Source organism: Gorilla gorilla, chromosome 3 (genome assembly GCF_029281585.2).
Source record: "Gorilla gorilla gorilla isolate KB3781 chromosome 3, NHGRI_mGorGor1-v2.1_pri, whole genome shotgun sequence".
NCBI classification, from domain to species: Eukaryota; Metazoa; Chordata; class Mammalia; order Primates; family Hominidae; genus Gorilla; species Gorilla gorilla.
The window spans coordinates 38,115,913-38,260,091 of record NC_073227.2 but is presented as its reverse complement, the minus strand read 5'-3'; the positions used below and the strand labels follow the sequence as shown (position 1 = coordinate 38,260,091).

The 144,179-nt window shown below is 34.8% G+C and overlaps 1 pseudogene; it reads left to right on the top strand.

The window, feature by feature from the left end:
- Nucleotides 1-44,423: 44,423 nt before the first annotated feature.
- On the top strand, nucleotides 44,424-135,175 carry LOC101146494 (cathepsin B-like; annotated as a pseudogene).
- The last annotated feature ends 9,004 nt before the right edge of the window (nucleotides 135,176-144,179 follow it).

The following is a 144,179-nucleotide window of genomic DNA, read 5'->3' as shown; positions in this document are numbered from 1 at the left end:
ATATGCCACTTGAGTCTCTGTATGAATGGTAGATAAGGAGTGACAATCTATATGACTATGTAACAGTGGATGCACTCTGGATAAGGAGTTATCCTTTTAAGAAAGGTAAGTCCTCTGAAAACTAGTGCCTAAAATTAGTCTCTCTTGCTTGGGGGCTTAGACATAGTGAGTTCTCTAAGTAGAAAACTGTCTCTGCTAAGCTACTGAAAGAAGGAATAATTATACTTCAGAGCCATACAAATTTCTTTCACAATCACGTAAATAACAATCATGTCATATAAATATACACTCAAATTTGCTTGGATAGAAGACACATTGTTTTTCATTAGCCTATATCCAATAAACTCATGTTTCAGATGGAGGTCCTGACAGTGGTCAGTTACTGCTTTGTCTTCAGTTCCATTGTAACTGTGTTCTGGGCCACTCTACAGCTTAAGAACCCACGAGGACGTTCAGTGGATTTAGTCTGGCATCAATGATGGCATAGCTCCCACATGAAGATGCATAATGTCTTAGTTCAGGAGTCTAAAACAAAATAGCATAGACTGCGTGGCTTAAAAAATAGACATTTGTTTTTCATGGTCCTGGAGGCTGGGAAGTACAAGATCTGGGTGCCATCAGATTTGTTTCTTGGTGAAGGCCCTCTTTCTGGCTTGTAGATGCTGCCTTCTCATTGTATCCTCACATGGCAGAGGAGGAAAGCTCAGAGATCTCTTCCTCTTTTTATAAGGGCACTAATTTTATCATGAGGGCTCCACCCTAATAAACTCTTCTCAATCAGTTACCTCCCAATGTCCCACTTCCAAATACCATCACATTGAAGTAACCTCGAATTCAACATATACATTTTGAAAGAACACAAACATTCAGTCATTAACAGCTGGGTACATTTGTTTATTTCCAGGTGTTATGGAATATTGTAAAAGATTCTGATGTATCCAATGTAAGAGAGATATTACTAATCATTATATTTTCAAATAATTTCTCTTGAGATTATGATGCAAACTTTACTTAAGATATCTTATATAAAGTCTCCTTACATAGCAGGGTATATTGTATATTGATAAGTATGCTAAGTAAAAAGTTTGATATTAGTTTCCAAGTAAATATGTGAGTATATATAATAAGGAGCACTAATTTAGTAAGAAGCTGTTGTCTACTTTTTTGAGAGCTCAGACTTACTTGAGAGAACTTTAAACTGAGATCTAAAAAAAGTCAGATCTTACATAAAAAATAACATTTAAGAAGTTAGAAAAATAATGACAGACTATCTAGAAGTAAGTAGAGGGGAAAAGATAATAAAAGTAAAAACAATGTGAAATAGAATGCAAAAAAAATGTAATGGAAAGATGTATCACAGAAAATAATTTGTTTTGAAAATATTAATACCTGTGGTAAATTGTGTCAAGAAAATAGAAAAATCACACTAATAAACCATTGTATAAATAAATCTGGGTACATTGATAAAGATTTATTGGATTGTAAAAATATTAAAATTATATACGTAACAGCTTAATGCCAACATTTGAAAACTTAGTTGAAAGGGACAAATAACTAGACAAATACAAATATTACTCTCAAAATATAGGAATCACAAATTTAAATCTTTTTCAAGAAATTAAACCAATGTTGAAAAATATTCACAAAATGCAAATGCAAGATCCAAATAGTGCTGCAGTTGTGTTCTCCTCTTCAAATAACAGGTTATTTAAATAATATAAAAATTCTTCTAGAGTGATAAAAAGGGGATACACATCTCAACTCATTCTGTGAGGCCAGACGAATCTTGGTATCGACACCAGACATCACTAGGGAAATTACAGGGCAATACTATTCATAAATATAGAATAAAATTTTGGAGAATATTTGAGCAAATCAAACCCATCTGTGTATTTAAAATAAAGAGAATATGTTGTGATCAAATAAGGTTTATACCAGAAGTGCAAAATGGTTACATATTTTAAAATCTATAAAAGTCATTCTATACTAAGAGAATCATATGATATTTTATTCCAATGAATGGAGTTAAAGCCTTTTGTGAAAATCTGCAGCCAATTAGAAATTTAAAATAAAACCCTAAGTGTTAGGAATAAGAGAATAACCTGATAAGGATGTCTATCCAAAACACAGTCGACATTATTTCTACTGGTAATCATTAAGCATTATATTTATGAACAGGAACAGGATAGGGAACTCAATATAGGCTATTCTATTTAACATTATCATGTATATCCCAGTCACCAAAATAACACACACACAGAAGACATCATGCAAGGACAAAAAAGATGTACTGAAATTATTACTATTTAGAGAAGTTACAACTTCTACAACTAAAACTGCAAAAACCTTATTTTATTATTAGAATTAATAAGAATTTGCATTTCTCTACTCCAAAAACAGGTAAAAAATATATTCTTAAAAGTGATAATGTACCAACACAGTAAATAAGTTTAAGGCATCTAGAAATGAATCTAGCAGTAAATCTTACACGATATATGACACAAAGAAAATTCAAAAAATTACTGTAAGATGCTATCAAAATCATTATTATAAAGGCATTATTTCTCTAGAAATTAACTCAGAGATTTAATAGAATTTTAATCAAAATCCCAGCAGGATTTTTGAGAAAATTGACAATATAATTTTAAATTTCATATGTAGATAAAGGGACTAAGAATGGCAAAGTCACCCCTAAAAGAAGAAATTTCCTCTCAGTTATTAAGACATTTATGAAACTATAGTAATTAAGTCAATGTGACATTAACCCAGAGATAAACTGCATTGACCAATGGGACACAAAGGTAGCTGACAAAAAGGCCACATATGGAAACTTGCTATATGGCCAAAGTCGCATCAGTTTCACTGGGGAAGAAGTGGTCTATGCAATAAATGGTGTTGGATAACTTCCCATCTCGGAGGTCATTTTGAAATTGCATCTTCACAAATGAATACACAAAATGTCAATTCCAGAAGGATGAAGGATTCAAATGTTAAGGTATACTTAAGGCCAATGTAGAATACTCTGATGCATTTGTTTTCCCAGGAGACACAAAATATACTATCTCTCCTCGAAAAGGCTGATCACCTGAATAAACTAAAATTTAAAAAAACAGTTTATTGAATAAATTGTCTAGAAAATAAAAAGACAAGTCACTAACTGGAAGAAAGTATTTGAAAAAGAAATTACTTTTCAGAATATACTCACAAGACTCAATAGGCAAAACACAAAAACTTAGTATATACACGGACAAAAGACATTTATAGGTATTTTAAAGAAACAAAACCTTTTTATTTAATTTATATTTCTACATAAATTAAATATTTTTATGAATCAAAACCCAAATACCCTTGTTAATATAGTGGAAATGCATATTTGCACCATAATATGATACAAATATGTAGACAAAAAATAAGATACCTGACTATATCAAATTGTGGCAAAAATATGGGTCAACAGGGATTTATACATTTTAGTGAGATGGAAAATTGCTAAAAACCATCCTGCTAAACAATATGGTTTTATCTTTTAAAATACGAACGTTAAAACTTAGACATTCCACTTCCAAGCATATACATATTTGTCAGGAAACTTCTGCTTAAATTTGTTCATAGCAACAATCATTCATAATAGCAAAAACTAGACACAACAAAAGTGTCTATAAACCCAATGACACATAGCTAAATTTGGCTATATTCATCTTATGCAGAAATTGGTATACTATGGCCCATGAGCTAAAGTTGGCCAGCCTCCCATTTTAGTAAAAACATTTCTCTTGGAACACAACCATATCCTTTATTTTCTGTATCATATGTGGATGATTTTCCTGTATGACAGCAGAGTTAGTTAATTGCGACAGATTATATGCACCACAGAGTCAAGCATGTTAACTATCTCTCCATGAACAGAAAAACTTGCTGATCTCTGGCCTAATGGAATATTATGTAGAAACAAAAATAAAAAAATCATGAAATAGCATGAATGAATCTCAGTGATGTAATGATAGCTAGAGAATGATACTACGTTTTAATAAAGCTCTAACGTATATGGCAAACATAAGATATATATATATTTTAGGAATACCTAAGTATATCATAAACGAATTTTAAAATGCAAAAAAAGAATTAATGGACAAAAGTTTTGGTGATTGGTTATTTTTATTATGGTAAGAGACAGCTGGACAGATTAGATAACTTTCAATATTATAATTCCTGTTGGATAGCAAGTTCAAAAGTGTTTATGTTTTACATTTATATCTTACATAGTCATTATATTCATTGGTTTGTGTGGCTCAGTTATCATATTTTTCATACCAATATAAAAGTAGTCCTACTAAAAGTGAGAAGGATATGCGCATATCTGTGGGTCTATGAGAAGATTCTCATAGAAAATTATCAAGTGAAAACAGAAAGTTACAAATATCTAAGAAAAGAAAAGAGAAAGATGAATTCAAAAGAGTAAGCTTAGCTGGGCCCAGTGGCTCATGCCTATAATCCCAGTACTTTGGGAGGCCGTGGTGGGTGGATCACCTGAGGTCAGGAGTTCAAGACCAGCCTGACCAACATGGAGAAACCCCAACTCTACAAAATATACAAAATTAGCTGGGCGTGGTGGAGCATGCCTGTAATCCCAGCTATTTGGGAGGCTGAGGCAGGAGAATCGCTTGAACCCAGGAGACGGAGGTTTTGGTGAGCCGAGATCATGCCATTGCACTTCAGCCTGGGCAACAAGAGTGAAACTCTGTCGCAAAAAAAAAAAAAAAAAAAAAAAAAGAGTAAGCTATGTGTATGTATGTATTTACGTATGTTATTACTGTCATTATTATTCACAACTCTAATATATTTTAACAGCAATATGTAGTAGTGGTTTGAATAGGGTCAGAATATACTCACAAGACTCACAGAATATATGGATTTGAATTATAGACCACAACTTCCTAGTTCTTTAATCTTGGGCAAATTAGTGTATTTATAAAATGAAGCTAATAAAGTACTTAATGGATTTATTGAGAGAATCAGTGGAGGTAAGGCTTTCTAAAAACATAGAACAGCATTAATAAGAGCTCATTTTTTCATTTTTAATATATATGATGTGGAAACATTATGTTTGCATTTAAGACAACCTGAAATTATTATAATTTAAATAAATACATTGTAAGTTGGGAAGCACGCTCTAAAGTGCATAAACTCTAAAGTGGTCTCTACTGGTTTAAACATTTTTGAGAAAAGTGTGAAAATGGTAAAATGAACTTGGCCATTTGACTCTAGTTGGATTTTTCTTAGTAATACATGAATTTACTTATTTTTTTAAAGACTGAGCACTTTGGAATTAGGAAGAACATGACAATATTCTGAATTATTTTGTATTTCAGTTACTACAAAATGATGTATACACATCATTGAGAGTGATCTTGCTACATTCAGAATCTCCATAGTCCCTTTCATGTTTAACACGTCTAGCTTCTCACAATTTAGTTCGATCACCTGGAATGCTATTCCATCACACACTTTCAACACTGGTTCTGTTTGGTCATACAAATGTTAATCAAAGCCCACCAAGTCAAACAGTTGTAGGCCAGACTACCCAAAGTAAATAGTTAATAAAAGATATATTACATAAATGAGGAAAGAAACTAAGTTTTTATACTTTAAAATTAAATATTTTTAAGATGTTAATTTTTCTCCTTACCTTAACATATACATTCTACTTAATGTCCTAAATAAGTTTTATAGAATTTCAAAACATTATTTCAAATTTTGTTTTACTTTTTAATCTAGAAATTCTAAAGTATTATAATGCTATGTCTTGTATTATTTCATAATATTTTAATAGCATACAATTACAAATTGTTTTATGTTTTTCTTTATCTTTTGTCTAATTTGCTAATGAAATGTGTGTCTTCTTGGCTGTTTTTTTTTTTTTTTCTTTTTGGTGAATTAGTTACTCCTGAGCTGCTTTTTATATCTATATTTATTGGCTATTTAAATTTGTTCATATGTGTATGTTCCTTATGTTTCAATTAAGGGTGTTTTTATTTTTTAAGACATTTCTTGAATTCATTAATGAGTAAGTAGAAAAGCCTTTATGTATTACATTATCTGGTCATGCGTTGGCAACAAATATGAATTATAGCCATGTTTTTATAGCTTAACATTTGTTTCTGATGTGTGAAAGTTACATATAACCAAATCTATTACTTTTTCTATTTATGGTTTCTTCCTGTTTGATCAACACTCGGATGCCTTCTCAATCTAAAACTGAAGAAATATTACCATGTATTTTGTTCATAGTCATTTATGGCTGAATTTTTTTTACCTAGATATTTAATTGATCTGTTGTAATGTTAAGAACTCTTTGTAGACTCTAAGAATTTTTGTTAATCTGCTTGTACTGGTCATTTCTGATATATAACAAAGATTATATATATATATATTACATTATACATATAAATGTAATATATATATATATATGTAAGTGTGTGTGTAATAGTCTTGTAATTGACCATGATGATGAAACTATGACAATATTTCTAAATATATTTTTACTGTTTTCTTGTTTTTTTCTATTTTTCCCTGTTTGATATTTGGAAATAAAAAACATTTTAAAATAGTGGTAGTTGTGACCTCTCAATTATAGAAAAACCCATATTTATGCCTCATATTTATTATGTTGGTTAAATTGTCTAGAACAATATTAAAACAATTCTGGCCTTATTCCTAACTTCAGGCAAAACAGCTCTAGTGTTTCCCTACTAGTTGTGGTATAGGCTGATGGCTTAAATACACACACAGACACACACACACACACACACACACATATATATGTTAATACTTACATATAATTTACTATAATACATATAACGATACTAATACGTATAGTTATGCGTTATATGTATTATAAATTATGGTTTATATTTCTTCTATTATACTGTTTTGTCATTGGTTACTACTGGAATGTTTAACTTAACTGAATATAAATTTTTATTTCACTAATTGTAATTTCGTAAGCTTCTACACTGAGATGATATAATTTCAGATAAAGAATACCTATTTTACCTTTAAGTTAGGCTTGTTGTAACCTTTTAAGAACCCTATAGGTTCTAATGACCTTGTTCAGAAAACAACTCTCCTTAACATTTCTCATTTTATAGATAAAGAAACCAAGTCGTAGTAAAGTTAAGCAATTTGTCTACAGTTGACACAGCAGAATTGGAAAGATATGCATCTGATTTAATTCTCTCATCCTTTCCATGTGGGATATAGATATGACTAATTATTTTACCCTCATTTTGTGCTTTACTAAGAGGAAACTTAAAGTAGTTAGCTGATGTGTCAAGGAGTTTGAATTAAGACATGGCTGAAACCCACGTTTCTAGAATAGTACTCTGATGATGTTTCCAGTTTCCGTAGCACAGAACGGGCAGATTGACTGAGGGAGGTGTTCTTTCTTATTCCGATGTTTAAAACTAAGCATATGACACTTGCCACTTTCTTCTAATCAAGTGTCTAAGAAGAATGAAACACCTGTAAGCATCATTTCTTTGAACTGACTACCACCTTTGCAGTCTGCGATATGAGCTCCCTTTGCCCTGTAGGGAAATGTCAAGAATTCATAGCCGTTTTCAGGTTCCTGTCATCTGTGTTATCCAGTAACTGAGGCATTGTCAACTCATCAGCAATGTCGATTCCTCTTTTTCTAACAACATTATAATTGTCACTTTCCTGACAGACATCTTAGGAAATTCACATACTTGCCAAATTTTAGACAGAACTACTTTAAAACCTCAGTGTTGCAAAGAAGACTCATTCTAAAACAGAGAAGTGGACAAAAATGCCCTTCATATGTCTTAATAACAGCTGTTTGGAATAGTTGTGTGTCTTGAGAAAACCACGGAGCCTGGTAGAGGGAGGAGCCAAAAGTGCCAAAAGTAGACTCCTTCCTTTGGATCAGGAAGGCTCTCCCGTTACTGCTTCAGCAGCCAGACAGGCATTTTAAATCAAAACTGAGGCATATGACCTAGATTACTTCAACTAATATTTATTTGACATAATTTGAATATGTCTTACTCATGTTCTCACACAGAAATAAATCCATTCAACAACCATATATTTCTAGTATTTTATTTATTGTCCATATGAGTCTGGGTCCAACAGATAATGACATACTCAAAGAAGAAAATTAATAATTGTTTAATCAAAGGATCAATTACATAAGTAGGGCTAGATTTAAGAAAACCCACATGAGATAGCAAAGCAATCCAGAGCATTTATACCAATAGGCCTGAAAATTACCAGCACCCCACAAGACCTAGACCTGCAAAGGGTACATCCTAGAGAAAACAGCAGCAGCATCAGTCTTCAGCCTGTCACAGAGAAAAACAATTACTCTCCTGCTGGTGCCTCCTATTCACTGAACTCAACTGAAAGTCAGAAGGCAAAGTTTATTGATTGATTGATTTCATAAATATCAATCTCCAGAGGCACAGATTAGAGTGGAGGAATATGGGGAGTAGAATGAACAGGTAAGTGAATAACCCCAGCACATCCTCATCTCACAAAGGAGGTGTATTAGTCCATTCTCACATTGTTATAAAGAAATACCTGAGACTGGGTAATTTATAAAGAAAAGAGGATTATTTGGCTCACGGTTCCACAGACTGTACAGGACGCATGGCAGCATCTGCTTCTGGGGAGGCCTCAGGAAACTTACAATTATGGCTGAAGGTGAAGGAGAAGCAGGCACATCTTACATGGCAGGAGCAGGAAGGAGAAAGAGAGGGTGGAGATGCTATACACTTTTAAACAACCAGATCTCGTAACTGACTCGCTCACTATCAGGAGAACAGCACCAAGGGGATCATGCTAACCCATTCATGAGAACTCTGTTCCATGATCCAATTACCTCTCACCAGGCCTCACCTCCAACATTAGGGATTACAATTTGACAGGAGATTTGGTGGGGACACAGATCAAAACCATATTAGGAGGTGAATGAATGCTTAGAATGTAAATAAGTTGTGTAGCATGAAAGGACATGTAGTTGCTGAGCTAGGATTGAATTCATGATTGTCCAACGTCAAGCTCTGTGTTCTTGCTCTTATCCCACTTCCTGTTGAAAAGAAATTTATTCACTACACCTTTCCTTCTTGGTAACACAGAATTTTATTTTAGCTGAACTCAAAAGAGTGCAAAAGCCCATCTCAAAGTGATAAATGCTTATTTTAGCACTACAACATAAGGTTGCCCTCTTTCTCCTTCAACCAATCAGTTCTTCAACCAATCAGTGTATTTCTCAAATACACATACACTTCCATACACTCATACTGAAGTATGCATGAAAAAAGGTTTCTCGTGTCTAATACTTAATGTATTCTTGAAATGCATAGTTAAATTATTTAAAAAATTAAATAGAATAAGTGTTGTAATAAAGTAATCAACTACATGGGAAAATGGGTAAAAATCCTCTTATAAAGTATTTCACAATAAAATATTCTCCATTTAAATATTCTCCAGAGGGCTATTGTAAATTTTTTAAACTAGCATTCAACAATTATTTTCTATTTGCAAACAAATAATTATAGAAATTTATATAATGAGTCATTATTTAATACTGTAAAATAAAAATTTAAGACATTTTTCTTATTGGAGATTGGATCTTGATGTTTGATATAATTCTAAGTACTGAATTGTACCTTGCTTTTATAGGATAATTTTGCAGCAACATATTCCATGGAAAGAGCCAATAGAAACTTTTCAAAAACACAGAGAGTTTTTATATCTGAGTAGCCTTCCAAAAATAAAAATATAGAAGTGCTGCTTTGCAAAGTGCCATCCACAACTTTTGTTTGTACAATGAGACTTTGAAGATACGCAAATGCTTGAATTTGATGCTGGAGGCTTAGGTCGATCCTCAAGATGACGATAAAATACAGAGCAGCAGCCTCCTGGCACATAGGTTGCCAAGAGTTCAGTAGCCTTCAACCCTGGGATAACAGTGAGGTTAATAGTCACTGGCAAATCAACCACTTTAGCAGCACTAGAGAACTTATTAGGATAAGGTTTTATTGTTTCAGGTTGGACTTAAGTTGTCAAGTGGGGTATTTAGGTACTATCAAAACTGTGCTAACAGGGCACTGTTATTCTACTGACCTCCCTCTAGAAGCACCTGAACCCTTTGATTTGTGGCAGGAAAAATGTCACAATGACAATAAACTTTGGGCATTATCATTGAGTATCTAATCAATAAATGCATTTCTAAATTATTGACTACCTTTGATGTTTCTGACTCAATATAGCCTTCCAATAACATTTTCTGTCTCTCAAAAACCCATAGACAATTTAACTATATACCCCAAATACTATATGTAGTGTTTATGTGTTTTGAATACAAAACACACAAGACAAAGAGTGTCTTTGCACACATGAATTATTTAGCTTCCGGCGCCTTTGTAACCAAACATGGCCATAAGAAGGCAGCAGAGATAGGTAATATGAAGTTGTTTAACTTACAAATTTCTCTCGTGAATATTAATCACAAGTTCTTGGAATTAGAATTTCTTGACTCTCAGTGTTAGTAGTGAAGCTTCTGGAAGAGTCTCCATTCTAAAGAAGTGAACAAACAAAGCTAGATGAGAATCAGCTTCATGTTTTAAAGTCAGTGAATAATATCGCATGAGTGGGAAGTGGGAGCCCTTAAGTCTTAAGTGACAGATGCCATTTCCTACCTTATGAATGGAGGAAACTCATATGTCCAGTTATCCTCATTCTATTTACCTAATTAGACCACCTGTTGGAATTCTCAGGCATCTAGAGAAATAAAAAAGTTTCATACTTGAAGGAAATAATTCAGACATCAAGATGCAATAAGTAGCAAGCCCATATAAATACTTGTTCTCGTAGTGCCTGGTTGTGAAAATAAATTATTCTCTTAAACTCAGTTTGGCCCATCAATGCATTGAGACCACTCTAGCAGTGTTATATGCACTTACAGCACTAAGCTCCTGAATGAAAGAATTAATAACTGTACCTAAAATCACAAGAAGCTTGTGGAAAAAGTCATAATTATGGGCACTGGAACAGTCCCAGGTTAAACTTCTTTTTTCAGAGTAATGATTAATAATGCCCTCTTTCACTCTTAAGAGTTCAGTTTGGATGACAAATCACAAGGCCGCCATAATTATAAGATGACTTGGAGATGTGTTTTTTATTTTGTATTATATTTTTAAAAAGGAACTGAATTTTAGAAAGTTGGATTTGTTGCAGTTTTAGATTTCATTATGTGCAATAGTATTCCATATGCCCATTATATGTATACACTATGCATAACTTTTAAAAATTAGTATGAGAATTTTAGATGTGCTCTCATTATTTTCATAATGATATGATACGTTTGACATTTCTCAAACTTTTTTTTTGAAATCAATCACGCTCAGAATCTAAACAATAGCGACAAAATGAAAAGAAAAGAAAACATAAGACATAATGAAATATCTGCATTTTTCCCGCTGTTAACAGGACACATATTCTTGATGTTGGCAGGTTTTTAAAGTATGTTCTCTGAGCCAAAAACATAACGTAGTTCCTCAAGTAATATATCATTTATTTTGACATTAATTTTAGAATTACAAACCTGCTCTTTACTGCTACTGGCTAAAAATCTAATTGCCTAAAAGGATTTAATTTAAAACATGAACTAGTTTTTTTTTTTCTTTAAGAATCTCATGTAAACACATTTTTAGTCCTCCAGAGCTAACAAGTACGTGTGTGTGTGTGTGTATCTGAGTGTGTGTAATATGACATCTAAAAAGTGACTTCTGATTATCGCAAAAGCCAAGAAATACATTTCCAAATACAGTAATATTTATCATAAATGCTAGCTGAATCTTCTTTTACTGGATTTAGAGCAAAGTCATTTTAATAAACATGGCTTTTTAAAAATTCAAATGATAGGATCAAGACTTTTATGAATGTTGTTTTAAAAACCTAGCTGATTTTATTCAAAATTATTTTAAAGAATTTGAATTTTCCACTATTAATCATAACTTTAAATCTCTTTTTTTACAAATTGCACAAAGTGACTTTGGAATGTTACTTTTATAGAACAAAATAAGTTGATGAAATCAAAGACTATCAAAGAAATTAGTAAGTAGCCAGCAGGAGAATATTTTAGAAGCACAAAAGAAAAATATATATTGAACATGTGAAGTAAAAATCAGAGCTGGAGAATTTGAAAAAGCAATTAGTAAGCCTTGATTATTCACAGAAATTATTATTTAAAGACAAGATAACTTGTGTTCTCTCCTTTAGAGCCTTGCTAAAATTATGTAAAAGTGGCTGACATCTTGCTGCATCTTGTTTATTTAATTGATAGGGGTTATATACACACACATAGATACACACACACTGACATGAATATGTACTCACATATATACAAACTTTCCCCATTACAGCAGAGTTCCACGCAGAAAGACTGCAGTAAATTACAATTTCCAAGAACTTCAATTCATTATGTGTTACTTCAAGTAAATGATCTTTGTGTTACAAACTTATTAAAGCTAAAATGGGTTTATCTAATTTATTAGTTCTAGAAAATCATAGATTAACTTTTGTTATCCATATCTTTAACTTGTGAGAGACTGTACTCGGCATTATGTCATGCTAATTTTTGCACTCCAGTAGGCTCTTCTTGCTAACTCAGATTTTACCAGAAATATATTGAATACATTTGCAGTTCATCAGTTACAGTGCACTTTGGCTCATTGGTCAAATGGAGTGTTTGGCAAAACACAAGGAAGCCAAAGAATGCATGCAACTCATAGTGCATGATAAGCATAAAAATCATTACTCAATGTAAATATAAAATAATTTAGTAAACATGCCAAGTAAGGTCTACATTTATAGATTTTGGTGGAGCTTGGATGATACAGAAAAATAATCCCTTAAAATTTTGTGATGTTTGATTTTTCATTTAAATGGGGAACATATAAATCTAGAATGTAAATTGAACCGGTGATGATAGAAACTTCTATAAGCAATTGAATTTACCATCAATAACAATATATTAAATATGTTATCACAAAGCCTCTACATTGTCTTTTTGACTCCTCTAAGTCATGTAGGGATGGCTTTGTGAATTATTTTTAAAGGACTTGGTAAAGTGTCCACATAAATACAACAACTGCTGGATATCAGATAATACTAAGATAATGTAAAATTTTTAGACTTAATAATTAAAATTAAATTATATAAGAGTCATATTAAAACATACATAGTTAAATAATAATGAATAAAACATAAAGTTTCTTCTCCCTTGGCTTTGTCTCAAACTAATCCAGGAAGAGGGAGAAGAAGTAGATGGGAGTGCAGATAAAATGAGATTGGCCCTGAGTTAAACCAGTTAAAGTTGTGTAATGGATTTATTAAGTTTTGTTGGACTATTCTCTGCTTTAATGTGTTTGTGAAATTTTTTATAATAAAGAGGTTCCCACAATAAAGACATATATTATCTCATCTATATATATGAAAAAATAAGTCATTTCAAAGGCAGGAGGGAAAGGTTGTACGATGCGCACATATCGCACATCATGTTTTTTGGTTTTCAGGATATAATAAACACTTTCAATGTAGATTAAGTGTATGAGCAACTTTAAGGTTGTTGTCACCAGCAGTCTTCAATATCCTGCAAAACATGCTCCATATTCCTTTAAAACCTTCAGCCTTCTTTTTATGTCTTCTCTTACCTTTTCATCCATATGTCTTCATAAAGGCTTTTGACTGCCATAGCATTAACTACATGACTCTCCTTATCATACATGAGGTTCTGTCCATTTTCCTCTCTTCTAGTTTCTTCCTCTATTTCTCTTTCCATTTCCTGAATCTAAACTTTTTCTTAGAAATTAAAATTGATTAAAGTACAATCAGATATATTCAGTTTATCTCAGGTGGCAGGAGTTTAATATAAAAAGCAAAAAAGAAAAATATCTGTAAAATTCTTATTTCTATAACTCAGGATGATGAAAAAATGTAATTTATTTTACTCAGGATGCAATTGTAGCTTCATTTGTTAGCTTCATTTTGTTTATTTATATTAATTCCCCTAAAGCACATGAAAATACTATAAAACAGCAAGCCAAGAAAAGTGGCAAAATGCTTATTAGAAGATTTTTTTTTTAAGTGAACAAGACTTGAAAACTGTAGGTGGTAATAGACATAGCAAACCTTCAAATAGTCTTATAAACACTTTTAAACAGAAAAAGACACATAAAAACATGCCCCATTGTTTCATATATTTTAAACACATCCCTTTATTCTTTCATTGAACAGCAAAATTCATGAAATAAGTGCAAAAGGTCAAACATTCCTGGACCAGAGAAAAATTGAGAAGGCAACTTTTCAAAGGACTAATATTACAAAGACTTTTCCACAATCTGTAACCACCACCTAAGGAAACACCTCCTCCAACAGACTGGAATTCTGAAAATGGTAGCATGAATAAGTAAAGCAATATCCCTCTGAATAAAACAATTATAAAATTGCATATAACTGCCAGAAAGCAACGAGTTTAGTGTCCTTGGATTGGATCAAAGTCAGATAAATTGAGAAGCATTTGCTGTTTTTTTTTTTTTTTTTTTTTTTTTAAAAAAAAAGGCTACAGCTTTGAGGAAAATATTGAGAGTTTGCCTTCCTCTCATGTACCTCCTTGGCACGGTCAGCCAAAATTACAGCTCTCCTAGACTAGAGTAAGTGATAGGGAGATGGGAGTGTAGCCAACTAAAAGTGGTGATCTTGGCTCAAAATCAACAGAGAAAGTAAAAAGTTTTATTAGTTCAAGTTTGTATTCCAGTTCACGAGGCAAAGCATATTAACCAAAAATTTAACAGCTAGACTGTAAAGTTAGATGTAAAGGTCTGAAATAAACTCTCCTCGTATGCTTAGATTACCATTGAAATCCGCATGCATGAAAAAAATAGGAGAATGTATTGTGAAAAAAATTTTTAAAAGAAAAAACTGAATACTGGCTACAATTACAAGTGTTTTTTTCAGTAGATCCACAAGTTGATCAATACTGGTTAAAAACCTCATGGGTTTGAAGTGTATGAATACAACCACTGCCAAAATCATTAGGTGATTATAAGGTTATTCAATTTACATAAAATTCATAGAAAAAAAAAAATCGCCAGCCAGGCGCAGTGGCTCACGCCTGTAATCCCAGCACTTTGGGAGGCCGAGGTGGGTGGATCACGGGGTCAAGAGATCTACACCATCCTGGCTAACACGATGAAACCCCGTCTCTACTAAAAATACAAAAAATTAGCCGGGCGTGGTGGCGTGCGCCTGCAGTCTCAGCTACGCAGGAGGCTGAGGCAGGAGAATGGCGTGAACCCGGGAGGCGGAGCTTGCAGTGAGCCGAGATAGTGCCACTGCACTCCAGCCTGGGCAACAGAGCGAGCCTCCGTCTCAAAAAACAAACAAAGAAACAAAAACTAGCCAAGTGCGGTGGCTCATGCCTCTAATCCCAGCACTTTGGGAGATCACGAGGTCAGGCAATCGAGACCATCCTGGCTAACACAGTGAAGCCCCGTCTCTACTAAAAATACAAAATTAGCTGGGCGTGGTGGCACTCACCTGTACTCCCAGCTACTTGGGAGGCTGAGGTAGGAGAATCGCTTGAACCCGGGTGGTGGGGGTTGCAATAAGCCGAGACAGTGCCACTGCACTCCAGCCTGGCGACAGAGCAAGACTCCGTCTCAAAAAAAAAAAATAAAATAAAATAAAATAAAAAAATATAGAGACCAGATAGTTCTTTCAAGATGTCAAGGGTGAGAAGGGGATTGACTGCAAAGTAGCACGACGACACTTTCTAGAATGCCAGAGATATTATAACATGAAATGACCGTGGTTGCAAGATTGTAAAATCTTAAGAGTTATCAGACTGCATACACTTAAAATAGATGAATGTTATGGTATGTAAAATATAGTACAGCTTTTTAAAAATAATAACTAATTACTAATTTAGGGGTCAGAAACTAGCAACAAAAACATGTGGTTGGTCACAATATTTTGATAGGTGATGTGTAAGTAACAAAATACAGGGTTCAGTATATCCATACATATGTTCACATCAACATTTCTCAGTGGGAAAGTATTTATTTTACACTAGGAAAGTTATGAAAGTATAAGAGGTGTTCCATATCATATTTTAGCCACTCAGTTCATATTTATTGAGTAAAATCTATTAGTTAGATACTGTATTAAGCATTTGGCATGTTTTATTTAATCTGTCATGGAGCCATCACTATCATTTCCTTCATTTTTATGGATGAAGAACTGAGATAAGACTGCTTAAGTAAACTATTGTAGGTTAACCAACTGGTGAGTGGAAAAGAGGAATTGATACCCTGATCCACCCAGCTCCATATTCTTTACCACTAACCATGCTACCATACTGCTCTTTGATACTTTGAGAGTTTACTGGCTTAACAAAAATGATATATGTAATTAGTAGAAGTTTAATTGCTAGATATAGCAATCTCTAAAGCACATCTCTAAATCAACAAACACATCAATCACATCTCTGAAGCAACAAATGATATAGTTAGAAAGAAAGAATGTGCATTTTCAGTTAAACTGCTAATAAACTTGGAAAAGAATGGAATTTTTTTCTGTCCTTAGAAGACAGCGAATGTCCTCAGGCTTCTACTTTTCCCAAACTGAAGAATCCCAGACTCTCAGTTGAAATACCATATTTACTTGCAGGATGTTCATTCTGTCTAAAGCAAGGATGTGATAATGATGCAAGTTTGAACTTAGTCTAAAACTAGTTATAAATTTAAAGGTAATATTTTTCCCTATTGTCTCTATCAAGTTTTTTTTTACATATCAAATTCTTTGCTGAGACAATTAAAAGTCTTTGATGTAATCTTTACAATAATAAGTCAGATTTCAAATTAGTAACTTACAGCAAGACTTTCTGTTTTCAGAGGTATGGAGAAAATGGTTACAGAAAGTTTCTAAACTAGTCTGTCAAAATTTCCAATTATGGTCTAGATCTTATGGCCAGAACCACTGGTTCCACAAACAGGCTGGGTAGAATGGCATGAGAGAAGTAAATGCTAGTCCAAAAATTTGTTGGTGGTGGGTGCTGTTTATTTTTAAGCACAAACTCACTTAAGGGAAACTCATAGACTTTAGTAACTGTTATTTGGTTGAGGAAAGAGCAACATGAATACATTTCCCACTCCCTCCTGGGTATTTCCTAGTATCTTGTATCTAAAGCACATTTTGTTTCAAGACAATGTGCTAGACATTTTTCCTTTGCCCCTTCTGAACCACTCTCACTGTTTTCCACCTTGCTTTAATCCTAGTTCACTATGCATTGTGACAGTGGGTCTCATTTCAATGTAGGTTCTGTTCTGCTTAGCAGATGGGAATTACCTGCAGAGATCATAGGGTGGGAGGACAGTGTCAGGTTGCTAAGGATTGACTGTGCCCCCTGGAGGCCACAGCTTATTCCTCATATAGCTGCCCTATTTAGGTTTGGGTCCCTACAAATCCTACTTTGCTCTGTCCCTTCATATCTAGACATAGTAATCACCACTCCCTGCACTGTGACTGGCTGCTAGGGGTAGCACTATTAGTTATTGGTTTCTTTGGATCATTTCCAAAAATGTGTATATAGTCCTCTTATTAATCTTCTTAAGTTGGGTTAAATGTTGTAGACTTGCTGCAGAAATCTTGAATATTGTTGATAGTTATCTCTATTTTTTTTTTTTTTTTTGAGATGAAGTTTCGCCCTTGTCTCTCAGGCTGGAGTGTAGTGGCGCAGTCTTGGCTCAATGCAACCTCTGCCTCCTGAGTTCAAGTGATTCTCCTGCCTCAGCCTCTTAAGTAGTTGGGATTACAGGGACGCACTACCAGGCCTGGATAATTTTTGTATTTTTAGTAGAGAGGGGGTTTCACCATGTTGGTCAGGCTGGTCTCGAACTCCTGACCTCAGGTGATCTGCCCACCTCCGCATCCCAAAGTGCTGGGATTACAGGTGTGAGCCACCGCCCCCGGCCAATAGTTACACTATATCTAAACAGCTATTATAAATTCCTACTTACTGCCCCTACAACCAATCTCTCAACTCCCTCAATAATTAGGCATATTGTCGCCAGACTAATGACTGTGCCACTTTCCTATTATTTTTGTTTGTTTTTAAACTTATGTATTACAACTTTCAAAACATTTACTGAGTTTTTTTTGTCTCTATGATAATATACCAAAATACTTTCCAATTCCCCTTTTCATTCCTATTCAATATCAGTCCTCAACTGCTGGCCATACTGGTATAGCAACTGCTCCAAAATTTTCAATTCAATTATTTAACTCTGTTTAACTTAAGTCATCCCACATTTCCTGAGCACTACTAAGTTCCAAAAGTAAGATATACTTCTTGTGCTCTAGGTGAAGAGTTTTAGGGGTTTAAGAGGTTAAACATTTACAATATGATAGAAGACTAAGTTTCAAAAGGTACCACAGGTCATTCAATAAACTTCTGGAGAATACATAAATACATATTGTAAAGGTTTACTTTATTTGATAAAGATAATCCAAGGGCAAGGGGAATAGACTCCAAAAATTCGCTTCTTGGGGAACCTAACAAAAAACATGTAAAAAGCTGTAAATATATTTCTTACCAGTGTATTGGTCTCATGCCCCCAGTATACTTTGTAGTCAAATTTATCTTTTCTTCAAATTGCCCTCTGGCAATAATAACAAAAAAATGAATAGCCACACTAGTTCATTAGTGTCATTCATCCATCCATCCATCCATCCATCCAGAACAAGGCTTTCTCCCCAACACTAACACTAAGTTTATTAAACTTTTTCAGGTTGAAAAAGTCAAAAATACGCTTGGGTGAACTTAAGTCAGGAACCCTTACAGTGATGCCTGTAAAGAGCTACACCCCTCTCTTGGCTGTTGCAGGACTTTTCCTTAGTTCAGCTAAAGACAGGGTTGTTGTCCCACGGCCATGAAAATTCAGGCTCACAGACAATTTGAATGGTAAGACAAGGTTTTATTGGGTGAAAAGGAAGAAAAGGAGGAAACAGGGACTCTCCACAAAGCCAGAATCCCTGCTAGAGTACTTCCAGCCTCATAGCTTGAATCCCAGGTTCCACAGGGATAGAAGAGGGGCCAGGCTTCTCCCTACTGCGAACGACACGAACTTCTGTGGCTCCACCCCAGTGCTTATTCTCAGTGCGCAGGCCAGGTGGAGTTTTGCCAGGGACCCCCTCCCACCTGGCTATCTCATTGCCATCAAGAATCTCTATACTTACGGTGGGGAATGATCTCTACACTTTCACAAATTTTCAGTTCAAGCTTAAAGACAAGCAACAAAAATTAGCATAAGTATTTTCTGGGTTGTCTGGCTTACTACTATATTAATAGGCAATTAGTGTGTAACAGACGATAATGCCATAATAATTCAGTGGCATTCAAAACTAAGCGTATAATTCTTATATGTCTGTGGGTAGGCTAAAGCAAATTTGTTCCACCTGTGTTAACTCTGGGTTCCAAGGTGAAGGAGCAGCTGTTGATCAATACAATGCAGAAAAATAAGAGAGAAAGTACAATCTTAAAAGCAATTTTTAAGACCCTGCTTATGCCATCTCTGCTAACATCCCTTTGTCCAAAGCTAGTTACATGGTCAAGTTGAAAATTAAGTGTCATAGATGTGCCTTAAACCTCAGTGAAAGTGACTGAACATTTACAAACAGCGCATGGTGAGGGAATAATTATTACTGCCAATTAGTCTATCACAGCACAGTGATGGTGATGGAAACACTTTAATTCTTTTTGTTGTTGTTGTTAAATGAATGTGTTCCAGCAAATTGACAATTCAATGATAACAAGGTTTCAGTATGAAAGGTTTTGTAGATTGAATGGACAAGAGTGGTATGCCTCATGAGTCATCAGGTGGCACACGCTACTGAAAGTTGTCAGACACAAAAGGATCTGTTCCAAAGAGAGGAGTTCATTATTGTCAGTCTAAAATGATTCTATCCCTGTAATTACATACTCACAACAATTAGTACTACACAGTTAATCAGGAATAAATGTATAATGAGAAATAATTGTCTTCTTTCAGAATCTAACAATAAATACAATGGATAGCCATTTAATACAGATATGAACAGCACTGGAATGGTAAACTGTTGTCAAATACAATGTGAGAACATTATAGGGTTATTCAATGAAGCCTCATTAAAATTGCCACTTAAGCATTCTACACTCTCATTTTACTAAAGATGGGGGTCAGATTTTTCTACTAAAGTACTGTTAAAATTATTAATGTATCCTATACATACTTGTTTAAAGTATTGTTCTTTGCATTTGTGTTGTTGGAATCAAATTCATAAACAGATAAATATGGAGCCAGACGTCAGTCTAAATCTTTCTCTTAAACCAAACATTGGTGGCTTAGGTCCAATATCAGATCATCACAAGTAATATTCATTAGGTAAACTTTACATCTTCCCAGTTACTGCCAGTATAAGTTATCAATCCATAACATACTTTGACAGTTTTCCATCCTGTCCAATTTCTTTATCATTTTTTCAGCCTCTGCTCACTTGTAGTCCAGTACATGAATTCACATACTTTATGTTTTATTTATATGACAGCACACCAAGTATAGGCATCAATTTCTGAATTAATTACACAGTGCCATGGTCATGCTACATGATTACCCATCCCAAAATATGGAGGCATAAAACAATACACAATTATTCATCTTCTGATTCTACAAGTCTGTGTTTTAGCTAAGGGTAGCTTTGGATTTGATTTTAGCTTTCATTTGGGAATTGGCTACTGGATGCTGGGAATTCAAACACTTGCAAACCAACTGTCTTTTGGCTGAAGCAATTTAGTGCAGCTTCATGTTTCTCTATTTCTATCCACGAGTTTAGAATAGATGGATTCTTTTCATAGGGCGAAGATACAAGAGGGGAATATATGAGTCATCTTGAGGCCTACGTTAAGGACTACCATTGTGCCACTTTTGCCATATTCCACTGCCAGAAAAAGTCACATGGACAGGTTTCTTTAATTAGGAGGAGCAAAAACATCACATGGCAAAGAGTGTGAATAGAGGTTGTCTTAAAAACTCAGAGCAGTTAACATCATCAGTCTTTCCCAGTTTTTGTTGAATCAGTTTTGTTTTAAAAATAACATTCTATAAGCATAAGAAATTGTAAAGTGTTTTTTTCAATAGTCACATAATTTTGAAACAAACAATACAAATTATTCAATTAAATACTTGTTAATCTTGGGAGATTTCTTGGTCATTTCACTTATTTTTAACCTATACTGGTTCATATGCACTAATAGTTCATATGTTATTCATGTTTGAGAATCTGTGCCTTTTGATTAGAGGTTGTTTTCAATACGCATTGGGAATTAGAACAAATGTAAACTCAGGCTATTCAGTTTAGAACACAGTTAAAAATGCCACAATAGTATTAATAGATGAATAGCAAATCAAGTTAAGAAGAAGGAAAACAGTGGTTGAGCATGGCTGCCAGATTTAGTAAGCCTGACTCCACTATCTTCCACCTCTGTGACCTTTAACAAAATATTAGACTTCTGTTTTCTTATCAATGGAGAGTATAGAGATAAAAACAGTACTTACCTTATCTGGTTGTGTTGAGAATTCAATGAAACACACACACACACACACACACACACACACACACACACACACACACACAGAGTTTAGAACAATGCCTAGCACATATTAGACACTATGTAAATGTAAGTTACACCTATTATTATGATAAATAGCTCTTGTGATTTTTTTTTTTTTTTGTCTTGCTTCTGCTTGGTGATTAGTAGCATATCTCTCTGGGCATTTTACTTTCCGAAAGCACTCTGAAGAGAGGAAATGGGAATAATGAATTGTGATAGCAGTGGGACATTTTATAAAGCATGGAGATACGTATGAAGTGCTTAGGTCTATTTATTTTATAATGAAGGAAATTATTCTTTTTTTATTTGACAGTGTATTTTTTCCAAATTAGTCTTATTATTAATAAAAATAGATACAGGCAATGAGTATACATGTTTTCTTGTATGTACATATGCTTTTTGGCCCTAAATATGTGAAATGAAATTGTATTGGGTTAATAGACTTTGCACATATACAGATATAACACTTTATATAAATTATTCAGCAAAAAAATAAGTAAATAAATGTTACCAGTCCGATGGATAAAATGTAACATAATTTACCTGAATACTACTAAGATTCATCATGTAATAAAATATTTATTGTACATTTATATTTCCCTTTTTTATATTTTATATCAAAAAACTTTTCCATTTTTCTATTTGTTGTCCTGTCTCTCTCTCTCTCTCACTTCCTTGCTCTTTTTAAATGGGGTGTGGTCAGTTGCTAAGCTACATTTTCAGAAGGAGAAAACTTGCTTATTGCAGGAAGATTTTTAATTTCTCTTTATCTTGAAACCTCCAAAGCCTCTAACAGTAAAATAAGATAAGCAAGAATATATGTTGTGCAAGTTACAACTACAGCATTTAGTATTATGCCAGTTGGCATAATGTTTTAATAAGGTTTTGTTCTAGTCACTTATGCATAATGACATCTTAATTCCAATGTACATGATTAAAGCAGTGTCCTAAAGGCCCTTTAGTGTATTACAAAACTTTTGTGATGCTGTTGCAAGCTGTTTTACGAACTTTATTACTTCAATATTTTTTTTAGATTATTACTCATCATCTTTTTTTCTTTTACATTTTCTTTCTTTAAAATGTTCGTATTTGGCTGGGCATGGTGGCTTATGCCTATAATCCTAGGACTCTGGGAGGCTGAGGCAGGATTGTTTGAGCTCCTAGAGTTCAAGACCAGCCTGGGTAACATAGCAAGACCCCAGTACTATCAAAAAAAAAAAAAAAAAAAAAAGGAAAGAAAAGGAAGAAAGAAAGAAAAGAAGAAGAAGAAAAAATAAAATCTTTATATCAACAGATTTTTTTTTTTTTTGAGACACAGTCTCACTCTGTCACCAGGCTGGAGTGCAGTGGCGCGATCTCAGCTCACTGCAACCTCTGCCTCCCGGGTTCAAGCAATTCTCCTGCCTCAGCCTCCCAAGTAGCTGGGACCACAGGCACACGCCATCACGCCCAGCTAATTTTTGTATTTTTAGTAGAGATGGGGTTTCACCATGTTGGCCAGGATGGTCTGGATCTCTTGACCTTGTGATCTGCTTGCCTCAGCCTCCCAAAGTGCTGGGATTAGAGGCGTGCACCACTGTGCCTGACCAGAGATTTTTGCTTTTCTCTTTATTATCGCAATACAATGATCTTAAAATGAGAAGAAAATGCATGGGAACTATTTTTGTAGCATGTACAGATTGTATTTCCTAATTTATAAATATCTACAAAGTCCTTGATACATGCTTTGGGTGATCTATATCATTTTATATTCTTACTAAAAAGGTAACTCGTGACCACAATAATATACCAGTACATATGTACCAGAATGGCTAAAATTAAAAGAATTACCAATGTCAAGTGTTGGCAAGTTTGGGAAATAACTGAATGTCTGTTTCATGGCTTGTGGTACTGTCAATTGGTACAACCTCTTCAGTAAAATATGGGACTGTAACTATTAAATGTAAATATTCCCTGTGATCTGGAAATTCCATTCAAGGATATTTACCCAACAAAATACCTGCATATATCCACTAAAAACCATAAATAAAAATATTTATTGCAGTTTATTCACAATATCACCAAACTGAAAACAAGCTGTATTTGTTTTGTATTGGTGTGTAACAAATTACCACAGTTTTAGTGGCTTAAAACAATACTTGTTTGTTATCTCGCAATTTCTGTCGGCCAAAAGAGTGGCACTACTTAACTAGGTCCTCTGCTTATGTTATGAAAAGCAGTAATTAGGGTCTTGGCCAGGCTAAGTTTTCACCTAAGCCTCAGGATTCTCTTCAGCACTCACTTGGTTGTTGATAACATTCAGTTTCTTGCAATTATTGACGTGAGAGCTTACTTTTTCCTGCTCAGCTCATGTGGCCACCCAAAGTTTCTAGTGATTGCATGCAGTTCTTTGTCACATGGTCTTCCCAATGTGATGGTGTTGCAGGGCTGTTTACTCTCAAAAACAGTCTGTAGTCTGTTTTCTTTCAAAATTTATCTGTTGAAACCATAACGATCAATGTGACGGTGTTTGGAGATGGGCCCTTCAGAGGTATTTGGGTCACAAAAGCGGATCTCTTATGATGAGATTGTTTCCTCATTAAAAAAAGAGACAGGCAGAAGCTTGCTCTGCTCTCCCTGCTCTCCTCTATATGAGAATACAATGAGAAGATGTCCATTTGCAAACCAGGAAGAGAGTCTTCACCAGACACTGTAGCTACTGGCATTTTGATCTTGAATTTCCCAGCCTCCAGAACGCAGAGAAATAAATGTTTCTTGTTTAAGCCACCCAGTGTATGATAATTTGTTATAGCAGCCTGATATGGTTTGACACTGTGTCCCCACCCAAATCTTATCTTAAATTGTAATCCCCATAATTTCCATGTGTCGAGGGAGAGAACGAGTGGGAGATGATTAGATCATGGGGGCAGTTTCCCCCATGCTGTTCTCATGATAGTGAGTGAATTCTAATGAGATCTGATGATTTTATAAGTGTTAGACTGCTCTTTCTTCACACACACTCTCTCTCTCCTGCAGCCATGTAAGACGTACCTGCTTCCCCTTCTGCCATGATTGTAAGTTTCCTGGGGCCTCCCCAGCCATGTAGAACTGTGAGTCCATTAAGCCTCTTTTCTTTATAAATAACCCAGTCTTGGATATTTTTTATAGCAGTGTGAAAATGCACTAATACATACCCTGAACTGGCTATAATGGGTGACTTAGTTTATAAAGCCAGAAAACAGAATTTGCCATCGAAATGGAGTAATATAGCACAATCAAGAAAGCCATATCTGATTACCTTTACCATATTCTGTTGGTTAAAAGTAAATATGGGATAATTGATCTCATTATCATTATGTAATGTCCTTCTTTATTCTTGGTAATTTTCATTGCTCTGAATCCTTCTTTGTCTAGAATTAACAAAGCTACTCCAGTTTTCTTTTAGTTAGTGTTAGCATGTTACATCTTTTTTCACCCCTTCATTTAAAAAAAATTTGTAGGTACATAATAGGTTATATATTTATGTGGATATATGAGATATTTTGATACAGGCATACAATAAATGGTAATCATACATGTCAGGAAATGAGTATCTTATCACTTCAAACATTTACCTTTTCATTGTGTTACCAACAATCCAATTATACTCTTCTAATTATTTTAATATACAACAAATTATTGTTGACTATTGTCGCCCTGTTGTGTTTTCAAATACTAAATCTTATTTATTCTATCTAGCTTTATTGTCTGTACCCATTAACTATTCCCACCCCACCCCACAATTACCCTTGCCAGCTTCTGGCAACCATCATTCTACCTTCTATCTCCATGAGATGAAATTGCTTTAATTTTTAGTTCCCCAAAATAATTGAGAACCTGTGAAGTTTTTCTTTCTGTGCCTGGCTTATTTCACTAAACATAATGTCCTCAATTTTCAATGATGTTGTTGCAAAATGACATGATCTCATTTTTTTTTATGGCTGAATAGTTCTCCATTGTGTATATGTACCACCTTTTCTTTATCTATTTGTTGACAAACACAGGTTGCTTCCACATCTTGGCTATTGTGAATAGTGCTGCAATACACATGAGAGGGCAGATATATCACTGATACACTGACATCTAGCAGTGGCATTGCTGGAGCATATGACATGTATATTTTTAGTATTTCAAGGAATGTCCAAACTGTTCCCCACAGTGGTTATACTAATTTACACTCTCTCTAACAGTGTGTGAGGGTTCCCATTTTTCCACACTCTTGGCAGTATTTGTTTTTTTCCTGTCTTTTGGATAAAAACCATTTAAACTGGGTGAAATAATGTCATTGACATTTTGATTTTCATTTCTCTGATGATCAATGTTGAGAAATTTTCATACACCTGTTTGCCTTTTGATTGTCTTCTTCTGAAAAATATTTACTCAGATCTTTTTCCCATTTTAATTAGATTATTAGATTTTATTCCTATAGAGTTGTTTGAGCTCCTTATATATTCCAATTATTAATTCCTTGTCAGATAGATAATTTGCAAAGATCTTCTCCCATTCTGTGGGTTGTTTTTTCCCTTTTTGATTGTTTCTTTTGCTGGGCAAAAGCTTTTTAACTTGATGTAATCCGATTTGTCCATTTTTTCTTTGGTTGCCTGTGTTTATAAGATATACCCAAGAAATAATTTCCCAGACCAATGCCCTCAAGAGTTTTCCCAATATTTTCTTGTAGTAGTTTCATAGTTTGACTTCTTCAATTTGTCTTTAATCCATTTTGATTTGATTTTTGTATATGGTGAGAGATAGGGTTCTAGTTTCATTCTTCTACATATGGATATACAGTTTTTCCCAGCACCATTTATTGAAGTGATTATCCTTTTCCCAATATATATTCTTGGAGAGTCTGTCAAAAATGAGTTCACTATAGATGTATAGATTTCTTTCTGGGCTTTCTATTCTGTTTCATTGGTCTATGTGTCTGTTTTTATGCTAGTACCCTACTGTTTTGGTTACTACAGCTCTGTAGTATGATTTAAAGTGAGGCAATGTGATTCTTCCAGTTTTGTTCTTTTTGCTTCCCCCTTCACTTTTAATCCATTTGTGTCTTTATATTTAAAGTAGGATCCTTATAGACAACATATAGTTCTGTCTTGTTGTTCTTACCTACTCTGACAGTCTGTTTTTTAATTTTATATTTAGACATTCACATTTAAAGTAACTACTGACATAGTTGGATTAATATCTACCATGTATGTAATTATTTTCTTTGTATTATTCTTGTCCTTTCTTTATATTTTGGTTTTCATTATTTTTTAATCTTTCTTTGGTTTTAACTGGACATTGCACATAATATTATTTTCTGTTCTCTCTTATCAATTATTTTTAATTAATTTATTTTAGTGCTTGCCTTAAAATTTGGAATAATAATTTAGATATTAATCCAAGTTCTCTTTAAAATAACACTATACATTATCACAGGTGAGACAAGAAGAACAAATTTCTTCCCCACTGTTCTTTTCTTTATGTAGTTTCAAGTTTCTCACCCATATTATTTTCATTCTCTTTGAATAACTTATTTTAATATTACTTATAAGGCAGGTATGCTTCATTTTTGTTTATCTAGGCACTTTTTATTTCTTCTTCATTTTTGAAGACGAATTTCACTGGATAGAAAATTATAGGTTGATAGTTTTTTTCCTTTTACTTTTTAAATATTTCACTTCATTCTGTCCTAGCTTACATAGTTCCTGAAGAGAAGTATAATATAATTCTTACATTTGTACATCTGTAGGTGTATGCCTAATATAGATTTGGATGTACCTATCAACAGAACATCAAAATGTGTGAAGCAAAATTGATAGAACTATAAGGATAAATAGATAAATTCACTCACGGTTGAAGATGTCACCATTCATTTATAAGTAATTGACATTTCCAGCAGGCAGAATGCTGAGTAAGAACATAGTTGAATTGTACAACACCAGAAATCAATTAAATATCATCAAACAACAGCAGAGCGCACATTCTTCTCAGGCTCACATGGAACATTCACCAAGATAGAGACCACATTCTGGGCCATAAAGAACACCTTAGTAAATTTAAAAGAATGATCATTATACAAAGGATACTAGTCAGAAAACAATGGAATTATATTAGAAATCAAAAACAGAAATACAGCTGGAAATTCACAAATTATTTGGAGATTAACCAAGTTACTTCTAAGTAACACATGAATCAAAGAAGTCTTAAGAGAAATTAAAAATATTTTAAATAAATAAAAATAAAATACAGCATACGAAATTTTGTGAGATGAATTGAAAGCAGTAATTACTTGGAAATTTATAGTATTGCATGCACATATTAATAAAATGAAAAGATCAAAAATCTATAATTAAGATTCTATTCTATGGAACTATAAAAAGAACAACAAATTCAAAGAATGAAGGTGGAAAGAAATAATAAAATACAGAGCAGAAATTGATGCAATTTAAAACAGGAAAGAAATTGAGAAAATCAGCAAAACCAAAAAAAAAACCCTGTTTTTGAAGAAAATGGTGAAATTGTTAAAACCTTACACAGCTATCCAAGAAAAAAGAAAGGATATTGTTAGTGACCCCAGGAGATTAAAAAGAATAAGAAAAGAAATTAATGAACAATTCTATGCCCACAAATTTGATAACTTAGATAAAATAAAACAATTCCTTGAAAGACACAGTCTATCAAAACTCACATGGATAATCTGAATAGACCTGTAATTGTTAAAGAAATTGAAAAAATACTAGTAACTTTTTAAAACAGAAATCACCATGCCCACGTGGTCTCACTGGTTAATTCTACCAAACACTTAAGGAAAAATGATATCATGTATCTACCATCCATCCATTCTAGAAGTAGAAGCAGAAGGAACACTTCCTAACTCAGCTTTTTTAGGACAGCAGTACCCTAATACAAAAACCATGTTCATGGATAGGAAAATCTGATGTTTATAGGATGTCAATTCTTCCCAAATTGATGTATGGATTACATAAAATTCTAATAAAAATTCCAGCAAGTCAGTTTGTTTATATTGACAAATTGATTCTAAAGTTAACATGGAAAGACAAAAACTCAGAAAAATCAACACAATATTGAAGAAGAGGAACAAAGACAGAGGATAAACACTACCCTACTTCAAGTCTTGCTGTAAACTTATAGTAATTAAGACAATGTGGTATTGATGAAAAAATGGACACGTAAATTGATGGAACAAAATGCAGTCCCAAAATATTTCCACACAAATGTAATCAACTGTAAGGAGAAATAAACCCATAGAATTGTACAACACAGTGAACCCTAATGGAAAGTATGGACTTTATTTAATAATAACATATCGACATTGGTTCCTCAATTGCAATATATTTACCACACCAATGAAAGATATTAATAATACAGGAAACAGGGTGCGAGAAGAGGAATTTTATAGGAATTCTACATACTTTCTGCTGAATAGTTTTGTAAATATTGAATATTGTAAATATTATAGGCAGACTAATTTATGTATGATTGAAATTAGTGTGGTTATACTTGTACTAGTTTACTGAGGAAATTCCGGCATTGTGGAAAATGTTCTATTATTGTCTCTTGATGATAGTTACATGGATATATATGCAGAATTTTATTGAGCTACATAGTAAAATGTGTAATTATATTGTGTGTAAATTATGCCTCAATACAAATAAATAATATATATAGAAAAAATCAGTTACTTTCTTCAAACTTCACACACTGTCTTGAGATTTATTGATATGAGACTATACAAATAAGCAGCAACTTGATTATTGGCTAAGAGCACATCATCAGGCACCAAAAGTCTGAATTCAAATCCTGAATTTGAAACTTGTTAAGCTTGGATAAGTACTTTAGTTTGCGACTCTTTGTCTTCTGTAAAATGGTGAAAATCGTAGTACTTGCTTACCTAGTATTGATGTGAGGATGTAAATGAATACAAATAAGGTATTTTGAGCATTGACAGATGTATAATAAGCTCTCAATGTATGTTCATCACTTAGGAAACAGTAGATATTCAATAAATATTTTGTACTTATGCCACCCATTCCTAAAAATTTAAAACTTAGTTTTCTTTAGGATATTTGGAGTTCACAACATGGGCCACCAACACAGTCTTCTATGCAGTGTGACTTGAGAGGCCCTTTGCATAAAATAGTTCCCTTCCCATGTTCCAGACTCTATTTCTCACTGATTAATCATTACTGATTTTTGGCAATACAAAGGAGTTTTTCTATAGAAAAACACATTTAAATTGGTTCTATTATTAAATTTCCTTACTTTTGAAATAATGATTATGTATTGAATGTCTACAATATATAAATTAGTATCCTACATATATTAGATTATGAGGGTAAGGAGAAGACTTTGGAAAGTAATTTTATTAAAAGCAAAAGTGGATTTTCTGTATCTGTATTATCTATCTGGTAAAACCCTCACTAGCATTTTAATAATTGTAAAATTTATTGATGATTGCATTGATGACCAAGGTTCAACATATTCATTCTTTATGACGGAAAGTGGCATAAAAAATAATATAATCTCTTCTAGATGAAAATAACAAAAATTTGAAGTTTACTATTGTCCTCTTAACTGCCTATCTTGCATGTCTGAACCCTGCTGAACATATGTGCTATAATCTCACTGTAACTGTCTCTTTCAGAATTTTGAATGACCTTCCTTCAAACATATTTATCTAGACAATTTCCTATTGTCAACTGCGATATTTATTGGAACACTCTTATGACAAATAAAGAATCTAAAATGAAAAATCAAGCTATATAGGATTTATCTAATATTTGGAAGGCCTGATGACTTTAAAAGCCTGATTCTCCTTAGACAACAGGAATGTGTGATTCACAAATATTTCCTAACAATCAAAGGAACATATGCATATTTATTAGGAATTGATATGGTTTGGCTCTGTGTTCCCACACAAATCTCTCCTTGAATTGTAATAATCACCATGTGTTAAGGGTGGGATGAGGTAGAGATAATTAAATCATATCGGTGTTTTCTCTCATGCTGTTCTCATAATAATGAGTGAGCTCTCGTGAGATTTGAAGGTTTTATGAGAGGCTTACCACTTTAATTGGCACTCATTCTTTCTCCTGCCAACCTGTGAAGGAGTGCCTCCCACCATGATTGTAAGTTTCCTGAGGCCTTCCCAGTCTTGCAGAACTTCGAGTCAATTTAATTTTGAGTCAATTTCCTCTTTTCTTTACAAATTACCCAGTTTTGCATATTTCTTTATAGCAGAATGAGAACAGACTAACACAGTAAATTGGAGCTGAGGTAGTGGGGTGCTGCTATAAAGAATCCTGAAAATGTGGAATCAACGTTAGAACTGGGTAACAGGCAGAGATTGAAACAGTTTGGAGGACTCAGAAGAAAACAGAAATAGTTGGGAGTTTGGAACTTCCTAGAAACTTGTTGAATGGTTTTGAACAAAATGCTAATAGTGATGTGGACAATGAAGTTCAGGCTGAAGTGGTCTCAGAGGGAGATGAAGAACTCATTGGGAACTGGAGCAAAGGTGATTCTTACTATGCTTTAACAAAGAGAATGGTGGCATTTTGCCCCTGCCCTAGAGATCTGTGGAACTTTTAACTTGAGAGAGATGATTTAAGGTATCTGGTGGAAGAAATTTCTAAGTAGCAGAGCATTGAAGAGAAAGCAGAGTGTAAAAGTTTGGAAAATTTGCAGCCTGACCACTAATAAAAAAGAAAAACTCATTTTATGGAGAGAAATTTAAGCCTGCTGTAGAAATTTACATAAGTTATGAAGAGCCAAATGTTAATCACCAAGACAATGGAGAAAATCCCTCCAGGGCATGTTAGAGAACTTCACGGCACCCACTCTCATCACAGATCTGGAGACCTAGGAGGGAAAAATGGTTTCATGGGCCCCCTACTCTATGTAGCCTCAGGACGTGGTGCCCTGCATCACAGCTGCTTCAGCTCCAATTCTGGCTAAAAAGAGCCAAAATACAGCTCAGGCCATTGCTTCAGAGGGTGCAAACCCCAAGCCTCAGTGGCTTACACGTGGTGTTGGGCCTGTGGGTGCACAGAAGACAAGAAGTGAGGTTTGGGAACCTCCACCTAGATTTCAAAAAATGTATGGAAATGTCTGGATGTCCAGGCAGAAGTCTGCTACAGAGGTGGAACCCGCCTGGAGAACTTCTGCTGGGGCAGTGCAGAAGGAAAATGTGAGATTGAAGCCCCCACTCAGAATCCCCACACAGAGGCACTGCCTAGTGGAGCTGTGAGATGAGGGCCAGCATCCTCCAGACCCCAGAATGGTAGATCCACTGACAGATCGCACTGTGCACCCAGGAAAGACGCAGACACTCAATGTAAGCCCGTGAAAGCAGCTGGGAGGGGGGCTGTATCGTGCAAATCCATAGGGACAGAGCTGCCAAAACCTGTGGGATCCCCACTCTTGCATCAGCATGACTTGGATGTGAGACATAGAGTCAAAGTAGATCATTTTGGAACTTTAAGATTTAATGACTGACCTATTGGATTTGCATGGGGCCTGTAACCCCTTTGTTTTGGCTTATTTCTCCCATTTGGAATTGGTATATTGACCTAATACCTGTACTTCCATTGTATCTAGGAAGTAACTAACTTGCTATTTTACAGGCTCATAGGCAGAAAGGAATTACCTTTTCTCAGATGTGACTTTGGACTTGGATTTTGGGGTTAATGCTAAAATGAGTTAAGACTTCGAGGCACTGTTAAAAAGGCATGATTGTGTTTTGAAATGTGAGGGCATGATTTTTGGGAGGGCCAGATGCAAAATGATATGGTTTGGCTTTGTGTCCCCACCCAAATCTCATCTTGAATTGCAATAATTCCTATGTGTCATATGGGGGCAGGACCAGGTGTAGGTAATTGGATCATGGGACTGCTTCCCCCATGCTGTTCTCATGATAATGAGTGAGTTTCAGGAGATCTGATGGTTTTGTAAGCATCTGGCATTTCCCCTGCTTACACTCATTCTCTTTGTTGCTGCACCATGAAGAGGTGCCTTCCACGATTGTAAGTTTCCTGAGGCCTTCCCACCCATGCAGAACTGTGAGTCAATTAAACCTCTTTTCTTTATAAATTACCCAGTCTCGGGTATTTCTTTATAGCAACCTGAGAACAGACTAATGTAGGAATTTAAATAGTTATATTTAGGTTACTATCCATTTAGCAAAAATGATTATATTCCCAACCTTAATTAATATCTCTCTCAAACATGTTTCTTAACATTTTCCCTGTTGAAAATTAAATTTTTATTTTTTAAATAATACATCAAGATATAGAATGCAGAGCATCCAATAAGAAATATCAATTTAACTCAGTCTTACCCAATGGCAGAGTTCATACACACCAATGAATATTTCCCTACATTTAACTCCTGTTAGGAATGTTAATATGTTTTATTCAGTATTTTTATGTCAAAGTCGTCCTAGTTATGCTTATTCTCCAGAGATATATGTAAACTAAGAAGCAAGAGCTTACAAAAATTTCTATAGTATTTGTAACAGTTTATTAACAAATAAACAATTTATTCTCAACAATATCAAGTTGCCATTTTGCTTAACTTGTTCAAGTTCATTCAAATCCATTTACTTTTCCAAATGTCAGCAGTAATCTAAACTGTTCCACATCACAGGCTGCTGACAGTTGGTATGTAAGATAATAAACAGAATTGTATTCACTTGGGCAGTAAAATTCATAGATTTTTCTTTCTATGGACCCAGTTATCACATAATTTAGAAATTAGTTTGTCACTCTGATTTTCAATTCATAGAGTTAATATAATTGAACTGAGCTCACAGGTGTCAAGAGAAATATTAACTATATACAAACTGGTATGTAGGCCAGTGAATTTTATTATTTCATAGTAGAATACATGGAAAATTTTTTTTAAAATATGATTTACCTGACAAGAAATCTTTCAAATACCATTCCCATAATGTGATTATTTTATATAGATGGTTAAGAAAGTGAAGTTTGCTTTTTCAGGAGGATTTTGGCATCATGAGACACAAGCTATCAATTCTTGCAATGCTAGCTTTATGAATTCAGATACCAAAAAAGAAGAAAACCTAAAATGTTTTACTATCATTTGCAGAAAACATTGGCATGCAAATAGAGAGGAAGCATGCAAGTAAAGACTGAATTAGTCACTGATTTTGAATCATATCCTGTAGCCATTTGTTTAGGAAACAGATGACAGAAAAGTACAATTGTTCTGACCTCTCCAGCAATCTCTTTAAAGGTATCTTTTCTCCCTCTATTAATATTATGACGGAGCCTGTTGCTTTCAGAGAATTTCAGTCAGATAAACTAAATCATACTAGGATGTTCTTAACTTCCTGAATTTCCTTCAGTAATTTCTTTTACATATTCTAAAGGACCCCAAGGTGTGAGCAGTGAAAACCTGAAAGACATGAATCTTAATTTTATTCTTTGATGTTCTTCTTCTTATTTATTCTTCAATATATAGATCAGCTGTGAACTCATTCTTTACTGAAGTCTTCATTTTTCTCATTTCAACAGTACAAATCCTATCCTCTCTAAGATACCACAGCACCACTATTATAATTCCATTGCTGTGTTTATCACACCATGTTATAGTTCCTTCAGGAATATTCTCAGAAGCTAAACTTTTCTGATTTCAATCTCAGTTTCTGGGGAAAAGACAACTGAGCATCTTTTGTAGTAACTGTCAAATTAAACTCCTTCCCTGTGAATATTCTTATGTTTTGTTGACTGTTTCTCTGACTGTTGATAACTTTTTAGGTTTTAATCTAGAATTTTAGAGGAATAAACTCCATCCCTTTTACCCTTTTACTATCCATACCTTTTAATTTTACTCTATAGTTTTACTTAATGTAGCATAGTGGAGGTTCAAGTATTCTTTTATAAGTGTGCCTAATTTTACAGATAACAAAACTAAACCACTCAAAGGCTAAACATCTGCACCGAGTCCCAGTTTCCTCATCTGCAGGTATGGGGATATTTCTTACCTAAAGAGATTAATCTAAGACTATTTCTATGTTTGGTACAGTGCAGGGGATGTAATTAAATACAGACTAGATGGTTAAATTATTTTTGTGACTATTTCTTAATAGCTTCAGAAAATCTCAAATTTACTTCATCTTTATTGAAAAAATTCAGAATGTTTTCCAAACAAAATATTGCCTTTCTCATTACCATTTATATTTATTTGTCAATTCAAAAATACCTTACTGACCTGCTTTTTATGGAAACAAACCTCCCCAGGCTGTGGACACTGCTGCGTTTCGCAGAATCCTCCAGGATAATCATGCCACATCCATGTCTACCTTGCTGCAGGTGCAATGTCTATGCAGTCTTAGGTTTGAGTTCACTATAAAGTTAATGGGTGGAATGGCAGAAATCATATAGTAACATGTACCTTTCATACCTTATTTTTACATTTTAATTATCTTATTTTTTTTCTCAAAGGCTTTTCTTATATTGTCAACCGAACTGTCATTATTTTAAAATAAAGAATTGAGACCTGATAACACAGATTAATAAAGTTAGAGTGCCTGGTATATGCTTTGATTTTATACTTTTGTATTATAATGCACTATTAAAATGAAAAAAATATATATAACTTTTTTCTGCAAATCTGTTTATTCCATTAGATTGTAATTTGTGGAAGGGCAGATACTGGGTATATTCAGTTTATAATTAGATCACTAACCCATGGCCTGTGCTTGGGCCTATAAAACCCACAACTATTTTATGAACAATTTTTTTTCTCCCACATCATTTGCACCCCTTACATCAGCCTGTCATATGTAAATTATTAATGAAATCATGAGTGTTTCTTTTATTTCAAACCAATCCATTGCTGTATTCAGACTGTTAAAGCAAAATAAGCAGAAGGCCATTATTCTGGGATTTCTGTACCCAGAAGCCTCATGCAAGCAAATCAAAACATAACTTAGAAGCACTCCTGTTAATGATTAATTTGGAATTAAGTTTCAACAAATCACAGATGGCCTACCAACGCTTTGGTTATATTATTAGTGACTTCCCATCAGATCATACCCAAATAAGGCCAATGCCTAGGTATAGCCAAACAAGTAATTTATTTACTTTACTTCCTCACGTATTCTATAAAATCTCACTTCCTAGGATACTGGAGTAGAGCTCTCTGAACCTCTTTCAGTTTTGAGTGCTGCCTGATTCATGAATTATTCTTTGTTCAAATAAATTCTGTTCATTTTTTTAAAGTTTTCCTTTTAAGTCATTAATCCTTATCTTTCTTTTAGTCTTATTTACTAATTGTTCTTTTTAATTATTTTACATTATGTTGGTTCAAGTATGTGTAAAACTAGTATCTACATGCAACCTAGCAATGGACCTGTAATTTACACAAAGAAAAATGATCATATTAATTCTCTTTATCAAGGTTAGAGAATGTTGTAAAAGAGATTTATTTATTACCTATTTATATGTGTATAGGTATACTTACTTGCCCCTTTTTAACACCTTTTTATTAAGTACACAACAGAATTCCTAATTTATAATGCTATTCTCTCTGGAATATTCATCTAAATATGCACCTGCATGGCTGACAAACCAGTCATGACTATATTTTCCCACTATCTGAGAACTAACATATGTCCTCAGCCAACGAGAGCCAGCAAACATTGCCTAATGGACACAGCTGAACAATGTCAGTGAATGCATCATATTGTGAATTCTCTCATTCAGTGAGTGGTACGCTCTTCTATTTTGAGACAAGTGTTGCTTTTCATTGGTGGTCTCACTTTCTTCTGACCTGGGAAGAGTATTTCCTGATACTGGGAGACAAAATGATTGTGAGTGGTAGTACCATAGAGAAAGAATGGGTGGAAGAATGGATGAGTGTCAATGTTAAAACACTAAATTTAGAATGTTTTAGTCTTCTTTAAAAGTCTGTGTAAAAACAGAGTAGAGGTGAGCAATTCAACAACAAAAACTTCATAAACATTAGTGTAGCCCTAGGAGACCAGTAATTATATGAGGTCTTTATTATATTGTTGCTAAACTAAAGCATATCATAACTCACAGGAATTTGGAGATGAAAAAGAATGGGTTACAAGGAGGCTGCAATCCACTCTCCCCTTTTATGCCCAAGAAAGAAAAGAAATGACCCATTCAAATCCCCTTATAATCATTTAATGAGCCCTCATAGCAAACACATAAATTTTATTTTCTGGCAGAAGGAGTCTTTATCTATAGAATTCCTTCAGTGATATTTATCTTGTCTGACTACATTGCTTATTGCAAATAAATCTTCAATGTATGGATTTATATGGGCATTTCTAGTTGTAGAACATCTGAACAGCTGTGGAAGTAAATAAGTATAATATGGAGCCATTTCATAAAGAAAATGATTACCTTTGAACTAGTAATTTCACTTAGAAATGTAAAATGTAAACAAGAAATGCAACCCGATGTTAAGGTAAAGCACTCAGAACTGCACTGACAATCTCAAATTTCTCTATTTTTAACATGTTTTGATATTGCATCTATCTTTTGAATTAACAGTATAATCAGAGGAACTGTAATTTCTGTAAATGTGATTTGGCAATTCCATTCTTTGTGTTTCTGATGTAAGATACTTGGAAGGCATCTAGTTGGGCTTGTGCTACAGGAAACTCAGATGGAATTGGTTATGTGCTGAATTACACACCCTCCCCCATATTCATATGTTGAAGTCTCAACCCCTCAGTGTCTCAACATGTAACTGTATTTTGAGGTAAGGTCTTTAAAGAGGCAATTAAATTAAAGTGAGGCTTTTAGGGTGGGAAATTAATCCAATATACTTGGTGTTCTTATAAGAAGAATCAGAGACAATGGTGATGGTGCATGCAAATAATTGGGAGGTTATTAGACTGAGACAGTCTCAGGGTTTTAGCTTCCTCCATAAGCAGAATGGAGCCCAAACTAACAGTAAAGCGAAACTACAGACTTTACCAATCAAAAGCTCCATCTAACCTCTATCTAGGGTCTTTCCACACTAAAATGATTAAATACATTTTCTTTGTCTTCCTTTGATGTAAAAGCTCGCTGCTTATGCTGCAATAGTGGCGCATTCTGAATCTCTTCTGATTCTGAGTGCTTCCTGATACATGAATTCTTCTTTGCTCAACTAAATTCTGTTAAATTTATTTTGGCTATTTTTTTTCTTTTAACAGAAGACACAGCAAGAATGAGGTCATCTTCAAGCTAATGAGAGGCTTTAGTAAAAACAAAACCTGCCTACACCTTGATATTGGACTTCCAGCCTTCAGATCTATGATAAAATACATTTTTGTTTGTTTGTTTAAGCCACCCAGTCTGTGTTATTTTGTTAGGGTGATCTTAGTCGACAAACTACTAATACAAACTGGTTTGGTTTGCACTGCCATTCTCAGGAATACATACTTTTTCTTAGAAGCATATGCATTTAATATGGCACATCATCAATGATTCAGCTCAAGGTTAAAGTTTCATGGAAGCTTGGAAATTTAGAGATAGTCCTCTGTTTTACAGACGACAAACAAAAGCCACAAAAGCAACGTGTATAAATCGTGTGTTTCTAAATATGAGGGATTTGCGATAGACCAATAATTAACACATGTCTTTCAAACTCATGTTCTAAATATCGAAAAAATAAGGTTAAAAAAAGTAGTGGCACATGGATCCCAAAATATCATCCCTATTACGATTAAAAGCTAACTAGAGAATGTAGTTTAGTGGAAAGAACTGGGCTTGCTAAATGCGTCCCAGAATTCATGATGATACCTACATTCTCAGAACAGTGCTTGCCCAGGGCAGACACATCCCAATTACTCAAAGTAATAGAGTTAGATTTTTCTTTTGAAGGAGAATAGAATGCTTGCAACTTATGTGAATGTAATACTGAAGAGATGGAAAACAAAAATATATGGAGTTGAGCCACCTTGACAACTTCTTATAGTATAATAAATTATTTCAACATGTACTGGATTAAAACAACACTCACTTATTTGCTCAGGAATCTTCTTTTGGGGTGGAGTTCACTGGAGAAAAATTACCTGGAATCCCAATGGCATCAGCTAGGACTAAAACATCCAAGATGACTTCTTTCCTAAAATGGATGAAGCCTAGCAGTAATGATGACTGGACAGGCATTTGACTGTCTCTATCTACACAGCCTCTTCGTGTATCTAGTTCTGGTTTCTTGTTACTGTGGAAGTCTCAGTTTATTCCGACTTATTAGCTGGTGGATTACTTACTCCAGAGCACAAAAGTAGAAGCTGCTAAGCTTGCTTAGTACCTGGACTTCGAAATTTCAGAATGGTATTTCTACTGTTTTTGTTTGTTTGTTTTAATTACAATAGGCATAGAGCCAAACTAAATGCAACGGGAGGGAAAACAGACCCCACCTCTTGTTGAGGGTGTGATATGAACAAACCGCAAACTAGTTTGTGATATGAGAGATAAGATTGTGGCAGTTTTTAGAAGTATGATCTGTCAAGTGATCCCCACATGCCAAGTTTATTTGTAACAAATTACAATCAGGTAAGTCACACTACTTTACCCTATATGGAATAAGTAGTGTCAGAGAAAAGCCACATATGCGAAAGTAAATGGGCTTAAGCAAATATGACCATAATCGAAATGTAGAAGGAACATGCAAGAGTGGAAGAGAAGAGTTTTCTCTCAAAAATATTGATTTCTAGCCAGGCGCAGTGGCTCACGCCTGTAATGCCAGCACTTTGGGAATCTGAGGCGGGCGGAACATGAAGTCAGGAGATCGAGACCATCCTGGCTAACATGGTGAAACCCCGTCTCTACTAAAAATACAAAAATTTAGCCGGGCGTGGTGGCGGGCGCCTGTAGTCCCAGCAACTACCCGGGAAGCAAAGCTTGCAGTGATCCGAGATCACACCACTGCACTCCAGCCTGGGCGACAGAGCAAGACTCCGTCTCAAAAAAAAAAAAAATTGAATTCTATAAAATTTTTATTTTGTACATTGTTTAATGGTTCATTGTTTTGTTTTTCATTATTATTATCATTTTTGTTTGTTTGTTTGAGACGGAGTTTTGCTTTTGTTGCCCAGGCTGGAGTGCAATGGCCAATCTTGACTCACTGCAACCTCAGCCTCCCGGGTTCAAGCAATTCTCCTGCCTCAGCCTCCTGAGTAGCTGAGATTACAGGCATGCGCCACCAGGCCCGGCTAATTTCGTATTTTTAGTAGAGACAGGGTTTCCCCATGTGGGTCAGGCTGGTCTCGAACTCCCTACCTCAGGTGATCCGTCAGCTTCGGCCTCCCAAAGTGCTGGGATTATAGGTGTGGGCCACCACACCCGGCCAATTGTTCATTGTTTGACAATGAATATTAAAGGAAATAAAATATTTTTATTTAAACTACTGCTGCATAGGCCTCATATTTGTTGAAGATCTACATACTACACTTTTTCCTATCCTCTGAAGATATCCTGTATGAACTCCATGATCTCAAAGCTTACAATTTAGTGTGGGGGATGGGGTGGGGGAAGGGTGCTTATGAAAAATAAGTGAAAAAAAAGGTCAAAAGGACTTTAAGGAAAAGGATTATACTTTATATTCAGAATTTAATTAAATTTAGCACAGAGCCTGTCTCAGTCTGTGAAAATTCATAATTCATCAATCCCTATTTTTCTGTGGGAAAGAATGATACGTATATGTTTCTCCATAACAGTACTGAGCCCTAATATGCACAATTTGTCTATTTAAACTCTGTTTTAAATGTTATTTTCTAAAATTGGAAAAGTAAACCTCGATGTATAATAGCACATGTATGTTTGGCAAAGATAAAAATCGTATGCTGCTTATCAGGAAATACAAACCTCAGAGGACATGTTTACCTATATAGGGAATCACCTCTCTGGGTCATATTGACTTACCAATTAATAACTATTACTGTTGACTTCAGTTTTCAACAAGCCACCTTGAATTATGTTAATTATTTTTCTCCTATTTTTTTCTTTACTCCATTCTATCTTGTGATAATTTGTATCCAGCATATAGTATCCAGCAGGTCTTAATAGCTACTATGTTTGGCATGCTTGGTATGCCAAAGGCACTACGTAATATGCTCTGACCTTCTTATATTTTTTATTTTATTTAATACTGACAATAATTTCTATAAAAGCAACAAAAAAACCTGAGACTTAGAATTCAGGGCTATGACGGTATTGACAGCACTGTGTGTGACTGAGCCAATATTGGAAACCAGGACTGGCCCATCCCATAACTTTTGGTAGTTAATCAGTGTCCTCTAATACTTAATGACATGCTCTAAATTGGATATTTGATATCTTTTTAAAAGTCCAGACTGGTTGCTGTCTATTACAAAATTCTCCTTGTTCCAGTTCCACTAAAAAAGGCCATTGAAATATTTTTCTCACAAAATATTGCTTGAGCTCCCTCCAACTTGGCAAAAATAAAATAAAACAAATATAGATAAATAAAATTATCTTTTGGCATTTGAATATTTATGTAAGGCAGTATTTAATCTTTGTTGAGTTACAATCTCCATAGAGCATATGAAATAAAACTATAGACAATCTTGATATATACTGCATTCAACTCCAGAAGGGCCACAGACATTCTGAAGCCTGTTTGTAGCATTCATTCAAGTAATGTTTTCTAAAGTGTTATTCGCACATTCCAAATTAAATAATATGTCAACTCATGCACTGTTATCTAAAGATATTTTAAATTTTATATACATCAATTCTGATTAGATAAAAGGAGAGACAGTTTGGTGTTACCATGTCTTTATCATCTTAAAAATTCAGTTTTAACTAAGTGAAACTAGACCTCAGGCTCGAAGCCTTCAGCAGGAAAGATTATCTATCTATAATTTAATAAAATTTCTTGTTTCATAATGTTGTTTTTGGTCATGTTATTTGCATTTTTGGTTATTAAGCACCAGAAGTTTTTTTTTTTTTTTTTTTTTTTCAGACACAGTTTCATTCTTGTCGCCCAGGCTGGAGTGCAATGGTGCGACCTCAGTTCACTGCAAACTCCGCCTCCTGGGTTCAAGTGATTCTCCTGCCTCAGCCTCCCAAGTAACTGGGATTACAGGTGCCCACCACCAAGTCTGGCTAATTTTTGTATTTTTAGTAGAGATTGGGTTTCACCATGTTGGCCAGGATGGTCTTGAACTCCTGACCTCAGGTGATCTGCCCACCTCAGCCTCCTACAGTGTTGGGATTACAGGCGTGAGCCACCAAGTTTGGCCAATCAACAGAAGACTTTTTTAGGCTTGGTTTTAAGAATTTTCATAAATTATTTCACTTGTCATCCGTGACCTATGGCAGTCATACAAAGTTTCCTTTTAAATATTTAAATATGAAAAAAAAGTTAGTTAAAGCTAGAAGATGACATAAATGTTTGTCAAAAGATTATCAGTGTGGTAAGTGGATTACTAAAACTTGGGAGATATTTTCTTAATGTGTCCAATTATTTTGTATAAAATAAATGACCAACCTCAGATGATTTGTTCTTTTTTATTATAATGTTAGTTTTCACCATTCTGGAAGAATTGTGTCTAAATGATGGAAGATGATAATTAGCTACATGTGAAGGACACAGTGTGTGTGCTCCACGTTACTACTGTTGATTGTGTCAGTGATTGTCTAGTTTTAGTTATGTTATCCTCATGAAAGAATTTGAAGTACAAGTTGACTGGAAGTGATGATGGAATATTTGTGACTCATCCTCAGATAGAAACTCAGGGAAAATAAATCTTATTCTATCTTACCATTCTTGACACATGTACCACTGTTTGCTAATACTTAGTCATCTTTATTTTTACTTTCTTGACAGTATTACATGTAAATAGGTATTTACATACAAATGAGGAAATCACTGGTTGTCAACAGATTCCCATAAATCTCAAATAAAGTCACTTGCTTATAAGTAATATATATATATTTCTTATAAGGAATATATATATATATATTGGCTGAAGTAACGCAATTCATACAAATGCACTACGAAAGCTACCATCATAGCACGAAATCCATGTTAACTATCTGGAATTAGATTGTAATAATATGGAATAGTAATTGCTATTATCTTCTTTGGAAAACATGTAGAATGACAGGAAAACAAAAACAGAAAAGAAACATATTCTAGAGAGAAAGAAGAATATATAAAAGAATGAATGTTTTGATAATCACCACCTTATATTTGAAAACCATAGCAAGTTAGAGTTGTCCTTCTAGCTCATTAGATGTAGCATGTTGATATGTTAGAAATAAACGCATTAAAATATCTTCTCAATCAAAATTTTCATGATGTTAGTAAATGTTCTCTTTCATTCTTCCCTTTTCTCCTTTCTAACTCCCTGAGATATGCTTCTTCTCTTCCTTCCCTTCCTTCTTCCCTCCCTCCACTTTCTGCCTTCTTGCCCCCCTTCCTCCCTCATTTCCTTCCTTCCTCCCTCCTTCTCTCGCTCCCTCCTTCCCCGCTTCCTTCTTCATCTGGGCTTCCCATCCTCCCTTCCATTTTTTTCTTACATTTCCTCTCTAATTTCTTTTCTCTTTCACAAATACGTTTTAGGCATCGTTATTTTTCAAGAAAACATTCTACAATGTGGTAAATAAATGAAAACCGTCAAGAAGCTTGAAATGTGCAAACAGAACTTAAAATAACATCTTAGAAACTGAAAAAGTAATCACAAAACTTCTATTTTGAGATTGGAATAAAGTTCTAAAAGAGTTCCTGCCATGTGGAGATCAGTTATAACTGACAGATTTCATGAGAGAGCTTGCATTAGGTTAGAGCATGAGACCTCAAACAAAAGTTCCATAAAGGCAAAGTAGGTTGGAGGAATTGGTATTGTGTCCGGAATTAGTGGATTCTTGGTCTTAATGACTTTAAGAATAAAGCCGGGGACCCTCGAGGTGAGTGTTACAGCTCTTAAGGTGGCGCGTCTGGAGTTTGTTCCTTCTGATGTTCGGATGTGTTCGGAGTTTCTTCCTTCTGGTGAGTTCGCGGTCTCGCTGGCTCAGGAGTGAAGCTACAGACCTTCGCGGTGAGTGTTATAGCTCTTAAGGCCGCGCCTCTGGGGTTGTTCGTTTCTCCTCGTGGGCTCACGGTCTCGCTAGCTTCAAAAGAGAAACTGCAGATTTTCGCGGTGAGTGTTACAGCTCATAAAATCAGTGTGGACCCGAACAGTGAGCAATAGCAACATTTATTCAAAGAGTGAAAGAACAAACGTTCCACAGTACAGAAGCGACCTGGGCGGGTTGCCGCTGCTGGCTGGGGCAGCCTGCTTTTATTCTCTTATCTGGCCCCACCCACATCCTGCTGATTGGTAGAGCCGAGTGGTCTGTTTTGACAGGGTGCTGATTGGTGCGTTTACAAACCTTGAGCTAGATACAGAGTGCTGATTGGTGTATTTACAATCCCTGAGCCAGACATAAAGGTTCTCCAAGGCCCCACCAGAGCAGCTACATACAGAGTGTCGATTGGTGCACTCACAAACCCTGAGCTAGACACAGGGTGCTGATTGGTGTGTTTACAATCCCTGAGCTAGACATAAAGACTCTCCACATCCCCACCAGACTCAGGAGCCCAGCTGGCTTCACCCAGTGGATCCCGCACTGGGGCTGCAGGTGGAGCTGCCTGCCAGTTCTGCGCCATGTGCTCGCACTCATCAGCCCAGGCGGTCGATGGGACTAGGCACCATGGAGCAGGGGACGGCATTCGTCGGGGAGGTTCCGGCTGCACAGGAACCCATGGAGGCGGGGGAAGGCTCAGGCATGGCAGGCTGCAGTCCCGAGGCTTGCCCCGCGGGAAGGCAGCTAAGGCCCGGCGAGAAATCAAGTGCAGCGCTGGTGGACCGGCACTGCTGGGGGACCCAGTACACCCTCCGCAGCCGCTGGCCCGGGTGCTAAGCCCCTCACTGCCCGGGGCCGGCAGGCCACTCCAAGTGTGGGGCCCGCCAAGCCCACGCCCATCTGGAACTCCAGCTGGCCCGCAAGCGCTGTGCGCAGCCCCGGTTCCTGCTCGCCTCTCCCTCCACACCTCCCTGCAAGCTGAGGGAGCCGGCTCTGGCCTTGGCCAGCCCAGAAAGGGGCTCCCACAGTGCAGCGGCCGGCCGAAGGGCTCCTCAAGTGCTGGCAAAGTGGGAACGCAGGCAGAGGAGGCGCCGAGAGCAAGCGAGGGCTCTGAGGACTGCCAGCACGCTGTCACCTCTCAGTATCTCAGACAAGAAAGCAACTTTATAACAGACAGTGACAGAGGAAAAGTAGACAATATTCTTAGAATTGAGCATAAAGTTTTGTAATAGTAGGTGTATAAAATCTTGCATGTCTATTCTAGTTTTCAGTAGAAAGAATCTTGTGAACTGATAATTTTAGAAGTATATTCTTTACTCATTACCTTTAATCAAATGCTAAAAGGGGGTAAATTTCTAATTCTTTTCAAACAGGTAGATAGGTATAGGGAATATATAAGGACCTTACATATTCCTGTATCTTTCTTATTTTTTAAGACCCTATATAAATAAAAAAATTCTGAAATAGAATTTTTGAATAATTTTACTTAGGTGCAACCATTTGGCTATCTTAGTTAAAACCATGTTTCTTAATAATATATTCATTATTTTTATTTTAATTAATATGCAAAAACATTTAAAATGTATCTAAAAGGGTAAATAGATGATCACTTGTTTTAAGGAATGAAAAAACAGATATGTTAATTCTTTTTTATATAGAGGAAGCATTTTATGATAGATAAATGTACAGACATCCTAGTATGACAGTTCTACTTTTTATCTCACTGCCATATAACACAAAAGTATTTGGGTTCCTTTTGACAGCTGGAGGGTACATAACACATCAGGTGTTAGTTCTTTGTGCGTTTGCATGAGAATGACACATGACACTTCAGATCACGTTGCATTGGCTAAAATATGTCATGTGATCATTGCTAACTCTAAGTGGGTATACACCTGGAGAGACAAAACATACAAAGTCTTAGAGTGCTCTGCTCCTGTCTATTATAGAAGGTTAGGTATTTTTTGTGAGAATTTGTTCTACTGCTATACATTTTTATCTTTAGATATAGAAATTTTAATGAATGCCACACTGACCTTTTCCCTAGGTAAAAAGCTTTCCTCCTTTCCCTAGAAGAAAGGCATGTAGTTCAGAGGAGAGGCCTCAAGAAAAAGAAGTAAGATACAATGAAGTTTTTCCTAGAAAGTATGTATTAATTGAAATAGCAAATCACTTGAAAGAAATCCCCTATACTCTGCCATCTTTCCCTCTGTGAACTCTTTATGAAAAAGTAACAAATGCAAATAAACCTCATTTCAAGAAGAGTAATAACCTTAATTCATTATATATAGAATTCAAACATAAACACTCTTTAAAAAAAGAAGGAAAAACACATAGCACATATCACATCTATATATTACTGTTTAATCATTATTTTATGCAACATTATGTTTGTAATATTTATCCATCCCATTGCATATACATGTATTTTGTTTATTTTTTAGCAAGGATACATTTAGTAATCTGTCATAATATGATTTTAAAATTTGAAATTGGAGGTTTTTTTAAACTTTTACTTTAGGTTCAGGAGTACAGGTAAAGGTTTGTTATATAGACAAATTGCTTGTCATGGGTTGTTTGGTGCACAGATTATTTTGTCACTCGGATAGTAAGTATAATAGTCAATACGTAGTTTTTCAATTCCTCTCCCTCCTGCCATCCTCCACTCTCAAGTTGGGCCCAGTGTCTGTTGTTCTCTTCTTTGTGTCCATGTGTATTCAGTGTTTAGCTCCCACGTAAAAGTTAGAACATGTGATATTTGGTTTTCCATTCCTGTGTTAGTTCACTTAGCATTATGGCCTCCAGCTCCATCCATGTTGTTGCAAAGGACATCATCTTGTTCTTTTTTTTATGGCTGCGTGGTATTCCATGGTGTATTTGTAACACATTTTCATTATCCAGTCTACTGTTGGTGGGCATTTAGGTTGATTCCATGACTTTGCTATTGTGAATGGTGCTGTGATGAACATATGTATGTGTCTTTATGGCAGAATAATTTATACTCCTTTGAGTATATACCCAATAGTGAGATTTCTGGGTTTAATGGGACTTCCATTTTAAGTTCTTTGAGAAATTGCCACACTGATTTTTCACAATTGCTGAAGTCATTTACATTCCCACCACCAGCATATAAATGTACCCTTTTCTCCACAACCTCACCAGCAACAGTTCCTTTTCTTTTCTTTTTTTTTTTCTTTTGACTTTTTAGTAATAGCCATTCTGCCTGGCCTGAGATGATACCTCATTATAGTTCTGATTTGCATTTCTCTAATAATTAGTGATGTTGAGCACTTTTTCAGATGATTGTTGGCCATGTGTGTCTTCTTTAGAAAAGTGTCTGTTCATGTCCTTTGTCCACTTTTTAATAGGATTGTTTGTCTTAGCTAATTTGTTTAAGTTCCTTATAGGCTCTGAATATGAGACCTTTGTTGGATGCATAGTTTACAAATAGTTTCTCTCCTTCCATAGGTTGTCTGTTTATTCTGTTGATACCTTCTTTTGGTGTGCCACTCTGAGGAATGCAATAAAATGATACAGGAGATAAAAGAGAAAATCGCTATTTCATAAAAGAACCAAACTGAACTGATAGAGCTGAAAAACCTATGTCAAGAATTTGATAATACAATTGCAAATATTAATAGTAGAATTAACCAAGCTGAAGAAATAATCTCAGGACTCAAAGATCTGTTCTCTGAAGTAATTCAGTAAGACAAACAATAAAGAAGAATGAACCAAACCTATGAGAAATATGGGATTAGCTAAATAGAACAAATCTAAAACTTATTGGTGTCCCTGAAAGAGAGAAAGCAAGCAACTTGGAAAACATATTTGAGGATATAATCCATGAAAATTGTCCCAACCTTGCTACAGAAGCCAACAAATCCAGAAAAGGCAGAGAACCTCTGCAAGACACAATGCAGGATGAGCATCCTCAAGACATGTAGTCATCAGATTATCCAAGGTTGAAATCAAAGGAAAAATGTTAAAGACAGCTAGAGAGAAAGGGCAGGTTACCTACAATAAGAACCCTTTCAAGCTAACAGCAGACCTTTCAGCAGAAACCCTACAAGCCAGGAGATAATGGGGTCCTATATTTAGCATTTTTAAAGCAAATAAATCTAACCAAGAATTTCATATCCAGCCAAACTAAGCTTCATAAGTGAAAGAGAAATAAGGTCATTTTCAAAAAAGCAAATGCAAAGGGAATTTGTTATCACTAGACCTGCCTTACAAGAGGTCCTTATGGGAATGCTAAATATGAGAAGGAAAAACCGTTACTGGCAACCACAAAAACACATTTAGGTATGCAAACAACTAATACCATAGCATATATTCAGCCACTAAAAAATAAACAAAACACATCGCATAAAAATAATTCCTGAATAATAAATTGTATAGATTAATTTATTCAGTCCACAAATACTGAAGAGCATAGTTGCTGTGAGTAATTAAAAACACACTTCAAACATTAGAATACAAATAACGGTAAGAGAATAGGACATACACTTTTGACATGGCTGGGATTAGGTGAGCTACAGAAAGAAAGTAAACAAAAATCACATGGAAATAAAAGTCCATGAGACTCAAAAACAAGCAAGAGAGTGCTATAAAAAAACTTCATATGGGGCCGGGAGCAGTGGCTCATGCCTGTAATCCCAGCACTTTGCGAGGCCGAGGCGGGCGGACTGCCTGAGGTCAGGAGGTCGAGACCAGACTGGCTAACATGGCGAAACCCAGTCTGTCCTAAAAATACAAAAATTACCGAAGTGTGGTGGCAGGTGCCTGTAATCCCAGCTACTCAGGAGGCTGAGGCAGGAGAATGGCTTGAACGTGGGAGGCGGAGGTTGCAGTGAGCCGAGATCACACCATCACACTCCTGCCTGGGTGACACAGTGAAACTCTAAACTCTAAATCAAAAAAAAAAAAAAAAAAAAAAAGGAGAAAAAAAAAAACTTCGTATGTGAAAAATAAGGAGGAAAAAAGTATAAGTAAAATGGAAAAAGGACAGAAATAAAAGAATGAAAGAGAAGAAGAAAAATATAGAGGTCAAAAGTTATCTAATAGATGCACAGTTGGCTTTGCTGAGAAGCGAATACTAACATGAAAAAGACAGAGACATAAACTACAAATAAGCTCCCCATAAACAGCAGGAAAATCTGAATGTACACACTAAGAAATACCTTTTTTTTCTCCAAGGGAATACCACACAGTAAGCAAATAAACCATTTGCCTTCAAAATCAGTGTTAAACGATGTTGAACATTTAACTCATGTGGATAAAAATTTAACTTTCTTTGATAATGTAAGAAATGAAAATAATACAGACATACCTTGTTTTATTTTGCTTTGCTTTATTGCACTTCACAGATATTGCTGTTCCCTAATCTGTCTCTCTCTCTCTCTTTGGGCCTTCCTATTCCATGAGCCACAAAAATATTGAAATCTGATCAATTAATATTTCTACAGAGACCTGCAGGTGTTCAAGTGAAAGGAAGAGTTGTACATATCTCACTGGAAATCAAAAGCTAGTAATAATTAAGCTTAATGAGGCAGGAAAGTAAAAAGCTGAGATAGCCCCAAAACTAGGCCTTTTGTTGCAAACAGTAAGCCATGTATGAATGCAAAGGAAACATTTTTGAAGAAAATTGAAAGAGCTACTCAAGTGAACATGTGAATGATAAGAAAGTGAAACAGCCTTATTGGTGATATGGAGAAAGTCTAATCCAGAGCAAAGTCCTCACTCTCTCCAAGTCTCTGAAGGCTGAGAGAGGTGAGGAAGATTTGAGGAAGAAAAGTGGGAATGTAGCAGAATTTGTTTCATAAGGCTTCTGAAAAGAAGCCATGTCCATAACATAAAAGTGCAAGGTGAAGGAGCAAGTGCTGAGACAGAAACTGAAGTTACCTAGGAGACCTAGCTAAAATAATGATGAAGGTTGATACACTAAACAATAGATTTTTTCGAGGTAGCTGGAATGGCTGTATCTGAGGGACGATTCCCATCCAGGACTTTCTCAGCTAGAGAGGATAATTCAATGCCTGATTTCAAAGCTTCAAAGGACGGGCTGACTTTTTTTTTTAAATAACACAATTGGAGATCATAAATTGAAGCCCATGTTCACTTCCCATTCTGAAAATTCTAGGGAACTTAAGATACTAAATCTACTATGTGGTCTGTACATGAAACCACAAACCTGGGATGTCAGCACATCTGTCTGCAGCATGGTTTAATGAGTATCTTTAGCCCAGTGTTGAAACTTGCCACTCAGAAAAAAAGGTTCCTTTCAAAATATCACTGCTCATTGACAATGCACCTTTTTGCCCAAGAGCTGTGATGGAGATGTACAAGCAGATTAATGTTATTTTCATGCCTGCTAATACAACATCCATTCCACAGCTGGACCAAGTAGTCATTCTGAATTTCAAGTCTTACTGCTTAAGAAATATTAATACATTTAATAAGGCTATTTCTGCCATATTTGGTGATGGTTCTGATAGATCTGAGCAAAGTAAATTGAAAATGTTTTGGAAAGGATTCATTATTCCAGTCGTCATTAAAAACACTAGTGATGTCGTATGAGGAAGTCAACAAAATATCAACATTAACAGGAATTTGGAAAAAGTTGATTCCAACTCTCATAGATAACTTTAAGGGGTTCAATATTTCAGTGAAGGAAGTAACTGCAGATGTAGTAGAAATAGCAAGAGAACTAGAATTAGAAGCGGAGCATGAAGATGTGACTGAAGCTGCAATCTCATGATCAAACTTGAATGGATGACGAGTTGCTTCTTATAGATGTGCAAAAAAAAAGTGGTTTCTTAAGATGAAATTTACTCTTGGTGGAGATGCTGTGAACATTGTTGAAGTGACAGCAAAGAGTTTACAGTATTACCTAAACATAGTTGATAAAGCAGCTGCAGGATTTGAGAGGATTGACTCTAATTTTGAAAGTTCTAGTGTGGGTAAATGAATAGCATCATGTGTTACAGAGAAATATTTCAGGAAGGAAGAGTCAATCAATGAGGCAAATTTTATTATTATCTTACTTTAAGAAATTGCTACAGTTCACCCAGCCTTCAGCTATCACCACCCTAACTAGTTATCAGCCATCAACATCCAGGCAACACCCTCCACCAGCAAAAGAATTATGATGCACTGAAGGCTCAGATGATTGTTAGCAATTTTTAGCAATAACATATTTTAAAATTGAGGTTATACTTTTTTTTAGACAATGCTATTACACACTTAAGACTGCAGGATAGTATAAAAATAACTGTTTTTTTTTTTTTTTTTTTTTTTTTTTTTAGACGGAGTCTCGCTCTGTCGCCCATGCTGGAGTGGTGCAGTGGCACGATCTGGACTCACTGCAACAACCTCCGCCTCCCAGTTTCACTTCATTCTCCTGCCTCAGCCTCCCAAGTAGCTCGGACTACAGGCGCCCGCCACAATGCCCGGCTAATTTTTTGTATTTTTGGTAGAGATGGGGTTTCACCATGTTAGCCAGGATGGTCTTGATCTCCTGACCTTGTGATCTGCCCTCCTCGGCCTCCCAAAGTGCTGGGATTACAGCCATGAGCCACCGCGCCCAGCCTAAAAATAACTTTTATACGCACTAAGAAACCAAAAAGTTTGTGTGACTTACTTTATTGGGATATTGACTTTATTATGGTGTTCTGAAAAAAAATCCACAATAGCTCCAAGACATGCCTATAATTCAAGTGAGTTTTTTCTTATTATACAAATAAGATATGATCATTACAAAATTTGGAGATGCAGTAATGTGGAATTGATAATTCTAGGACAACACATTGTTAATCTTGTATTATATTTTGTTGCAGTTATATAATAGGAGTGAAATTGCACTCTACTGGATGTTTTGAGATTGATTTATCATTTAATCCTATATCATAAATACTCTATTAGGGTTCTGCAGAGAAACAGAACCAGTAAGATAAAGATAGATAGATAAATAGACAGATTGATCGATAGATAGATAGATAACTGATAGACAGATAATTGATAAACAGATAGATAGATTTATTATGAGTAATTGACTCATGCCATTATAAGAAATTCAAGGAGGCTGGGTGCAGTGGCTCACACCTGTAGTTCCAGCACTTTGGGAGGCCAAGGCAGGAGGATCACCTGAGGTGAGGAGTTCGAGGCCAGCTGGCCAACATGGTGAAACCTCATCTCTACTAAAAATACAAAAAATAGCTGGATGTGGTGGCATGTGCTTGTAATCCCAGCTGCTCAGGAGGCTGATGTACGAGAATCACTTGAACCCAGCAGGCAGAGGTTGCAGTGAACCAAGATAGCACCATTGCACTCCAGCCTGGGCAACAAGAGCAAAAACTCCTCTAACAGAAAGGAAAAATAAAAAGAAATCCAAGGAACTTCCATCTATAAGCTGACAGAAAAACCTGTGGGTTAATTCAGTCTGAAAACCTGAATACTAGGGGAGTCCAGGTATAAATTCCATTCTGAAGGCCAGAGAAGATGAGATGAGCTGTCTCTGCTAAAGCAGGCAGGAAAAAAACAAAAAGGGACAAATTCCTTCTTCCTGGGTATTTTGTTCTATTCAGGCCCTCAAGGGACTGGATAAGGTCCACCCACATAGGAGTAGTCAGTAAATATACTTTCCACTAATTCAAATGCTAATCTCATCCCAAAACACCCTCACAGACACACTGAGAGATGATGTTTAATCTGGGAACCCCCATGGCCACCCAAGTTGACATAAAAGGAACCATCACAAACAAGTCCTTTTCCTAATTGCACATTATTTGATGACCTAATTTTAATGACTTATAATTTAAACCTGAATACAATTATACACACACAGACACACAGACACACACACACACAATTTACTTAATTCCACATGCGCATTCTTAGATCTTTAGACTATTTTTAACTTGATTAAATCTGCTTTTTTAAAAATAAATATTTTCAATCTATGAATTTTATCCAGTTCATAGTCTTTCGACTCTGCTTATATTCATAACTGAGTCCCAGTATCTTTTTTCCTAAACTTTCTGGATCAGTCGACCCATGTGTTTTCTTTGAAAAGTATTTCCTCCTTACTCCCTTCATTTTGGCTCTTGGTCTAACAATCCTGTCTCCAATTCTTCTCAGTTTCCTTCGTTTTGGATCAATGCTGAAATGATATAGTGCTTAAAATGTTTAGTCTTCCATGTTTTCCTATTCTAATATTACACGGGCTTTCTAGAAAAATTCTGTCATTAACTATGAAATCTCTGGATCACACTTGTTGCCAAAATTATATGCCCATAAGTCTCACACCTTACTATCTGGGTCTGATCTACCCCAGGCACTTCACTGAACAAATTGCAAAGCATACTTGTTTTCTTTCCCTAGGGCTTCCATTTCAGTCTTCTCTACTTGGTAACTGGTGAACCAGTTGGTGATATAATCTAGAAATGTGTTACACTTCCTGGATTTCTCATTCTCCCATAGTCATAATCCCCGGACCTAATCAATTTTTCAGGAAATTTTGCAAATAGAAAATACACATTCTTTCCATTTTCTTGTCGGTGACCTAGTTTAGGAACTCATCACCTCTTTAGTAAAGCTGAAATAGTATCCTTCCAGATTGTCTTACTTTTTGTTTTATCTACCTCAAATTTATCAATTAAGTGCCTCCCAAAATGATCCTTCTAATTTGCAAGTCTGATAATCATATATTTCTAAGAGATCTTAAACTTTTTATGCAAAAGAAATACCTGGGAATCTTATTAAAATTATTGATGCTAAGCATCACTTTCAAAGACTCTGATTGATTAAATTTATTATTAAATATTGCATTCAAATAAAAATAATATAATAAAATTTTGTACGTGTCATATATTCTAATATATAGACTAGTATATATATTATTCTAATATAAAGACTAGTTTAAAGCAATATGTATATTGTATATATTTTAAGCATATTTTTCAAAAAGTATATTATATAACTAATAATAAATATTTGAATATTTTGGGAGCTCCTTTAGTTTTATAGGAGAGAGACACATCGCTTCTCACCAGTCATATCTATATCTTGCTTTCTTCAATTTTTAATATATTTTGTTTAACTCGACTTATACTCTGACTTGCTTTTTCAATCAAATCTCTTTTTAATATTGTATTACATTGGTATACATCACTATAGTTATTCATTTTCAGAATAATTGGCATTTCTTTGTACAACTATACTATAACATTTTTTGCCTTGCCTGTAGGTGAAAACCTGGGTTGGGATTCCCCTTGTTATTTCAAAAGTTTTGCTATAAATATTTATTGCCAATTTTTTCTGATGGCCATATGAAACAGTTTATCTAAAGGTACAATCCCACAGCAGAATTACTGTGTTATGAGGTGTACAGTTTTCCCCTTCACAGCTTTACAACATGTCGGAATGTTTTTCTAAGCAGTTATAACAGAAGACTTGGGTCAACCTACTAGTTATTTACAACTCATGTTATAGGTTTTAGCTCTCTTCCTATCTCAATCCTGAAAAGTACTATACTCCTGTAGCATACAAACTTGAAAAGTAATGAAGTGAGATATTTTAACTCTACTGAGATATTTGAAACATTAAATGTTTCAATTTTTACAGACTTCTTGCTTTTTATATCTGAATTCTATGAATACAGTTTTAAATTATTATCAATAATATTATTATCAACAATAAACAATTTACATTAGCTTTTGTCATGCATGATATGGGGGGTACTCTACAAACAATTTAGATGAATGTTCTCTTAGTCCACTGAGAAATGTGGATTTAAAATAGATAAAATTACCGCACGTAAATGTGTTTCAAAAAAACAATACTAGCATGTGGGAATAATTAATTGCACCAGAAATAAGTACTATTGTAGTTGAATAAATAAAAAGACTTTTAGAATTAGACATACTATTGAATGTGAACTTCTACTCAAGAATAAAACTGCTTCTGCAATATACTTAAATTTGACGATCCACAGCAATTCCTAAACAGTTTTAATAATTAGACGCCCATTAGTTCAAATTCTCCCTCAACAGAATGTAAACTCCACATGGGAAGTGATTCCTATTTTGTTGGTTCATTGTTTTGTTTGCTTTTTTGTGTGTTTGCTGTATTTTTAGTACCCAGAACAGTGTTTGGCATACAGCAGCTGCTCAATAAATATTTAGTGAATAAATGAATCATAAAATAATCAACTCTTCCTCTTTAATATTAACGCTGGCCTTAGTTCTATTCTTTAAAGCAAAACAGAACAGATTTCTAATTTGCCCCTTACTTGAGCTTTCGTATATTTGAAACTGCCCAAAATGCAGTCCTCTGAGTCTTTTTTTTTTCTCTTTAGTGCAAATAAAAATATTCCAAAATTATTTCTAGATTTCTTAAATGGCATGCATTTAAGATCTCTCACCACACTGGTGGTCTTTTTATATACTGTCTGGTTTGCCAATGTATTTTAATGTATGACGTGCATAATTGTCTGACACATGCCAAGTACAGCATGTGAGAAGAAGCTTCCCCTGACTCTCACTTATGTCCATAGATGCACCCTACAATAGTTCTAGCTATTTAATTGTTGTAGCCACTTGGCACACTTTGATATTGGTACTAACGTAAACTACAAACTTCATTCACATGGGTGTACTGCCACATATAGAGCAAAGCATTTAGATCATAAATATGCAAAGGTTATTTGAGATGTAAAAGCTGAAGAATAACTTAGGCATTTCCTTGTGGACTAAGGATATACAAAAACATTGAATAGTTTTGAATGTATAATGATTTTGCCAAAGATACGGAAATGTAGTGATTTTCTTAATGATGGATAAACCGACCAATGACAAAACATAGAGATGATTTCACTGCAGCTTTTTTATTATCTTTGCAAAGATTTATTGTAAGCCCTTTTAAAACAGAAAATTCTTATTTTTACGCCTGCTTTAAAGTGTATTTTTCTCCTAACCTATATGTATATAATATTACTTCATCTTTCTCTGTTCCTCTGAATTCTCCATTTTTAAATTGATTTTCATCATGCTTTATCACAGTCACTTTCCTTGGATGTGCCCTCATCCTTACCCCCTCCCAGTTTCTTATACTTCATTGTAAAAACAAAAACTCCTGATCTGGTTCAACCCTCCTCCAGTTTTTCTCTTTCATCAGCTGAGCAGATGAAGGTGGCTGGAGAAAGCACATGAACATCCCATGGGAACTCACTTCAAACATGAGACCTCTCACTTTAAGTAGGGTAATAAACCTGCTGGCAATTACAAGTGTTTTTTGTTTGTTTGTTTGTTTGTTTTCCATCTTTCCTCACGTCTTCAATACGTCTACCTCTAAAGTCAAGCTCACTGGATAGTCTTTCATTTAGAAAATAAGGGAAATCAAAGGTGAATTCCAACCATATTTACAAACCTGCATGCTTTGGTTCCCATACTTTCTGCATTATTCCTGTTGTGTATGAAGTGTTTGTCTCTTCCACCCAGAACCCATCCCTACCTGCCTGCTCTAGAACATTGATTCATAAATTTTATTTTCTTTCTCACATATCATCATTTTCCTCTCATTAATGTATTTTTTCTATTGCATCACTCCCATTGTAATTTCATATATATGTAAATAATCTATTTTAATTATAGGTACATACGTGTGTGTATGTGTGTATACATATGTATATGTGTGTGTGTGTATATATATATATATATATATAAAATCTATGTATAATTTGCCCACATTCACCTCTAGCTCTCATTTTTTGCTCCTCCTTTTGCAAGGGTGCTAGAGTGTTTTCTATACTCATCCTTTCCACTAGCACACCTATTTTTCCTAGAATCCTATTCATCCATGTTATCAAAACGATTTTATTGAAACATTTTCTGAAGGTCACAAATAACCTTTTTGTTGCTAAATTTGATAACAAGTCCTCAGTTCTGTCATTATTTTGACTATCAGCAACAATTGAGCAAGTTGACTATTCTTTCCTTCTTCATTTAGCTTCGGAAAAACATCCTCCCTGGCTTTTGTTCTACGTTATTGAATACTCTTCCTGTTTTCTTTGTGATTCCCTTTATATTATGATTTTGTTTCCATTTTGCTTGCCATTGATATACCTGCAATACTCTTCCCTCAGATATACACATGATTCACTTACTCACTTCCTTCATTTTTTTGCCAAACGTCCTCTTAAAATGAGAATCGATGGCCACTTTATTGACCTTTGTAATCTCCCTTTCAGATAATGTGTTCTCTGGCTTATTGTTTTCAAAAGCACTATCTAAAACACTGTACATTGTACTAAGTTGTTTGCTTCTTGACTTTCTCCACCTCACTAGAATTTGAACCTCAAGAAGGCCATCATTTTGTCTGTTTTGTGAATTGCTGTATCTGTAATGTCTATACAAGATTCAGGCAAAATGCAGAAGCTTAATAAATATTTGTAATATGAATGAATAATAACTTTTGAAAAGGACAGCTATAATTAAAAGGTAAGATTATATTCAATAGAAGAGCAGAGTATTATTGTTTGAAAGTAAGCTATCATTGAGGTGAAACAATGATATGATCATGAGGAGAGCTGATAAAGTGGCATGAGAATTCAAGGTGTTTATTTTGCATAGAAAAACATCAACTATGCTCATAGTTTGTGGTTAAATATGTTGCAGATTTTTATCTTAAAATATTCTATTTATTTGTCTATAGGATTTTACCATATCTGACAAATCAAACATAATTTCATGTCGCTACTTTAGAATTTTAAACAAGTGTATTTAACATAACTTTTAATGTCCTTGAGAAGACATACACCTCCCTTTTCTCCTTGAATGGTACAGTTTCAACTCACCCAAACCCTGCTTCTCACAATTACTGATAGAGTTGTTAGCATTTTCTATAACAATTACCATTTAATGATTGGATATTTGATGGCAACAATACATTTTAATGACATGATATGAGCACAACTTGAAATTCTTTCTGAAGAGTGGCCTCTCTATTTTTTAATTTTTCTCATTGTTCTCAGAACTGTACACACATTTTCATTTGTATATTTTACCACCCTAATAACTTAAAGCTTCCCTTTTACATATGTGTTCTATATGTCATTATACATTTGTGATTTCTGCATCAATAGCTATTTTTAGAGATTATAAAATTAAATTCATTTTAATAGTGCTATTGATGTAAATATTTGTGGCAGTAATGGAGGTGATCCACTCAGATCCTGTATCAAAGGAGAACTTGCTGTAAGGTATGTTTTAATAGTTACTTGACAGCCCCATAACTTTGGGATCTGCAAGTTCACACCAATGCCAGGCTCTCCTTGGGTCACTCCCAACCAGTGAGTGAACACAGCAGGGACAGTTGAGCCAGTCTATATCCTACGTAATATAGAATTTCTCTAACAGGCAGTCTTTGCTGTCAAACCCCACAGGCCTGGTCAAGACTTTGTCAGAGTTGCTATGCCCCCCCAAGCTCTTCACATCTAATTCTCCTTCTTTCCCCTATTCTTTCCCCAGGTGTCAGATCTATATCTGGGGATGAAGGTTTTCCCTGATTATTTCTTCTCTCTTTTACTTTTCTCTTTCACACGTGTTTGTTTCCCCTAATAAATATCTTGCACTTCTAATTTTAGGTGGGCATCTGTTACTCAGAGAACCCAACTGATACTTTTTTTTTTCAGTATTGAAGTATAGTGTGTGAAAAGAGCCATTAACATAACTCAGAGGGTGGTGTTGGGCAAGATGGCCGATGAAACGCAGTCAGCTAGAACAGCTACTACAGAGTGACCAAGATGATGGTGTGCTCCTAACAGGTCTTTGGAGGGAAGGCTCTGAGAGTGGATAGAGTGAAGACGAGCTGGGCTGAAGAACCCCAGAAAGATGCTTCACAAGAAGATCATCTTTAAGATACATAATCTTCAGATTCTCCAAGGATGAAATGAAAGAAAAAATAGTAACGGCACCTAGAGAGAAAGGTCAGATCACATGCAAAGGGTCACCCATCAGGCTAACAGCAGACCTCTCAGCAGAAACCCTGCAAGGCAGAAGAAATTGAAGTCAATATTCAACAATTCTAAAGAAAAGAAATTTTAACCCAGAATGTCATATTTGACCAAACTAAGCTTAATAAGCAGAGAAATAAGACCCTTTTCAGACAAGCAAATGCTGAAGAAATTTATTACCACCAAACCTGTCTTATAAGAGCTCCTGAAGGAAGCACTAAATGTGGAAACAAAAAAATATTACTAGCTACTACAAAAACACACTTAAGTACACAGACCAGTGACATTATAAACCAACTACATAAACAAATCCACATCATAACCAGCTAACATCATAATGACAGGCTCAAATATACACATATCAATGTGTGTAAGTGGGCTGAATGCCTGAATTAAAAAGCACAGAGTGTTAAGCTTGATAAAGAACAGAGGCCCATTGGTATGCTGTCTTCAAGTGACCTATCTCATATGCAATGATGCTGATAGATGCAAAACAAGTGGATGCAGAAAAATCTACAAGCAATTGGAAAGCAGAAAATATTTGGGATTGCAATTCTAATTTCAGACAAAAGAGGCTTTAAACCAACAAAGATAAAAAAAGACAAAGAAAGGCCTTACATAATGGTAAACGGTTTAATTCAACAAGAAGACCTAACTATTCTAAATATATATGCACCCAACATAGGAACACCTAGATTCATAAAGCACATTCTTAGAGACCTTCAAAGAGATTTAGACTCCCACACAATAATGGTGGGAGACTTCAACATTCATGGCAGAAATTAACAAAGATATTCAGGACCTGAACTCAGCACTGGGTCACATGGAACTGATAGACATTTACAGAACTCTCCACCCAAAAAGATCAGAATATACATTCTTCTTATCACCACATGTCACATACTCTAAAATCAATCACATAATCGGACACAAAACACTCCTCAGTAAAGGCAAAAGTACTGAAAGCATACAAACCTTTTGTCAGACCACAGCTCAAAACAATTAGTGATCAAGACTAAGAAAATTGCTCAAATCCATATGATTACATGGAAATTGAATAATCCACTCCTGAAAGAATTTTGGGTAAATAATGAAATTAAGGCAGATATCAGGAAATTTTTGAAACTAATGAAAACAAAGATACAACATGTCAGAATCTCTGGGGCATAGTAAAGGCAGTGTTAAGAGGGAAATTTGTAGCACTAAACGCCCAAGTCAAAAAGTTAGAAAGATCTCAACTTAAAAACATAATATCACAACTAAAAGAACTAGAGAACCAAGAGCAAACCAACCTCAAACCTAGCAGAAGATAAGAAATATCCAAAATCAGGGCTGAACTAAAGAAAACTGAGAGACACCACAAGAATCATTCAAAAGATCAACAAATCCAGGAGTTGGTTTTTTGAAAACAAAAATAAATAAAAAGCATGGATAGACCACTAGATAGATAAATAAAGAAGAAAATAGAAAAGTTTCAAATAAACACAATTAGAAATTAAAAAGGGGATATTACCACTGACTCTACTAAAATACAAATAACTATCAAAGAATATCACGAACATCTCCATGCACACAACCTAGAAAATCTAGAAGAAATGGACAAATTCCTGCACACATACACCCTCCCAAGACTGAACCAGAAGAAATTAAATCTCTTAACAGACCAATAATGCACTCTGAAATTGAGGCAGTAATAAATACCCTACCAATCAAAAAAAGCCCAGGACGGGACACATTCACAGCCATTCTACCAGATGTACAAAGAAGAGCTGGTACCATTCCTACTGAAATTATTCCATAAACTGAGGAGGAGGGACTCCTCTTTATCTTATCCCATGAGACCAGTATCATGCTGATACCAAAACCTGGCAGAAACACAACAAAAAAGAAAACTTCAGGTTCATATCTTTGGTAAACATCAATGCAAAAATTCTAAACAAAACACTTGCAAACCAAATCCAGCAGCACATCAAAAAGTTTATCCACCATAATCCAAAGTAGGCTTTATCCCTGAGATGCAGGGTTGGTTCAACATAGACAAATTAATAAATGTGATTTATCACATAAACAGAGCTAAAGACAAAAGCCACACGACTATCTCAATTGTTGCAGAAAAGTCTTTCAATAAAATTCAGTAGCCTTTCATGTTAAACACTCTCAATAAACTAGTTATTGAAAACCCATACCTCAAAATAATAGGAGCTATTTATGACAAACCCATAGCTAATATTGTACGAAATGGGCAAAAGCTAGAAGCATTCCCCTGGAAAACTGGCACAAGGATGCCCTCTCTCACCACTCCTACTCAGCATAGTATTGGAAGTTCTGGCCAGAGCAATCAGGCAAGAGAAAGAAATAAAAGACATTCAAATAGTAAAAGAGGAGGTCAAACTATCCCTATTTGCAGACAACATGATCCTATATCTAGAAAATTCCATAGTCTTGGCCCTAAAGCTTCTTAGGCTGATAAACAACTTCAGAAATGTCTCATGATACAAAAATCAATGCACAAAAATCACTAACATTCCTATACACTAACAATAGGCAAGCTGAGAGCCATATCAAGAACACAATCTTATTACCACTAAAGAATAAAACACCTAAGAATACAGTTAACCAGAGAGGTAAAGGTCTGTATTGGGAAAACCACAAAACACTGCTCAAAGAAATCAGAGATGACACACAAAAAATGGGAAAACATTCCATGCTCATGGATAAGAAGGCTCAGTATCATTAAAATGCTCATACTGCCCAAAGCAATTTATAGAGTCAATGCTATTTCTGTTAAACTATCAAAAACATTCTTTACGGAATGGTAAAAATCTATTTTAAAATTCATGTGAAACCCAAAAAGAGCCCAAATAGTCAAGGCAATTCTAAGTAAAAAGAACAAAGCTAGAGGCATCACACTATCTGACTTCAAACTATACTACAGGGCTACAGTAACCAAAACAGCATAGTACTGATACAAGCATAGACACATAGCCCAATGGAACAGAATAGAGATCCCAGATATAAGACCGCTCACCTACAACTATCTGATCTTCGACGAACCTGACAAAAAACACGCAGTGGGGAAAGGATTCCTTATTCAATAAATGCTGCCTGGATAACTGGCTATCCATATGCAGAAGACTGAAACTGGACCTCTTCCTTACACCATTTACAAAAATTAACTCAAGATGGATTAAAAACTTAAATAAGTAACCCAAAACTATAAAATCCCTGGAACACAACCTTGGCGATACTACTCTAGACTTAGGAACAAGCAAAGATTTCATGACGAAAATGCCAAAAGCAATTGCAACAAAAGCAAAAATTGACAAGTGAGATCTAATTAAACCAAAGAGCTTCTGCACAGCAAAAGAAACTATAACAGAATGAACAGACAACCTACAGAATAGGATAAAATTTTTGCAAAGTATGCATCTGACAAAGGTCTAATGTTCAGCATCTATAAGGAACTTAAATTTACACACAAAAAACAAACAACCCCCTTAAAAAGTAGGCAAAGAACATGAACACACTTCTGAAAAGAAGACATACATGTAGCCAACAAGCATCTGAAAAAAAGTTCAACATCCATCACTTGTCATTAGAGAAATGCAAATCAAAACCGCAATGAGATACCAATCTCACACCAGTCAGAATGGCTATAATTAAAAGGTCAAAAAACAAATGCTGACAAGGTTGCAGAGAAAAAAAAAGAATGCTTATACATTGTCGGTGGAAGTCAAAATTAGTTCAACCGTTGTGAATTAATTTACAGTTCCATACTGTTCCACTGTGGGAAACAGTATGGTGATTCCTGAAATACCTAAAGGCAGAAATACCATTCAACCCAGCAATCCCATTACTGAGTATATACCCAAAGGAATACAAATAATTCTGTCATAAAAACACATGCATGCCTATGTTTATTGCAGCACTATTCACAATATCAAAGACATGGAATCAACCTAAATGCCCATCAATGGTAGACTGGATAAAGAAAATATGGTGCATATACACCATGGAATACTATACAGTCATAAAAAAGAACAAAATCATGTCCTTTGCAGGAACATGGATGGAGCTGGAGGCCATTATTCTTAGCAAACTAACACAGAAACAGAAAACCAAATATAACATGTCTTCATTTATAAGTGGGAGCTAAATGATGAGAACTCATGGACACATAGAGGGGAACAAGAGACATTAGGGCCTATCAGAGAGTAGAGGGTGGGAGAAGGGTGAGGGTCAGGAAAAATAACTAATGGCTACTAGGCTTAACACCTGTATGACAAAATATTCTGTACAACAAACCCTCATGAAACAAGTTTACCTATATAACAAAACTGCACCTGTACCCCTGAACTTAAAACAGTTCAAAAATAAAGAATAAAACATTTAAAAAGTGGGAAAAAAAGAGAAAGAATAAAAGAGGTTGATATGAATGGTAGCTACCTGGGTGTGTGCGTATATATATATATACACATACATACATACATGTAAAAATTTATTAACTTGTATAGGTAAGATTTGTGCCTGTTGAGGCTATATTTTATAGCTCAATTAGAAAGAAATCACCATTTGTATGCAGAGCTATTATTTGTTATTATAACAGAAAACATTAAGCTTTCTACAGAATTTTTGCACCGATATACTATTATTTTTGAGCTTGAGTTCTGGCAGCCAGTAAACTAACAAGTCATTCCACAATTTGAAAATGACTTCTTGCTACTGTAGATATTATTGCCACATTGTGTCTAAGCCATTAGCCCTCAGTATTGGAGTAGTATGGGATTGAGCAATACATTGGATTATAAAATTCCATAAATGGATTTTGCAGTTTGAAGTCTTTATAAACTATTTAGAACTTTATATCAGGATAGTCTGTAAATTGTCTCGGAAAGCTTTCATTTCAATAAGTTGCAGACATCCTGAGAAGTACTCAAGACAATAATCGATTATAATTTCTCTTGCCCTCTAGTCCATCCTTTTAACTGTGTTAAGAGTTTCTCCTAAAAAAAAAAGTTGTTACAACATCAGCCCATAATTGTGAAACATACATAGATTCTATAAAATGATTGTTTAACAATTTCAGTTAACTCGTTGTTTCAAGCATTTTCTTTGTCCTCATTGCCCCTCCTCCATCTTCCAAAGAAAACTGTCAGAATGTGGCCAAATTTGCTACGAAAACATAACTGAAAAGCAAAAAATAGTGACAGGCTTCTCTCTCTCTCTGTCTCTCTCTCTCTCTCCCTCTCTGTGTGTGTGTGTGTGTGTGTGTGTGTGTACACATGTGTCTGTGCTTCTCTGTGTGTGTGTATGCATTTGTTTCTCTGGGTGTACGTGTGTGTTTCTGTGTGTGTGTGTGTGTGTGTGTACATGTGTCTGTGTTTCTCTCTGTGCGTTTCTTTGCGTGTACGTGTGTGTGTTCGTTTCTCTGTGTGTGTGTGTGTGTGTGTGGTCTAATTAAGGCTAATGATGCCACATAGGACTTATTAAGCTAATTTTGGTTTGACTCAGTGAAATAATCAGTTCATTTGGTGTTTTTAAGATATAATCTCTGGTTTGTTATCTTTCTTTACACATTAAGTTGAAAACTATGTAATAGATCCTTCATACTTTTCTCCATCCTCCCTAGTAATATATAAGTGATTAACCAATTCTAGATTTTTCTGTCATCAGAGTGGCTCTCACCACCTGCTATGGATGCTGCTGGATTTTATGTTGCTCCCCATGTTTACAGGCCTTAAGATAAATGTTCAGACATGTTTTACTTCACCATGATTGACAATATCAGTAGAAAGAACATGAACACTATCACAAACTCAGACTTCCTTTCTTCCTGATCTGAGTTTAAGCTTACAATTTAAAATCAAGTAAACAGGAGAAAAAATAAACTTCTTAAAGAGACAAGTATCTCAAAAGTATGTGCGTTGAAGCAAAGATGCTGGAGAGCATACAATTAGTCTTGAGAGAACCTGTGACCAAACTGCAATGAAATGACTTGATATTAAACCCCTATAAACAGAAACCAGGCATTGACCTACCTACCCTAAGCTATACGTAAAGAAGCAAAGGTCCTCAAATGCTCTCTTACTGTCACTAGATGAAGCTTTGCAGCTAAAATTTCTAACTTATCATGACTATATTTAAGGTAATTATTTTGATGATGAAAAGACAGTATTTGAGGAATAAAATAACATGAAATAGCTTTTGTCACCAAACATAGATGAGGCAGCAAAGTACCTATGAAACTTTCTTCCCAGATGGGAAACCAAAAATATTTGCATCCTTTCACTTTCAGAACTGCTATAAACCCTTGAATATGTATCTCCTGCCCCTTTTCTAAGTTCTGGTTCATATTTACTAATCCAAGTCTCTCATTATCTTCTGATGTAATTTTGCTGAATCCTTGCAATACTTTGACTCTAGTACTTGTTTTTAACACAACTGTTCTTCCATTAATCCAGATCATTAACGGAGATATACCAAGTAAAAATTATGAGGTAAAATGAAAAGAAAGCTCAAATCAAAATTCTGGTACAGGAGATGCCGTTACAAAATCTGATTTAGTGGTAGTACTTTTTAAGGAATAAATCATTTTATTTTAAACTCAATAAAATGTTTAACTTTATACACTTGTATTTTGTACATCGTACCTTTGAGTATCATAATTGTTCAGTAAATATTTGGTTAAAACATTGTTATTTGATGACTTGCTGAGCATTATATTCATGGCAAATTTAATAGGAGATTACCATTTAAGCCAGACCACACCTAAAAGAAAGTTTTTCTGTACTTCTTCATGTAACCTCTGGTTCTTCCTATTTTATCTTACTAAACATTACCACTGATTTCTTTGTGTGTACTTATGTTACTTTACTGTATTTATTTTGACTGAGTTCTCGTGATTTTACAAAGTATTTTTATTGAATATCAATTATGAAAAAGGCTTATCACTGGAGCTTACCGTGGAATGAACAGATTGCTCGTCTACAATATAGTTTTTTTTTACCTTACGCTTCTAATTATGCCATGATGTCTTGTTTCAGGAATGTTTTCAATGTTCGAGTGGTATATCCAGGGACATTGTCCTTAAATTATTTCTAATTAATTACTTTGAAATCTTTAGAATCTCAAAAAAAAAAAGCACCTTATTTTCAAAAGATGAGTTTCCAAGCTAAAAACAATTAAAATTTGAGGGTAAAGTCTTTTTTGTTTTGGGTTGTGTGGCAAAGTAAAATGGTTTTAAGTAAACATTGGCTGAATAATTTAAAACAAAATTCCTGACAGAAAAATTATGAATATGACAGGAAGAAAAATATGTAATAATGCAGTGATAAATACTTCACATTAGAATAGAGGACATCTCAGAACTAAATTCTATAGTTTTATAGATTTTGTTTTTATATTGCTTTCTCCACCAGGCTGGAGCATGCCCAGATAGAATTTAGGGTTCTGCCATGAGTATGAAAACCATTGTACCTGTGGAAGAGAAATGATCCCTAAAAGCTGAAGACTACGGCGATACACACGTGAAATTGAATGTATTTTTCTTGTTGAAGCACTAATGAGTGATCATATATTTAACCTACATAAGTCCATGGACCAGATTCTCATTTTTTTTTGTTGTTGATTTTGGTAATTTTTATCCCCCCTACCCAGACTGCCACTGAAAACTGAGCCTTTCCAGAACGTACTTTCTTGATGTCAGCTCTTCACTTAAAACACATAGCTCTACTATGAACAAAATACAGTATTTGGTTTTGTATTAAAAGTCCATTAAAGCTGTACTCAAACTACTTTAAAAAAAATTAGTATTTCATATTCCATCTATTTAAAAACCTCATATCATGTTCTTACTAATCTATTTGATAGTCATCAAAGAAAACCTGGGCTTTCCAATTTCATGTATTTGTCTCTGTTTGTTGTTCTTTTTACGGAAAATGTCCATCATTCTATCGCTCACATAGAACCAATTTTTATCTTTCTGTCAAGTTGGATTACCTGACATCTTTCTGAATTTCTTTATGTAAAATAATGACTGGCCTTCAGAAAAATACAAGTTTTTTTTTTCTGCTTCTTCCATAATACAGTAATGCCACTGTGTATAACAGGTGTCTGTGAGTTTGTATCATCGTGAATAACAATACAGTTATATTAAGTGTTTAATAAGGACCAAGAAGCCTGCTAAATGCTTTGCATGCCTGAACTAATTTAATCAGACAAATACTATTTTATATCTATTGTAAAAATAAAAAAAGACTTAATTAACATTAAGCACCTTGCGTAAGGTTAGAGTCAATGTGGTCTTGCTCCAAAGCCTGAAAATGGTGACCCTCACAGCTGACAGTAAATATCTGTAGGACATTCTCTCTTTTCTGTATTTGCATATTCTTTACAATTATTATAGTGATTGTACTTCCTAAACCAGGGATTTCCAGTCATGTTTCCCATAACCATGGACTATGTACTGAGAATAAGCAACATATTCTGAGAAATGTGTCATTAGGCAATTTTATTGTTGTGCGAACATCATAGAGTATACTTATACAAACCTAGATGGCATAGCCTACTGCACACCTAGGCTATATGGTATAGCCTATTGCTTGCATGTTAGAAAGAAGAAAACGTTAAAAATTTCTGTGTCAGAATAAACTCAGCCCAACCATAGCAGAATCTGTAGGGTAGTGCTTGCGGACAGATGAGTGGTGAAGGCTCCTTAGGTAAGTCTGTTAAGTCACCTGAGTAGAGATCTACTGGTCTGAGCTTTCATTTTATATCTATTGAGTTCAGTGAATGAATAAAGGTAAAATATAAATTATGTTCAAAAGTGTATATGGTCTGAATGTGGTACAAATGAACACACACTTGTACACATACATGTACAGACAATGTTTAGATGTGGCTTGCAAATAGTGTAAATGTAGAGAAGAGTCATTTATCATATGCATCCAAAGAGGTTAATTTCTTTTTTCTTCTTCCCAGTTTTTGGAAAAAAGATAAGCCACGAATAAGCAGTAAAGATTTTAAGGAGGAGAGTAACACGATAAAAAGTTTGCTTTAGAAAGAGCGATGCAATAGGAAAATGTAGAATACATTGAAATGAGGATAGTCTTGTGCCCCCAATAACCGTGTTTTAGTCACCCACCAACCACATATACAAAGGTGGTCCCATAAAATTATACTTTATTTTTACTGTATGTTTTTCTATGTTTAGATACACAAATACTTGCCATTGTGTTACAACTGCCTACAGTTTCCAATACAGTAATGTGCTGTACAGGTGTGAAGTCTAGGAGTAATAGGCTATATCATATAGCCTAGGTGTGCAGTAGGCTATGCCATCTAGGTTTGTATAAGTATACTCTATGATGTTCGCACAACAATAAAATTGCCTAATGACACATTTCTCAGAATGTGTTGCTTATTCTCAGTACATAGTCCATGGTTAAGGGAAACATGACTGTATTCCCAAAGCTAGAGTGCTTAATACCCACTGACAATTTATTTCATTTCCCTGGTCATAAAGAACAAAGAAACTATGTAAGTAGGAAGGAAATAAAAGGTAAAATATGATATGTATTGAAAAGAAAAGATTGATTCAAACTAAATATATTGTACCTAAGAGCGTTTTTAAATGTGTGGTGTAATTCTTTCAGTATTCACTGGGTGGCCAGACAGTATGGTGAAGGTAAAAAGCAGGTAAATACCACTCAGGGAAGAGACTAGTTTCTGATTTGAGGTCTCTGAAGATGGACAACATATATGCCTGGCTTAAGTGGTAGACATTTTACTTCCAGCAAGAGGGGAGATAAGGGCACACAAGAGCCAACTTCTGGCACTGTGCCAGACCCCTGCAGTCAGCAGATCCATTATGCAGCCAACATAGTCCCTATGCCTGTAAACAACCCACTCTCTGCTGCATGGAAGGGTCCCCTCTCCTTCCCCCATGCCGTCTGAACGACAGAAAGCTGTGGGCATGCCTGGGGACCACTAATGCAGGTGCCAAAGCAGAACAAAGGAATGTACAATAGGTTCAGAGCAAGGAAAGATATTTCATTACTAGGTAAGAAGCCTAGCACGGGGCTATGAGGGCTCTTTATCTGGGTGAGTTAGGATGGAGAGCGGACTGCTTGACTGCCTTTCCCAGTAGTAATAATTGTGAAATTACTGACAATCATGGGGAAAACAATAGGAAGAACTTATTGGAAGAATCGAACTGGAGAATGTATTTTTATATCTGCTGAATATGCTAACTTCCCATATCAATCTTAGTATTTTCTGAAGTGAGAGGTTATTCCCTTTTCTAAAATTATTCTAATTTTAATCCTAGTTAGAAAAATACTGTGGGAAGAATTGTATTGCACTAAGAGCTTATGTTGCTTCTCCTACATTCATGTTATTTTCATATATTTGAGTAATTCTGGGCTCACAATATTTCCTATATGGACATAGATGTTTTTGTCTGCAGACATCATTGTTTATAAAGGGAGATTTCCAGAATTTTTATACACTCTCTGATACAGACATGTTGGCCGTGAAAACATCAAATCATAACCTCATGACCTTATTTAAGGAAGCTGTTAGTGCCACTTCTCTATTCTATAGTGTCAACATTAACAAGCATCCTGACATATTTTGGTAAGCTGCATTTCTTATTGGAAAATCTTCTCCAAAAGCATCATATATTCCATATGTTCCAATAGCATGAATTCATATTTCTGAGAAATGCACATTCAGTTCTTCAAACACATTATTTAAAAACCATAAGTAATAGTTGAAATTTATATGCATTTTCCCCTAAGATTAAAAACAGAGAAAGAGAAAGTATTTAAAAAGGTCTTTAGCTCTATAAATGGAAACTGTCAAAAGTTCTTCTAGAATTTACATCCATGTGTAATGTGTCTAGATGTCGATTTAAAATGTGGAATTAGCTCATGAGAGATCAAGACAGGGGATATATGAGTTGAGAATAATTTATATGAAAAAGAGAGTTCAAACTATAGTAATTAATTAGAACAGAAAGGATATGGAGTGAGAAGATAAGACAGATGAGGGCAAATCACAGTAAAATGTTAGTGTAGGTGACAGAAAATGTAGAAAGATCAGAGAGGTAAAAGAGGAAACTGCAAATCAGTATACTGGGATATTATTGAATCAAAGAGAGAGTTTTTGGCATTGTTGATCAACAGTGTTATATAAAGCATTCAAAAAACATTTCTGAAAGAGCTATTAGAGTTGGCTAATACATAAATCTTGAGAAACCAATAACACACAAACCACCGAAGTGGGGAACATTTGTGAAATAAAGTTTTGTTAATAAATTGAACCTCACATCATTAGAAAATTATGATAGAACAAAATGCTATGCTAATTTTTCAAAAAATTATATATTTGCATTATATTTTAAAAGACCCAAAGACTTTTTTCGTTGTTGGGGAGCCAGAAGCAACAGCAACGTCTTTTGCATACTACATGATCAGATATTTGAGTCTAATATTCTTTTCTGAAAGAAAACAGTATTTTAGAAGGAAATTCATTGAATACTTTAGAGTAAGAAAAATTCAGGATGATGTTATTGCCAAAAAATTGGGCATTTTAAGTATGTTAGGGGTAGTTTTCAAGGGAAAGCTAATATAGTCATCGTAATATCATATGATATAAACTTTAAGGCAAAAAGAGTCATGGAATAGTGTATTCTAAAATGATAAAATGTTCAAGCCATTTGGATGATGATAAATCAACTATACATTTGTGTGTACCAAATAACTTAGACGCAAATATTGAAAACAAAAATGAAAGCTCTAAAAAGGAATAATTGAAAATCTACCATCGTAATGGGGAGGCATTAATAAACATCTTCCAATACCTTAAAAATCAGTTAAGGTATATAAGAGTAAACAACACAATCAACAAAATTAACCTGGTAGACACATAAAGAAAAATTTCACCTAAAACTGACAGAATATGAAATATTTACCAAAGTTGTCAATACTATAAGTTCTCAACATATTTCAAAGTATTAAAATCAAAGTATGTTCTTTGATCACAGTGAAGTTACAATAAGCCAAACATTTTTAATAAAAACACATATTAAAAAATGTTTGTAAATGAATCAATATAATTTTTAAAAGCCATAGACTAAAGAAGAAATCAAAATGTTACATTAATAAATTAAAATAAAAATATGACATTAACAGATGTCAAGCAACAAATGCAAATAAAAGCGAAAAATGGATGAAACCAAATACCTAAGTATCCCCCCAAAAAAGAACATAAAAGTTAAACAAAAATTAAAGATATGTCATAAATAAATAAGAATAGCCATCAATGTTATACTCTACATAAAATCAATACAGAAAATTTTGAAAATTTAGGAAGACCAATACAATTGACAAGCACCTAGAAAGCGAAAGCACCTTTAAAGAGAAAGTGATAAAGCAAAAATTACCAGCATCAAGAATAAAATGACATCACGATAGATCACCCACACATTAAAAAATACAGTAAAAATTATTTTTCTCATATTTGCTAATTTTGATTAAATGGACAAATGTCTGTAAAATAATATGCAATATATTTTGAGAGAAGTAGAATAAAAATACTTTAATGGTAAAATATCTGTTAAACTTTTAATTTATAATTTATTTTTTAAAGAAAATTCCAAAATCAGGTGGTATGATGAAAAGCAATGACTGGAAAAGTAAAACATTAATATTATTATTATAGGCAAAACCAAGTAATTTTCATTGTGATTTCATTTACACATATTTGAAGAAGAGCATACACTGAATGCAGATTTTTACTGGACATAATAAATTGGAACATTTCCATGCTTGTTTTATTAAAGCAGTATATCCCTGGTAACAACACTAATTGAGAACAACATTGCAGGATATTCCTTTTCTGAACGTGGATTCAAAATACAAAACAAAATAACAGAAAGTCAAATTCAGCAATATATAAAAAGGATAATAATTTGTGTCTTAAAAACTTGCAAAGTTTGTTTAAGCTATGAAAATCAAACAATGAAAATAACCATAATAATAATACAAAGAAGAGAAATATGATCACCTTAAAAGATGCAGTAGGCTGGGTGTGGTGGCTCATGCCTATAATCCCAGCACTTTGGGAGGCCTAGGTGGGCGGATCATGAAGTCAGGAGATTGAGACTATCCTGGCTAACACGGTGAAACCCCGTCTCTACGAAAAATACAAAAAAATTAGCCAAGGGTGGTGATGGGCGCCTGTAGTCCCAGCTACTAAGGAGGCTGAGGCAGGAGAATGGTGTAAACTCGGAAGGTGGAGCTTGCAGTGAGCCGAGATTGCATCACTGCACTCCAGCCTGGGCAACAGAGCAAGACTCCGTCTCAAAAAAAAAAAAAAAAAAGATGCAGTAAAAGCGCTTGATAAAATTAAAAACCTGTTTTAAATAAAGATATTTAGCAAAATGGAGAAAGCGATTTAATCTGATAAAGAAAATCTACAAAAGAAAATAGCATGCTTTACATTTAGTGATAAAATATTGCACGTTTTTCCATTGGTCAGGCTATAGCCATGTATCACTACTTGTATATAGAATTCTCCTGTAAGTCTTTAAAGAGAGATAAATCAATTTTAAAAGGAAGGATTAGAAAAGTAAAATATTAATACTATTATTATGGGCAAAACCAAGTTTTTTTTTTTTTTTTTTTGAGACGGAGTTTCACTCTTGTTGCCCAGGCTGGAGTGCAATGGCATGATCTCGGCTCACCGCAACCTCCGCCTCCCAGGTTCAAGCGATTCTCTTGCCTCAGCCTCCCTAGTAGCTGGGATTACAGGCATGTGCCACCATGCCCGGCTAATTTTGTATTTTTAGTAGAGACGGGTTTCTCCATGTTGGTCAGGCTGGTCTCGAACTCCTGACCTCAGGTGATCCGCCCACCTCGACCTCCCAAAGTGCTGGGATTACAGGCATGAGCCACAGCGCCTGGACAAAACCAAGTATTTTTTAATGTGACTTATACCTAGTACTTTCAAAAGAATGTAAGTAATATTATTTGATTCAATAAATCATATCACTAAACAAAAATACATATTTTATATATTAGCAAGGAATCATTAGATAATTAAATTTAATATAATACTATTACAATAGCAGTAAAAACATTAAATACCTAGGAGTACGTCCAATGAAAATGTAAAATCTTTGCATAGAAATTTATAAACTATTAAGAAAAATAAAAGGGAAGTTGTTCTTTTAAAGGTTATGATTTAGAAGAAACAAGCAAGCTAGGGAGTGAGGCAGAAAAGCCAAAGATATGGCTGATGCTGAAAAATGAAGAAATTGTCAATTTGACAAATTATTAAAAGAAGTGATGGAGGAGGTCAAATTGCACATTTAAGGTAGGTAAGGAGGAATAATATCTCCTATTATTGATAAAAAAGAAAGTGGTAATTGCTGAGAAAACAAGAAAAGAAAGTGTAACAAAAAGAAGTATAATATCTACAGATGAGGGTAGATCTGGAATCCAAAAGTGAAGACTCAGGGAACACTTCTTTAGGAAGCAAATCATCTGTTGAGAGTGAGGGAGAGTGATTTCCGACTTGGGTAGTGAGATGGAGTAGAGATGGCCAGAACTTGTCCCTCTCACATTCCGAGATGGAGTTTGTTTTTCAGCCCCTTGAGTTCACGCTGGTCCTGTGACTATTTTACCAACAGAATGCATCAAAAGTGACATTATTCCAGTTCTACACCTATCCTGTAAAAGGACTGGTATTTCAGCTTTCTGCTTCTTGGAATCCTCACTGTCATATTGCAAGAAAGCACAAGCCACCATGTGGAGAAATCTATGTAGAGGGGAACTCAGTCCCCCAGTCAACAGCCTTCAGCTTTGCTTCCAACTGCTAACCAGGACCAAATTGCCAGACATGTGTGAGCCATTTTGGAAATGAAGGCCCAAGATCTATTTGAACTTCCCCAGATGATAACAGAGAGCAGAAGCAGGTTATCCCCAGTAACACTTGCTCCAACTGCAGAACTGCAAGCAAAAAATGATTTCCTTTTTTTCTCTTTTTTGTTTTGTTTTGTTTTCTTTTCTTTTTCTTTCTCTCTCTCTTTCTTTCTCTCTTTCTTTCTTTCTTTCTTTTTCTCTCTCTTTCTCTCTTTCTTTCTTTCTTTTTCTCTCTCTTTCTCTCTTTCTTTCTTTCTTTCTTTCTTTCTTTCTTTCTTTCTTTCTTTCTTTCTTTCTTTCTTTCCTTTTACTCACAATTTAAAAGCGCATCCACCTCACTTTAAAGTATATGTTTTGGAATATTAAAATCTAGTTTTTGACAAAAATTAATGTGAAAGTTCTTTGAATTTCTAAATGGTGATACTTTTAAAAATTTCAAGAATCTTATTAATGAATATTGTTTAAAATTTATTGATTTGCAAATGACAGGTTTTGGAGTGCTTTTTAGTACAGCAATAGAGAACTGAAACACATATCAAGAGAAGGTCTGAAACAGCCCCATCATGAATAATATGTATAATCCCCCAGAAACTGAAAAATAGAGGATAGTAAGAAATGGAAGCAATGATGAATAATTTAGATACCACTATCAATGAGGTTATTCTATCTGGGAGAAAAAAGGATTTGAGATTGAAGGAGAGATCAATAAAAGCTAAAATAAGGAGATTCTGAGGAGATTGGAAATTTAGAGAAAAATAGCCAACTTCCACAAATCACTTTGTTTACCTACACCTTCTGTTCATACATAAGGAGCACAAATTATGATTTATGAAAGACAGAAGGTTGCTTTACATATCTACAGAAGGTTTTTCTGGACTCAATCTGCCTTTATGATAAAATGGTGTGGCAAATGCCCTGGAAAATTGTCACGTAAGTTTGAGACAGGCCTCTCCCATAACATAGAGTTACAGTCTTCTGATTAATAAATGAATGGAATGCTGAGAGAAAATATCTGTCTTTATTCACCAGCACACGTAGAAATTTAAGGTGATATATTTATATTTTTCTTTTAATGAAAGTTTCTTTAAATGAAAGCCAAATTCTATAAGAATACCTGCTTTAAAATGCTGTCTTATTTGAAGTAATAGCACTAAATATATTCAAAATAAGTCATTTTGAATTTCAATCTGCAAGTCCTAAACTTAGTATTATGTTGTATATGTACATTGTATGCACACATAAATATCCACTTAAAAACCTAACTGATTTATTAAATAAATAATTCTGTGAGCAGAATTATTTAAATATAAGAAATAATACATACTACCTGACATTTGCAAATCAGTAAACTTTAAAAACCATTTGTTAATAAGATTCTTGAAACTTTTTAAGGTATCACTTTTAGAAATTCAAAGATTTTCACATTAATTTTCATAAAAAGCTATATTTTAATATTCCAGAATATATACTTTAAAATGAAGTGGATGCTCTTTTAAATTGCAGGTAAAGATGTGTAGAGTGGGTAAAAGATATATTGCAGTTTTTTGCAAGTAAACATTTACATACATCTTTTGTAGTCTTTTGCTGCTGCCATCCTTTCATGAAATATTAGGCTACATAAAGAAAGCAGGTTGAGCATGTGGAGAAAAGAATGTGTAAATATCTGAAGACCAGTATCTATCTAGACATGAGTGCAAATGTTTTGGTAATCTTGTTCTTCTACTTTTGAGAGTTCCCTCTCCATTTACTTGTCCATTTCAAAATCTTTTACTTTTTCTTCCTTCACATATTTATATGTTCTATAATGAGCTATGTTCTCAACTCTCAAGTCTTTATTTCTTTATTTCCATAATCTAAGATTCTTAATGGCTTACTTTGTCATGCACGAAGGTGTTTGGTTAATCAATGAGAAAAGGCTGATTTTTTAAGAATGTATCTCATTTCAAATTCCTATTTTCTTCTTGGGAGGTGAGCAGTTTGATTCAATTCTGTTTGTTATTTTAAACTAAGAAAAGGGATACATCATTTTCATGTAGTAAATCACAAACTACCAAATGTATACAGTCTTTTAAGATTTTTATTCATGAATATATCGAATATCTAGTATATGCCATCTACTGAGCAGATATCAGAAGTTAAGAAAGGAGTAAAACATGTTTTCAACTTGAAGGAATTTATGCTCTGGTATGAGCACATAAAATACTAGCACATTAAATATTCAAGTAAAATGAGTGCTTCAGATGCTACCTCATCTCAATGGAAGCAGAGATAGATTGACTTTAAGGTTAGGAAACATGTCATCAAGGAAGTATTTTAAACAGGAAGGTAAAGGCACTAATCTCATTCTTGAGGACTTGAACCTCATGATCTAATTACATCCCAAACACCCCACCTCTTAATACCATCACTTTGGAGGTTTGGATTTCAGCATAGAAATATGGGAGGAGGGGCACAAGCATTCAATCCAAGCAATACTCAATTATGAAGAATGTAAATTGGCTCAGACTTCAAACATTAGTGAAATGAATGAGAATAGGAGATATCAATACTTTTATATAAATATAATTAATTTCTACTTTATGAACATAGTTATCCAACTATTGAAAGACAAAGCCATCAAAGCCTGCTGAAAGCTGGCAACACATTTCATCAATGTACTATTTATTATAAGTATGACAGAAATATTGGAATATGTGATTTTTATGTCCATTTATCTCTGTCTGTCTGTCTAGTTTACTGATCATATTCAGCATTTACTGCAATGACAACAAAAGTCAATAGAAAAACAACTGGGCTTACCAAAGTCTTTTTTCTCTCCAAAGCCCTGCTGTCGCTGTGCATTTTCAACTATGGTGTCTTTTTTCACTACTTTAAACTCTAGTTTAGTACAATATTTCAGTTATGAATAGGACCTTTGGAATTGAATAGGCCCTAATCAATTCTTGGATCTCTAGAATGTTCTAATCTTTAGGATACCCACCTGACAAATATGTACCTAAGAGAGATGCATGAGAATTAAATGAAATCATAAAAGAAAATCAGTTATCACAGTGCCATGTTGGACATACAGCAGAAAGGAATTGCTATGGTGCTGTTTTTTGTATTTTTCTTTTTCCTGCTATTTATCTTGCAGAATGAAGGCTTAGAGCTATATTTTTGGACCTCTGACTTATCATTTTTGTGTGTGCAATTTTTTCTTCTATCTATATGATTAAAGCTGTTTTCTGCTCTTTACTAGTGACCTTAATTTTTTTTATTCCTCACTTATAATTACTTTTAAATCTCTCTCTCTCCCTTGCAACCCTCCACTGCCATCTCTCATCATTACCCATTTTGAGCTATTTTGAATTATGACATCTGGTATTATTTAATATATATGCTTGTTTGTACTTTACACTCATCACTTTATAGGATTGTAAGCATTTAAATTGTTTTATACTTGCCTTATCGCATTTATTTCCTTTACACTAATAAATATTCAAATGAAAGTGTAACTTACCTACCTTCTAACTTTTCTTGGAGAATGAAGTTCAACCATGCCCAATTTTTTCTTTTCCATTTTTCTAAGATTGCTGAAAAAGTGTTTGAAATTTTTATGTTTCTATATCCATGGTCTTATCCTTTAATAAAATATTAACTGAAGCCCGCCCTTTCCTTTTGTGCCTTTGTTATTATTAGCATTGCGCTTTCTTTGTATGCATTTATTTACAACTAGGTCTTTCTTAGATTATTTTATTTATTGTAAATTAGTATGGGCAACCTGAAGTGCTTGTTTAAATGAAAACAGATCCCTAATAGTCTGATAATTCATATTTGAATCTAATTTCTTACTGTTTCCTTCAAAATATGTTCAAGGGTTAATGAAATCATGAAAACAAAGAGCGTGCAATGTGACACATTGCTTGACTTTTATTTTGTTAATACGTGGTATATAGGAAAAGAATAATTATCATCCATATTCATGTATATTCAGAAACTTGTTTAAAAAATCCATTACAACTTATATTGTCAATATCCCTTTGCAGAAGTCCACATTCTCCTACCAGTACACATTTCTTTTGCTACTCTAGTCTTATATAATAGTTAGGATTTATTTGTCCCATTTATATAACCTCACATAACTACCATCTGATATATAAAGGAACCAATTTATTTCATAGGCATATCCTATTCTTCTCAGGTCAAACTTTACCTAGAAACCTGAGAGAAGTTTTTTCCTCTGAAAACATGTTTGGGTCTACAGAAAAAGTGAGATTTGGGTAGGTTCTTAAACACAAATGGAAAGAAGCAGCAGATAAAGAAAGGAAAGAGGAAGAAAATAGTCATTTTCAGAAGGAAAAGTATGAACAGTAGTATAGGAATGGGCATGCTTATTAATTTGAAGAAAGTTGAGGATTATGGAGGTGAGTGGATGGATATAAAGTTGCTCAAACATGTTGACAGCCAGGCTAGAAGAGGTTAAACTTATCTCGTATATGTTCTCAAACAACCATTACAAATAAAGCATTGAATTTGTGTGTGTGTGTGTGTGTGTGTGTGTGTGTGTGTGTGCGTGTATTTTAAAGGTTTTTTTTTTTTTTTTTTTTTTTTTTTGAGACGGAGTCTCGCTCCATCGCCCAGGCTGGAGTGCAGTGCTGCGATCTCGGCCCACTACAAGCTCTGCCTCACGGGTTCATGCCATTCTCCCGCCTCAGCCTCCCGAGTAGCTGGGACTACAGGCGCCTGCCACCACGCCCAGCTAATTTTTTGTATATTTAGTAGAGACGGGCTTTCACCATGTTAGCCAGGATGGTCTCAATTTCCTGACCTCCTGATCCGCCAGCCTCGGCCTCCCAAAGAGCTGGGATTACAGGCATGAGCCACCACGTCCGGCCAAAGGGTATTTTAAAAATATATGTTTAAGTCATTCAGTTTATACAGATTCACGATTGCTACACTGCAAGAGCTCTAGAGGTGTTGCCTGACAAGCTACCAGTGCCAGAAGTGGGTGGGATCGTCTGTCTTGCTGTGGATTTTTTTTTCTTTTGAAGTACATCATTCTCTTCTCTTTGCCTAGAGTTTTGCATCCCCTTAGCCTCAAGGGGAAGGTCTGCCCTGTTTTTGTCCCTATTAAAAAAAAAAAAAAAAAAAACAAAGACAGAGTCTCGCCTGTCACCCAGACTGGAGTGCAGTGGTGAGATCACAGCTCACTGCAGCCTCAGACTCCTGGGTCAAAGGGATCCTCCTGCCTTGGTCTGGGAAAGTGCTGTGTGTTTCTTTCCCTTCGAAAAGTCTTGCCAAACAGTTGTTTATCTTCTGGACTCCTCGATTTTCTGAATTTTCACTCCATTCAGATCTACATCTTCTTTATTTTCTGACATGTCACAGTCTTTTTCTCTCCGGATCTTCCATTCCTAATTATCTCTTAAATATTCAATTCTGTCCTTTAGTTTTGTCTCCCCTTAAGTTCAGGTGTGCAACATTGATTAGGGGACAATTGCCACATCTAGACTATTTCATTGGACATTCTATCAGGGTAAATTAAAATATCTTTTGCCTCCAAAGCACCTATCCAGGATGAAATAGACAATAAAATGGTCGTATGTCTTATTATTTTGTTAAATACTGCAATTGACAGTTGTTTAAAGAGCTCAGTTGCTAAAAGCAAGAGAATTGTTGTTGACCCTAGTACTAACATCCCAATCCAAATACCTAGTAATGCTACTGATACTCCTGCCGATTCTGAAACAAATTCACAACAGGACACTGTTACACTACTGTGTTCTATCAAATTTGGGACTCATTCTTTATGAATGTTCCTGAGCTAGATGTATTCTTTTGTTCACTTGGTAACTGAATGCTAGGAAGATGCAAAGCAATGAAGCAATGATCTTGCTGGCTTTTTTATTTCCCACAGCAAACATATTTTCATAAGATTGTTGCGGAGACTACCATTTGCAGATTTCATAGTTGACGAAATGGATGGTCTGACGCACCTCTAGGTGCCTCCCCTTTGTCCATATGTCTTATTGAACATAGATAGCTAGGAAAAGGATTGCCTCCTGTCCCCAGGCTTTCTGAATGCTGTGAACTCATAAACCAGGATTTAATGTTATGGAAGTGCCTCAGAGCTGGTAGGCGAGGGACAGAGCAACTCTACTTCAAGCATTTATTAAAATTAAATTTTAATTATAAAAGTAAAAAAAAAAAGAAAAAGAAAATGGCTGTGAAGTTTTTGGCCACCTCGCACCTCGCGCCTCTCCTTCACGGGTTTAGTGAGGAAGGTAATCAAACACGTGACAGCCAACACTTGTTCTCCATTGCTCTCTGCCAGGCCTGTCTCATGGAGAGGAAGTCCACTTGGAAACATTGTTATCAAGTCTATACAGCATGGACTCTGTTATCAGAAAGCCATCTGAACTGCATATTAGGGTAATAATCTTTATACAGCACATAAAATTATTTGTATCACAGATAATGGTAGTAGATTTGGTGGTGCTCAATTTTCCTACAAAATTAAGTGTAATGCTTCCCCTCCACCTATGTGGGTTATGATAGCATTAGGAAGATTGCATTGTAATAGAAGAAGCTCTACTCCAGGGGCTATGTTTATACACACGGTGGAATGCTTATTCTATCATTACCACAAACAGTAATTATTATTCTTATGTGATTTTATATTTTTCAAAACCTCAAATATCTTCTAGGGTAAAGTAAATTTTTCAAAGGTCACTCTGAATGGGAGTAGGACATTTTACCAGAGAGCCATGTGTCATTGAGCTGTTAAGGAGACAGCATTAAGACTGATTCAGTCTTTCAGCAAATGACAGCTCTGGCGTGGTCCTTATGATGGAATACATATAAAATCTTTATTGCCTAGATAGTCACACTATACATCACTTTAAATATCTGCATCAATTATTGACTCTATAACTGAGCAGATGCCTGCTTTACCCTCAACTCACAATAGTGGTGATTTATTATTAAGGTTTTTATTTGTTTGTAATTGTTGCTATTGTTTCGTTGTAGATGAGTTAAATGAGCTCATAACTTGAGTGCCCATGGCTTATTGTCTAGGACCCAAGCTCTTGCTTTGTTGACATTATCCCGCCTAACTAAGAAACCAGACCTTCACAATTACACAATGATTGAGTTGTAAATGGCGAACAATAGGCTCTCTACTCCCTTACCAGTGCCTGGTGCTTGGTATTCTTACAGATTAAGAACCTAAGTTTGTCAAGTCTTTTGTGTTAGTAAAATCAACCTCAGAAATTGTTAAGAATGCCTGATGAAGAGTCTACTTAAGCAATGTTTCCGAGTTCGTATCTTTAAATATTGTGTCTTTAGGATGGATATGTGCTCATTTTATTACGAAGTCCAAGGCAGTGAATGATGACATTTTCCATTTAAGTATACTACGTTATCGTTAGTTGATTTTTCTGTAGGACTTTTCAGATAATTTTTTTTTTTGTAAGAGAATGTATTCCAAACCTCATGGCAGCTATGTCCTTAAAATACACTCACATGCACAGAAAATTTTGCTAAATATTTTATGAAATCATAGACTTTTCATAACCCATCTGAGTTCTTTTTAGGGGGTCTATCATCACAGATTTTTTTTAAAAATCAGAGATAGAATATCTTAACCTATTCCCAGTGTGGTCTCACTTTCTCCCCTAGGTAAACTGTAAGAAATGTATGTTTGATAGAGTGCATACTAATAATCATATAAATGAATATATGAAGTATTTTAAATATGATTATAGGAAAGTGTCCTTTGTGGCTATAATATTTTAGCACTGCCTATACCCTGAACTAAATCACCTTGAGGTTATATGTGTGTGGTCTTTCCCCATTAAACATTGCAAAAACACTGGTATTCAGCCAATTTTGCAGATAGTCTTAAAATTTTATTTTCTCTATATTCAGATAACAATGCTTAGGTATTAATATTAGATTATAATGCATAGATATTAATATAGCTCAATTTAAAAATGATCTAATTATGGTTAGAAATAAAAACAAGGAACAGAGGTTGGATTGAATGAAGGGCAAAGTAAATGTATACATTTTAGAGATGATAAGCACTTTTGAAAACTCATTCTATCATTGGATCACACTTTAATTTTTAGTATGATTTTGCTTTCATTAATAGGGATTTAAGATAATTATTCAAAAGGTGTCAAAGGAACCATGTTGAGTGCTGTAGATTTCAAAATACACAGAGTGAGACGGCAAATGGACTATGATTTCCACATCTTGTGTGAAGTAAAACAGCAGTGTGACATAACAAATCAAAAAGTCAGATAATTGCACATCAATACAGAATTTTGATTGAGTTGTTCAAGAAAAAGATGTCTTCAGTTTAACATGGTCTTTCTTTAAACCTGTAGCAATTATTTTGTTTGTTTTCATTCTTCTTGTATATAGCTTAGATTTTGGAATGAATTTAGGATATAGATTTTTAAGATAAAGTAACTATGATGGTCACAGCATATTTGTTAAGTAATGTCCCCACTGGGCATATATATTGTTAAAAATTGAGGTCAGATATATCAGAGGATATTACCACAGGGAACAAAGCCAGTATAGAACAGTAGATGCTAACTCTTAACCAAGAAGGCCTCAACAAGAAGGTGACTTTAGATAAGTCTTTTATTCTTCAACAAATATTTGAGAATAATTTTGTCGGTTGAAATCCCCAGAGAAATGACGTTTGAGTCATATTATTTCTGAATGATAGTACTGTTATAATTATATATATCATATTTATATATGGATATGATCTAGGATACAAGTAGAATAGCCCTCCCAAAAATAATTCTGTATTTTATTTTTGTCTATGTTTCACTGTTCAGAAGGAAATTCTTCCCAACATGTCTTTTCTAATTTTTACTTACATTAATAGATATCTCAGACCAATGGCTTTAAAACCTGACTAGGCATCAGAATTTTATAAGCCACCTAAAAAATGCAGCTATCAAAGCTCTACTGTTATCTATGAAATTAACCTTTGAAGACTGTAATTTTAATCAATTCAAAAATTTCTTCTATTTAATACACATTTCTTCTCTGTTCAATTTGCACCTTCTGGAGGATTTACAATATTTATATTTCATTTACTCAATACACTGGTATTATGCTTGCTGATCATATTTACATCTTACTTATTTTGTTTCTGAGTTCCTTGACAATTGTGGGATCACTTTTTTATTTTAGTGACTTGATTTTCTTGAGTATCCAGTGTGCTGTTTACTGCCTTACTTGAATATTTTAAATTCATTAAATTAACTTTGCAGTGAACAAAGACTTTTCTGATTTCAGACTGGGCCCATATGCAAATTCATATTCTTCTGAATCTGAAACGAGAAAATATATAAGTTTTTCTTAACATGTTTCTTTGATTGAGAATTGTACAAAGTTGTTTTGTGAATAAATTTAGCCCTGTACTTCTAGAGCACTCCCTGCCCCACTATACTATTCATAAGTGAGAACAACTTCTATATAGGCCTATGTCCTGGTTATCCTTTTGTTGTCTCAAAGAACTTATCAATCATTGCTATACCACACTTGACTATTGACATGTATTACTTAGCAAGCTAATATAAGTGCATCTTGGGTACTTGTCAAAGACATTTGGTGAAAATACCCAAAAGTTACAAGAAAAATTCACTTAAAACTTAATATACTAAATAATCTAAGTTTTCACACTTCTTAAGCCTAATCTTGAGAATGCTTCATTTGTGATGACATTTGTTGAACTTTATAGATTTGCATGCATTGAATTGTCCTGAAGCATTCAGTCATTGATTTCCATTGAGAACATGGTATGAGAAATAGTCTCATTATTGCATTTAGCATAATATCTTACAGGTTCATTCATGTTGTTACAATGGGCCAAATATACTCCTTTTTTAAGGTTGGATGGTGTTTTACTGTGTAAATATTTCTATATATACACTGATATATATAATATTTATTACGTAATGTAATATAATATTTCTGTATTGATTCATCTGTTAATAAACACAGGTTGTTTCCATACCTTGGCTATTATAAATAATGCTGCAATAAACATAAGCATGCAGATATCTCTTCAACACATTGATTTTCAATTCCTTTGGATATATACCAGAAGTAGAATTACTGGATATCATAGTAGTTATATTTTCAGCTATTTTGGGAACCTCTATGCCATTTTCCATAATGGCTAGATTAAATTACATTTTTAGCCATTTTAAAACTTATTATATTTACTCTACATGTAAAAAAAAGAAGCAATCATTCACTATTAATTAGTGTTTTTATTTTGATACTTATGCTTTGCCTATGATATTGGTTTCAATTTTTTTTTTAAACTGATTCTAGTTCCCTCTTTACTTTGGCTACCATGGAGCCAAAGGCAAAATGCACCTCACAGCAAATATTTTCACAGTTGTTTCAATTACCAGTCTTACCTAGGGTTTTTTTTTTTCCTATTTTCATCTAAATTTTCTCTTGATTTCCATTCTTTCAATGTTTTCTCTTCTTGCCCCTCATGTAGCTTTGGCATTCACTCAAATTAATTTATATTGAAGCAAGATACAGATACAAATAGAATACTTATCTCTCATTTTCTCACAGCTGGATTGTTCATTTCCTAAAAGGTACTATACTTTCCTCAGAGTCAAGGCCACCCTCCCATGTCACTACCAGCACGGAACAGATTGTTTTACTAATTAAATAATTGTTTTTAAAAGAAGGGCTTCATCAAAAATTACTTCTCTTAAAGATGTACAATGTGAGCCTCTAGTTTCTTTAACTAGAAATAGCTTAAGTTTTCGTGACGTACAGATTAATTTAATGGGCCAAAATGTTGGAGGAATATGTGACTTAATTGAATTACTGGGAAAAGTTAATGAGAAAGATAGGGAATACCTTCAAAATTAGTAAATAGCAGCTATCAGAATTGAGATTAAAGAAAGCTGTCTAATGTTTAATAGCTGTTTAAAAAGAGATAATTTTAGGCAATATATGCTTACTATTTTATCTTGAACTGATTCACTTAATAAATGATGGGGAACATTTGATAAATATAATATCTGGGATAAATTAAATGTATTCAAGTATTTAATTTATTCCACACCAATTTATCTCAGAATATTATGTTTATATGTATATCATGATTATATACATGAACAAAATATTCTGGGCCTACCTGATGGGGAAGGTCAGAGGAGGAGGAGAGTTAAAAAACTACACGTAAGTTACTAGCCTCACTACCTGGGAGATGAAATTATCTATACAGTAAACACCAACGAGACACATTAATTGTTACTCATGTAACAAACCTGCACATGTACACCTTGAACCTAAAGGTTGAAAATAAATAAATAAATAAATATTAAAAATAAATAAAATTTGAAGTTCCAAAATATAAATACGTATGTTTTGCTATGACTATATTGCTATTATTTTCTGTATTTTTGCATATGCTGTTTGATGATGTAATTTAGCATATTTAAATGTTATCCTTTTTCTCCTCTAATAACTTAGAATAATAATTTTTTTATATTTTCAATATGTATTATATTTATATTTTAGATATAAGTATTTGTTATTTTAAAAGATTTTTTTATATTAAATGTAATATGTTTATGTTTATATTATGGTTATATATAATAGAATATAAATGTTTATATTTATACTATATATAAACATGTTTATATTTATACATATATAAGCATGTTTATATTTACGTTATATATAAGCATGTTTATATTTACGTTATATATAAGCATGTTTATACTTACGTTATATATAAGCATGTTTATACTTACGTTATATATAAGCATGTTTATACTTACGTTATATATAAGCATGTTTATACTTACGTTATATATAAGCATGTTTATACTTACGTTATATATAAGCATGTTTATACTTACGTTATATATAAGCATGTTTATACTTACGTTATATATAAGCATGTTTATACTTACGTTATATATAAGCATGTTTATACTTACGTTATATATAAGCATGTTTATACTTACGTTATATATAAGCATGTTTATACTTACGTTATATATAAGCATGTTTATACTTACGTTATATATAAGCATGTTTATACTTACGTTATATATAAGCATGTTTATACTTACGTTATATATAAGCATGTTTATACTTACGTTATATATAAGCATGTTTATACTTACGTTATATATAAGCATGTTTATACTTACGTTATATATAAGCATGTTTATACTTACGTTATATATAAGCATGTTTATACTTACGTTATATATAAGCATGTTTATACTTACGTTATATATAAGCATGTTTATACTTACGTTATATATAAGCATGTTTATACTTACGTTATATATAAGCATGTTTATACTTACGTTATATATAAGCATGTTTATACTTACGTTATATATAAGCATGTTTATACTTACGTTATATATAAGCATGTTTATACTTACGTTATATATAAGCATGTTTATACTTACGTTATATATAAGCATGTTTATACTTACGTTATATATAAGCATGTTTATACTTACGTTATATATAAGCATGTTTATACTTACGTTATATATAAGCATGTTTATACTTACGTTATATATAAGCATGTTTATACTTACGTTATATATAAGCATGTTTATACTTACGTTATATATAAGCATGTTTATACTTACGTTATATATAAGCATGTTTATACTTACGTTATATATAAGCATGTTTATACTTACGTTATATATAAGCATGTTTATACTTACGTTATATATAAGCATGTTTATACTTACGTTATATATAAGCATGTTTATACTTACGTTATATATAAGCATGTTTATACTTACGTTATATATAAGCATGTTTATACTTACGTTATATATAAGCATGTTTATACTTACGTTATATATAAGCATGTTTATACTTACGTTATATATAAGCATGTTTATACTTACGTTATATATAAGCATGTTTATACTTACGTTATATATAAGCATGTTTATACTTACGTTATATATAAGCATGTTTATACTTACGTTATATATAAGCATGTTTATACTTACGTTATATATAAGCATGTTTATACTTACGTTATATATAAGCATGTTTATACTTACGTTATATATAAGCATGTTTATACTTACGTTATATATAAGCATGTTTATACTTACGTTATATATAAGCATGTTTATACTTACGTTATATATAAGCATGTTTATACTTACGTTATATATAAGCATGTTTATACTTACGTTATATATAAGCATGTTTATACTTACGTTATATATAAGCATGTTTATACTTACGTTATATATAAGCATGTTTATACTTACGTTATATATAAGCATGTTTATACTTACGTTATATATAAGCATGTTTATACTTACGTTATATATAAGCATGTTTATACTTACGTTATATATAAGCATGTTTATACTTACGTTATATATAAGCATGTTTATACTTACGTTATATATAAGCATGTTTATACTTACGTTATATATAAGCATGTTTATACTTACGTTATATATAAGCATGTTTATACTTACGTTATATATAAGCATGTTTATACTTACGTTATATATAAGCATGTTTATACTTACGTTATATATAAGCATGTTTATACTTACGTTATATATAAGCATGTTTATACTTACGTTATATATAAGCATGTTTATACTTACGTTATATATAAGCATGTTTATACTTACGTTATATATAAGCATGTTTATACTTACGTTATATATAAGCATGTTTATACTTACGTTATATATAAGCATGTTTATACTTACGTTATATATAAGCATGTTTATACTTACGTTATATATAAGCATGTTTATACTTACGTTATATATAAGCATGTTTATACTTACGTTATATATAAGCATGTTTATACTTACGTTATATATAAGCATGTTTATACTTACGTTATATATAAGCATGTTTATACTTACGTTATATATAAGCATGTTTATACTTACGTTATATATAAGCATGTTTATACTTACGTTATATATAAGCATGTTTATACTTACGTTATATATAAGCATGTTTATACTTACGTTATATATAAGCATGTTTATACTTACGTTATATATAAGCATGTTTATACTTACGTTATATATAAGCATGTTTATACTTACGTTATATATAAGCATGTTTATACTTACGTTATATATAAGCATGTTTATACTTACGTTATATATAAGCATGTTTATACTTACGTTATATATAAGCATGTTTATACTTACGTTATATATAAGCATGTTTATACTTACGTTATATATAAGCATGTTTATACTTACGTTATATATAAGCATGTTTATACTTACGTTATATATAAGCATGTTTATACTTACGTTATATATAAGCATGTTTATACTTACGTTATATATAAGCATGTTTATACTTACGTTATATATAAGCATGTTTATACTTACGTTATATATAAGCATGTTTATACTTACGTTATATATAAGCATGTTTATACTTACGTTATATATAAGCATGTTTATACTTACGTTATATATAAGCATGTTTATACTTACGTTATATATAAGCATGTTTATACTTACGTTATATATAAGCATGTTTATACTTACGTTATATATAAGCATGTTTATACTTACGTTATATATAAGCATGTTTATACTTACGTTATATATAAGCATGTTTATACTTACGTTATATATAAGCATGTTTATACTTACGTTATATATAAGCATGTTTATACTTACGTTATATATAAGCATGTTTATACTTACGTTATATATAAGCATGTTTATACTTACGTTATATATAAGCATGTTTATACTTACGTTATATATAAGCATGTTTATACTTACGTTATATATAAGCATGTTTATACTTACGTTATATATAAGCATGTTTATACTTACGTTATATATAAGCATGTTTATACTTACGTTATATATAAGCATGTTTATACTTACGTTATATATAAGCATGTTTATACTTACGTTATATATAAGCATGTTTATACTTACGTTATATATAAGCATGTTTATACTTACGTTATATATAAGCATGTTTATACTTACGTTATATATAAGCATGTTTATACTTACGTTATATATAAGCATGTTTATATTTACGTTATATATAAACATGTTTATATTTATATTATATAAACATGTTTATATTTATATTATATTATGTTTATACTTATGAGCATGATATTCTGGGATAAATTGGTATGGGAAGCAGAGAGATTGGTCTAGGGCTTCTAACAAATGACAGTAGAAGAATAAGTCTCATTTAAGTAATACTAATTACACAAATAATAACAATAACAATAATAATAATATTGAAAACTTATCATGTCCTAGACATTATTCTAAGCACTTTGACTGTGTTAAGTAACTTAATTCTTATAGCAACTCATTGAGGTAGGCATTACTGCTATCGTCTCTATAAAAAAAGAAAAAAAATGGATCACACAAAAATTGGTACTTAGTCAAGTAACATTTTTTTTTTATTTTTGAGACAGAGTCTCACTCTGTTGCCCAGGCTGGAGTGTAGTGGTGCAATCTCGGCTCACTAGAACCTCTGCCTCCCAGGTTCAAGTTATTCTCCTGCCTCAGCCTTCCTAGAAACTGGGGTTATAGGTGCGTTCCACCATTCCTGGCTAATTTTTGTATTTTTGGTAAAGACAGAGTTTCACCATGTTGGCCAGTTTGGTCTCGAACACCTGACCTCAGGTGATTCACCCGCCTCAGCCTCCCAAGTGCTGGAATTACAGGCGTGAGCTACTGCACCCGGCCTCAAGTAACATATTTTTAAGTCATAGAGTCTGAACATCAATTTGCATAAGTGGAAGCCTAATTCTAGAATCCCTATCTTTTTTGATTTGTAAAATACCTAATAGTGAAGTGTACCGGAAAAGTAGCACAAAGATTGGTAAGGGAAATGAATTTGCAAGGTCTTACACACAGGAAGTGATATTTTAGTAGCTACAATAAAACAAATAAAGCAAAGATCTATGACTTCTAAATTTTATAGGAGATAAAGGATGGAATTCAAATATGTCAAGCTAAATAAACAACAGATGTAAAAAACAGAAAATAACAGTAACATAGTAGTAGCAAATCTTGTCATATTTATTTATTTTTTGGACTTCAAATTTTATTTTTAAATTTTTGTTATTCATTTCCAACATTTAGGTTCAGGAAATACATATGCAGGTTTGTTACATGAGTAAATTGTGTCTCGTTGGAGTTAGATGTATAGATTTTTCCATCACCCAGCTAGTGAGAATAGTATATCCTATGTATGGTTTTTCAACTCTCACTCTCCTTTCATCCTCCCCATTCAAGTAGGCCCAGTGGCTTTTGTTCTCCGATTTGTGTCCACATTCACTTAGTGTTTTTCTCCCACGTATATGTAAGAACATAAAGAATTTTGTTTACTGCTCCTGTATTAGTTCACTTAGGATAATGGCCTCCAGCTATATCCATGTTGTTGCAAAGGACATGATTTCATTGTTTTTATGGCTGCATAGTATTCTACAGTGTGTGTGTACCACATTTTCTTTATCCAGTCTACTGCTGATGCACATCTAGCTTGACTCTGTGTCTTTACTATTGTGAATAGTGTTGCGATGAGCATACTAGTACATGCGTCTTTTTGGTAGAACAATTTATATTCCTTTGGGTATATACCCAATAATGAGACTGCTCGGTCAAATGGTAGTTTTGTTTTAAGTTCTCTGGAAATTTCCAAACTGCTTTCCACAGTGGCTGAGCTAGTTTACATTCCCACCAGCAATGTTCTCTCTTCTCTACAACCTCACTGGCCAGTGTTATTTTTTGACTTTTTTAATAATGGCCATTCTGACCTGTGTGAGATGGTATCTCGTTGAGGTTTTGATTTACATTTCTCTAATGGTTATTGGTGTGGACCATATTTACATATGCTGTTGGCCACATGTATGTCTTCTTTTGATAAGTGTCTGTTCATGTCCTGTGATCATTTTTTAATGGGGTTGATTTTTGCTTGTTAATTTATTTAAGTTCCTTATAGATTCTGGGTATTAGACCTTTGTCAGATGCATAGTTTGTAAATATTTTCTCCTATTCTGTAGGTTGTCTATTTATTCTGTTGATAGTAACTTTTGCTGTGCAGAAACTCTTCAGTTTAATTAGGCCCCATATGTCAATTTTTGTTTTTATTGTAATTGCTTTGAGACACTTTGTTGTAAAATCTTTGCCCATTCCTATGTCCAGGATGGTATTTTCTAGGTTTTCTTCTAGGGTTTTTGTAATTTTAGGACTTCTATTTAACTCTTTATTCCATGTTGAGGTGATTTTTGTATATGGTGAAAGGAAGGGGTCCAGTTTCTTTTTTTTTATTATTATACTTTAAGTTTTAGGGTACATGTGCACAACGTGCAGGTTTGTTACATATGTATCATGTGCCATGTTGGTGTGCTGCACCCATTAACTCGTCATTTAACATTAGGTATATCTCCTAATGCTATCCATCCCCCCTCCCCCCACCCCACAACAGGCCCTGGTGTGTGATGTTCCCCTTCCTGTGTCCAAGTGTTCTCATTGTTCAATTCCCACCTGTGAGTGAGAACGTGCAGTGTTTGGTTTTTTGTCCTTGCGATAGTTTGCTGAGAATGATGGTTTCCAGCTTCATCCATGTCCCTACAAAGTACATGAACTCATCATTTTTTGTGGCTGCATAGTATTCCATGGTGTATATGTGCCACATTTTCTTAATCCAGTCTATCATTGTTGGACATTTGGGTTGGTTCCAAGTCTTTGCTATCGTGAATAGTGCCGCAATAAACATATGTGTGCACGTGTCTTTATAGCCGCATGATTTATAATCCTTTGGGTATATACCCAGTAAATGGGATGGCTGGGTCAAATGGTATTTCTAGTTCCAGATCCCTGAGGAATCACCACACTGACTTCCACAATGGTTGAACTAGTTGACAGTGCCACCAACAGTGAAAAATGTTCCTATTTCTCTACTTCCTCTCCAGCACCTGTTGTTTCCTGACTTTTTAATGATTGCCATTCTAAGTGGTGTGAGATGGTATCTCATTGTGGTTTTGATTTGCATTTCTCTGATGGCCAGTGATAATGAGGATTTTTTCATGTGTCTTTTGGCTGCATAAATGTCTTCTTTTGAGAAGTGTCTGTTCATATCCTTCACCCACTTTTTGATGGGGTTGTTCCTTTTTTTCTTGTGAATTTGTTTGAGTTTATTGTAGATTCTGGATATTAGCCCTTTGTCAGATGAGTAGATTGCAAAAATTTTCTCCCATTCTGTAGGTTGCCTGTTCACTCTGATGGTGGTTTCTTTTGTTGTGCAGAAGCTCTTTAGTTTAATTAAATCCCATTTGTCAATTTTGGCTTTTGCTGCCATTGCTTTTGGTGTTTTAGACATGAAGTCCTTGCCCATGCCTATGTCCTGAATGGTATTGCCTCGGTTTTCTTCCAGGGTTTTTACGGTTTTAGGTCTAACATTTAAGTCTTTAATCCATAGTGAATTAATTTTTGTATAAGGTGTCAGGAAGAGATCCAGTTTCAGCTTTCTACATATGGCCAGCCAGTTTTCCCAGCATCATTTATTAAATAGGCAATCCTTTCCCCATTTCTTGTTTTTGTCAGGTTTGTCAAAGATCAGATAGTTGTATGTATGTGGCATTATCTCTGAGGGCTCTGTTCTGTTCCATTGGTCTATGTCTCCGTTTTGGTACCAGTACCATGCTGTTTTGGTTACTGTAGCCTTGTAGTATAGTCTGAAGTCAGGTAGCGAGATGCCTTCAGCTTTGTTCTTTTGGCTTAGGATTGACTTGGCCATGTGGGCTCTTTTTTGGTTCCATATGAACTTTAAAGTAGTTTTTTTTCCAATTCTTCAAAGAAAGTCATTGGTAGCTTGATGTGGATGGCATTGAATCTTTAAATTACCTTGGGCAGTATGGCCCTTTTCACCATATTGATTCTTCCTACCCATGAGCATGGAATGTTCTTCCATTTGTTTGTATCCTCTTTTATTTCATTGAGCAGTGATTTGTAGTTCTCCTTAAAGAGGTCCTTCACATCCCTTGTAAGTTGGATTCCTAAGTATTTTATTGTCTTTGAAGCAATTGTGAATGGGAGTTCACTCATGATTTGGTTCTCTGTTTGTCTGTTATTGGTGTATAAGAATGCTTGTGATTTTTGCACATTGATTTTGTATCCTGAGACTTTGCTGAAGTTGCTTATCAGCTTAAGGAGATTGTGGGCTGAGATGATGGGGTTTTCTAGATATACAATCATGTCATCTGCAAACAGGGACAATTTGACTTCCTCTTTTCCTAATTGAATACCCTTTATTTCCTTCTCCTGCCTGATTGCCCTGGCCAGAACTTCCAACACTATGTTGAATAGGAGTTGTGAGAGAGGGCATCCCTGTCTTGTGCCAGTTTTCAAAGGGAATGCTTCCAGTTTCTGCCCATTCAGTATGATATTGGCTGTGGGTTTGTCATAGATAGCTCTTATTATTTTGAGATAAGTCCCATCAATACCTAATTTATTGAGAGTTTTTAGCATGAAGCGTTGTTGAATTTTGTCAAAGGCCTTTTCTGCATCTATTGAGATAATTATGTGGTTTTTGTCTTTGGTTCTATTTATATGCTCGATTACGTTTATTGATTTGTGTATGTTGAACCAGCCTTGCATCCCAGGGATGAAGCCCAGTTGATCATGATGGATAAGTTTTTGATGTGCTGCTCGATTCGGTTTGCCAGTATTTTATTGAGGATTTTTGCATTGATGTTCATCAGGAGTATTGGTCTAAAATTCTCTTTTTTTTGTTGTGTCTCTGCCAGGCTTTGGTATCAGGGTGAAGCTGGCCTCATAAAATGAGTCAGGGAGGATTCCCTCTTTTTCTATTGATTGGAATAGTTTCAGAGACACAGGAAACCCTTCAAAAAATCAATGAATCCAGGAGCTGGTTTTTTGAAAAGATCAACAAAATTGATAGACCTCTAGCCAGACTAATAAAGAAGAAAAGAGAGAAGAATCAAATGAATGCAATAAAGAATGATAAAGGGGATATCACCACGGATCCCACAGAAATACAAACTACCATCAGAGAATACTATAAACACCTCTACGCACATAAACTAGAAAATCTAGAAGAAATGGATAAATTCCTGGACATATACATCCTCCCAAGACTACACCAGGAAGAAGTTGAATCTCTGAATAGAGCAATAACAGGCTCTGAAATTAAGGCAATAATTAATAGCTTACGAACCAAAAAAAGTCCAGGACCAGATGGATTCACTGCCGAATTCTACCAGAGGTACAAGGAGGAGCTGGTACATTTCCTTCTGAAGGAAGGGGTCCAGTTTCAATCTTCTGCATATGGTTAGCCAGTTATCTCAGCACCATTTGTTGAATAGGGTTTCCTTTTCTCATTGCTTGTTATTGTCAACTTCGTTGAAGATCAGATAGTTGTAGTTTTGTGGCTCTATTTTGGAGTAGAACCCCTGCTCTTAATCAATATCTTTACTGCCTCCAAAAAGAAAATGAATAACAAAAAATCCACTAGAAATTACTAGTTAGAAGTAAAATTGAAAAAGCAGATTGGGCCAGGCGCGATGCCTCACGGCTGTAATTCCAACACTTTGGGAGGCCTGAGCAGGTAGATTACTTGAGGTCAGGAGTTTTAGACCAGCCTGACCAACAAGGTGAAACCCTGTCTCTACTAAAAATTCAAAAATTAGCCAGGCGTGTTGGCAAGTGCCTGTAATCCCAGCTGCTCCGGAGGCTGAGATAGGAGAATTGCTTGAACCTGGGAGGTGGAGGTTGCAGTGAGCTGAGATTGCGCCACTACACTCCAGCATGGGTGATGGAGTGAGACTCTGTCTCAAAAATAAATAAATAAATAAATAATAACAATAAAAATAAAAAGCAGATTGGAGTTTTAGTAAAAAAATGTAAATATATTGCAGATCATTGAAAATGTTTTATATGAATATCTAATTATGTGCAACTTAAATATCTTTAATTAGATCTCCTCATTTCACATTATTAATGTTGAATAATTTACCACAACATTTGATCTTTTGTAAAATAAAAGTTAAACCAATTTTTAAACTACTAACAACAACTCTTGTCTTAAACTTTTCAGATTAACTTTTGTCATTACATACCCACATTTATTTGCAATAACTGTAGGAGCATCTAATTTGCAGAAAACAAAAACTCCGCCTGCTGGTGTGCTCATGAGCATTGAGAGAGAGGAGAATGTCTCTTTCTGCTTTGGGAAAGAGGATCTCTTTAAATAGTAAGGACTTTGAGATATAAGATACTGTGAGGCCTGGCATGGTGTTCTCACACTTGTAATCCCAGCAGTTTGGGAGGCCGAGGTGGGCAGATCACTTGAGGTCAGGAGTTCGAGACCAGCCTGGCCAACATGGCGAAACCCCGTGTCTGCTAAAAATACAGAAATTAGCTGGGTGTGGTGCAGGGCCTGTAATCCCAGTTACTTGGGAGGCTGAGGCAGGGAGAATCGCTTGAACTTGGGAGGCAGAGGTTGCAGTGAGCCGAGATCACACCATTGCACTCCAGCCTGGGTGACAGAGTGAGACTCCTTCTCAAAAAAAAAAAAAAAAAAGAAAGAAAGAAAGAAAAAATAGATAACATGAACAACAAGCATACAAATACTGGCTTTTCAGTCTCACAAATTTGCTCTTGCTTTTTCATTTGCTTCTCATGCTGTTCCTCAGAGAAGGTAAGATTGAAAAAGTTACTCCTTCAATGTTGTAATTCAATCTTCAAAATTGATTTGTGACACTCATAATTTATTGGGAGGAAAGGAGAAACAAAGTATATAATACGTTATGCTTGGTTACAAATTCTTCAAGAATGTCTTTCAATGGGTTTTTCAAAATGTTTTAATCATCTCAGCTTCCTATAGTATATTCAAGTATCTAACTCAGAGTGGTCCCCTGGTAAGTACATTTGAAGGAATAAAATACAAAATAATAAAATATGATTCTTATAATCTGACTTAGGTACTTAAATAATCTGATATTCTTTAATACATAAATGGCAAGAGTCAAATTTCTCTTTGAGTTTCCATCCCTGAGACTAACTGGTAGACCTGTAAGTACTTACTGAGCACTGAGTGGGTATTTCATGTTCAAGTGACTTAAATGCAAAAAGGAATGTATAAAACACACTTTCTGCCTAACAAAACACATGATTAGCATAATTGGCAGTGAAACCAATAAGACAGTACAAAGCAATATGTATTTAAATACTAATTTTTGCTGGTGTTGAGGCAATGAACACCGTAAGTCTTCAGGAAATTGATGAGGGAAAGAATAGCTTTCTTAGTCAGATTAACTATTACTGTAATACAACTAAGTCATGTCATGTGAGCATTTTGCTCATGAGCAGTTGCAAATTCAAATACATGTTAGCTTTCAAATGTATACAACTAAAATTATGATATTACCTGCAATAATATGTATATTACACATTATAAATTGGGTTTAAAAGAATGATAAGACACCTTTTATATCCCTATTTTTGTTTTCTAACTTCACATAACAGATGTTTCTTTTTTATTTACTAGAGTTACTCAGCCAAACACTAGCTCTCCTGGTAAACCAGGACTGCTGAAATAGCTAAGATCATGAACAATAGTTAGCTGAGGAAACCTCTGTATGTATATTGTTAATGTAGAAACTCATTAAGTACAACATTAGTCTATGTGGAATACTGAAAAATCATCATGGAGTCAGGATACCCTGTATTTTTTGTGTGTGTGATTTTATAAATAACTGCTTATGTAACATGAATACAATTACTAATTATTTAGTTTTTTTTTAAATTTTAAAAAAAGGGAGAGGGATGGATGATGTATAATTTTCAAATGTTTTCAGAATGTAGGAAATTAAATACAATATTGTATAGATGTCCAAATTTTAACCAGATATTAACCGTAACGTTTTGGCTCAAGAATTTTTGTTGTGGTTGTTGCAGGTGAGAAAACCTACCCTGGCTTTTGTCAGCAGAAAAGAAAATTATTAAAAGCATATTATGTAGTCAGTAGAACAAATATGGTAAGAAACATTCCCCACTACACATTGAGGGATTTCAAACTTTCACAGAATTATACTTACCCTTTTCTATTATTCTGTAGTTCATTTATAAAATATTTGGTGCTACGTGCTAAGCTGATTTTCAAATAGCCAATGTACTACATGGACTCTGCAAAACTGAAATTTTCTATAATAGCCTCTTTAGTCTGATAAAATAAAACAACATTTGCCATTAACTTTGTTTCCAATGTAATTTTTAAAAAACAATAAATGAGTAATTTTCTAACATCTTAAATAAAGATCACAAATGGACCTTCCCTGTTTCTATAGACACGTTCCTCAAAATTTGAGGTAAAGTGGAGGAGAATTATAACCTAGCTATTTATAGAAAAAGTATAGTTTTTTTTTTAGTAATAAAAAGACTTTCTTGGTAACATGAATAATAAGCACCATTATCTCATGTATTATCTGTTTTGAAAGCTCTTATTTTTCTAAGGTAAGACAGTCTGTTGTTTTCCCATTATATCAAGATAATGTAAGATGTTGGCTAGTTTAAATAATCACAATTACAGTACATTTATCAAATCATAACTCTGCATGTAAAGCATAATATACTTCATGTAAAAAAGGGTAACTCTACCATAAAAGGAATTGTAATCGTTAGACATGCTAAGCAGGGTAACAGCTGAAAAGTATTTTAAGAAATACATAAATTAATAAAAATATTCATATTAGTATGCAGTATAAGATACTACTATATTTCATGTTTTAAAAATATGTAGAACATGTGATCTAATTTTGTGGGTTAGATTAAGCAAATTCCATCTTTATTCATAATTTGTATTCTACCAAAGTGGAGTTAAAGAGTATATTTCGTACAAGACTTTAATCATGATAGATTTTATGTGTTTTGAAATTAAGGCCAAGACCCTAGAATATCCTATAAGATGCAAGGTAAACAATTAAAAGGACAGATTGAGGCTTTGAATTTGATCAGGAGTAAGACATAACCAAATAAGTCTGACAGTCTGCTGTGATATAAGAACCAAGGTAACCAGAAAGCATAAATGGAACTTTTTGATATACGGAGTGTGTTGGAACTCTTTTCAGAAGGAACAGGAGATTACTAATGCCTGAATAGGTGAAGGATGTAGTAACTGACGTGGCAAAAATCAATGGGAAAGACTAATCATGTGACCATATAAAAAGATAGGTTTGTAATAAAGGTGGGAACTCTTGTTTGAGTACGGGGCTAGAGTAGCACATACTTAGAAGTGAAACTATTATTCTAAAAATAAACAAATAAATCTTGAAAATTTGCCTTGAAATAATTTACTCACTCATTCACTATCAAAATTTACAAAATAAGTGTCTAGTAGGGGCTAGACATTCCAGACAGAAGAACAGACAATAAATAAATAAGTAAATAAAACAGGTTGAAGAGACTTGGAAAATGATGGTCAAATACAATGTTATGGCACTGTATCCTGGACTCAACTGGCTACTCTTTTTATTGTTGTTCTTCAGTTGTATTATTTGGCATTAGAAGTCCTCACAGAAAGTAGTGGTTTCTAACTAGGAGGTTAGGAGAGCATTTCTGAGAAAGCTGAAAGAAAGAATGACTGGAGATCTTTGGGGAGAAGGAATTAGTTGACTTGTTCAAATAGGAGACAACTCAAGTCAGAAGTCATTTCTACAGATTTAAGGGATCAAATAGTAGGGAAGAAAAATAGGCAAAATGCCAGGGACAATAACATTCAAAAGTAAGAACGGTGATGGTCAGAATGAAGAAACAACCCTTGTACCACCATGAAAGAAAAGAAGAGGAAAAGGGAAATGATATTCATTTATTCATTCATTCCATAAATATTTGTTGAGTGTTCCAAGCGTAGTGCTAGGGGCTGAAATATATCAGTAAATAGAGGAAACTAAAATTACTCATCATGGAGCTTTCCTTAGAGGAGTGAATAGAAAATAAATAGCAAGAATAATCAAATTCACAGAAAGTAATGACAACTATGGAAAAAATAAACAGAGTATGGAAAAGGGAGGGTCAAGATGTAGAGAAAGGTGTTGTCAATATAAACCTCAGTGAGACTGCAAAGATTCAAGAAGTGAGAGAATGAACCATGAAGATACCTGGGGAAAGGGTGCTTCTATCTCGTGATATATTTAAGGAACATCAAAGAGTTCTTAATTCCACAAATGGGGTGGAGAAACAGGGAGACCACTGAAAATGAGGTCATAGGGATAAGGGGTGTGTGTACACTAGGAAAAACCATGTAAGATCTGGTAAGTTATTAGGGCACATGATTCCTCTGAGCTCTGGGATGAGAGGCCATTGGAGGGCTTTGTGTTTGATAGAATCACTCTGGCTTCTTTGTAGATAACAGACTGTCAGTAGACAGGGTGGGAAGCAGAGAGAGATTGTAATATTCTAGGCAAGTGGTTATGGTGACTTGGACCAGGGAAGTAGCAGTGACATGTCATGCCAAGCAACATACTGGGAATCCTCACGGATGCTTTATATAATATAATAATACAATATAATATAATATAATATAAGTATAATATAATATAATATAATATATAAATCCTGAAGGAAAGGGCTAATTTCCTTCTGTAGATGAGGAATATGAAATAAGAACATTTACAAAGTATATTTAAATACATCTAGTTAGTAGCGGGCAAGCCTGAGCATAAATGTAAGTCTGTTGGACTAGAAAAGTCATGCTCAATAATGAGAGAATTAATTACCTAACCAATAGGACAGCCCATAATTTTCCTTGAACACTTGTGGTTGTAGCCAAATGAAGATCTTGTATTAAACTTGTTTCTGTATATCTATATCTTAAGATGACAGAACTTGATCATTTTTATAACTAGAATTCTGATATTTGCTTTGATTTTGCTATTTCAGTAATATATTAGTGGTCCCAAAGTCATAAAAAAAAATTAGGACTGCCGGGCACGGTTGCTCATGCCTGCAATCCCAGCATTTTGGAAGGCTGAGGTGGGTGGATTACTTGAGGTCAGGAGTTCGAGACCCACCTGACCAACATGGTGTCTCTACTAAAAATACAAAAATTAGCTGGGTGTGGTGGTGGGTGCCTGTAATCCCAGCTACTCAGGAGGCTGAGGCAGGAGAATCACTTGAACCTGGGAGGCAGAGGTTGCAGTGAGCCAAGATCGCAGCCATTGCACTCCAGCCTGGGCAACAAGGGCAAAAACTCCGTCTCAAAAAAGAAAAAAAGAGGGTTGGGGCAGTATCACAGTGGGAAGATATTCAGACAAATGCACATCTTTTCTTTGTTTAGTTTGCACTGGTTGAACACATGTTATGGGTAAAATTCTATGATACCATTACATTTCAGTGATAAACATATACATTTAGACTTCAATTTATGAAAAATAATAGATTGTATGAGGACGTAGATCATCCTCAATTTATGGAGTCTTCTAAAATGATCACTCAACTGTCAACATTAGTTGAATGACTCCAGTGTCCCAGCTAGTGGAGTCACAAAAAGTAGATAAATACACACAGGTTTTAGTAGAGAAAGAGATTTATTTTTAATGATTCTTCATGAAATCTTAGCCTTCAAATAAAGGAGAAAAGAAGCATTGTGATAAAAAGTAATTTTTTTTATTTTCCTACTATAGATTTTTAATACTTGCTGCATTTGGAATCACTGCTGATATGGCTATATGAGCCAATTACTTCCATATGGTTTAAGAGGACAATTCATATAATTTGATACTGTAAGGCTTTCTCAATACTAAAAATCTGGAAAGATTTACAACAAAGCATCACTCTAAGTGAAATATGTTAATTCATTCCTTATCTATTTGTATAAGACTATCAGAAAAGTAGGAAGCCACACTTACAAATTTCATATTTATACTTGTTCTTTCATGCTGAGTACTCCTAATAGGAACAAATGTTATGTCTAACACTTATTGTTTCCTATATAAATAAATATTTTTAACCTTATCCTTAAATATATAATGCTGTGGCAAACCAAAATGATAAAATGAGGTAAACTTTAAAAAGTTGTCATTAGGGAGTAAATTTGGTTTTAACATATTATACTAATGCTATTTAATTGCATTAACTCTTATGTTAATTAAATGCTACATAAGTTAAGGTAAAAAGAAGGACTATAAAGGCAAAGATCTATACAGAGATTTTATATTACTTGAAAAATATTTCAAATTTTTTGAATAACTGTTTAAAGAATCCTCATAGTAAATACCATGTATGAAATGGTCATGGTTCCTTGCTGTCTGGCAAATATTTCACATAAGGGTAAACTATGTTTTAGTAATACCATCCATATAAATGGTTACAATAAGAAGTCAGAAAAGTCAGAGAAATGAAAGGCAATATAAACTCGTGATTATGAGAATAGACTCCGGAGCTTTTATACTTGAGTAGAATTTCAGGTGAATGATTTTCAGGCATTTACATAAATTCTGTACTTTGTTCTTATTTTCTAATCTGTGAGATGGAGTCAACAACCATTCATGTGTCATGAACTTTTTGAATACAAAATGAATTTATTCTCTTAGAACAGTTCTTATGATATGGTTTGACTGTATCCCCACCCAAAACTCATCTTCAATTCCCACATGTTGTGGGAGGGACTCAGTGGGAGGTAATCAGATCATGGGGGTAGGTTCTTTCCCAGGCTATTCTCACGATAGTGAATAAGTCTCATGAAATCTCATGATTTTAAAAAGGGAGAGTTTCCCTGCACAAGCTCTCTTTGCCTGCTGCCGTCCACATAAGATGTGACTTGCTTCTCCTTGCCTTCTGCCATGATTATGAGGCCCGCCCCCAGCTATGTGTAAGTCCAATAAACCTCTGTATTTTATAAATTGCACAGTCTTGGGTGTGTCTTTATCAGCATCATGAAAATGGACTAACACAGTAAATTGGTACCAGGACTGGGGTGCTGATGAAGACCCCTGAAAATGTGGAAGTGACTTTGGAACTGGGTAACAGGTAGAGGTTGGAACAGTTTGGAGGGAACATAAGAAGACAGGAAAATGTAGGAAAGGTTGGAACTTTCTAGAGACTTGTTGAATTGCTTTGACCAAAATGCTGCTGATACTATGAACAATGAAATCCAGTCTGAGGTTGTCTCAGATGGAGTTGAGGAACTTGTTGGGAACTGGAGCAAAGGTGACTCTTGTTATGTTTTAGCAAAGAGATTGCGCCTGCCCTAGAGATTTTTGGAACTTTAAACTTGAGAGAGATGATTTAGGGTATCTGGCAGAAGAATTTTCTAAGCAGCAAAGCATTCAGGAAGTGACTTGGGTGCTGTTAAAGGCATTCAGTTTTAAAAGAGAAACAACATGAAGTTTGGAAAATTTGCAGGCTGACAACATGATAGAAAGAAAATCCCATTTTCTGAGGAAAAATTCAAGCTGGCTGCAAAAATTTGCCTAAGTAATGAGGAGCCAGATGTTAATCCCCAAGACTATGGGGAAAAAGTCTCCAGGGCATGTCAGAGGTCTTCATGGCAGCCCTTCCCATTATAAACCCAAAGACCTAGGAGGAAAAAGTGGTTTTGTGAGCCAGGCCCAGGGTCCCCATGCGGTGTGCAGCCTAGGGACTTGGTGCCCAGCATCCCAACCACTCCAGCCATAGCTGAAAGGGGCCAACATAGAGTTCAGGTCATGGCTTCCAAGAGTAGAAGCCCCAAGCCTTGGCAGCAGCCATGTGGTGTTGAGCCTGTGAGTGCACAGAAGTCAAGAATTGAGGTTTGGGAACCTTCTAGATTTCAGAAAATACATGGTGTAGGGAGACCCCCTGAAACTATTGCTACAGAATAAAAGATGAAATGCTCCTGATTATTGTAAATACAAAATTGCATGCAGGATTGTGTAAAGACAATGCCAGGTTGGGCTGCCAAAATGAGTCAACAGCAAGTGATGTGCATCCCCCTGCAGAGAGCCTATAAATGGACGTGCAGTCAGGGAGTTTTCACATCACCAAGATTTCTATCCCAGAAAAGCAGATGTTCATAGCTCTGAGAATGGAATGTGACCCTTGTGGAGAGCCTATAAATGGACACATGAAGAGCACCTGTTCATACGGATAAGCTAGAGCTATAAACACCCTTATCTTGCCACAGCTCTTCTAGGTCTCTTTAGGGTTAAGGCCTACTCCCTTCTGAGAATTTTTGGTCTAACCGGTTGTCTAGCTTCACGTCCTGTTTCTATTGATTGTTTGCAATGAGGTTTTGCTGCAGCTGTTACTGCTGATTAATATCTTGCTAATCACAGGTTATGGATAGACTGTGTTTCTGTTTTAAGGCTCTTAGAAATTGCTGATGCACACACTATGTTGTAAATTCTTATCTCTTTATACTGTACTTCTGCCTACCGATGTTATGTTAAAGAATTACTACTTCATTCCCATGTGACCATCTCACCTCATAATCAAACATCTCACCTCATAATTGACCGACCCTAAATCCCTCATTAGCCTACCCCTGCCCTCACTAAACTTAACAATAAATGTTGGTATATCCAGTGCATTGGCAGCATCGCAGGACCAGAAGGCAGTGACACCCCTGGACCCAGCTTTCACTATCTTGCGTGTGTCTTTTATTTGTCGACCTGCCGATCTGCCTGGAACAAAGAAAGAGCCCCATTGCATTGTGGGTTGCTGGCCAGATCCCGCAATAGCATGGAAATGCCTGGATGCCCAGATAAAAGTTTGCTGCAGGGGTGGGTCTCTCATGGAGAACCTCTGCTAGGTAAGTGGGGAAGGGAAATGTGGGGTTGGAGCCCCCCCACAGAGTTTCTATTGTGGCATCACCTAGTGTAGCTGTGCAAAGAGGGTCACCATCCTCCAGATCCCAGAATGGTAGATCCATTGACAGTTTCCACCATGAACCTGGAAAAGCTGCAGACACTCAACACTAGCCCATGAAAGCTTCCAGGTGGGAGGATGTATACTGCAAATCCACAGGGATGGAGCTGCCCAAGACCATGGAAACCCACCTCTTGCATCGGTATGACCTGGATGTGAGACATGGAGTCAAAGGAGATCATCTGGACTGCCACACTGGATTTCAGACTTTCATGGGGCCTACAGCCCCTTTGTTTTGGCCAATTTTCCCCATTTGGAATGGCTGTATTTACCCAATGCCTGTACCCCATTGTATCTAGGAAGTAACTAACTTGCCTTTGATTTTACAGGCTCATAGGCAGAAGGGACTTGCTTTGTCTCAGATGAGACTTTGGACTGTGGACTTCTGAGTTAATACTGAAAAGAGTTAAGACTTTGGGGGCTGTTAGTACGCATGATTGGTTTTGAAATGTGAGGACATGAGATTTGGGAGGGGCCAGTGGCAGAATGATATGGTTTGACTGTGTCCCCACCCAAATCTCATCTTGAATTCCCCCATGTTGTGGGGGTGACCTGGTGGGAGGTAACTGAATCGTGGGGGCATGTCTTTCCCATGCTGTTCTTGTGATAGTGAGGAAGTCTCATGAGCTCTGATGGTGAAGAAAGGGGGAGTTTCTCAGCACAAGCTCTCTTTACCTGCTGCCATCCACAGAAGATGTGACTTGCTTCTCCTTGCCTTTTCCCTTGATTGTGAGGCCTCCCCAGCCATGTGGAACTGTGAGTCCACTAAACATTTTTCTTTTATGAATTGTCTAGTCTTGGGTATGTCTTTATCAGCAGTGTGAAAATGGACTAATATAGCTGGACACACAGTTCTACATAAATGTTTGCTTCGTTGTTATACATGAATATCTGTTACAGAAAGATTACAATTCATAAAATGAGTGGAGAAATCAATTTCAACAGGAAACACTGTAGCCAAGAGCATATGAAAGATTCATTCCAGTAGGGGGATATTGAGCCATCCTGGAGACTAAAAACATGTTTGTTATAAGAAAAAATAAAACGATATTTATTGAAAATTTACCGTATACTAGACACTTTGCATTCATAATTTCGTGTAATTCTCCCTATGGTACAGCAAGCTTGATGTAATTTTTGCCATTTCATAAAGAACAATACTAAAATAACATTAAATAAGTCACCAGCATTTTCCATGCCCATAAAATCAACCCAGGATATAAACCGATAAACATATCTGATTCTAAATTATGTATCACTTTTATGTGTTTTTACCTAGTGGTATAATTTGTGTCTCCTTATATAAATGAATGTAGTGTCCTATTCAAATCCTGCAATTTGAATGGTTTTAACATTCCACATAGATTATTCCTGTCTCTGGGAGCAGACTGTTTATCATCTTTCTTTTCTTTTCTTTTTTTTTTTTTTTTGAGACAGAGTGTCACTCGGTCACCAAGCTGGAGTGCAGTGGTATGGTCTCAGCACTCACCACAACCTCTGCCTCCTGGGTTCAAGTGATTCTTCTGCCTCAGCCTCCCAAGTAGCTGGGACTACAGGCACGCACCACCATGCCCAGCTAATTTTTGTATTTTTAGTAGAGATGTGGTTTCACCGTGTTGGCCAGGATGGTCTCAATCTCTTGACCTCATGATCCACCCTCCTCACCCTTCCAAAGTGCTGGGAGTACAGGTGTGAGCCACCACGCCCAGCCTGTTTATCATCTTTCTAAGTCACCTAATGCTGCTCTGTCTTACAAAGGCAAGAATGATTGTATCCATTAATGCATAGAATAATTTAGAGGTAAAAATAAATATAAACAAACAAATTATATAGGTGGCTCTGTGAAAAAGAAATTAAGTTTCTTCTTTTCCAACTCCTTCCTTATATGCCCCTTAATTTCAAACCATTTCAGGTACAAGACTGTAAAGTTGTTCAGGGGCAAGCAACAGATAGAGAGTAGTCAAAGGAGAATCACCCTTAGATGAGAATGTCCTAATAGTAGAGGTAAAAACCTGATTCACAATCACGAGGTGATAAAACTTGAAACACAAGAATCTATTTCTCAGAAAAATCATATAAGTGGTTTCTCGGCAAGGTTTCTTTCTTCTTCTTTGAGGATTCATGAATGACTAGAGAAGACGATCAGATATTGCAAAACTAAGATTTCTTTGCATTTTAATATCCAAACATAACCTGATGATTGCTATTACTTTGTGTTAAATTAATCATCGAACATGTTTTGGGCTTTTTAGAATATTATAGTTTTATAACCAGACTGAATGCACCATGTTGCTACTCTTGGTGTAATAGCACGGAACAATTTTACGACACAGTTTCAAAGCTTTGTGTCAGAGTTTTTAGAGAGAAAAAAAATGATTCAGGCTTATACTAAATATTTCAGTGGGTTTCATGTGGATTAAATGATGGAAGAAGAAGTGTTTCCAACTTCTCATCTATTTTTTTCTTTTCTTAAAGAGAATGCGCTTCATTCTTAGCACTGACATATGTCAAGAGCCTCATCCTATCGCAGTGTGACCAAGACACTAGTTCTGCTTGACTAAAGTAAATTCCATAATAATATGTTCACTTGGGTCCTAATATTCTGGGATCCTACTCTTCATCTAGCTTTGATTTTGGAACGACTCTGATGATACACTCAATAAGAATGAATTGTTATTTGCATAATGTATGAACTTCCAAAGAAGCTGCATGTTGATGGAATATTTATTCTTCACACAATGGAAAAAAAATGAAAATGATCTTGCAATATCATTTCTGGAGAAGAGCAAATATTTTGTATAGCTTGCTCTTTCTGTTCACTTTTTCAAGGCCCTTTTTAATATAACTATCTCTTTTTTTCTTATGCAAGTCCAAGTCTTCCTGCTAGTCCAGGACAACCTGGTCTGTATCATATCATATTATTGAAATTTCTGTTATCCTTTCACTGACATGAAGTATAAACACACCTATGGTGTTTTGCCTTTACCTCTTGCCTAGTGCTGTAATAGCTAATTACCTTAGGTAAGGAGCCTTGCTGATTTTATGAACTCAAGAAACGTACATGTCCTTGTTCTAATGGTTTCTACAAAAAAAGCAAATGCTCTACAAAAAAGCAATACAAAATTCACTTAAATAAAAATATAATCGGAGAGCCAAAAATTTAAGTGGAATATTCAACCTGCTCTGATCAACAAATGTTGTCAAATGAAACATGTAATTTAGTGGAAATATGATAGCAAAAAACAACTGCCAAATTATTCTTAAGGGGAAAAATTCCTTGACATTTAGGAAAATGCAACCTTTGGAAATCACTTGTCAAATAGTCACATATTCATTTTCAAGGTAATCACTAGTAAATTACAGTGACCATGCATCCCAGACACTGTTCTTTTCTATAATTGATCACTTCTCCTCTCATACGTGGGGAGCAGCACACTTTTGCATGCATTCTCTGAAAGTATAACTCTAGAAGGGAATAGTCAAGATATACAGATAGATTCCAAAATAAAACATCTTTAAAATACTTATTTAAGACTTGGCACATCAGTTCCAAAAGTATAAGGAAATAATACATTTCCCACCAGTTAGTTACAGTAGTTGTGTCTGTTTTCTTGGCTGTCAATAAGAGACATGATTGCTAAATCAAGTGGCACATGTTCTAATGCATTTGAAATATACGAAGAATAATCTTTTTAAAAATAAAAATTAAATGACTAATTTTTAAAATTTTGTATGTAACAGAGAAACAGTAAATAAGAGGAAAATAATGGGATTTATTAAAAAATAGTATTTGGAAGTGAGGATAAGCAAAGAAGATATGTTTGTGGTTGTATATATATACAAAAATACAAAATCATATAACCTCAGCTGAGAAATTTAAATTCCAATATAATTAATTTTTATTAAAATGTATACCCAACTTTTTTTTGCTCCTAATTTAGGACAGCACAAGTTCCTACTAAAAATAAAGGTATATCAAGAAGTTTATTGTTCAGAAATATTCAGCCCTTGTTTTCTCTGCTGACACGACCAAAATGAATAATGATAAGACCCGTGATGAAGGTGTTTTTGTGATGCGAATTTCTCCACGGGGAGATGACTGTAGTCATTACGAGTTTATTTCAAAATTCAGCTTCTTTCTGTAGCAAAGCAATATAATGAGATCAACTGTGTCCTTTCTCTAGTCTGGAAAGTGAAATTCCAATGGATCACAGCAAGACCGATTTGAGTCCTTCAGCCATCATGGTAGTCATTGACTAAAAATACTTGACCCATGCAGAGATTTGCATCTCTTATTATGTTGGTCAGAATGACTCCACTGTTGTTTAGTTCATTTTTTAGAACACAGTAAATCTGCTGGTTCATGTTTGCTGAAGAAAATATGTCATATTTTAATATCAATGATACCTACTTTATAATAATCCATCTTTTACACTAACATAGTTATTTCATGTATCAAGTGAATTATCCTTTGGACCACTGTGCCTGGCTCCCTACTCATTCCCTTTTTAAGCACCCCATTAGAGTTAATGTCTATCACATTATAATTATTGATAAACAATACTTTCTTCAACCTAGTTGATAAGATAACCTCTATTGTCCAGCTCAGCCTATGACAGGCTGGATACGCCTCTTTCTGGGATGCAATTTATTTCATTTCCCAAATGTGTCTATTGGCCATTCCCTATCTTGTTTTGCTTTCTTTTCTCCTATACTTTTCTTTTTAAAAAATCTCATGTTAAAAAAAAAAAAAAGAAAAGAAAAGGTTATTGCCAAATATTCTCTTCCTTTTTTCTTAATTAAAGGACATTCGGCTCTATTTGAAGGCTTTCTTCCCATCTCCATCTTTTCTTCTTTCTCTTTTCTCTTTCTCTTTCTCCTCATGCCTTTTTAAAATTTAGTCCTTCAACAGTATCTCCAGTAAACACTCTATTCTCAGAAACAAGACTACATCATCAGAGTTACTAGTGACAAACAGAAAGCAAATGAGCATAACCTTAAACTAGATTAGATCCTCAAGGAAAAATCAATGACATGGCAAGGAACAACGTTTCAGAGGAATGGGATTTAATTTTCCAACTTACACAAAAGGATTAAAACAACCCAAAAACAAAATGATTAATTAGAAGGTCAAACTGATTTAAACACATGAAAAGTAAAGGGCAAAATGAGGGCAATTACCTGAATAGTTGGAGCAAAAGCAAACAATTTTGCCTCAATTTAATCACTGCTTCACTTGAAAGTAATTTTGGACTTGAATTACCCTCAATAGTCTGATAAAATTATTTATTAATCTTCATAGAGGTAGGAGGATTTACTTTATTGTCTCTAAGGACTTCCCCTGGATATGAAAGGACAGATTTTTTTTCAAATATGATAGGTAACTGATGAGAAATCTTATGTATTAATGATGATACAGTTGTCATTATTACATTATCCTGGGCCTGGCTATTTCTCACATCTCTGTCAATGTATATCGCACCTCTAACTGTTTATCCTCTCTCCCTCCTACATTAACCAGTTGGAAAATACAGAAGTCTGGGTATTCTCAACAGAGGTATACAAACTTAAGCTCATGATTTATTGCTATATCCCTTCTTGCTGTCCGACAAATCTAGCCATAAGTAATAATGAGGAACAACATTGTGGATTTTCGGCTCTGGATTGAATGCAATGAGCATAGCTCTGATCCATACAGAAACAATCAAGATGATAATTATTATTCTAATTTGGCAGACAGTGAAATATAGACTCTAATAACCCACATACCTTACTTAATGTCACAGACTGCTACACAGACCTTAGGCAGAGACCAAGTTGGAATTCATTTCTAGGTTTGTCTGACTCTAAAGCTTATGATATTTCTATTAAACAATATTATTTCTTTTATTAATTTTATAATATTAAAAAATCTTTGCTTGTTCTGTTTTAAGAGTAGAAGTAGAAAATTGCAACATTTCTGTTAAGGATCAATGGCCTTCAAACATTTTTTAATGTGTTTGCCTTTTTTATAAAGTAGGGAGGTACCTCTACTGATGCATTTTTATTTTTTTCTAGGCGGGAGTCAGGTAAATCATTTAAAAGGTAAATCAGATTGTGCCATTACCTCACCTGCTCAAAAGTCTCCAGTGGCCTATCACACTTTGACTAATATCCAGATTGCTGGGGCAGAAAAGTTCTTGATGATCTGGCTTTTCTCCTTCCCATTTCCTCCTCATAATTCACTCTCCCATGCACTATTTCTATGTCTTGCCATTTTTCTTTCATGATATTTATGTCATAGAGCCTTTTCTCATAGGTCACTCCTTTACTTTCTTTTGATCTCTGTTAAAATAGTACATTTGGTCCACCCTAAATAAGATAGTATTGGCTGGACACGGTGGCTCAAGCCTGTAATCCCAACACTTTGGGGGCCAAGCTGGGTTGATCATCTGAGGTCAAGAGTAAGAGACTAGGCTGGCCAACATGTGAAACCCTGTCTCTACTAAAAATACAAAAAAATTAGCTGGGCATGGTGGCAGGTTTCTGTAATCCCAGATGCTCGGGAGGCTGAAGAAGGAGAATCTCTTGAACCCAGGAGGCCGATGTTGCAGTGAGGCAAGATCGTGCCACTGCACTCCAGCCCGGGCAACAAAGTCTCAAAAAGAAAAAAGAGAAAAAAAAAAAGATAGTCTTACCTCAACATGTCTATATCATGTTCTGCAGGCATCTGACTCTGTGTTAGAGTTTCTCATTATTCTTATCACTATGTTAAGTTACATGTTTATTTGTTTGAGTGCTTGTTTTATAAACATCGACATAAAGCAGATCTATTATATGTTGTGTCTTTGCCTCTTTCTATCATCACTGGCTCTCTAGAATCCGTATTGTGCCTGGCCTATGTAGTTGCTCATTAAATATTTCTTGTATACAAAAATGTAAAATTGCCCTTGCATATATTAATTACTAATACAATAATGTTTATCATACTTTAGATAAAATAATATAAATTTTAATATTATTTTGTACTCCACATTAGATTATCTTGAACTCTTATGGGAAGGGAATACTTTCTTTCAAGGAATATTAAATTAAAATATTGAAACATTATAAGCTTGTAATTATGTTAGTATGATCTCTCTATAATCCTCTTCCTCATTCAAGTTAGAAACAACTGACAGTTAACTTGAGTCAGCAGATGATAATTCAATGATGGCCTTTTTTGCCCCAGCAAAGCTATACAGACATGCCTGACCTGGATGACACATAATATGGTTTGCTAATATTGCATCCCAGAAAGAGGCGTATCCAGGCTGTCATAGGCTGAGCTGGACAATAGAGGTTATCTTATCAGGTTATGTAAAAAAAAAAAAAACTGAGAATATCTGTAAGACAGAAGGATAGATGCTTACTCTATGAAGGAAAGCTATTATAATATCAAAGGTAAAGGAAAAAGGAAAGGCTTAAGCCAGGTACATCTAGAAATTACTCTAAGACTTCGCTGTTAGGTCACCCACTTTTCCCCGAAGTCAGTAGGGAGGCGAAAACAGTCTAATTGTATAATTAATGATGAAATTCCTTCCATGTGGAATCCTGAGGCAAAGGAAAGGAAGTTCCTCTCCCGTAATATTACACTGGATTATGTTCTCTTAATTAACTGGACTCAAGTAAGGCCTCATCTTAACAAAAGATGTGGATGCTGCTTTTAGGGAAGGAGCTAAGTTTTCTTTTAGGCCAGTTCTTCCTTCCATGAGGAAGCACACCTGCTACCAAAAGTTGTCCCTATTTCCCTGTGTTGATTCTTCTAAACATACTGTTAAGCAGTATACATTTGTGCTCCCCACAAGCCCCTACAAGGTGGTCAGAGAAACTTTAAAAATATAATACACAAATTAAATTACTTTACAAGTAGAAATACCAAAACTTCTAATTAAATTATAGTGTAAAAGGTTAAAAAAAAACTTCTCAACTTTATAAACTCTATCAGTGCAGAAGAGATTGTGAAGTTCTGGATTAAATGAAAAATCTTTCAGGGATTACCAGCTGAGTTGTATCTCACTGGAAATTGTGACTTTCTTCACGATTTCAGACGATGTATTGGTTCAGTGCCAGGATTTGAAGAACTAAAAACTAATAGAAAAAATAACATTGCCCCAAATCTGGCCCTAAATTCACCAAATTTTGAAACGAAGTCAAATATCACCCTGTAAAGAAGTGACCTAAGGCAAAATGTTGTACCAGCACATAGATTGCAGTGTTGCCAAAGAAAGTAAATGGAAACTGAGAAGGTACATAGGTAGAAAAATTGTTAATTTTATCTTCTTTAAGGTGTCACGAAAAAAATTCATGCAAAAATTTTCAGGCTCCAGTTTGTGAATTTCAACTCAACTAGCAGAAATTTACCAAAGGACATTACAATTATACATTTACTCTGTGGATAAAAAGTGGTTTTATCGGTGGCTGGGGCGGGCAGAAGAGAAATTTGTGCCATTCTTCTCTCTATTTCATGTGGAATTTGCTCTAAAGGTTTTCTGAGACACAGGTAAAGCACATGTGGAAACTACTTCTTCATTGGTGCTTTACTTTTGGTTGCAACATATTAAGAAGTACGCGTGAGCTTGCCCCACCATCGGTAACACCAGGCTTCATCATTGAGTTCTAGTGATGAAGCCTAGTATCTGTCTTTAATAGTAAGTTTTCCTTTAAAATTGGGAATCAAATATTCATTCAGAATTGTATTTCATTCTCCCCCACCAGTCTTATTATAATGTTCTTTTTAAAAATTTATCTCCTTTAATTACAATCCCCTTGACATTTCATTCTATGTATATTTTTAAAATTTATTTTCACTCTTTAAAAAGTTTCTATTACCTCAATAGTGTATTAATTATATATTGTATGTTAACTATAAAACAAAACTTGGTGGCTTAAAACAGCAAACATTTATCACTTTAAAATTTTTCTGATCAGAAATCACTTAAGCATGGGAGCTTCTGACAGAAAGGTGTCCCATGAGGTTGCAATGAGGGTACTGCAAAGGTTTATGATCTTAGCAAAAGGCTTGACTACAGAAGATACAATTCTAAGCTCATCGTATGGCTGTCGGCAGGATTCAGTTTTTCCCTGGATGGTGGCTGGAGAGTTCCCTGTTTGTTGTCATGTGGACTTCTCCATAGGACAGCTTACAACGTGACAGCTGGCTTCCTTCAGAGCAAGAGATCCAAGAGAGCATGAGAGAGTGTTCCCAAAACGCAAGCCACCATAATGCTCAAACTTAACTCCCAAAGTCATATCTTGTCACCTCTGCTACATTCATTAGAAGTGAGTCACAAAATCTAGCCCACACTGAAGAGACAGAAATTTATAAAAGGGTATGAGTGTCAGCAGCTGGAGATGATGGGGGCACATTTTAGAAGATGCTTACTGGAAGTGGTTTGCCAATTTTTTTCTTCAAGCATTGCTTATTTATTTATCTGTTTTTACATAGTTATGTTTTGTAATGCATAAATTTATTCTAATTATTTATTGCTTTTTCTTTTGTATTTGCTTTATTTTTCCAGCTTTTTCAGCTAGATATTTAATTCACTTTCCTTCATCTTCTATTTTTATGGATATAAATATTTATTTATATAACAATTTTCCTCTTCACTTTATCCCACATACATTGAACTTTTATTCATGGTACTATTATCATTTGATTAAAAATCTGCCTCCAATAAGCCTGCCTTCTGCATGGCCTCCACCTTCTGCTTTATTGTAGGCTCAGAAAGCCTGATTTCTAGTTTCTGGCCTAGCATATTTATTTCTCAGGTACATATAAACTGAAACTTGTAGAATTATCTATCTTCTTTTTAAGAGATAGTTGCGAGTATGGTAGAGTGATCACATATCCCATTTTGTGCTAAACAAGTCTTGGTTCAGGATTGCTGTCTCAGAATAATTATTACTATCACTCCCTTGACTCTACTAAATTATTTGCTTTGTGTTCTAAAGCATACAATTACACAAATAATGGGGATTAATTGCTGCCTTTCGGTGTACGTGTGCTTGTGTGTAAGTGTGTAGAGATTCTAACTTAACCAAATACCATTTTGTTATAGGAATATGGAGCTCTAAAAATCTTTGGAATGTTTTAAAATGAGAAAACTTGCAAGAAATCAATTTCTGGATAACATCTGATACTATTTATAAATGTGTCAGCTAAAATTAATTGAGACCTATCTCTTGATTAAATGTTCTTTTTCGCTAATGAGTTTTAACATGAGTGACTCAGCGTAAGAGATGATTAAGGTCATCTGTTGAGATTCTGAAAACGCTTGGATTTGAAAAGAACTGTTTCTGCCATTATCCGTATCCCCTGGACAAGTTACTTCAACTCTCTGAGGTTTAGTTTCCTATGGCATAAAAGAATAATAATATCGTAGGATTTCGGTGAGAGTTAAGTTCCTGATAAATAATGGATGACTAGTAATTTATTGTTATCATTAGTTTTAACTGCTAATGTCGTGGAGTTCAAACTCTTTTTCAGACTCTTTCTGATCTGGGAATTTTTAAATTTTATTGAAAGTAAACAGTTTCAAATTGTTTTTGTTCTGTTTGTCATGACAGTGTTTCCTCTATTTGTTCTGAAGCAATAAGAAACAAGTCCTTAGTCATTTTCTGATATTTCTGTATTTTATTCCCGTAATCTATTATAAGAGAAAAGAAGATGCAATTTTCGAGTGTATTTCTGAAACACTCAATAGTACAACTTTTAAAACATGTATGCATTTTCACAACCAAGTTAATTTTCAATTGCATCCTTGCTTCATATCTACATGAAAAGTTACTGCAAGCAAACGAAAGCTTTCACTAGCAATGACTCAGGCACACTCTATGTTCCCATCACTACAGCAAGTGTTATTCTGATGGCTGAGCTCATAAAGGAATAATTTAATGGCTCTTAGTAATAAAATTAAAAAATATAAAAACCAGTGAAGAGTACTCATTTAACTCACTGTAAGAATAGTAACATGAACATTTGCTTGCAAAAATAATGTATTCACAGAAAAGTCACGAGAGTATAAATTTATGGTAAAATAGTTGAAAAAAGTAAAGCAAAAACCTTTCTTCAGACCATATAACAAAATGTGATTTTGATGAAGTTGAATTTAAAACATAAAGAAAAGTAATAAAACAGAAACCAATACTTATCTGAAAGGCTTTCTAAGAAAAACACAAATAGAGTAATCTAAAGGGAGAGACAAACTACAAAAATGTAAACGTTTATACATAAGAAGCCACAGTAAAATTGACTGCTGACAGAGAACGGATCAGTTAATGGATAGTTTAAAGACAATGAGTTAATATATTAATATAGTCAAATCTAAAAATTTAATTGAGTAGTGACCCAATAGTGAAAAAAATGAGGAAGGTTTTTGTTTTCACAGAATCAAATGTTACACAAGAAAATTATTATATGAAATCACAAATAAATAAATATAAACATTCAAATCATAATTAAGACCTGTAAATAGAAAAAAATTACTATTTTGAACCTGGTATCCCCAAGATTTACAGTTAAATCACAATAATATATATTGTTTTTAGGATATAGAAAAAAACGAAGTTACTTATATAATAGCGAAGGTAAAAATAACTACAACTAGTTTGAGAAATATAAATCCATCAAAAACGAACTTACTTATATAATAGCGAAGGTAAAAATAACTACAACTAGTTTGAGAAATATAAATCTATCAAAAGCTTAAATTTTTACTAATCTTGATTTCATGATTTAGTTCTAGGATTTTAATATAAAATGATAACCAGAAAGTGGAACTGTGATGTATGTGTAAATATTGATGTTTATTACAAAGTTAGTTAAAAATAAAATCTTAAAAACCCAAATGATCAAAACCAAGAAAATTTCAAAGTACTATTTTAGGAGAGCAATGCAATAGACTATAATTGTGTAGCCATTAAAAATTTACTATTGTTGTAAAAGAGCTCACAATATGACTGTAAGTAAAATAGCATTATACATCACAGTGTGTAGAATATAGCCTAAATTTTTAGCAAATTATATGCCAACATTCATATAATTTTACACCTACAGCCAAAATAATTATAATTATAATAAAAACTAAGGGAAATATAATGGTAATAAATGTTATTCTCATTTGGGCTTCTGACAGTGGTTTTTCCTTTATGGTTTTGTATGTTTCCTATTTTTCTAAGTTAACTCATGTTACTTCCATAAGTAGCAAAAATTAACAAATAAATATATGATGTTGGAAAATAGAAACTATTCTCTATGGAATTATCCTTTTTAATTATGCATTTGAATCATTTTGAATTGTAGCATTGATTAGGTGTGGGTCTATGACTCCAAGTACATGCTTTCGAAACTAATGTCAAGATACCAAATAGCAGTGTTAAACAAGGACCTAATTCCAAACCAGTACCTCTTGTGAATTTCTATTGCCGTTTTGTTTTTGTCCTCACTTGTGTTTCTTAGACGTGATCTCACTATGTTACCTAGGCTGAAGTGCGGTGGCGCGATCTTGACTCACTGCGGCCCCTGCCTCCCGGGTTCAAGCAATTCTCCCACCTCAGCCTCCCCAGTAGCCAGGATTACAGGGGCGCGTCACCACGCCCGGCTAATTTGCATTTTTAGTAGAGACAGGGTTTCACCATGTTGGCAAGCAAGGCTGGCCCCGAACTCCTAACCTCAAGTGATCCACCTGCTTCAGCCTCCTTAAGTGCTGGGATTATAGGTGTGAACCACTGCACCTGGCTGAGAGTGGTTCTAATTTACTGTGCTTTTTTGTTGGTTTGTTTATGCACGTGTACTTCATAATCCTACTTTTGGGTCATAATGTGGTTTTGATGGCCTGATAGTCCCTGTCCCTCAATTCTCTTCTTGGAACTGAAAGTATTCAATGGTAATGGCCATATCCCTACATCCAAAGCACATTTTGATGTTTTCCTCTGTTGCATTTGGCTCTGTTGTTCATTCTCTTTTTAAAACTCTCTCAAATATTTCCCCATGATTCTACTGTCCTATTTCTCCTCAGGTGATTTCTTTAGTTGCTTTTTGTGGATATTTTCTCTTTTTCCTTCCTCTTTTGGCTCCCCTTTTACTTATAGATGTGAGCTGCTTGTTGGCAGCATAATCTAAGGAAACATATCCAGGCTGTAAAATGCTAAATGGTTGCAACCAAAGCTAATGCGTAAAAGCTTTCAGTAGGTAACTTTTTCATCCCCAGTTCGTAGGTTTTCTTCCATGGAACAATGGAATTGGAAGATGTAGGTGAGGAAATTCAGATTTATAAATATTTACTTCCTTAACACTGACTATGAACAAGCCAGAGATAATATATAATGAATCAGTAGAACCTGAGGATTTGCAAGCTTGCAGGCTCTTTGCATTACCACATCAGTGCAAATCCTCGTGATCTCATTTAATGATTACTGCAGACTGAGCACCAGAAGATTCCATAAGGTGTTGCTTTCTCAGAAATTAATGCTTTATTCATTCGCATGTAGCATGTTCTCATTACAACATCTACAAAGTAAAGTGGAGATCTTTCAAATGAGGCAGCTGGGAGTTGTGGTTGTCAGTTCATTCTTAATTCTACTAAAAATACATCACTGATTTACTTCATTCTTGTTATGAAACAAATATAAAAACTCTGCAATATCTTTCTCATACTATTTTTGTTCCTCTCCTGAATTAACTGTCTTAACACATTTAATTAATTCTAGCAAAAATAGAGAAGATTTAATACTCACCTAACTTTTACTTCTTTTTAAAACTAATTTTCTTTCTGACCAAAATTACCCCAAGCTTTCTCCCACTTCTTATTTTTGTCTTTCTGATTACCTTTTAAAATATTCTACAATGAAGAATACAGCCTTTGTTTTTCTACAGATTCCTTTCCTTATCAGTGGTTTCCATCAGTTCCTTAAATATTGGTTTTTCACATACATTACTTCTCATCTTAATTTTCTTGTCATTGTATAATCTATCTTAGATAATATTGTGCACTCAGCGTTTTAAGTAGCATCAACATACCAATGGCTCCAGTGCTATTATTATTATCATTATTATTATTATTATTATTATTTTTCAGAGATGGAGTCTTGGTCTGTTGCCCAGGCTGGAGTGCAGTGGTGTGATCTCATCTCACTGCAACCTCCACCTCCCGGGTTCCAGCGATTCTCCTGCCTCAGCATCCTGAGTAGCTGGGACTACAGGCATGTGCCACCATATCTGGCTAATTTTTGTATTTTTAGTAGAGACAGGGTTTCACCATGTTAGCCAGGCTGGTCTCGAACTCCTGACCTCAGTCAATCTACCCACCTCAGGCTCCCAAAGTGCTGGGATTACAGGTGTGAGCCACCGCGCCTGGCCTCCAGTGCTATTATTTTTACATTCTTCTGTCTTGTGTACATATCTAACTGAACATGTTACAACATTGGGTGTGAATCAATCATGTATTCATTCTGTGGGATTATCTGAGAATTATAGTTCCTGATTTTAGGAATTAAAATAACAGGATGAAGTAATTGGTAGGATAATATACAAGACTTCTACTTGACCTCCACATCAACCCCTCATACTAAATTAAGCTAGAAGATGCGTTTACCATGGAAATTCCATACTCAGTGAGTTCAGCTACATGTAAAATCTAACTTCCATGAGCTCTTCTGCCACCTGTTGAGTATTATAGGTGTTCTTGTGCCGCTTTTCTTTTGATTATGCATATTCACATTTTATGTCATTTTAGATACATAGTTTAGAACTCACTAAATAAGAAATCATAGATTTCCCCATTTTTTTAATGTAATATCTGTGCCATGTTTAGGAAGAGGAAGGTGTAGTGAAATTCCACTCTCCTGGGGGAAGAAAGAACAGCTGGCTTGGGTTCTAAACACAGCTTCTCCACTAACTGCCTGTATGTGCTTAACTACTTTGACTACAATTCCTTTATTAATATTTGATGATCCCTGTGACAGTTAATTTTACATGTCAACTTGGTTGGGCCATGATACATAGATATTTGGCCAAACATTATTCTGGATAATTCTGTGAAGGAGTTTTGGGGATGAGGTTGATATTTATATTGATGGACTTTTAGTGAAGCAGTTTTGGTACTCTCTTCTGTGAGTGAGCCTCATCTAATCAGTTGAAGTTCCTAATAGTACAAAGACTGACTTCCCTGAACAAGAAGGAATTCTCCCAGCAGATTTCCTTTGGCTGCAAACTGGAATTTTTCTCTGAGTCTCCAGCTTCCTTACCTGATCTGCAGATTTTGAACTTACCAAGTCACCAAAATCATGTAAGCCAATTCCTAAAAATCTCTTTCTCTCTTCGCCGCTCTCTTTTACTCTTTCCCTCTCTTTCTACCTCTCTTAATCCTAATTAATACACTAATACATATTTTGGAACTGGTAATGGACTTCCCACCTATTTCACTTTTAGGAAAACCATGATAAATTAGCAAGACTAAATTTGTGCTAAATTTCTAAAGAGGATTGGTAATCCATTACTTATTGTTTAAATCTTCTTTATATTTTTAAAATGCTTTATTACATTAATATATAAATGATTATAAAAGTCATGATAAAATGTTCAGGAAGAAAACTATTATCTGGAAATATACATAGAGCACTTTTGGGTGGGGATTGGGTTATAAATGTGTAATAGATTGTTTTACAAACAAACCTAGTTTCTAAAGGAATTAACTAGTACCTAAATCTCTTTGCTTCATTTAATCATTTTGCAACATAATTATGGTGTTCTCAATTTTCCTAAGAAAGGAGTTTATTCAAAGTTGCACTATATTTTCTAAATGAAAATGCCATACTTGGCTTTAATTTCTTTTGTGTATTGTCAATAGATTTCAAAGATTTAACATTATTAAATAATCAATTGTTTAATTATTTAAGTAATTATGTTTCATTAAAACACACACACAAAATTTGTTCCATTTCATAAATGCAAAATAGTTAATATAATTATGAAGGTGGAGAAATCAATGAAATGATTGAGTTATATTCTACAGACTAATTAGCAAAGCTGTTTTAAGAAGATAACTATCATCTTTTTGGTAAATAGTCTTATTTCTCATTGTATCAATTGTCTAAAATTTCTTGTTGGTTGCTAAAAAAAGACATACATTTTTCTGTTTCTTAAACATTGGTTTTAGTGTTGTAAAAATCTCAACATTGCTTTTTGAAAAAGTAAACACAATCTTAAACCTTGTGAAGAAAAAAATAGGAAGTGTTTTAATTCTAATACATGACATCATAAAGCAACAGGAAGAATAGATGTTTATTACACCTTATTATGTGCCAGAAACTTTTCCGCACTTGAGATACCAAGCAATTAAACAAACAAGCCATTTTCTCTCAATAGGAAATACAGGACATAAACAAATACATATAAAATAAATTATATAACGTGTAAACAGTATATATTTTTTGAAAATTAGAAATATAGAATTGAGTTCAAGATGCCGTTAATATGAGATGAAAAAGAATATTTCTGATAAGATGGAAATTGATCAGATACCAGAATAAAGTGAGGGAGTAACCCATGTAGATATTTTGGGAGAGAAGAAGTTAAAGAAAAAAACAAATACAAACACTACATCAGAAAAAAATAATAAAGTTACTAATATTCAGCTTCTGATATTAAAAATAAGATCAGGCAACAAGATTATAGATTGGAAAAACAGCCATTTTTAAGAGAGGAAAATCTATTTCCTAAATTATTTTAACTTTTGTTTAAACACATTAAAGGTCATGATGATTGACTATCAGAGTATAATTCTGTAATGACCCTCAGTTACCATTGTATCTTGAGTGTGGTTATGAACTATATATAGTGGCATAGTCAGCCCTTTGATTAGGTTATTTTAACACAGTTGACTTAAGGAAAGAATATTCTCTTGAGTGGACCTGACCTAATCAGGTGTGTCCTTCAAATTGACTGAGCTCTGCTTAGCAGAGATTTGAAGCATGAAAGAAGATCAACATGAAGGGTATTTTCCTAGGCTGGTTCTGAAGATGAAGAAGGTCATATGATAAGGAACATAAGCAACTTCAAGAAGATCAGAACATCCTCTGACTGACAGTTGAAAACTGTCTTACAGCTGCAGAAACTTCAATCTTACAATTGCAAAGAACTGAAACCTACCAAACTATGTGAACTTGGAAGTAGACCCTGAGCTGCAGATGAGAACACAGGCCCTCTGCCACTTTGATTCTAGCCTTTTGAAACTCTGATGAAAGAAATGAACCATGCCATGCCTGGACCTACAGTACTGTGAGATAGTAGATGGGTATTATGTTATGGTTCTAAGTTGCAGTAATTTGTTACAGAACATTAGAAAATGAGTACAACTGTAATAATAGAATTTTCTCCCTAGTGTAGACTATGACTACTGTTGCTTTATGTTATGAGGCATTACATTATGGGGACAGTGCTAAAAGTTTCACACATTAACTGGAAAGTTTAATGTACATTCCATTATATATTTAATAATTAGAAAGAGGGGGGATATTATGAAACTTTAAAATAGTACCACAAATTCTAAATTTAATCATTAAAATTATTAAATTATTAAATCAGAGTAAAATGATAATTTATGGCAGTAAAAATTTATGCAAAAACATAATATTTTTAATTATTTATTATTATTATTATTCTTTTGAGACAGTGTCATTCTGTCGCCCAGGCTGGAGTGCAGTGCAGCGATCTCGGCTCACTGCAAGCTCCGCCTCTCGGGTTCACGCCATTCTCCTGCCTCAGCCTCCGGAGTAGCTAGGACTACAGGCGCCCGCCACCATACCTGGCTAATTTTTTTTGTATTTTTAGTAGAGATGGGGTTTCACCGTGTTAGCCAGGATGGTCTTAATCTGCTGACCTCGTGATCCGCCTGCCTCGGCCTTCCAAAGTGCTGGGATTACAGGTGTGAGCCACCGCGCTCTCTCAATAGAATTTATCTCGATAAAAATATGCAGCTGTGGAATGTGTTATAACTGGGATGAACGTTTCTCTGGATAGACCAGTATGAGGTCATTCCAAATAAGCTGGAAGGTTCAGCATGGTCACAGAGATATTCAGTTTTCCTGAGCTACCTTCTGCACCAATGTGAGTCACTAGCAGATATAATAGAGTCCCTGAAGCCAACTACCTCGTAAATGAGAGTGGATGAATTAAAAACCATGGGCTCTGACAAATCTAAACAAGACGTGATCATATCACCTCCTAACTAAATCATCAAATGCTAGAAAAACATAGTGAGCTGCTGAATAAGGAATGTTACCTTAAAGATTAGCGAAACAAGAAAACGCCACAGAGGATCTAAGCACTCTTCTCAAACACCACCAAGTTACAGAGCCTCACCCAAACACCAGACGCAAAGGAACTATCTTAGATAGGTGCAGAACATGAGGAGAACTATTAAGGATCAAGCATTTTTAGTTAGAGAGGCTGAACATTACTTAAAGTCACTATTTATGTTCTTATTGTCAGCCTAATGTTAGTTGATGAGATTGTGAGATTATTCTTTCTATATATGGAAGGTAAGGACATCTACAATAGTTATAGACAAAATAAAAAAGCTACATTGTTGCTGGGTATCCAAGTCATAATGTGAATAAATGTGTGATATCAATACATAAACACATTTATATACATACAGACAGACATATATAGACATACACGTTTATCTCAAAATCAATAATTATTGTATTCAGCTGTTCGGGCTGCTATGTGTGACTTCACAAAGATTTATTTCTCACAGCATTGGGAGCTGGGAAGTTCAAGATCAAAGTGTGGGCACATTCAGTGTCAGGTGAGGGCTCTGTTCTTTCTCCGCAGATACTCATTGTATCTTCACAGGATGGAGAGAAGAAATCAGAAACAAGTACTCCCTTACTTGCTCTAATAGTTTTTTTAATAAGGGCACTAATCTCATTGTAAAGACTCCACCCTCATGACCTAGTTACCTCCCAAAAGATCTCTGTCCTAATTCAATTCTACTGAGGGTTAGGATTTCAACATATTAAATGTGGAAGAACACATACATGCAATCTGTAACAATTATCTCTATTCACATGTAAGTAATCTATATTCAATTTATGTTTTCACGTACATGTTTTTCACATAAAAAGTGTAGTGAATGAGCAGTGTGCTAGTTCTTCAAGTTCTAACAGTTTATTATCTTTAAGTTTAGAAACCATTTGTATGTTGTTTACTTTGATAATTTATATGGCAATGAAAATGTATCCAAAAATGTAAATAATATAATCAATTCAGAAAATGCTAACATGAGCAAGCCATATCTCAGAATCATTATTGTATTACCTAGTTATGCATAATTGATACTTTTTATATTTATTACAGCGAAGGTTGAAAGTTAAGCATATTTAGTTGCAGTCAGTCTTCAGTTTTTTTTTTTTTTAAACACAGGTAAGCAATATCTAGTTTCTAATTCTGGTGGCACCTGAAGTCAGCATGGAGTTCTGCAGCTCATTAGAGTACTATACCAGTACTAGAGTTTTTTATTTTTATTTTTACTTTTTCCTTGTTTCTAAGTCCAAGTGTTCTTATTTTCTACCTTGTCAGTACTGGACATAGTAAGTGCTCCCAAATTTGGGGTTTTGGAAGGCAACCAGGGTAGCATTCCATTTCCTTAGCAATAAAACACTCACATATTATCACTGAATAAGATGCCATTCCATCTATTTGTTAACCTGAAACAAAAACTTAACATTTTTTAAATATATGTGTGAAAAGATCAAGAATTTGAAGTTGGGAGGCAAAGCTCATATTTGTTCCTTACCTAATCATTCTTTATGAAGAATAAGATTAAAATATGAATTTAGAGTACAATATAAAATCAGACTAATTTTCTAAGATTAATTAAATTTGAAAACAAACAACTTTTGTTACAAATACAAATCAACATTTGTTGATTCATAATAAATAACCATTCACCATTGTATTTTGATATCTTAGTCCCACTTGGAATTTATTTCATCCCTGGAGAATAGAATTTGGGAAAGTGTTATTCCAGTTTCAGGAAGATTTTTATACTGAGAAAAATGTTTTATAAATCTATTAAAAATTATTTTTCCTCTATGTGTTTCTTTTTCTGCTTCCTTTGTATCCCTATAGTGGCATCCCGAAATGCAATTATTTAAATAGATAGAAGGCATCTTTTAAATTTTAACTTATATTTGTAGAACAAGATAAGGTCCTCCTTATTTCAATATCAGTAGGTCTCAGTATTTGATTCCAAATAACAGTTTCATACCCAAATCAATGTGACTATTTTGTATATTCAGAATTCACCCCAACAATATAAATTTATTCTGAAATGTATATATTGAAGATGATAGAGAACAGTAGGAGATTTTTCTATCACATAAAATGTCCTGGTTCATTAATATGGTCAATATGTTGTCTCACTGGATATTTTTTCCTATTGTAAAATACAGTGAAAATAGCCTATAATATTAATATATCAAAATATATTCAAAGGTTGATTAGATATAATTGTGGCCTAGAGGTGCATGTTGGAGGGCAGACTTACATGTAAAATAAATAATTAGTGGAATGCATTTATATATCCATGTCAAATAAAAACTAGAGAATAAATAGACTACTGGGCAATAGGAAACAGAGAGAGTTAAAGAAAGGGACAAGAATATTGACCATGAAAAAGTGTAACAAGTTGGTTGTTCTAGGTTGTTTTCCCACTCTCACAGCCTATGTCAGATTAAACAATCGATTTGTATTGATTTTTCTTCCTAAACGTTTTGCAGTCAGTCTCTACCTTTCCCATATACCATTTGCCAATTATAAGTTTTCCTGAACTTACCACCTCTTATCATGATAAAGTGTCAGGGACCAAATTTACTCTTCCACCTTAAAGAATTTTAAAAAAATACATAAAATATATGACATAAATATTCTCGTATTTTGGATCACACACAAGGCATGACATTGAGAACTGAGAGAAAAATAACACGCAAGTGGAACCATATGATTGCTCCATCTTACCTACCAAAGGCAATTTCTAGGAAAAAAAGACAAGGAAACTTAAATAGATGCTGGCTGTATTTCTTAGTTGAGGAACTTCAGAGCTCAGGGAAATCAAGAGGGCTAGAATTCACAGGCCAGCGACCAAACAGTGGGAGGCAAAGAGAGAACTGTGGAGACATGCAGTGTTTCCCTCAAATCTACAGCTGAGTACTGAGTTCCATGAACTCAGTACCGGACATAGAACAATCCCTGGAATTTATATATCAAGTAGAATAATCCCTGTAAATTATACAGGATCAAAGATCATTCACATTCCCACCAGCCCAAAATGAAAAGAGCTCTTAATACACAAGGTTTCAACTCGAGTCTACAAAATATTAATGATTCTCTAATGGGGTCATGTGAGCTCTAGATAAAAAGCTATCCTGAACTCCCCTAAAAAAGGTTAAAAGTGTGTCTTGACTGGTACAAGATGGTATCTTACTGTGGTTTTGATTTGCATTTCTCTGATGATTAGTGATAATGAGCATTGTTTTCATATATTTGTTGGCTGCTTGTATGTCTTCTTTTGAGAAGTGTCTGTTCATGTCCTTTGCAAATTCATGTCCTCCATAGCAACATGGATGCAGCTGGAGGGCACAATTTTAAATGGATTAACGCAGCAACAGAAAACCAAATACTCCATGTTCTCACTTATAAGTGAGAACTAAATATTGGGTACACATGAACATAAATATAGGACAGTAGATACTATGGACTACTAGAGCGGGGAGGAAAGGAGGAGGACATGGGCTGAAAAACTGTCTATTGGGCACTATGCTCACTACCTACATGACTAGATCCATGCCCCAAACCTCAGCATCACACAATATACCCATGTAACAAACCTGCACAGGTACCCACTGAAACTATAATAAAAGTTGAAATTATTTTAAAAATATGCCTTGAAAGGTTCAAATTGCTTTTAAGTAACTCAACTACATTCCAGAACAAAGCCCAGAAATATTTGAAGGAATGCAAATAATTTAAATACAAGACACAGATAAGTTAAAAGATTAGGCAAAATATTCCATGCAAAAATTAATAATAAGAAAGCTGGAGTTAGCAAATGAGTATCAAGTTTATTTCTTTTTTCTGAATCTTTGGAAGTATATTGTAATTAAGCTCAAATCCTCTTGTTTTGTACAATTAAAATTCTTCTTGCAGAAACATTTTTTTTCTAAAGTAAATTTATTATTAGATTCCCTGGATATATGGGTAACATATATATTATACCTGCAGAAATTCTGAGTAAATTGATATTTTAATGCTTTCCTGGCAATGCCAATCAACAACTACCAGCAGTGTGAGCATGTCATTATTTTGGTTAAAAACATTTGATAACTTTCCACCTCTTACAGAACAAAATATAACCAATTTTTATGCTATACATAATTCTTTAAGGCACAATCCATGCTTATCTCTGTGGTAGTCTCTTCTTACAAATATTTCTCTTAACACCATCAATATCAAAATATATATAACTTCTGATTCATAGGACTAAAAAATGACAGAGTAGATTAGATAGTTATTTTTTAAATTGTTTATTAAAAGTAAACAAAATAAGTTGATGTTATGATTATATATAAGGTAGAAAGTTGAAAATGTGCTCAATTAATGGTTATATCATGTCCACTGTTTACTGACATTACTCTAAGGACTGAGTGTACAGTGGTGATAAAACAGTCCAATTCCCTTAACTTATAAAACTTATATGTTAGAAGGACCAGATTAAAAATGGCAAACTGGAAGGCTCCAAGCCCTTTCCCCTCAACAGAGAAATCAAACAGCACAGCAAGCAAAAGCTGGCTAATATACGAGCCAGCTGGCTTGTAGGAGCTCCCTTATGGGAACTCTGGAAGACAGTACAAGATCCATAGCATGATAGACTGGATTAAGAAAATGTGGCACATATACACCATGGAATACTATGCAGCCACAAAAAAGGATGAGTTCATGTCCTTTGTAGGGACATGGATGAAGCTGGAAACCATCATTCTGAGCAAACTATTGCAAGGACAGAAAACCAAATACTGCATGTTCTCACTCATAGGTGGGAACGGAACAATGAGAACACTTGGACACAGGGTGGGAAACATCACACACCGGGGCCTGTCGTGGGGTGGTGGGAGGGGGAGGGATAGCATTAGGAGATATACCTAATGTAAATGACGAGTTAATGGGTGCAGCACACCAACATGGCACATGTATACATATGTAACAAACCTGCACGTTGTGCACATGTACCCTAAAACTTTAAGTATAATAGTAATAATAAAAAAAAATGATGCATAGCAAAGCCACCTAGTGGGAGCTCTGGAAAACAGTCAGAGATACACAGCAACCAAGGGAATGGCCAATCAAGAGAAAGCCACACTCAAAATAGAAGGGAAATTTATGGTATTTTCGCTTACTTTTGCCCTACCCCTTCCTCTATACAGCATGGTCTTTGTCTGGAAGACACAGAAGCCTAGTTCCCAGTTCCCATCCTTGAACTGGAGGCAGCACAGGGGACATTATTGGCAAAGTTCTCATCTGTCTTGGATGCTTAAAGGACTGGTCTATGTTTTGCCTCTCTCAGAGGTCAGGTAGCAGAAAGTGGTTGAATGCAATGGGATTTGTTCATAAAAGCTATAGGGAAAAGAAGATCCACGGACACGTAGGAAAAGGTATCATTGGTGGAGATATACATTAGACCATGTGAAGCCACAAGGAGTGGCACAGAGGAGGCTCTTTGGGAGTTCCAAGATAATTAAAAGCAACCATATGCACAAGGTATTAGAAAAGCCACATGTATGTCTAGACAAGACAAATGTTCAGAAAAGAACTGAGAAAACCTTAAGCTTTTTTCATGAGCTGCTCCAAAGTTTCAGAACATGTCCTATTACTTGGTAAAGAAGTTCCCTAGCATGGGACACGTCTGCAAAGACTGAGAAAGGTGGCATTTATTTTTTTCTTTAAAAAAAAAAATGTTCAACCTTTCCGTGTTTCTAGGTTTTTATATCTGTCTTGAAATAGTATATATATGGTTTATTCATTAACTCTGATGATCCTTTTTACCTTTAACGTATATGTATATTATCATTTATTTTGATAACTGATAAATTTTGACCATCTTATTTCTGTTCTAAGTAGTTTTGTGATTGTTTTGCTTCATTTCATGATGATGATGATGACTTAGTATTTTCCCCTTTACTTTAGTGTCCTCTTTTGTGTTGTTTAGATTTTTCCTCTTTTTGTTTGATTTATCTTTATTAACTATGGTTTATAGGTGGGAGAGCCTCAAGATGACTGACTAGCTGTATCTGGTACTTGCTTCTTCTACAAAGAACCAAAATAATGAGTAGATAATTGTACTTGGAATAGATCATTTATCATAGAACATTAGAATTTAACATAGAAATGACAGGAAACACCAAAAGCAGAGAAGGAGAGGGAAGCAAGGCACCCTGCAAGGCTGGGATTGGCTGAGAACCTGGAGAGTTTAGGTTCTCCAGGTTCAGAGGTTCTCTGAATTACAGAATGCCGAAAAATGGTAAGGGAGAGGCCCTGGTGGTCCAAATTCTCACTGTGGACTCCTGCAATTCTAGCAATGAGAGAGGCTCTGGACCCTCAAGAGACCTGAGATTAACATAGGGAGTTGCCTGGAGACCATAAATGACATTGCCCCAGAGAGAACTCACAACAGGTCCAACAAACCCCTGAGCCTTAAGAAGCTACAGCATGAGCTGGGCATGGTGGCTCACGCCTGTAATCCCAGAACTTTGGGAGGCCGAGGCAGGCAGATCGTAAGGTGAGAAGTTCGAGACCTGGCCAGCATGGTGAAACCCCGTCTCTACTAAAAAAAATACAAAAAGTTAGCTGGGCATGGTGGTGTGTGCCTGTAATCCCAGCTACTCGGGAGGCTGAGGCAAGATAATTGCTTGAACCTAGGAGGCAGAGGTTGTAGTGAGTCAAGATCTTGCCACTGTACTCCAGTTTGGGTGACAGAGCAAGACTCTGTCTCAAAAAAAAAAAAAAAAAGAAGCTACATGATGCTGCCATCTTGAGAGCTCAGCCATCATCAGACTGCATCCTACCTTGGGGCTCAACAGTCCCTGCACTTCCACATTTCTGGAGCCTCACTGACATTCCCTGCCCACAGCTGCAACAGCAAGGGGTGAGATGGGAACCACTGGCAGTGACCCTGCCTCTCCTAACAGAGAGGCAGCCAAAGATTTTCATATGCCCTAGGAGAAATTCTACTGCCTACAGCTGCTGCCACCACTGTGGGCTACTGAGAGCTCAAGTATAAGCAAAGAATGTGCCCTCCCCCCACACCAAAACACTGCCTATAGCTTAAAGCAACCCTGCATTCCCCAGTGGCAGAGCTTCAGTGTTGCTACTGCTCATTCTGCCAAAGGGCCTGGATATTTCTCTGCCCCTGCCTACTACAGCCAGCTTCTGCATACACCACTAGGAAGTGGGGAGGGAGGGGTGAGGAGAGATCCACTCAATCTAGCTGCCTAGCTCCTCCCTCACAATACATGAGCAAGACATCTGGGGGCTAGAGACCACCAGCCTCATCCACTCTTGGCACCTGAATACTCCTTCCAGTGACTGGAGTTGGGTTTACCCAAACAGTTGCTACCACCACATCTGGTACTCACCTGCATGGACCACCAGTAGGTCGAAGGACTGGCCTTCCCAGCCTGTCACAACCATCACCAACACCAGCATGGACAATTTGGGTCCCAGAGGGTTGTCCCAACACTGGTACTGCCATTGTCCACACCACACCTGCTTCCCAGGGACCCAATAACTCTTTTGGGTGCTTGGCCCACCACTGTTATTCCTGGCAATTGAGCAAGCCACTTTGTTGCCCTAGAATTGGCCTATCTGGACCTGCTAACGCAAGTGCCAGCATATACCACCCTGACACCCAAAGACAGGCATGCACATGGCTGCCACCACTGGGGTCCCAAAACTGGCCCACCTGGCATCCTAGTTCCCAGCAACTTCACCACAGCCTCTACTAACAAACAACCAACCCTAAGCCACCAAGTAACTCACAGACATCATATGATGCTGTTTACAGCCAAAGAAATCATACAGAGACTGCACTACAAAGTACACTCAGAATCAAAGCCAACATGCTCTACCCTACCAACACCATGGACTCATCTTCAGGAAAAAGTCCTCCCATACAAAAGCAAATTCAGAAAAAAATATTGGAACAAAAGACTGATGAACCAGATGCAGAGATATCAATGTGAGTATACAGGAAACACGAAAAAACAAGGAAGTATGTCATTTCTAGAGGAACACAATAATTCTCCACCAACAGATCCCAATCAAAGAGAAATTTATAAAATCCTGGAAAAAGAATCAGGAATATTGGTGTTAATGAAGCAGAGTGAGATAAAAAAGAATGCTGAAAAACAACACAAATAAACTAAAAAAAAATCAGGATATGAATAAGAGATTTACCAAAGAGATAGATATCTTTTAAAAATATGGAATTGGAGAATTCATTAAACAAAATACAAAATGCATTCAAAAGCATCAACAATAGACTAAGCAGAAAAAAGCATCATAGAGAAGGTGAAAACAGTTGTTTTGAAACAACGCACTGAAGTGAAAGTAAAGACGAAAGAATAAAAGAGAATGAGCAAAGAGTATTTACATGTAGGACACCATAAAGCAGGAAAATATGCAAATATTCAGAGTCCCAGAAGGTGAAGAGTAAACAAAAGGGTTAGAAAACCAATTTAATGAAATAAGAGATAAAAACTTCCCAAGTCTAGCAAGATAATTAGATATTGAGATATAGGAGGCTAAATGACAGCCAAATAGATAAAATTCATAAAAGTCTTCCATCGCACATTATAGTCAAACTGTCAAATATGAAAGACAAAGAGAAAATTCTACAAACAGCAGGAGAAAGCATCTAGTCACTTATGAAGAAACCCTCCATCAGACCAACAGCAGATTTCTCACCATAAATTTTACAGGATGGGAGAGAATGAGATGATATAAGAGATGTAAGAAACAAAACAAAACTGTCAGCCAAGGATATTATACCTAGCAAAGTTATCCTTCACAAATGAAGGAGAAATAAAGTCTTTCCTGGAAAAGCAAAAGTGCTGAGAATTCATCACCATTACACCAGCACTACAATAAGTGCTTAAGGGAGTCCTATACCTGGAAGCAAAAGATTGACACCTATCATCATGAAAACACACACAAATGTAAAATCAACTGGTACAGAAAACAGACAAACAAATAAAAGACTCAAATATTGCCACTACAGAAAACCAGTAAACCACAATGATAAACAATAAGAGAGAAAGAGAAGAAAAAATATATACAAAACAACCAGAAATTAATTAATACAGTGACAGAAATACACTATCCTAGCACCCAATGCCAATCACATATTAATAACAATCTTGAATATAAATGAATGAAACTTCTGATTAACAGATATAGATTGGCTGAATGGATAAAAAATGACTGTATTTTTCCATTTTCACCCTGCTGTATAGAACTTCACGGAGACTGTAATTTATAAAGGAAATAATTCTGCATGGCTGGAAAAGCCTCAGGAAACTTACAATCATAGTGGAAGGGGAAGCAGGCACCTTCTTCACAAGGCAGCAGGAGAGAGCGAGCACGTGAAGGAGGAACTGCCCAACACTTATAAAACCATCAGATCTTGTGAGAACTCACTCACTATCATGAGAACAGTATGCAGAAAACTGCCTCCATCATTCAATCACCTCCCACCAGCCTCCTCCCTTGACATGTGGGGATTAAAATTCAAGATGAAATTTAGGTGGGGACACAGAGCCATACCATATCAATGACAGGATTATATGCTGCCTATAAGAAACTCATATCACTTTTAAAGATAAACATAGACTGAAAATAAAGGGATATTTTAAAAATTCTATGTTAATGGAAACTCAAAGTGAGCCGGAGTAGTTATATCAAACAAAACGGACTTGACATCAAAAACAGTAAAATGAAACAAAGAAGATGATATTACGCGATGATAAAAGGATCAGTTCAGCAAGAGAATATGACCATTCTGAAAATCTATGCACACAGCAAAGGAGCACCCAGATAAATAAAGGAAATATTATTAGATCTAAAGAGAGACATAGACTCCAATACAATAATAGTTGGGGACTTCAGCACTCCATTTTCAGCATTAGACAGACCATCTAGAGAGAAAATTAACAAAGAAATGTTAGAATTAAACTACACACTAAACCAAATGGACCTAAAATACTTTTACAGAACATTTTATTCAATAGCTACAGAATACACATTCTCATAATCAGCACATGGAACACTCTCCAAGATAGATAATATGTTAGGACACAAAATGGTTCCTAAAATATTTTTAAAAATTGAAATCATATCAAGTGTCTTCTCAAACTACAATGGAATAAAAGTATAAATCAATAAAAAGAACTTGGGAAGTTGTACAAATGCATGGAAATTAGACGACATGCTCCTGAATGGCAATTAGGTCAAGGAAGAAATTAAGAATATGAAAATCAAATTCATATTCTTGAAACAAATGAAAATCAAAACACAACATACAAAACCTAGAAAATGCAGCAAAAACAAAATGATGGTATAGTATTTTTTGCATGTGCTGTTGTATTCTGTTTGCTAGTATTTTGTTGAACATTTTTACACCTAACTTTATCAGGATATTTTCTTGCCTGTAGGTTTGTTTTTTGTTTGGTTTGTTTTGTTTTTTTCATTGTTTTTATTGTGTCCTTGTCTGGTTTTAGTACTGGGGCAATGTTTGCTTCACAGAGTGAAATACTAGGAAACAGAATACAATAGCACATGAAAAAAATACTATACCATCATAATGTGGGATTTATCCCAGGGAGGAAAAGATGATTCAACTTACCTCAATCAATAAATGTGATATGTCACATCAGCGGAATGAAGAACAAAAGACATATAATAATCTCAATAGATGCAGAGAAAGCACTTGATAAAATTCAACATCCTTTTATGATAAAAACCCTCAACAAACTTGGTATTAAAGATACGTACCTCAATCCAATAAAGACCATGTATGACAAAACCACAGCTGACATCAAACTGAGTGGGGAAAAGCTGAAAGTCTTTTCTCTAAGAGATGAAATAAGACAAGAATGCCTGCTTTAGTCACTCCTATTCAACATAGTACTGTAAGTCCTAGCCAGAGCAGAACAACCAGGCAGGAGGAAAAATTATACATATATATATATATATATATATACACACACACACACACATATATATACACACACATACACACATACATATATATACACACATATATATATACACACACACATATATACACATACATATATATACACACACATATATATACAAACACACATATACGTATATGTGTATGTGTGTGTGTGTGTGTATATATATATGTATATATATATATATATGTATATATATATGGCATCCAAATTAGAAAACACGAAGTCAAATTGTCCCTCTTTGCTGATGATATGATCTTCCAAGTAGGAAAACCTAAAGACTCCATCAAAAAACTATTAGATCTGATTAATAAATTTATTAAAATTACAGGATACAAAATCAATGTACAAAAATTAGTAGCATTTCTATGAACCCATAATAAACTGGCTGAGAAATAAATACAAAATGCAAGAGTAGAGAATGGGTGATTAGATAGGGCATGTGGAGAAGGAGCACACGCCCTGCACCTGGGCTTCTGCACTGACTGAGGAAGTTAACAGGTTTGTGACGGGAGAACGACTATAGCCCAACCCTCACATTCCTCTACCTGACCTAACAGAGACCCCCACACCCACTAAAAAACAAATGCTGTTGGGTTCAAAGGAAGACCTAGCGCAGTTTGGTATCCTGGAAAAACTGATCCTTCAGTACCTCCTGTCAGAGGAGAATGTAGCTGAGGTGCATTCATCTTGATGAATCTATGAACTCAGAAAGGTGGATCCAAGATCCATCTTCAGACTTGAGGCGGCTCTTGGCCTCCTTCTGCTGCCTGCTGGTGCTGGCCAGTGCAGGAAGCAGACCTTATTTGCACCCCCTGTCCAAATAACTAGTCAACTATACCAACAAACAAAACACCACGCAACAGGCCGGGCACAACTTCTGCAAAATGGAATGAGCTACCTGATGAGGCCGTGTGGTACCTTCCTCGGCAGATCCAAGCTACCCCAGAGAGTTAAGTTTGCTAGGACATAAATCTGCCTGAAAGCTTTGATCCACAGGAACAGTGGCCAGACTGACCTCAGAGAGGTCAGGGACCAGGGCTCCTATGGCTTTTGCTGGGCTTTGGGGGCTTTGTAAGCCATCTCTGACTGGACCTGCATCCACCCCAATGTCTCAGGGAGGAAATCATGTGGCGGTGTCTGCGGAGGACAAGCTCACCTGTTTGTGTGGGGACGGCTGCAATGGTGGTTATCCCAATGAAGGTTGGAACTTTTGGACAAGAAAAGGCCTGGTTTCTGGTGGCCTCTATGACTCTCATGTAGGTTGCAGACTTTTTCCATCCCTCCTTCCCTGTGAGCACCACATCCATGGCTCCATACATGCGGAAGGGAGACTCCCTCAAGTGCAGCATGACCTGCGAGCCTGGCCAGACCTACAAATAGGACAAGCACTATGGATGCAGTTCTTACAGTATCTCCGAAGCACAAAGGACATCATGGCCACGATCTACAAAAATGACCCAGTGGAGGAAGCCTTCTCTGTGTATTTGGACTTCCTGCTGTACAAGTTCAAAGAATAGCAAGGCGTCACTGGAGAGATGATGGAGGCCATGCCATCTGCATCCTGGGCTGCAAAGTGGAGAACAGCACGTCCTACTGGCTGGTTGCAAATCCTGGAATAGGGACTGGGGTGATAATGGCTTCCTTAGTTTTTATTTTAAGTTTAGGGGTACATGTGCAGGTTTGTTACATAGGTACGCTTGTGTCATGGGGGTTTGTCGTGCCGATTATTTCATCACTCAGATATTAAGCCTAGTACCCGTTAGTTATTTTTCCCGATTTCCTCCCTCCTCCCACTCTCCTCCCTGCAACAGGCCCCAGTGTGGGTTTTTCCCTTCTATGTGTCCATGTGTTCTCATCATTTAACTTCCACTTACATGTCTATCAATGATAGACTGGATAAAGAAAATGTGGTACATATACACATATACACAAGTATGGAATACCATACAGCCATAAAAGTGAACAAGATAATGTTCTTTGCAGGGACACAGATGGAGCTGAAGGCCATTATCTGTGACAATAACTTCTTTAAAATCCTCAGATGACAAGATCACTATGGAATTGAATCTGAAGTGGTGGCTGAAATTCCACACACTGAGCTGTACTGGGAAAAGATCTAATCTGCTGTAGGCCTGGCTGGCCATTCCTGGGGGAGTTTTTCCCTGCATATAGTCAGGGATGGGGATGAGATGGAGGTAGAAGTGTGTTTTATGTTTTGAGTTCACATAAGATACAAGTTTTAGACGTGGCCTGAATTGGATTGGGCCTAACCTATTCATGACCCATCAGAGCTATCTTCCAATAACACACACCAAATTCCGGATACCTCCCAGCCCATTCAGTGGACTGACAGCCATAGTGCAGACAGTTAGACCACATAAGCCACTGCTGCAAGCACCGTGTGTTTTTTCCCCCAAAGACTAGTGCTGTATGTAGTGCCTGCTGCCCTGGCTCTGGCTGCATTCCCCCACTCCCCCTCCGCCTCCCCTACCTATGCATCTTCAGAGAGCAAGACAGAGACTCAGTGATGGAAAGTGGAGTTTGTAACGAGATGACAAATTCTCCCCTGTGAGCAGTACCTCTAAGCAAGCAGCTTTCCACATTTGTGACAAGTTCCGAGGAGGTATGATGGTATGGTAGCCCTTTGGAGAAAGTCACATTCTCCCAGGGCCCCTGCAACTATCGAGCTTTGCAATGTCAGAAACTATCTCTGGTCTTGTCCCTGGCATGATTCTTTTTTAATAGGAGATTTATTTTTGTGCACCTCAGCCAATCATGTGAATGAATAAGTTTAATAGTTGAAGAAACTATACTAGTTTTACAGATTGCCTCCTAATGTCGTGGCTTAAAGCGAAACTGAGTGGTTATAATCTGCTTCTGACCTGCTGACCTGCTGACCACAATGAAACTAATTTCAGAGGAACCAGCTTTTACTTTTTTAAAAAAAATTACTGCTTAACTCTGTCAAGTTAATAATACATGTCTGTGCCAATAAAATCTTTCTCCTTCAGAAAAAAAAAAAAAAAGAATGCAATCTCATTTTCAGTAGCTAAAAAAAAAAAAATACCCAGGAATAAATTTTACCAAGGAGGTGAAGATATCTATAAGAAAAACTACACAACCCTACTGAAAGATGTTGAAGATGACACAAACAAATGGAAATACATCCCATGTTCATGGATCAGAATAATTAATATTATTAAAGTGGCCACACTGCTCAATGCAATCTGCAGATTCAGTGCAATCCCTATCAAACTACCAATGCTATTTTTCACAGAAATATAAAAAAAATCCCAAAATTTGTTTGAAAGCATAAATGAGCCCAAATAGACAAAGAAATTCTGAGAAAAAAGAAGAATGTTGGAGGCTTCACACTACCTGACTTCAAAATGAATTACAAAGCTATAGTAATCAAAACAGCATGATATTAGTATAAAAGAAGACATATACACTAGTGGAACAGAATTGAGAACCCAAAAGTAAAGCCACATACTTACACCCAGCTAATTTTTGACAAATGTACCAAAGACACGCACTGGGGAACAATATTCTTTTCAATAAATGATGCTGGGAAAATTGAAAACCCATATGCAGAAGAATGAAACTAGACCCCTATATCGCATCATATAGAACATTCAATCCAAGTTTCATTAAAGACTTAAATGTAAGACCTGAAACTATAAAACTACTAGAAGGAAACCTAGGCAAGGTGCTTCAAGGCATTGGTCTAGGCAAATATTTTATGACTAAGACCTCAAAAGTACAGATAACAAAAACAAAAATAGATAAATGAGATTATATTAAATTTAAAGCTTTCTGCACAGCAAAAAAATATAAAAAAGGAACAATCAGCAGAGTGAAGAGATAAACTGTTCAAAGGGAGAAAATATTTGAAAACTAGACATTCAACAAGGGACTAATATGCAGAATATATAAGAAACTCAAACAACTCAATAGTAAAATACCAAATAATTCCCTTACAAAGTGGACAAAGGACATGAATAGACATTTCTCAAAAGAAGACATACAAATGTTTAATAGGTATATGAAAAAATACTCAACTTCACTAATTATCAGGGAAATGCAAGTCAGAACTACAATTAGATATCATCTTATGTCAGTTAGAATAGATATTATTAAAAAGATAAAAAATAACAGATGCTGGCAAGGATGCAGAGAAAGAGGACTCTTATACGCTGCTGGAGAAAATGTAAACTTTTACTAGCAATATGGAAAGCAGTATAGAAATTTTTCACAAAGAAAAAGAAAAACCTAAAAATATAACTACCACATGATCCAGCAATCCCAAGGCTGGGTAATTATCAACAGAAAAAGAAATCAATATATCAAAGAGACACCTCGCACTTCCATGCTTATTGCAGCTCTATTCCCAATAGCGAAGATATGGAATCAATGAAGTGTCCATTAATAAATGAATGAATAAAAATGTGTTATATATACCTAATAAACAAAATTCAGCCATAAAAATGAATGAAATCATGTTATTTGCAGCAACATGGATGGAACTAGAGGTCATTATGCTAAGTAAAATAAGTTAGTCACACAAATACAAATATCACATGTTCTCACTCTTACGTGAGAGCTAAAAACATTGATTTCATGGAAGTAGAGAGTGGAATTATAGATACCAGAGGCTAGTCAGGGCATGGGAGAGGCAGAGGTAGATGAAGAAAGGTGAGTTAATGGGTACAAACATACAGTTGGATACAAGGTATAAGTTCTAATATTTGCTGGCATAGTAGAGGGACTAAAATTAGCCGTAATACATTGTATATTTCAACGTAGGAAGAAGAAATGATTTGAACTGTTTCCAACACATACAAATGAGAAATACTCAAGGTAATGAATATCCCAAATACCCTGACTTGATGATTACACACTCTATGCATGTAACAAAATATAAGATGTACCCCATGAATAAGTAAAAAGCTATGTGTCAATTAAATAACTATGTTTCAAAAATCATATGCATAAATAGCTTAAATCAGTTAAACCAATCCAAACTTGGCTATGTACAGTGTATTTATTAGGTAACACATCTTTTTTTAAAAAAGATGACTCTCAAGAAGGACTCAATCCAATGAGCAAGCATATAAACATTTAAACAATGGTATTAGGCAATATAAAGCTACTGTGAATTTATAGTAGTAATCAATGGTAGAGTTGGGGTATGTTAAAAAAACTTGGGGAAATAATCATAACAATTTTCTTAAAATGATAATTTGATATGATATTTATGCCACATAGATAGTTGTCTGGAGGTGGATGGGTAGGAGTTTAAAATATAGAACCTATGAAAAAAACTGCAGGGAACCTTGAGTAACCTATTTTGGTTGAAGTGTGTGTGTGTGTGTGTGTGTGTGTGTGTGTGTCTGTGTGTGTGTGTTGCAGTAGTCCTAGTCAGAATACTAGATAGTGGTAATAGTTATAGTAGTAGCACTGTTTAATACTTCTATTACTAGTAGATTTTAAAGTTGATGGGAAAAGAAAAAGGATTATATCTTTTGGCATATTAATAAATATTTGCTTTTATATTTAATGGGTAACCTATAAAATATTTGAACCTGGGAGTTCAAATTATAGTAGAGTCATTCATGACTCTACTATGTGGGAAAAATTAGAAGAGCTAAAATTAAATGGGAGAAAACTAATTTAAGAGATCTTGGAAACAGTCCAGGACAGAAAGAGTCTCTATCAGTTTGGGACACAGATATGCGGACTCGAAAACTGGGACAAAATTTTTTCAAGACATATGATGAAGGTAGAAATCTATGGAAATTGTCATCTGTTTTGATACTGACAGAGTTTTGTCTTGAGGATAGAAGAAATGAAAACTGACTAGCCTGAGATATGGAACTCATGATAGATTAACTACATCGCCAACTTACCAGACTTTAGAGACACAGAAAACACACACAGATACATGCGTACACAGGCTCTGTCTTTGTGCATTTCATTGATAGAATGTCAAATAGGCATCCAAACAAATATATAAACTGTATTTTAACTCTATGGTTTCTTAAACGGAATTCTTTTATTAAACATTACCAATTCTCAAACTCTTTTAGGAGAAGAGCTTGGTATATTATGAATAAAAAAAGGTGCTGAGTTGGGATAGTGATAGAGAATTAAATATTACATAAGTAAATAAGCACATTTGTTTATTTTAGGTATAAGGAAAGGTGATGGGGTAGTCTTGAGCAGCTTGAGTTTGAAATGCCTATAAACATGGGATTTCTACAATCAGTTTTCTCTTTTGGTAGATCATAATTTGTCAAGAAATGTCAAGAAAGAGACAGGAATATAAATTTTTATTTTTCTATGTTGAGGAGTAGCTGAAGCTAGAGGATGGGAGGGAGTTTGAAATGTTAACACAGGCAGTGCCTATTCCATTTAATATTTATCAAATTGCCTTCTCTGACTAAAGATTGAGTTATGTCATCACCTATTCCAGTGAAACCAAAGCCATAATCAATAATTACATGAATCAGAGCTTCCTCTTTCTCTGCTAATTTACACTGCTGTTACACAAGCCTATGGCTAAAGATAGAGGGATCCAACTTTTGAAACGCAAACTTTGTCAGAAGAGGTGAATCACCACTTTTAATTTCTCCTACTTTGCACTTCGGGTTTGTACAACTTTTTTAGTCAGAAATATATAAATAATTCACAGATTTGGCCAATCAGTGCAGTTTCTTAAAATTCAATTATATTTAAAAAAAAAACCTATAGGACAAGCGGAGGGTTGTGAAATATCTTCTGTTTTACATTTAGATTTAATGTATGGGTATTTTATAGAAATTTTAACTTTTAGCACTCCTTTGTAACTATTATTACATTTGGTTATAAATAAATATCATCTATGTACTATATGAATTAAAAAGCCAAAATTTAAGTAAAACTCAAGTTTTATCGCAAAATCTTTGCAACCACAATGTAGAAAATGTTTAGATTGTTGCTTCCTTAAGGAAACAACAAAAATATCTTAAACTAATAGCTGATTTTGGCTTAAAATTTAGTATAAAATGAACCTTACTTAGTCTTTTAATGCTTTATTAGATTTTTATATACATAGGCTGTTTTGTTCATGAATTTCACATCTGGCTCTCCAGGATAGTCTTTTAATTCTATGGTACAAAAATAATCTTTATTCCCAATTGGTATGTGCATTTCTTTATTAATAATAAAGAAATTATTAATTAAATTAGAGAAATTAATTAAATTAAAGAAATTATTAATAATGAAGGAATTTACATACACATTAATTCACATTAATAATAATAAGTAATTTTTATTCCCAATTGTTATGTGCTTTTCTATTTTGAGATATGTTGTGATCTTTTTCCAGTTTATACATGTTCTTGACAAGATCATATGATTTCTGACACAAGTTGGTTAAGAAAACTGAAGCTTAAGAATGACTGAACGTATCCATTGTATCTCAGAAAACAGAAATGCATAAATTACTTTCTTGTCTCTTTAAATTAAATTATATGCAGCAAAGAATTCTCTGTTGAGATTCAGGCAGTCCACAGGATCTCATTTCTCTAATTAGTTACCTTGTTCCTGGTACTGCAGCCATGGCATCCATCCATAAGCAATCACAGCAATCCAAAAATGAGTTTCTTTTTGAATGGCAGGCATATTAGCCAAGACGTTTCACTAACAGTATAGAAGAAATATTGGAAAAATAGAGAAAATGTAAAATTTATATAAGTAAAATATCTGATACAGAATTATTTTAGGCAATTTACTCTTCTCAAATATCTTCTAAGGTATTTTAAGGTGACCTCAAGAATTGGCATTTAAATTAAGAAAGTGTCTATATATGAAAAAGAAAGAGAGAAAATATTTGCCTTTATTTAAATTTTGGTATCATTGCCAAATTAAATTTGTTCCCCTTACTGCTTATGTCTATCTATATTTACATACCTGTATCTATATATCTTTATCATGCCTATGAAATTATCTATTTACTTCTATATTTACATATAGTTTTGTGGGGGTAAGCATTCACAAATTGTTACGAGTGTTAATTAAGATTTTAATTTGCATGTCGCATTCAGCTAAAAATCTTCTCTGTTACAAGAGCCACTATATGATTTCCCTCAATATTTATATTCTTAACAATATAATCACTGGTGTTTAGCTAAATACTTTACTTGCAGAAAATAAGAATAGTTTTTTTGGCCCTTGGTCCAGGTGTGTCAAGAGCTATGAAGTTTGAGAAGTAGGAGCAGACTTCTTGCCAAATATATTAAAAAAGAAATGGTAGAAAAACTTTAAAAAAATCTTTGTGTACTGGTTTCTTCTTATGAACTTTAGCTGAGTTCTATAGAAAGATATTCTTGGTCTTACGCCAGCCTATATTTAAGCAAATATGGAAAAGCATGGACTCTGGCTAAGTTAGAAGCTGTCTGCCCATGTCCTGTAATCAGAGTTGACAGTGCATCACCATATGAAGCACTTTAATATATCCACTAATTTCATACCCCAAATTGAAGCAATTAAAAGTATTGTTATGAAGCTGCAGATTTAGCAGGATGTTACTGGTGTTCCACTTAATAAAGGCTGCGAGCCTCCTATTCCAAATAGGATTAAGGAGCTTGCTATCTTAGCTAGACTCTTTGTTTAAGATGGCCCCAAGGTAGCTGCTATTAAATTGGGATGCAGTGCTCAAGGCCAAGAGAGAAGCAGGGGCCAACAACTTAAAATAAGTAAATGAATAAATAGAAATACAAATAAAAATCTACAGGATTAAAGAGAGTATCTAGGTAAGTTTACTTGTAATAACACACATGTGAGATACTATGTCTTTGTTGTCTAAAGTGTTTGAGTTTAGAGTCATTTGTTATCCTTCCATAGATAACTAAGATACCATGTGAGTTTAATAAGATACCCAATTGGTACCCTGATTTGTTTAATTCCAGCACAAAAGTATAGTCCATTATTCTCTATATTCACATTTGCAAAGAAAGACCAGAAAATCTTTTTGTCTCATAATATGGGCAGTTTAAATTACAGGCTATATAATGAGAGAGAGCAAAGTTCTGCTACTTATGAACTAGTTCATTTCCGCAAGGCTGTTTATAAATCTTTCTCATTTTTTTCAATCCGAAGGTACTATTGAGCACTATTTTTGCCATCTGTTTTCCATTGGTTATAGGTTTGTTTTTGTACATGAAGGGTTTTGCACACTAAGAGCTTATCATTAAAGGAATTTCTCTATCCATTTTCTAGTGTACTGATGATAAACTGGATTTCTATATTCTAAATCTCCTTCAAATTTTAAAAATCCTAATGAATCATACAGTTTATGTGGATGTCAGATGTAACGTAGTATTTTCGAAATGCTAGTATTGAGGAAAAGTAGTAAGTGATTTACTTCAGTCTAGAAATTAGATTATTTAGTTACTTTTTCCTACTGCTCTACCCTAAGTAAAAATTCAGGCAAAAAGAAAGGAAGAATTGATTGTGAGACTAAAATTGCAAAAGGATAAGAAGCATACTTAAGAAGTATAAGTAAAATACACCTCAAAGCAAAAGTGTGCTTTGCATGTGGATGTAAAAATACATTTATTATTAATTTTCATAATGATGGTAACTGATAATGACCAACTAAGTTAGAATATCCAGTTGAAAATGTAGCAGAGATAAAATTAACAGTAAAATAATATTTAAATATAATTAAGAATTAAATTATAGAAGTACTTCAATGTGAAAACATTTAATTAAACAATTTAAAATAACATTAGGGGCAAATACTTGTAAATAGGTTGGCTAAGAAAGACCACAAAACTGCAAGATGGGGCATGAAAGTTGGGTAATTAATCAACTGTGTCCAAAGACATTTTACTTAATGTGTTTTAATCTCTGATTTTCTTGTATAAAGTCATAGTATTGGTCTCTTGACTTTAAATGTGAAAGAAGGATGGAAGATTATTTTTCTCTACAACTATTTGCAAATAAAGTATCTGTATCAGTGAGACTGAAAGCAAAATGAAATACATTGTTAACAGATCATAGATGAACCTTAAACTAACTTGCAAATCAAAATAAGATTATCAAATAAAAGAAGACAGATAAGATATATATCAGCTAATTCCATTAAGCTTTATTGTTAGGTGCAGTGTGTAAAATACCTAGAATAAAAACCTAATTTTGTTCTTGAATTTATAGTCCAGTTGGAGATATAGATAGTAAACAAGCATTTACAAAAGTGCGATGATAAATACTAGCCATCTCCTAGGTTCTCTTAGGAGAAGAGTTTTGGCTTGAAAATTGAATAGGAATTATATTTGGAAAGGGTGGGAGATGAGAGTGGTCATGGGAAAGAAGAGGTGGAGAAAGGTATTCTCGGTATAGTTAAGAATAAAAACCAACATTGGAAGATAATGGAGAAATAGCATTTTGCAAGAAAATTCAGTGATGCTGCAGGGCAGAAACATATAGTCCTTGGTGGGAACTGGTGAGTCAAGAGGCAAGAGAGAAAAGCAGTGGCAGATTATAAACAATCAATGTAATATTTAGAGGAAATTTAAAGCAAGTAAGTGAATAACAAAACTTCAGTTCACACAGGAAGCATTTTAGAGTAGAATGTACAGGCATGGAATTGAATTATTATTGATAATAATGATCAAGATAATGGATTTGTGTTAAATTTTGTAGATTCCATCTTAACAAAAACCCCATTATTAATTCAAATATCTTACTTATACAGTGTTTACTTCCAGAGACAAAAATTTATTCCAGATATTTAGGCTCATAGCATCTATCGTTATGTCTTAGGTTCAGTACAAGAAAACCAAGTGAGCAAGCACTGTTGGACTACACCCTCTGAAACCTAGGCAGATTATCTTTCTGTCTCTCTCTGTCTCACCAGCAAACCGTTCCTGACCCCAGCACACATACAGATACATAGACACACACACACATGGTTTCTATTCAGCTTTGTCCTGGATACCTTCTCCCTTCTACTACCAGTCTTTGGCAATAGACTTTTACAATACATAGACCAAGATAGCAGATTTAGCCCTAGAGTCAGAATTTCAATATTAGAGAGGCAGTGTTCTCATCAGAATGTGAAATCTGCTATTGAGTCTG